Source organism: Panthera uncia, chromosome C2 (genome assembly GCF_023721935.1).
Source record: "Panthera uncia isolate 11264 chromosome C2, Puncia_PCG_1.0, whole genome shotgun sequence".
In the NCBI taxonomy this organism is placed as follows: domain Eukaryota; kingdom Metazoa; phylum Chordata; class Mammalia; order Carnivora; family Felidae; genus Panthera; species Panthera uncia.
In genome coordinates, this window is record NC_064810.1 from 119,632,362 (window position 1) to 119,762,304 (window position 129,943).

General features: G+C 48.2%; 1 protein-coding gene across 1 annotated transcript; it reads right to left on the bottom strand.

Moving 5' to 3' along the window:
- Positions 1-45,985: 45,985 nt before the first annotated feature.
- SPSB4 (splA/ryanodine receptor domain and SOCS box containing 4) lies at positions 45,986-110,637 on the bottom strand. The gene is made up of 2 exons (XM_049629779.1): positions 109,944-110,637; positions 45,986-47,361 (listed from the first exon to the last, which is right to left on the bottom strand). The coding sequence occupies exons 1-2, from the start codon at positions 110,635-110,637 to the stop codon at positions 47,234-47,236; spliced, it is 822 nt and encodes a 273-aa protein (XP_049485736.1). The 3' UTR covers positions 45,986-47,233.
- Positions 110,638-129,943: the final 19,306 nt, after the last annotated feature.

The window sequence follows — 129,943 nt, forward strand, 5'->3', positions numbered from 1 at the left end:
CAGAGCATGAACGGGGGAGGGGCAGAGAGTGAGCCATGGGTTATTTAATAGTCTGTTTCATTTCTGAATATGTGGGGATTTTCCAGCTATATTTCTGTTATTGAATTCTAATTTTACTCCATTGTGGTCAGAGAACCTATTTTGTAGGCTTTGATTCTTAAGAAATTTATTGGGACCTATTTATGGCCCATAATATAGTTTAACTTGATAATGTTCTGGAAAAGAATGTCCCTACTGCTGTTGTTGTGTAGAGTGTCCTATAAATATGAATTAAGTCAAGCTGATTGACTGAATTAAGTCAGCTGATTTCCAATCCTCACTGATTTTCTATTTGTTCTATCACTTATTAAAAAAAAATTTTTTTTTAATGTTTATTTAGTTTTGAGAGACAGAAAGAGAGATAGAACCTGAGTGAGGAAGGGGCAGAGAGAGAGGGAGGCACAGAATCTGAAGCAGGGTCCAGGCTCTGAGCTGTCAGCACAGAGCCCAACACGGGGCTCAAACCCACAAACCGTGAGATCATGACCTGAGCCGAAGTTGGACACTTAACCGACTGAGCCACCCAGGCGCCCCTGTTCTATCACTTATTGAATGAGAGGTTGCATCTACCATAATTACATACTTGTTTCTTTCTCCTTTCACTTCTATTAATTTTTACTTTGTGTATTTTTAAGCTGTTATTAGATGCATACATGTTTTGGATTGTTATGGGTACTTGATAGATTGTCCCTTTATTATGAAAACACTTTCTCTATCCCTTCAAATATTCTTTGATCTGAAATCTACTTCATCTGATATTAACACAACCACTCCAGCTTTCTTTTGGTTAGTATGGTACATCCTTTTCTATCCTTTTTCCTTTAATCTATTGATGTCTTTATATTTAAAGTAGGTTTTTGGTAAGCATCATAAAGTTGTATGTTCCTTTTTTATTCAATCTGACATTCTGCCTTCTGTTTGAAGTGTTTAAACTATTTTAATTTAATGAGATTAATAATTTGGTTGGGTTTAATGCTACCATTTTACTATTTGCTTTTTATTTGTACCATTCCATTTTTTGTTTCTTCATCTTGCCAATTGAGTATGGAGCTGCTCCCTCACTGCACAGAGCATCCAACATATTCTCACACATCTTACAGGAAGCAAAACAGTTCTGACTTGTTCCTTCCTCCCCTGCCCCCTTCTCCCTATCCATCATACCTGGCTTCAACACCTTATCCCATTCCTTTGGACCCTTCCTGGGTTGAAAAATTATCCAAAGTAGAAAAGTTGAGTTGCGCCATAGGTTGGGGTGGGAAGCAGGCCTGGGATCACTGGGGTGCTTTCTACTGTCCTGGATTTCCTTTGGAAGAGTGAGAGGCCAGTATAATAGCAGTGTGGAGGGGTTGGCAAAGAATGGAGTGGTTGCAGGAAGGCTTCAATTCTCATTCATTCACTTGTTGAGTGTTAGGGCATGCCCAGCACTGTGTTGAGCACCTCTAAGACAATAGTGGGTCATCACTGCCTGAGCAGGTTCAAAGGCCTGTCTGGTCAAACAAGCAACAGATCACAATGTGATCACTGCAGGTTCACCAAGAAGAAATGTAATCCTATTTCATGTAAGGGATGAAAGTAATGGCTAGAGAGGTCCTGTGGCATGCCCAAGGTGACCCAGCAATTTGGAGTTAGAGTTTATATAAAATTAAGACCCAGGGCAGGTTTTCACCCACTGTCTTAGGTCTCTCATCCATGCAGCCCAACCCTGCACACCAAGAATCCCCTCACAGGTCAGAACTGTCCAATGTGCACATCATGACATCACGGTTCTTCACCGTTTAAGTCCCAGGTCCTTGAGCAGGGTCTGTCCCACCCAGAGCTCAGTCCCACATGGCTCCTTCTGCCTGGAGGGGCTGGAACTTGTCACGCAGTGGACACATCAATCCTTCAGACAGCAATGTCTCTGAATCCTCCAGAGTGCCTTGCATGTGCCTGGCAATCAATAAACGTCTGCTGATCAAGTCTGTTAATGAATGGCGACGACTTCATTAGTGAATATTGATGGATTTGAGACTCCTGCTCACTCTGGATGATAAGCCAGGGCTTTTGCCAAAGGAGACAGAAAAGGATTCCCAGTAAGCTGGATGTGTTCCAATTCCCTACATGGACAAATCTGTAATCGACTCAGGGGAAGTGGGGCTCTCTCTGTTGTCATGGCGATTCGTAAAAAAAAAAACTTCTTAACAGCATGCCAGACATCAAGACTCTGAAGTAATGGCCCTTTTAAAACAGAATCATATTAATAATATCTACCTTACTGAACAATATATTTCTTTCTTCCTTTTTATTAGATGCATTATTAACTTGGCTAGCAGCAAGACCTCATAAATGCAAAGTAACCATTCAAGGACACCACTTCCAGCTTGTAATGTATAAGGACGCAACTGACCAATTCCAGGGATCCTTGTGGATAAGGAATAAACTCTGTGAATGGTGAGTTTCAGATTATAGATTCTTGAAGGGTCTGGGTTGTGTGCGGGTCACTTCTCTTGGGTGAATCTTCAAAGCCTGGGGCAGCTCATGCAGGCAGGCAGACCAGGCTGGTCATAGAACATCAGAGGGAAGTTGGGAAAAGGATAAGTAAATTTCACAGAAGTTCTACATTGTGCAAGAAATAAATTGCAAGAATCTTGAATCTTACAGCTTTCCTTCCCCAGTGTCAATTTGTACATTGGATTAAAAATATTCAGTGTTTATTGAGCAAGTAATGTGGCAGATAGACTCTAAAATAGTCCCCAGTGATCTCCACCTCCTAGTATTCATACCCTTGTATAACCCCCTCACTTTGAATGTGAGCAGGACTTGTGAGTTGCTTTTAACCAATATGGCAAAGGTGACAAGACGATGCTTCTGTGATTATATTACATAACACGTAACTTCTGTTTTGCTAACTGACTCTTTCCCTTGATCACTTGGATGAAGCAAGATGCCATATTGTGAGCTAAGCTGTGGATAGACCCTCTGGCAAGCAACTGAGGGCAGACTCCAGACAATACCCAGAAAGGAACTGAAACTCTGAGTCCAACAACCCAAAGGAACTGAATCCTCCCAACAACCATATGAGCTTGGAGGTAGATTCTTCCCCAATCAGATCTTCAGATAAGAATTGAACTCCTAGCCAACTCCTTAACTGCAGCCTCATGAGAAGTCCCAAAGCAGAGGACTCAGCTAAGCCATGCTTGGATTCTTGATTCACACAAACTCTGAGGTAATAGATGTGTGTCGTTTTAAGCCACTACCTTTGTGTATGCAGCAACAGATAACTAATAAAAACACCTACTGATGTTCTAAGTGCCATGTACACACCAGTGAAAAAGACAGACAATTCTCTGCCTTTGTGGATGTTCCCTCCTAGTTGAGGAGACACATAATAAATAAATTAATAAGTTATTGCCATGAAGAGAAAAAAATCAGGGTGAGGGACTAGAATAGGAGGTGGATGGTATTTTAAACATTTTTTTTTTAAAGTAATCTCTATACCGCATGTGAGGCTTGAACTCACAACCCCAAGATCAAGAGCCACATGCTCTACCAATGGAACCAGCCAGGAACCCCATGGATGGTATTTTAGATGGGGCTGGTGAAGAAAGTTCTCTGTGCAGAGAAAGCATTTGATCAGAGAACTGAAGAAGTAGGAATATCAGGAGGAAGAGCATGCCAGGCAAAAGGAATGGCAAGTCCCAAGGTCCTGGGGTGGGATCAAGTTTGGCAAGTCGAATCCCTTGGTAGAAGGGTTATTGTAAGAGCTGAGCTTAATGGTTGGGATGGTTGGATCACAGGTAGCCCTGCAGGTTGTGGGCAGGGCTTGCTCAAACGTGCCATGTGAGTGGAGGTGCCAGAGCCTTCTGAGCAGGTGAGTGACATGATCTGACCTGTGAGAGTCTCTGTGGAAGGTTGATTCTCTTCTAATACATACAACACGAATTGCATGAAGCTACACAGAGCCTGGAGAGTCACAAAGGGCCTCTCATCTATTTTTCTTTGGGGATTCTTCTAGAAACCTTGTAAAGTAGATGGGGTAGGTACAGAAATTCCTCCTCAGTTTTGCATTCCTCTAGATCAAAATGCTGAACTACGTGGCTGGATGTCTGAGTCCTTTTTTCACAATCAGAAACCATTACAATGGAGGCAGAACGAACAGTGAGTCACTCCAGTTATGATTTAGGGACCCATATCATAATGTCAGAAAGGCTTTGAATATTTGCATGGAGATAAAAAATAGTGCTTTTAGATGCATAGTATTTGCAGCAAGGCAAGTGGATGTATAGGAATCCTCCCACCTCCACTTTTTATTGTTTTGAAATTTTAGAGAAGGAAGATCCTGAAAATATTTTTTGTGAATTAATTATATATGGCACATTATTGCCAATCTAAAATGTTTTAGGGGCGCCTGAGGGGCTCAGTCAGTTAAGCAGCCAACTTTAGCTCAGGTCATGATCTTGCGGTTCATGAGTTCAAGCCCCGTGTCAGGCTCTGTGCTGACAGCTCAGAGCTGGAGCCTGCTTCAGATTCTGTGTCTCTCTCTCTCTTTGCTGCTCCCCCACTCGCTCTTTCTCTCTCTCTCTAAAAAATAAATAAATATTGGGGCGCCTGGTTGGCTCAGTCGGTTGAGCATCCGACGTCAGCTCAGGTCATGATCTCGCAGTTTGTGAGTTCAAGCCCCGCATCGGGCTCTGTGCTGACAGCTCAGAGCCTGGAGCCTGCTTCGGATTCTGTGTCTCCCTCCCTCTGCCCCTTCCCTGCTCATGCTCTGTCTCTCTCTGTCTCTCAAAGATGAATAAACGTTAAAATTTTTTTTTAAATAAATAAACATGAAAAAAACTTTTTTAAATAAAAAAATATTTTAAATGCCATTAAGATGGTAGTAGTAGTTGTTGTTTTGAGTGATACTCTTGTGTTTTTGTAGAGGCTACTTAAATATATTAGAAGTTTTATAAATCCACATATATCAATCCCTCGATCTTATTTTCTGGTAAGGTTTGAGTCCACATGTACAATATTTTTGTTAAGTAAACATAAACCTCAGGGTTGAAAGAGAAATCTGTATTATTATCCCTGAAGTTTGAAAGATTAAGTAAAGGACCTCCATATTTTTTCAGAGGAGTCCTGCTGGCTTGGGCCGTGGGAAAGGGGGAGGGCAGCAAACCTAATGATATTAGAAAACCAATATTGACTGAAACCTCACCCTACCCTCCATCCACCCACTATCCATCCATCCATCCATCCATCCATCCATCCTCCCATCCATTCATCCACTAATTCACGCACCCATTCATTTATCTATTTATCCATACATATATTCAACAAATATGTATTGAGTACCCGACAGAGCCAAACATTGTAATAGAAAAGTGGAGATGAGGCAGACTTGGCCACTGTCCTCATCTAGCCTAAACTTTGTTCTCCACACAAAGTTGGGTATGATCCCAAAGCACCATCTCCTCCACTACCCTTGAGCTCTCATTTCTGCAGTAACACATCTCACACTGGCTAGGGGATGTCCAGGTAAATGTTGCTCCCCAGCTTGCAGAGGCAGAATCCAAGAGATACCCTCAAAGAACTCTCTGAGATGGATGTGGTCAGAGTAGGTAGTCAGAGATCTCAGAATCTACTCCAAAGTCCTTCTGGGGCTTAATTCCTGGGGAAGCTCTTATAGGTACCAATACTTATAGCACAAAGCCTTCTGAAACAAATATTCCAATCTGTTGAACAGTATTGCATGCTGGCAGGATTATGTTCTTATTTTCAAAAAATATGTGTTTCTTTCTAGATCTTGGTACTCTGCTCCATCTGCCCTAAAATTTTGATGTGTTCCCTGAGGTTAACTTCTAAGCCTTCTGCTTTACGAACCTCAATGAGCTCATCTACTTCTTTTATCAAGTCTGAATCCAGTCCAACAAGATCTCCTAAGCTCTTGACTTGTGTGTCTATTTTCCTGATAGATTCATATGTCCCAAAGGATATAGAAACTGAGTCTCTCCTAAACCAAATTTTAAGGCAAATACAATAGCAAGGCCTTGGAATTGTAAGATCTGATGAATCTGCAGGGAATGTCTCTTGGGATAGGCAGAGTAGCACAGAGAGACTACAGCTAATTCAGGGGCACGAACCCACCTCAAGAATCATGCAGCAGAGAAAACCTGGGGTTCAGAGAGAAAACTAGGTTACTGTCCAAAAAGGAGAGACCCTGGATAGAGAGGTTCGGGGGAGTCCTGCCACCAGAGAGGAACCTCAGCCCTGGAGTAAGAGATTGTTTTAGGACATACTGGTTCAGGGCTCACAGTTCCTAAGCAGCTGAAGGACTAATACTTTACCATCTTAGCATATTGACACATTCAGAACTTTCCTGACTCCAGATTAGGGTCTCAGTGCTGTAAATACACCTCCTTCTTGGAGAAGGGGGTACATCAGTCTCCTATGAGTATGGCTAGCGTAAGCCAAACATTGGCAGACATCATTCTGAGTGGCCTGTGAGGCCTCAGCCCAAGCCTGCATTCTCCCAGTTCTGGTAGCCCAGGGAGGCATCCTCCATTTTGTGTGGCATTAATGACATCTAGGGGTGCCTGGGTAGCTCAGTCAGTTGAGAATCTGACTCTTGATTTTGGCTCAGGTCATGATCTCACGGTTCATGAAATCAAGCCCCATGTCAGGGTCTGTGCTGACAGTGTGGAGCCTGCTTGGGATTTTCTCCTCTCTCTGTCTCTCTGCCCCCTCTCACAATAAATAAATAAACTATTTTCAGACCACAATGCTATGAAACTCGAAACCAACCACAAGAAAAAATTTGGAAAGGAAGGTAACAAATACTTGGAGACTGAAGAACATCCTACTAATGAATGAATGGGCTAACCAAGCAGTTAAAGATGAAATTAAAAAGTATATGGAAGTCAATGAAAATGATAACACCACAACCCAAAACCTCTGGGACGCAGCAAAGGCAGTCATAAGAGGAAAGTATATAGCAATCCAGGCCTTCCTAAAGAAGGAAGATACACAAACTAACCTTACGCCTTAAAGAGCTGGAAAAAGAACAGCAAATAAAACCCCAAACCAGCAGAAGACAGGAAATGATCAAGATTAGAGCAGAAATTAATGCTATCGAAACCAAAAAAACAGTAAAACAGATCAATGAAACCAGAAGCTGGTTCTTTGAAAGAATTAACAAAATTGATAAACCACTAGACAGTTTGATCAAAAAGAAAAGGGAAAGGACCCAAATAAATAAAATCAAGAATGAAAGTGGATAACAACAACCAACACAGATAGAACCAACCAACACAGATAGATAACAACCAACACCGCAGAAATAAAAACAATAAGAGAATATTATGAGCAATTATATGCCAATAAAATGGGTAATCTGGAAGAAATGGACAAATTCCTAGAAACATATATACTACCAAAACTGAAACAGGAAGAAATAGAAAATTTGAACAGACCCAGAACCAGTAAGGAAATTGAATCAGTAATCAAAAATCTCCCAAAAAACAAGAGTCCAGGGCCAGATGGCTTTCCACAGGAATTCTACCAAACATTTAAGGAAGAGTTAACACCTATTCTCTTGAAGCTGTTCCAAAAAATAGAAATGGAAGGAAAACTTCTAAACTGTTTTTATGAGGCCAGCATTACCTGGATTCCAAAACCAGACAGAGACCCCACTACAAAGGAGTACTATAGACCAATTTCCCTGCTGAACATGGATGCAAAAATCCCCAACAAGATATTAGCCAGCCGGCTCCAACGATACATTAAAAAAATTATTTGCCACAACCAAGTGGGATTTATACCTGGGATGCAGGGCTGGCTCAGTAGCCACAAAACGATTAACATGACTCACCACATCAATAAAAGAAAGGACAGGAACCATATGATCCTCTCAAAAGATGCAGAGAAAGAATTTAACAAAATACAGCATCCTTTCTTGATAAAAACCCTCAAGAAAGTAGGGATAGAAGGGTCATACATCGAGATCATAAAAGCCATGTATGAATGACCCAATGCTAATATTATCCTCAACAGGGAAAAGCTGAGAGTTTTCCCCCTAAGGTCAGGAACGAGACAAGGATGTCCACTCTCACCACTGTTATTCAACATAGTATTGGAAGTCTTTGTCTCTGCAATCAGACAACACAAAGAAATAAAAGGCATCCAAATTGTCCAGGAGGAGGTCAAACTTTCACTCTTTGCCGATGACATGATACTCTAATGGAAAACCCAAAAGATTCCACCAAAAAACTGCTAGAACTGATTAATGAATTCAGCAAAGCTGCAGGATATAAAATCAATGCACAGAAATCGGTTGCATTCCTATACACCAACAACGAAGTGACAGAAACAGAAATCAGGGAATCGATCCCATTTACAATTGCACCAAAAACCATAAAATACCTAGGAATAAATCTAACCAAAGAGGTGAAAAATCTATACACTTAAAACTATAGAAAGCTTATGAAAGAAATTGAAGAAGACACAAAAAAAATGGAAAAAGATTCCAGGCTCCTGCATAGGGAGAACACATATTGTTAAAATGTCGATACTACCCAAAGCAATCTACATATTCAATGCAATCCCTATCAGAATAACACCATCATTCTTCACAGAGCTAGAACAAATAATCCTAAAATTTGTATGGAACCACAAAAGACCCCAAATAGCCAAGCAATCTTGAAAAAGAAAACCAAAGCAGGAGACATCACAATCCCAGACTTCAAGCTATACTACAAAGCTGTAATCATCAAGACAGTATGGTACTGGCACAAGAACAGACACTCAGATCAATGGAACAGAATAGAGAACCCAGAAATGGACCCACAAACATATGGCCAGCTAATTTTTGACAAATCAGGAAAGAATATCCAATGGAATAAAGACTGTCTCTTCAGCAAGTGGTGCTGGGAAAACTGGACAGCAACAGGCAGAAGAATGAACCTGGACAACTTTCTTATACCATACACAAAAGTAAATGCAAAACGGATGAAAGACTTCAATGTAAGACAGGAAGCCATCAAAATCCTGGCAAAAAGCAGGCAAAAACCTCTTTGATCTTGGCCACAGCAACTTCTTACTCAATACGTCTCCAGAGGCAAGGGAAACAAAAGCAAAAATGAACTACTGGGACCTCATAAAAATAAAAAGCTTCTGCACAGCCAAGAAAACAACCAGCAAAACTAAAAGGCAACTGACAAAATAGAAGAAGACATTTGCAAACGACATATTAGATAAAGGGTTAGTATCCAAAAATCTATAAAGAACTTATCAAATTCAACACCAAAAAACCCAAATAATCCAGTGAAGAAATGGGCAAAAGACATGAATAGACATTTCTCCAGAGAAGACATCCAGATGGCCAACTGACACATGAAAAAATGCTCAACATCATCTATCATCAGGGAAATACAAATCCAAACCACCATGAGATCCCACCTTACACCTGTCAGAATGGCTAACATTAACAACTCAGACAACAACAGATGTTGGCGAGGATGCAGAGAAAGAGGATCTCTTTGGCATTGTTGGTGGCAATGCAAGCTGGTGCAGCCACTCTGGAAAACAGTAGGGAGGTTCCTTAAAAAACTAAAAATAGAACTACCCTATGACCCAGCAATTGCACTACTAGGCATTTATCCAAGGGATACAGGTGTGCTGTTTCGAAGGGACACATGCACCCCAATATTTATAGCAGCACCATCCACAATAGCCAAAGTATGGAAAGAGCCCAAATGTCCATCGATGGGTGAATGGATAAAGAAGAGGTGATACACACACACACACACACACACACACACACACACACACACACACACTGGAGTATTACTCGGCAATCAAAAAGAATGAAATCTTGCCATTTGCAACTACGTGGATGGAACTGGAGGGTATTACCCTAAGTGAGATGAGTCAGTCAGAGAAAGACAAAAATCATATGACTTCACTCATATGAGGACTTTAAGATACAAAACGGGTGAACATAGGGAAGGGAAGCAAAAAGAATATAAAAACAGGAAAGGGGACAAAACATAAGAGACTCATAAATATGGAGAACAAACTGAGGGTTGCTGGAGGGGTTGTGGGAGGGGGGATGGGCTAAATGGGTAAGGGCACTAAGGAATCTACTCCTGAAATCATTGTTGCACTATATGCTAACTAATTTGGATGTAAATTTTTAAAAAATGAAATTAAAAAAATAAACAAATAAAAAATAAAAATAAACTTTAAAAAAAATGACATCCCGCTGATCCATATCTGCACCAGTTGAGCACCACAAACCTTCGTGCTATGATTTCCAGGAAATTTTGTTCTGGTATTTCCCTTATTTCTTCGCTAACACCAGAGAGTTTGCTCTTAGGAGCCATCACTCCTGTAGCTAGGGCTCTCATGCCATTTAAATGCAGTCTACAGATCGGTATAAGCTGATTCAATTTTGGAAAACTGTATGGAATATTTACTAAAGATGAACACCTACTCCATGATCCAGAAATTCCATTTCTAGGCATATATTCAAGTGAAATGAACATACATCTGACAAAAGACACATATATGATTGTTCATCACAACCTTTTCCATGATAGCCCCAAACTAAAACAAAACAATAATTGTGCATCAATAGAAGAATGAATTGAAAAAAACCCCACAAGCCTGTGGATGGCCAGGCAATGGCATACCACACAGCAGTAAAGAGGAATAAAGTATGGATATATGCAGCAATGGGGATGAATCTCACAGACACATATTGAATTAAAGAAGTCAGGCACAAAAGGCTACCTGCTGTATCGTTTTGTTCATATGAACTTGAACAGGCAGAACTAACAGTGATAGAGGTCACAACAGAGGTGGAGATATTGACTAAGAAGGAGCACAAAGGGACCTCCTGGGGGCTGGATATATAATTTATCACGATCTGGGTGGTGGCTACATGAATATATTAATATGTAAAAATTCATTTGCTCAACTTTGAAAAGTAGCATGCTGTTTTGCAATTTATTACAAGACAGGAATATTGACAAAGAAAAAAAATAGGATTTTTTTTTTCATTTAAGGAATGCAGTTAGTCTTGATCAGGGAAAACAAGATCCAGGGAGAACAAGTGCATTTAATGTCTCACCTAGATTCTAATTGAGCTACATTTTTTAAGGGACCCAATAGTAAAGATCTTAGGCTCTCTGGGCTGTATCATATCTGTACCATTTCTGCCCTTGTAGCATGAAAGTAGTCACAGATAATACATTACATACATACAATACACTACATAAATGAATGGGCTGGTTGTGTTTTAATAAAACCTCATTTACAAAAAACAGGTGGCAGGTCACATTTAGCCTGGTGGACTGTAATTTGTCAACTCCTGACTTAATCCATTGGTGGCGACTTCCCCGAGAAAGCGGTGTTGAGGGTTTGGAGGCCCCTTCAGCGTCCCCCATGGAAGGGGATGACCCTTCCATGTAACGACCCCTAGCTATGTCTGCCTTAAGAGAGGGATGGAGCAGCCAGGCAGTTACATGGCAGTGAGGAGTACCCTGTCCCTCAAAATGAGCCCTTGCTTACTCTTGTTTCATGGGGAAAAGAAACCCTTTGTCCTTAACCCTCTTACCGAAGACCTCCTGCACCATCTGCCTTCACCGTTTGGCCCCCAGGACACTGCTCCTCTGCAGAAACCCTCGATGCCGTTGATGCATTCTCCTTTGTGCCTGATACCCCAGGCCTCCCTATTCTCCATGCCCTTACCAAGCTGCCGCCCCCCTGCCCCCAGCCCCCCACCCCTGCCGCAAGAAATCCCCCGCTCCCTTGGGGGTTCTGCCATATACCCATGCAGCCCTCTTCCCCTGCTGGGGGCTGACTTACCCTGCCAGGCACCTCCCTCTCACTGCCTTCCTCCTCACCCGGGGTACTCCAGTGCCTACACGGATGACCTGTCATGTGCCCTAGCCTCTCGGAACCTAGACAGCCATGTTTCTCAGAATCTTCACCCCTCTTCTCCCTGAGCCACTGGTTCCCACGACTATACTCCAGACCTCTCCATCACAGAGCCACAGGCCCCTGACCATGAGCATCTTAAGTCCACATGTTGCCCAGTGTACACACAGTCCCTGTCCCTCTGGCTCTCCTCAGTGAGATCTGGAAGACTTTGATGTGACTTGAGCTTCTCCCTGTCAACCCCTCCAGGCTCCACCGCTCTTCAGGCCAAGCTTTCCACCTCTTGTGGTAACTTCAAACTCTCTGCCCCTCTGTCGAGCTGTCCTATCCATCCCCCAAGGTCCCCAGTTCCTAAGAAACCCAATTGTCTGCCCCTTTGTGCCACTTCCACGTGGCCTAGAGCTGTTGGTCTCAGGCTGGGAGACTATAACCTTGTGACTTCAACTCAGCTGGGTCCTCAATGCCACCAGGAGTTCTTTTCCCAAGGTGCCACAGCAGCTCTTTGCAAATCCCTCCACGGGCTCCAGCCCTGCCCCACTCACACTCTCAGCAGGTGACTTTGCCACCACTTCTCAGAGGGGGCTCTTTCAGCATCCTGCCAGAACCTCCTCAGGAGTCTAAGGGAGATCCAGATCCCAGAGGGTTCCCTCACCACTCAGACAAAGCATTTGCAGGTATGGCAGATTTTACCGATCATTTTGGAGACCAGTGGAATTTACAGCACAGAAACGCAAACAGCCTAAAATCAAACATTAGAATTTCCTGTTCTTAAAAATTCCCTCAGCTGCTTTCGCCAGTTGGACCCCACCTCTTCCTTGCCCTGTTTTGTCTTTATTCACAGTCCAGCAACCACAACCCCCACACCTTCTGGTTCAGAGCAATGTAGCCCATTCTTGCCTCTGCACCTAGATTGCCCCAGGCCTCCCTTTACATCCATTGATATAGTCAGCAAAACAACAGGGCACATCCCAGGAGCCTCTAAAGTCTCCATTAACCTCTTAACCACCAGTCTCTGCCAGGAAGAGGGGAGTAGAGAAATCACTTTCCTTTCTGACCCTCTGATCTGAGAGTGTGGTGGTGGGAAAGGAATCACAGTCAGCTTTTCTCTGTAACATCTGTGTCCTGTGTCCCCCTGCCCAGGTCTGTCCTCTTGCCCCTGCCCCCCAGTCCCCAGTGGAGAGGTGCCCTCCTTCCTAGAAGCAAGTCACTTGAGTCTGGAATTCTGCGGGCAAGACAGGAGGGGAGAATTCCAGACTTCAACTTTTCTCCTCTTCTCCAGGTTTTATTTAACTGTTTTCTCCACTGGCTTCTTCCCATCTACATTTATTATTATTTTTTAAATGTTTATTTGTTTTGAGAGAGATGGGGGCTGGGGAAGAAAGAGGGGTAGGATCCTTGTGCTGTCAGCGCAGAGCCTGATGTGGGGCTCTATCTCACAAACCGTGAGATCATGATCTGTGCGGAAATCAAGAGCCTGACGCTTAACCCACTGAGCCATCCAGGCGCCCCATTTTCCCATCTGCTCCTAATTCTCTTTCAGTCCTTTGGGGAAGGAAAAAACTCCTCTTTCAATCTCTTCTTCCATCTCCAACCACTGCCCTACCTTTCTCCTCTTGTTCTCCTCCGGGATCTGGAGAAGTCATCCCTGCTCATGGTGGAGGCATTCTCTGTTCTGACTCTTCCAACTGGCTTCCTCCGATGCCACCCACCCTGAGACCTGCTCCGTTTCCAGCTCGGGTGACTGCTCTGGAGTGAAATCCTTCAGCTGCTCAGAAGCCCGTGCTTCTATAGGTCTGCGTTGCTTTTCAAGCTGTGAACATGCCCTTCCTCTCCCGCCCCAGCTCCTCTGGCTCGCTAGCTCTGCGAAGTTTCCTCCCGGTCGGGCTCCAGCTCTTCCTCCCTCAGGCTCTCCCGCAGGCTCCTTGGAAGGTCCCTGAAGTGGTAGTTCTGCAGGACTGACATCAGGCACCTTGTCAGTATGTGTACTCTCCTGAGTAAGGCTGCAGTGAATAACCATCTTTTCGTAAACCACACCTCTCCCTGGAAAGTTCTGGGCAGTCTATCCTCCCCCCTTTTAGGTAGTAACAGATCCCTGGTATTTAGCTGGGTACATGGCTGTTCACAATAAGGAAGGTATCTCCCAGGTTCTCTTGGAAGTGGTTGTGGCCATGTAACTTGGTTCTGGCCAGTAGATGTGAACACATCATGGAGAAATTCTGAGAAGGTTACTTAAAAAGAGGCTCGCTTAACTCACATCCAGTCTTCCTTTTCCCCCTTCTTCCTTTCCACTAGCTGGAAGGAGATGTAATGACTAACTCCACTGCCGTCTTGGATATTGAGGCAATTGTAACGATGGTACTCACGTGCAGTGGAGCCAAATTGGGGCGGTCTGGGTGCTGGAGAGCTTGCTAGAGCCTCAACACCTGCCTGGAGTGCCCACCTGGACTTCTTTTGGGGGAAGGAAAACATAAAACAGAACATGGCTGTGGGTTTAAGCCCCTGTTGAATCCGTTGGGTCTGAGAGCTGAAACGAACCCTGATATGTCTCTCTTTTTTTAATGTTTTATTTATTTTTGAGAGAGAGAAAACGTGAGCAGGGGTGGGGCAGAGAGAGAGAGAGAGAGAGAGAGAGAGAGAGAGACAGTATCTGAAGCAGGGTCCAGGCTCTGACCTGTCAGCACAGAGCCCAACACAGGGCTCAAACCCACAAACCGTGAGATCATGACCTGAGCCGAAGTTGGACACTTAACCGACTGAGCCACCCAGGCGCCCCTGTTCTATCACTTATTGAATGAGAGGTTGCATCTACCATAATTACATACTTGTTTCTTTCTCCTTTCACTTCTATTAGTTTTTACTTCGTGTATTTTTTTTTTTTTTTACTTCGTGTATTTTTAAGCTGTTACTAGATGCATACATGTTTTGGATTGTTATGGATACTTGATAGATTGTCCCTTTATTATTATGAAAACACTTTCTCTATCCCTTCAAATATTCTTTGATCTGAAATCTACTTCATCTGATATTAACACAACCACTCCAGCTTTCTTTTGGTTAGTATGGTACATCCTTTTCTATCCTTTTTCCTTTAATCTATTGATGTCTTTATATTTAAAGTAGTTTTTTGGTAAAGAAGTTTTTCCCTGCAAAGGAATGGGCCTGGGATTTGCCCTGGGTCTGTCTGACTCCAAATCCCTGCTCTTTCTCCTCACCGGTACCCCTAAGCCTGGAGACATATCTCCAACACTTGCTGAGCTATTAAAAATTCTGATTCTAGGACCAAACCCCAGAGATTCTACCCGATCCGTTCTGGGCTGAAGCTGGGGAATTTGGTTTTTCACAAGCGCCCCTGGTCTCCGGGTAATTCTGATGCTCAGCGGGTGTAGGATTGGCCCTACATCGTCTGGCCGCCTCTGGCTGATAGGAGCTGCCGCTTCTCCTAATACGGCAGGGAGGAAGGGCCGCTTGATTAGCTCTGAGGAGGCAGCTGCAGCCTGAGGAGGGCTCTGGCTGAGTATGAAACAATCCTACCTGGCAGTAGGGCCAGCAGAGCCTGCTGAAAAGTGCTGGTGCCACCAGACGGCTGTTCCCACCTAATACCCGTTTCAGGGATTGTTGCTTTGAATTCTTTGTGCATTCGACCAATCTAACTGTTCTTGCCATTCACCTTGCACGGAGATGTCAAATTTGTACACAGCATCTGCCTTACGTCAGTCTGTGTTTGAATATTTTTGTGGGCTCCTCCCATTCCAGAGGGTCCAGGTGAAGCTCCTGGCCCTAGAGTGGTCTAGTCTGACTTCCTGCTCCTGCTTCTCTCTGGCTGGTCTCTTTCACAAAGCCCCTGGACCCTTTGCTCACACCTCTCCTTTCTCCCCTTCCCTGGTCTAGAACCACCAGCCCATCCCTGAGCCCTTCCTCATTCTCCAGATCCTACCCTAACTAAATATCCTCTCCTCCAGGGAGCCCTCCTTGACTGGCCTGGCCCCACTAGAAAATTTGCTGTTGTTCATGGCTTCTGCTCTGCTGTGTCCTGTGACCTTCACATATCTGCATCCTAAGGACACAAGCATAGGTTGTTTCTCAAAGTCATCCACTGGCTCTTGAATGTCCACTTGACTCCACATCTACACTCCTGAGTCGTGGCCTACGTCCCACATCGTCCTAACAATTCCCTTTGCCCTTTTCTCCATGACTTCAAAACTCACCTGCTTTATGACCCTTTATTCTTTTACAAAGCCAATAATCCAGCTTGTAAGAATCTAATCGTGCAATTTACTTTTTCATTTTATTGAGAGGGGCTAAATTTCCATGGATCATTGTTTCTGGCTAGGTGTTTTACCCCAATTATCTTATTTATCACAAAAACTCTTTGAGGTAGGTGCATTACTCATTTTACCAATGTGGAGACTAACATTCAGGGAAGTTAAGCCATATGCTCAAGATCGCGCAGTGGGTGCTGGCGCAGGGGAGTGGGGTCCAACTCCTAGAATCCCTTTCTTGTTCTGCAGTGTTAACAACAGTCACTAGATGGCGTAGCGAGACAGCGGCGAGCCGGGCTACTCTGGATGGAATATTGGCTGGAAGCTGAGCCTGTGGTGCCCATTTTTACCACCAGGGGACAGGCGGGGGAAAGAAATGACACCTAAGGCCACACAGGAGGCGGCAGAACCCTGAATGGCTAGGGAACCCCGTTGCCTTGGGGCTGGGGAAGGCCACAGCTGTTCACTGATTATTTTTTAATTTAAATCCAAGTTAGTTAACATACAGCGTAATAATGGTTTCAGGGGTAGAATTTAGTGATTCATCACTTATTTATAACACCCAGTGCTCACCCCAACAAGTGCCCTCCTTAATGCCCATCACCATGATTATTTTAGTTACGCTACACAATACAAGATACAAAATGTGTTCTTGGACTCTTCCTTACATACACTGGAGGACTAAGCAGGACGTTAATCTTTTTTCCTTTTTTTAAATGTTTATTTATTTTTGAGAGAGGGAAAGACAGAGCATGAGCAGAGGAAGGGCAGAGAGAGAGGGAGACACAGAAACTGAAGCAGGCTCCAGGCTCTGAGCTGTCAGCACAGAGCCCGACACGGGGCTTGAACTCACCAACCGTGAGATCATGACCTGAGCTGAAGTCGGACGCCCAACCAACTGAGCCACCCAGGCACCCCTAATCTTTTTTGTTAGTTAACTTGAGGTTCTCAGCACGGTTGATAGAATGAACAGAATCCCCTCTCTGCAACTACCTGGCTTGACCAACAAAGAGAATCACCACTAATTACCTCATGTGTGCAGATGCTTTACATGCTTTATCTCATTTTACCGTTCCATCTTTGAGAGGTTCTGAGAAGGGAAGTGACTTGCCAAGTTTGCAAGGTTGCAATCCCAATCAAACCGACTTCAAAGTTTCTTAGCCTCTCTAAGCCTCAGCAGCCTTGTCTGCTACATGGACATAATTATAACAATACCTATGCCAGTGTTGAATACGATCATGCATGCACATAAAGTGGCACAGTGTGAACACTAAAGTGGTAAATTAAAGACGCCAGGTACCTGAGGTCTGTCACATGGTGATATCTAAAATAGGTCCCCAAGCACAGTCTCCCTTTGCAGCACTGACGGCATTATAAGTTTGGGTGGCAGGTATTTTACAGAGAAAAACTGAGGCCCAGAAAGCGGAAGAGACTTACATGACCTCTTTGAACTGGCTGGTGCTTATTATTAATTTTCATTGATTCACATACTTGACAAACATTTATTGAATACCTACTGTGTATTAGGCCTCTGTCAGGCACAGAAAAACAGAGATGACTCAGATATTTTCCCTATCTTTCAGATGTGCAGAGTTGAGGGAAAGGATGATTGCCCCAATCAGGACTGTGCTGTCATTTCCCACTGCCTTCTGTGATGTCACCTCACCCATATATCCACTCGTGGACCCTCCTACCAATCCCCCCATTCATCCACTCATCCATCCATCCATCCATCCATCCATCTACCAACCTATCCACCCACCTCTCAACCCACATATTCGTCCCCTCATCCATCCACCCACCTGGGTATTCATCCATCCATCATCCAGCCAGCCATCCACCCACTTACCTGTACATCCATCTAAGCAGTTGTTTAGATGATCTTTCCTCTGGGTGAAGTCCCTCCTTAGTGCCCCACAGTCATGTGTGTTCCCTCTATCCCATCACCTATCACTCTGGTTGTAGTGTTCTCTTCTCTTACCTATATTCCCTTCTAAACAGTGAGCTTTCTGAGAATAGGAGACTGGAATGGTAGAGACACTCAGCAAATACTTGTTGAATAAAGCAGTGGCACCCAAAGTGAGAGCTGGGTACCTTAGGATTCATGCAAGACAATCCACTGGCATGCAGGAGGACAATTTTAGAACTTCCATTTTCATTTAAGTTTTCATTAAATAAGGGGTGCTTAGGTGGCTCAGCTGGTTAAGCAACCGACTCTGGGTTTCAGTTCAGGTCATGATCTCACAGTTCGTGGGTTTGAACCCCGCGTGGGGCTCCATACTGACAGGTGGGAGCCCGCCTTGGATTCTCTCTCCCCTCTCTCTTTGCCCCTCCCCTGCTTGCACACATGCGTGTGCTCTCTCAAAATAAATAAGTAAACTTAAAAATTTTTTAATTAAATAATAAGAACATAATTAGTTATCTCTAGATTGCTAATGACACAGCTGATGTGTTGGATGGTCCTGCATTGCTCCTGGCACCTGAGGCTGCCTGAGAGCATGTCAAATGGACTCCTGAGGGCCCCGCCCTCCTTTGCTGGCTTTCAAGCAATTGCAAATATGGTACTTCCACTATAGTATGTCACTGATGCTCATTTTAGAAAAGTGAAATTTTCAAATATCAGAGTCTTTGTGTCACTTCGTAACAAGATGTCAAGTGACTAAAATTTTTGAATGAGTTGGTGGTTAAATATGTGTTTTTTTAATGTTTATTTATTTTTGAAGGAGAGAGAGACAGAGCGTGAGTGGGGGAGGGGCAGAGAGAGAGGGAGACACAGAATCCGAAGCAGGCTCCAGGCTCTGAGCTGTCAGCACAGAGCCTGACACGGGGCTCGAACTCACAAACTGCAAGATCATGACTTGAGCCAAAGTCGGATGCTCACCCGACTGAGCCACCCAGGTGCCCCGGTGGTTAAATATGTTTAATAGCATACCCTGAATTTAATATCAAATGGCAAAACTGGGTATTACATTTAGCAAAACGAGGGGCTAAAACACAAGGGGGTAACACAAGGAAGAACACACGGGATCTAGGACACGGGGGATCCCATAGCACGGCAGGGTGGAAGGAGGTCCAGAATGGCTGATAGGCAACAGGACCAGAAAGCAGCCAGTTCAGACGAAGCTGATGGCTGAATGATTCAGAGGAAAACGACTTGTTAGCAGGCCTGATGTGCCAGTTGAAGTACTTCTGAATTGCTTGTTAAATAGCAGCTGACATGAGCCACCCTTCTTCCACCGCCCGGTCTCTTACTGGGTCCCCTGGACCTCACCGTGGTCTAGGTGCTGAGGAGTTCATGCTCAGCATGGCAGGAGGCTCCCAGTACCTACCCTGTGCTTTGATGGCTCATGCTTTGTCCATTGATTGCTCTCTTCTATGAATCATCCCCATATATTGAATTAAATTCAGTTGGTTTGTGATTAAATATTTTTAGTATAATTCTCTGCTTGTTAGAATGTCTGATGTGATGGAAAGTTTGAAAGAAAACTAGGATATGATGTAGGCAAATAGGGCGAAGAAATGAAAGGCAAATAGAAAAGAAACTCCTGAACAAACAAAAAACTTATAAGAAAGACAGTGTGCTTATAGTCTGTTACCATAATTGGCTGAGCCACCATCAATATTTGCCTAGTAATAATCATGTAAACACTGTTTCCTGATTTTCAATTTTTAGATTCAGCCTGTAAACAAAGAACAGAAACCTTATTTGTAGTTGTGTAATAGCACATCAGTCCTGAAAACATAAAGCAAAGCTGACCAGGGGTGCCTGGGTGCCACCATCGGTTGAAAGTCTGACTCTTGATTTTTGCCCAGGTCATGATCTCACAGTGTCCATGAGATTGAGCCCGGCATCGGGCTCTGTGCTAACAGCATGGAGCCTGCTTGGGATTCTCTCTCTCTGCCCCTCCCCAGCTTGTGCATGTACACTTTCCCTCTCTCAAAACAAATAAATAAACTTTGAAGGAAAGTAAAAAGTAAAGCTGACCAGGGTTGATAGGAAGGAATAAAGCGAGAAATCAGTGTCTTCATTTGACCTATGGAGAGTCGAAATATACTGTGGAAGGCTGATGGGCCTAAGAGCAGACATATAAAGGTAGTATTTACACTCACAAAGGCATTCAAATGAGGAATGCCTCAGATTATTTAAGCTCGGGTTAATCAGGAAGCTAACAGATAATGTCGAAAATTGTTAAGTCTAGGGGTGCCTGGGTGGCTCAGTCGGTTAAGCGTCAGAATTAGGCTCAGGTCATGATCTCATGGTCTGTGAGTTCGAGCCCCGTGTCGGGCTTTGTGCTGACAGCTTGGAGCCTGGAGCCTGCTTCAGATTCTGTGTCTCCCTGTCTCTGCCCCTCCCCTACTTGCTCTCTCTCTCTCTCTCTCTCAAAAATGAACAAACATTAAAAAAAATTAAAATTGATAAGTCTAGAAAGCATGTTAAAGTCATATTGTCTCAAAGAGGCTTGGAAAGATGGCCGAGTAGAACTCTAGACTCACCTTGTCCCATGTTTACAACAAGATATCACTCACATCTGAGTAAATAAACTGGAGAGCAAACGGGAGAGGACTCTGGCAGAACAAAGTCCACAAGTCAATGCAGAGTAGAAAATCCTATTGTCTTGAGATAAGGAACGAACCCCCAGCAAAAGTACCTGGAAGGGTTCAGAATGGCCCCACTGCAAGCAGGTGACAAGGGTGGCTGGGCCTCCCTTTCCAAGCTTTTCCGTGCTCCTTGACATTTTATCAACTATGTGCATCTGCTAAAAACCTAAAACCAGCAAAAGGAGCTTTTTCATGATTAAAGTACATGAGGTGGGGAACTATTTAAAAGCAGTCCCTTCAGTAGTGGCTCTTGAAATTTAAAACGTATTGACAGACACGCTTTGCTTAGAAATCTGTTGTGATTCAGACTCTCTAAAAAACCTGTCCTCTCTCCCCTGTTGGATCTTATCAGGTGAGGTCTGAGAGGGGTGACCAGGCGGAGTCCCAAAGCTAGAAGATGGCTGCTGAGGTCAGAAGGGGATTGAGAATGCTTCCCTGGATGGCAGATGTGTGCTGTCTGTGGGGGGCAGGGCAGGAGCCAGACCGCATCCCGGACAGTGGGAGCCCAGAAATCCAGGGGTCCCACAGGTCCTGCACAGCCCTAGCTGGGAGGTAGGGTGGGGGAACCCAGGGGGAGGGTCATTCTTGCTCAGTGAACAGGAACCCAGAGCTACTTGCCTGCTGGACCAGCTGTTCCCAGCCCCTGGGCCCTTCCACGGTCTCAGCATTCCTCCCTGAGGACAGATGGAGGTAGCAGTTGGCAGGCAGACACAATGTAGCACAAAGACTGTCATCTGTAGGGGGAGGGCCAATCCCCCCGGAAGGGAAGCCCGATCCTTTTCTCCTCCCCTGTGCCCCAATCTGAAGAGCTGAGGATACTGGTCTGCAGGGCCCCCTCTTGCCCCCTCTACTACTCGCCTTTCTGCCCACCCCAAACCCCACACAGGTCCCCAGATTCCTCCCACCTTCGGCAGGGTCCCCCATTCCAAAATAACACACCACTACTCCTCAGGCAAACCTCAGCCCTCAAGGTCCTGCTCCGTCCTGACCTAGAGCCTTGCTACTCAAAGTGTGGTCCTTGGGCCAGCAGCACAGGCATCACCAGGGAGCTTACTGGAAATGCAGAATCGTGGGTTCCCCTCCAGACTTCTCGAAACAGATTCTGCATTGTTAAGAAAGCTCCCAAGTGATTCACATGCACATTAACATTGAGAAGCAGGGAGTTAGAATACATCATCTGTTAAATCAACTGACCCTATTACTACTAGGTGACATTTAAAAAATCCTTCCTGTGATCCAGGGTGTGTGCTAAGACTTCGCATGTCTTGTCTTATTCAACTTTCACACAACTTGACAAAGTAGGGACCCTACTGAACCCATTTTACAGATGAAGAGGCTAAGTTCAGAGAGATCAAGCAACTTGCCTAAGATCGCTGGGGGCTGGGGGGGTGGGGGGCGGCGCCTGGGTGGCTCAGTCCACTAAGCGTCTGACTCTTGGTTTCGGCTCAGGTCATGATCTCACAGTTCGTGAGTTTGAGCCTCACATTGGGGACTGACAGTGAGGAGCCTGCTTTGGATTCTCTCTCTCCCACCGCCCTCTCTCTCTGCCCCTCCCCCATTCTCTCTCTCTCTCTCTCCCTCAAAATAAACAAATAAACTTAAAAATTTTGTTTTAAGATTACTGGAACCGACCTAGGATTTGAAGTCAGGCAATCTGACTCCAGAAAACTCTTAGGTCTCAAGACTGAGGTTAACAATTAAGCTATCCGTCTGGGGAGGGTTTGTGCTTATTCTAAAAGGTCTTAGAAAAATATTCAAGCAGGAGAAGCTGTCCAGGAGTTAGGAAGAGCTGAGGACAGGGTGAGAGGGGACTTAGATTCAAGAACCACTGTTTAAGAGGGTGACTTTGAGCAAGTCACTTAGCCTCATGTGTGGAATGAGAATGACAGTTTCTGCCATGAGAGGTTGGCTGATTATTCAACGAGAAGGTATGCAAATCCTTTTACAAACAGTGAGCCTCAGACATGATTTGTTCCTCCTGTTCAGGCACCAGTACAGATGCTGGGATGCAGAAACCGGGAGATGACACCCTGCCCTCTGAGAGTGCAGAGCCCTGGTTGGGGGAGTGGGGGGGGAGGCGGGACTGATACATCTCGGTTGATTTACAACAATACAGCATGTCTGTTACTCCAGGGAAGCATGGGGGGCTATGGGAGCCAGAGGAGAGCCGTGCCATCCCCTCTGTGCAAAACGAACCGCTTCCCTAGAGGAGGCAACCTCTGCTTTGAGTTCTGAAGGACCTGGGCTTGGTGGAGAAGGGTAATCTAGAGGAAGGGAGGGGCATGCTGTCTGGGTCGAATGGCAGTTAGCACAGGACACCATCTAGCAGCCAGAGGGCAAGGGGCCCAGGGAAGGCAGTCCCTGCAACACAGAGCAGGGCAGGTGAAGGCCAGGGCATAGGTCAGAGAGCACATGGGCATTTTACCTGCCCCTCCCAGACAGATTGCTCCAGCCTTCCCCCACCGCCTGCTTCCTCTGCCTTATTGTTTCTTTCAGCTTCCAGGGTCTTTTTGACTACGGCTTTTACTTTTGTCACTGACACACAGTTGCTCTTGCTCTCCCTGCCGCTGGGTTTGGAGACCCAGTTTTGGGGCCAGCACATCAGACCCCCACAATTCTGCTTCCCAGCTTCCTCCTCAGATCTGACTCAGGTCTTGGGAACATGGTACCCCTCCTATTTGCCACTAGCATACAGACTGGTTTTGTGCCTCTTTATAGCCCTGTGCCGGGGGGTCGCAGATAAGCAAGCAGAGTGCTGACCGGGCTTCAGCCCCACTCACCCCTTAGCTGGAGGTCTTTGTTCAGTGCTCAACTTGCACAACCATACATGGTGATCCTGATGGTTGAGAACCTGCACTGTTCTCTGCTCAGCCTAGGGGTACCTTTAGGGCAAAGACACTATCATACTCATCTCTGACACCCCAGTGCCCCGGAACAGGGTCTGCTACTCAACAGGATGAATGGATGGCCTCACACTCATGTTCTCCAGCTCAACTGCCAGGGTTAGGGAAAAGGAATCAGGAGTTGCACTGCATAGCCTGCATGGTAGGGCAAGGCTAAACTTGTTTTGGCCTCTAGCTCTCTTCTGCTTGGGCTCAGAGCCACTTGACTATGCCATTTCTGCCCTCTGATGGGACCTAGTGTTGCCAAAGTACCTGAGGCCAGAGGTGGGAGTGGAGCCTTCCAGGTCCTTCTACCCAAAGGAAGATCTGCTCCCCATAGCCAAGGAGGGATAAGGGACAGGCATGACCACTGGGGACTTCTAGCTGGCATGGGGAGCAGGGGAGATATTAGATCCATCATGAGAACAAATAATGAATAATTCAAACCTGCGGATCATTTCAGGGCCAGACCCTGTGTTCAAGCTTCCCAGAGTCCATCAGTGAGCGTGTCTGCTGAGTTCCCTCCTGGGGCCCCTGGGAGTCTGGGTGAGCCTCAGCCGCTTACGAGCTCGAGGGCTCTTTGAAATTACCTGTTTCATCTTAAAAATTCATGAGAATTTTGATTCTACTTCTGGGCTTGTTTTAATGTAACATCGCATGTGAAATTACTTTCTGTGAGTAAAATAGAAGCTGCAGAGAGATGCCTGAATTTCCCTGTGACTTTGCTTTCTGTCGGTACAGTCTCAGTGAGAAGACATCTGTTCTGTTGTTTTTCCTGCCCTGCCTCCATCCCTTTCTGGTGCCAGTGACTCGGTTTCCCCTTGAGGGAACCATCCCCCCATTCTCCCTCCACAGTGCCCTCTGTCACAGGGGTGGACCTGTAAGTTAGGTGACATTCCTCTGAGCATGGCGATTGCGTCAGGAGTGAACACGTGGCCAAAGGTGAGCCAATGAGTATCACCCTGGGGAGGTCGGCTGCTGCTGTAGGGACAGAGAAGGCCTATTTCAGCTGGGATGGCTCAATTGCTGGGAGACAGCCTGGAAGCTTTGAGGCCACCTAGTCAAGCTGCCTGGGAATGAGCCAACCCAAAGGAAAGCAGAGCTGAAACACGGAAAGAGGCAAAGTCCCAATGGGCCATGTAAGTGCCTGGATCTAGCTGCACCCGAAGCCAGGTAATTTTTTGGTTAAACTGGTTTGCATGAGACTTCTTTCACGTGTAACTAAAAGCGTTCTGACTCATTCAACTGGTGGAGATGTGCTCCAGTTTGGAGGCCAGGCCTATTGGAAAGAATTTCAGAGCTTTGGCATGGGAGCCAGAAGACTGGATTTGGGTCCTAGCTTTCCCACAAACTTGCTATGTGATTTTAAGGGTTGAATTAGGTCATCTCCAGGGGTTCTTCCAACTCTAAGATCCTCTGCCTAAAAATCTTGTAGAAATTTAATGAAAGGCAAATTTACCATAGACTCGGGGTGGGATTCGTGGGCTGCAAATCTGGAGATTCTGACTCTGCGTCTGGGTGGGGCTCACAAGTCTGTATTTTTAATGCAATGTCCAGGTGGTTTTGATACAATGCCAGGTTTGGAAACCACTCAGATTCTTGAATTCTTTTCCCTGAGGCAGCCATTGAAAGATCTGTCCCACAAGGATTTATGGAGCACCTACTATGTGCCAGTGGCACCTTCTTTTGACAATGGCCTTCTTGTCGGGCAGGGAGGGTGACCTCGGGCCTCGTGCCGGACTTTCTGTAAAATCCCAAAGCTGGCTCTGAGAAGGAACATACATTATGGCAACACACTTCTTCCAGTCATTCAATTGCTTCATAAATAGCATTTAAAACTTTTATTGATGAATAAGCCATTCACTGTCCAGTTGGTTCGTTTATAAACAGCAAGTAGGTGAACGTATGCATTTATGTGGCTGTTGCTGTTGACGTCTCATTTAAAAACTTAACAAGACCATGCCATGGCAACCGTAACTCCCACATTACTAGAATTCAAATGGCTTATTATCAAGATAAACATTTATTATATTAAGGTATGCTATATTAGTGTCATATTTTATACATGGTTACTTGTAGCATGGTTCAGCTCGGGGCCAACACCATATTGAATTATTTAAAGCCATTTCTCCCCGGGTTATTAAAAAGTTCAGTAAAATATATATTAGTGTATAAAACTTTAATGCATCATTCACATTGCAGTGTTTGCAAGCTTTTGGCCTTTAGAAGAGGAAAGCCAGGGAAACCAAGCTCCAAACAGACTGTGTCTTTGAGATGGTGCTCACCATGCAAACAAACACAGCCTGCACTTTGTCTCAGCGAGGCCTTTCAACCACACCAGGCCCTCTCGTGCAACTTACAGGTGAGAAGAGCAGAATAAGGTGACGGCCACGGATAATGGGTCTGGGAGGCCTTTGGGTCCCTAACTGCAGCGACTTTGACCCTGTTGACTTAAATACAGAGAGGGTGCCCACCAATTCTCTCTGCTCTGTATGACCCCTAGGAATCCCTGGATCACTCAGGTGGGCAATGAATAAGATGTTACCCACGCTGTCGTTTACGCATTTCATGAGTGTTCATTTCATCTTCCCTGCACCACACTTTCCCTGGGAGGAGGATGTGGCACTGGGGTGCATGGTTTGAAAAAGCTCAGTCAAGGCAGAGAAATCCTGCTGTTGTCCTGTCCAAGGTGGGGCCTGCCGTTGGCAATGTCCCCTCCTAGTGGCCCAGATCCCCCATATCAGGGCAGCTGACCAATGTCTAGTCACCCCAAGGTTGGACCGCGTGACTGTCAGCTTGAGCAAGTGCCTACATTCCTCTGAACCCCAACTTCCCCAATAAATGCCTGAGACTGCGAGCGTAAGACACATGACAGAAACTAGGTTCTCCCCAAATGTTCATTCCCAATCCCTGAATGTTGGTTTTCTTTTCCTGAGATCTGGGTCATTAAAAAATTTTTTTCTTAATGTTTATTTTTAAGAGAGAGAGAGAGAGAGATGGAGAGAGAGGGAGACACAGAATCTGAAATGGGCTCCAGTCTCTGAGCTGTCAGCACAGAGCCCAACATGGGGCCCGAACCCACGAACCGTGAGATCATGACCTGAGCCGAAGTCTGACACCCAACTGACTGAGCCACCCAGGCGCCCCAAGTTTTTCACCTTCAACTAAGATGTTAGCTATAGGTTTTTCATAAATGTTCTTTAATAAGTTGAAAAAGTTCCATCTAGAATTGCTATTTGCTGTGAGTTTTGTCTGGAGTGGATGTTAAATTTTGTCAAATGTTTTTCCACCTATAGTGAGATGATTATATGGTTTTTCTTTTTTAGTTTATTAATATGGTTAACTGTATCGATCAGTTGACACATATTAAACCAGCCTTGCATTCCTGGGACAAACTCACCAGTGATATATTATCCATTTTTAATTATTTTTGAATTTGATTTACTAACATTTTGTTTAAAATTTTTGCATTCATTTTGTGAGGGGTATAGTTTGTACCTTTTTTTTTTTTCTTCATAATGTCTTTTCTCTGGTTTTAGTGTCAGGATAATACTGACCTCATAGAATGAGCTGGAAAGGATTCCCTCCTTTTCAATTTTCTAGAAAAGTTTGTGTAGAATTGGTATTATTTCTTTCTTTAATGTTTCATAAAATTTATCAGTGAATTCATCCGTGCCTGGATTCTTCCCTGTGGGTAAAAAAGCAAGCCCAACTTTAAACATTATACTGCCTACCAGAAGTGTGTGTGTGTGTGTGTGTGTGTGTGTGTGTGTGTGTGTGTGTTTAAGGGGAGTTCATGTTCCATCTGTTCTTTGCTCCATTTTTCTTCTTTTTCTGCTTTCTTTTGGATGACTTGAGTATTGTTTATGCTTCATTTTATCTCCTTTTTTTGACTTATAAACTATAGCCTTTTATTTTGTTATGTTAGTGGTTGCTTTAAGGCTTATACATTTTTAACTTATGCTGTACCTCCAAGTGATATTTTACTACTTATATTGTATAAGAATCTTATAATCCTATGCTCTCATTTTACCCATTCTAGTCTTTGTGTTTTGTTGCCATATATTTTATTTATACACATATTATAAACCCCACAAACCATTGTGTTTTGTTGTTATTGTTGTTGTTGTTGGTTAGATAATTATCTTTTAATAAGATTTAAATAAGAAAAAATCTTACATATTTACCCTTTTAGTTACCATTTCCAGTTTTCTTCACAAAGTTACAGATCTGCATATCTGAATTAGGATTGCATATTTTCATACTGACCATCTGTTAGCAAATCCCATTTCTATCTTTCATTCTTTCCATTGTTTGTTACTTTGCAAGCATTGAACATCTTGAGGCTCTTTCCATCTGTGATGTGTCATGTCCCTCTCTGATTTCTATAAGATCACCATTTTCTTCAAATATGCTTTGGAATGTTTTAGAAAGATAGCACATTCTACCCTCTGTATGAAAGAGAATGTGCCAGAAGCCTGCTGATAAGATGAATAAATGGAGTTTAACAATTGGGCACAAATGAATTGACATCTGAACAGAAGTTCAAGGGGATCGTGGATGTTAGGGAAACTTCTCTTTTCTAAAGAGACCACTCGCATATTTCTGCAGGTCAGAGAAAAATCATAAACCTTGAGAAAACTGTGGAGAGATATTTGGAGCCTAGTTCCTAGCAAGATAGTAATATGAACACAGAATACTGCCCCTTTGGTGATTTGCTCCTAGTAGGCGCTCAGTAAATATCCACATGCTTCTCTTTTTTAAATTTTTTAAAATGTTTATTTAATTTTGAGAGAGGCAGAGACAGAGCGCAAGCCAGGGGGTGGGGGAGGGCAAAGAGAGAGGGAGACACAGAATCCAAAGTAGGCCCTGGGCTCTGAGCTATCAGCACAGAGCCTGATGTGGGGCTCGAACTCATGAACTGCAAGATCATAACCTGAGCTGAAGTTGGACACTTAACTGACTGAACCACCCAGGTGCCCCGCCACATGTTTGTTTAATAGAGGAATAAAAAATTACTATTGGCCCCCACACCTTTGAGTTAATGTGTCCTTCCTCCCAGAAATTTCAGTGTTTTACATCTTATTGGACTTTAGGGGATTGTACACTTTGTCCCCAAGAGGGGGATGTCATTCTTTCTGGCCACCTAGTGCCTTTGAACTGAGTTTAGGTGATCCTCCACTGTGTGGGTCAGGGCTTCCTGACTACAAGAGCTAGGGGAGGTCTCTTTCCCAGCTTCCTTTGAAGTGAGGGACCAGCTTGATCCCCACTCTGCCAGTCAGATGCCCCATGGCAAACTGGAATCTGAAGTTCATGGTGTAAAGAAACAGGCCCCCATGCAATCCACTCAGCCAAGGTGGCAGCAATGGGGGGCTCAGTGTCATTGTTCCCAATGGAACAATGGCCCCAATAGGGCCCCCACAGTGCCTGTGCCTGTTCCCCAGTGTGAGTCCATCTGACCATGAAGCCACCTTGCTTGGTTTTCTGGTTCCCCTGGAAATTCTGTGAGCTATTTTTTTTTTTTTGAGAGAGATAGAGAGAGAGAGAGAGAGAGAGAGAGGGAGGGAGAGTAAGAGAGAGGGACCTGGGGAGGGGCAGAGAGAGGGAGACACAGAATCCAAAGCAGGCTCCAGGCTCTGAGCTGTCAACATAGAGCCCAACATAGGGCTTGAACCCATTAGCCGTGAGATCATGACTTGAGCCGAAGTCAGACGCTCAACTGACTGAGCCACCCAGGCGCCCCTGTGAGCTATTCATGTTCTCTAAGTTTTGCTCCTCTCTGTGTGATCCATGGACAAGCAACAAAGGCATCACCTGAGAACTTATTAAAAATGCAGACTCTTGGGCCCTACCCCAGACCTACTGAGTCGGAATGTGTATTTTAACAAGATCCCAGTGGCCTGATCTTGCACTGAAGTTATGAAGCTCTAACAGATTTCTCAACGATCCATAGAAGTTCTTCATCATGTGTGATTGAGAATCTGCTGATGGGGCACATCTCTGTGCCCCAATGTACTCATCCGTATATTGGGAAGGTTGAATCAATGATTTCTGAGGCCTCTTCCCAAACTGTCATCCTGTGGTTCTTTGAGTTTTAGAACCCTTCTCCCGACCCCTCAAGGGGCTGACTCTTCAGGTTTGGAGCTGCCAATCCATTTACCTAAATCTTATCTTGTTATGTCCTGTTAGCTACAGAATTAAGCACAGGCTATTTAGCGTGCCTTGCAGATAATGTCACCATGCATTCTGATTTCCCTGCACAGTTGTGGTTTATTCCCATTATTCCTATTTGCTCTCAAGAGCGTCTTGGGTGGATCTAAGGCTAGGCAAAGAATTCTTAGACTCGACACCAAAAGCATGATCCACAATAGGATAAAAACACAAGTTCCGGAGTGAGAGAAATCTTTGCAAATGACGTATCTAGCCAAGGACTGGTATTTGGAATGTATAAAGACCCTCAAAACTTAACAGTTAAAAAAACCACCACAATCCCGTTGAAAGTGAGCAAAAGACATACACAGATATTTTACTGAGGCAGATATGTAATTGGCAAACACACACATGAGAAGACATTCAACATTATTAGCCATTAGGGAAGTACGAGTTGAAAGCACAATAAAATAGCACTGCATACCTACCAGAGTGGCTAAAATAAAAATGAGGGACAATACCACTGTCGAGGATTCGGAGAAAAGGGAACTCTCGTGCACTGTTAGTGGCATTGTAAGATGGCTCAGTCGCTATGGAGAACGGTAGGAGGCTCCTCAAAAAATTAAAAATAGAAATACCATACAACCCAGTAAACCCATTTCTGGGTAATTATTCAAAGGAAATGAAAACAGGTTATCAAAGAGATATCTGCGCTCCCATGTTAATTGTAGCATTATTCACAATAGCCACAATTTGGAAACAACATCCATTAATGGATGAATGGATAAAGAAGATGTGGTCTGTATATACAATTGGAATACTATGCGACCATGAGGAAAAGAGAAATCCTGCCATTTGCAACAAGATGAATGGACCTCGAGGATACTGAGCTAAGTGAGATAAGTCAGACAGAAAAGACAAATACCGCATGATATGACTTATATGCGGAATCTTAAAGAAAACAAACTTGGAAAAGCAGAGAATGGAACGGTGATTACCAGGGGCTGGGATGGAGGGATTGGGGACATATTGTTTATGGGTACATACTTGCAGCTAGAAGACAAATAAGTTCTGGAGCTCTAAGACACAGAATAGTGATTACAGGCAACAAAACCATACCATAAACATTAAATTTGCTAACAGACAAGATCTTAATTGTTCCCACTACTAGAAGAGATGATAATGATGTGACCTGATAGAGTCGTTAACTAACACTACATGGCAATCATATGACACTATAAATGTGTCAAATCAATGTGTTTTACACATTAGACTTACATGATGCTCTATGTCAATTCTTTCTCAATAATAATAAAAAAAAAGGACAACACCACACGCTGGTGAGGGCGCAGGATTAGATCGCTCATTTGCTGTTGGGAATGTAAAATAAAACACAGTTCCTCGAACTCTGGAAAACAGTTTCAGCAGTTTTTCAAAACACTAGACATGCAACTTCCATAAGATTTGGTAGTTGAATTCCTAGGTGTATATTCCAGAGAAATAAGACTCATTTTCACATAAAAACCTTTAAACTAATATTTATGGCAGCTGTGGTCATAATAGTCAAAACCTGGAAATAATCCAGATGTTCATCAACAGGTGAATGGGTAAATAAACATGGAATACTACTCAGCAATAAAAAAGGGTGAACTGTCACAGAGCCCAGGTGGCTCAGTCGGCTAAGCATCTGACTCTTGATTTTGACTCAGGTCATGATCTCATGGTTCATGAGATTGAGCCCCATGTTGGGCTCTGTGCTGACAGTGTGGAGCCTGCTTGGGAGTCTCTCTGTTTCTGCCCATCCCCTGCTTGCATGCTCTCTCTCTCTCTCTCTCAAAATAAATAAAAACTAAAAAAAAAAGTTTTTTTAAAAAACAGTGAATGGCCGATCCATGTGACAACCTGGATGAATCTCCAGAGAATGATGCTAAATGCAAAAAGCCAATTCCAAAGGTTTTACACTGTATGACTCCACTTATATAACATTCTCAAAATGATACAATTATAGAAATAGACAACAGATGAATGGTTGGCAGAGGTTAAAGAGACAGTAAGTGGAAAGGAATCAGATGTAGCTACAAAAGGGAAGTATTGGGGGTCCTTGTGGTGATGGGAACGGTCTGAGCTTCACTGTATCAAGGTCAATATCCTGTATGTGATGCTGTACGACGGTTGTGTAAAAATTACCACTGGGGAAAACTGTGTAAAGGGTACACAGGACCTGCCTGTGTTATTTCTTACAACTGCATATAAATCTATAATTACTTCAAAATAAAAAAAGTTAGTTTTTAAGAAGTGTCCTAATTGAAAGCGTCATATCATCAGATAGGGCCCACTGCGATCTGACCTTTGTTTTATATCTCTAACTTCATATCCTGAAACTTCCAACTTGCACTTTCACCCACGCCGAACTTCTTGTATTTCCCAGCCTCCCCGACCAGACCCCACCTGCTTCTAGAGCTCTCTTCTGCACCACCATCCCCCCCACCACTGTGGCCCCACTGGGAGCATGGATGCCTTTCAGACCCTGCTTCCACACAGATCCTGCCACCATTCAGGGGTTGGAATTTTTATAATGGGGCTGGCCTGAGACATGTGCGTGTCTCAGAGAGGCTGGTACGCAGGGACCCCTTGGATAGTTTAACAGCATTTGTTCCACATGTAGCAGGTGGATGCAGTCTATGGGTATTTTTAATTTCCCCTCCAGCGTGCTGGGTGCCTCCACAAAAGCAGGACCGCGGTACATTTGGTCAAGTGTGGACATCTGAGTTCCCGGTATCATATTTTCAATTTATTCCATTGGTATCTTAGCATGGATATAGAGTGATATCCCTATAGACTGGCACCCAGGGCCACTTCCATGTGGCTTTGCTGGCTGTGGTGGTTTTGTGAAGGTCAGGAATGTCCTTCAATCGCGCACGGTTACCCTACACTTTTCATTCCCCAAGGAACATGCCAGCCTTTGTGACTTGTGAGTTCCTCCAGCCTTTCTTGAACCTGTCTCCATCTCCAGCCTGTGCCATCTGTCAAAGTGACAGGCTGCCTTTGGGGAACCAGGATGTCCTACTCTGTGTTTTAAAGTTCCCTTGGGTGTCTAGACTTTGTCCTAAGATCCAAGTTCTACTCTTCATCTTCTCCATGACTTCACACACGCTTCATGAGTTTTTAAGGATGAAGAGGCGCTTTTTTTTGTCTCTGCCACTTAAAAATCACCTTGCTGTGTGTTGTGGCCCCAGAATGCTATTTTACTTGCTGAAGAGGGGACCCTTCTTTTTGTGTGTATGTGCTGGACACACAGCATTTAACTTTAATTGCTCGCCCTTGGGGTTGTGGTTCCATGTTTCAGGCTTCTTTCCCCTCTGATTTCAAAACTTTATTCACTACAACCACTGAAAGCGGTTTGCATTTGCTCCACAACACTCAAAAGCAAGAAGCATCACATTACTTCTCCTCTCCTGATCAAGTTCAATCTGCATCTCAGCCCCTACTTACCAGGGCAGTGAGATGCCCAACATCACCCATTGTTGGGACGCTCTCTCTTCCCCAGGGTCACCCAAGGAGCCAGTGGAACTTGCACAGTTCTGGAAACGTGAGGAAGCATCTCTGGTCTTCAGGCCATCACGGCCACCACTGAGATTCTCATGGCCTATGTTGCCCATTTATAATGGATGGTGTTCCAGGGTGCCTGGGTGGCTCAGTTGGTTAAACGTCCAACTGTGGCTCAGGTCATGATCTCATGGTTTAGGGGTTTGAGCCCGTGTCAGGGTCTGTGCTGACAGCTCAGAGCCTGGAGCCTGCTTTGATCCTGTCTTTCTCTCTCTCTCTTTGCTCCTCCCCTGCTCATGTGCTATCTCTGTCTGTCTCTCAAAAAATAAACAACATTAAAAAACAAACAAACAATGGGTGGTGTTCCTTCCTCCTCCAGCTTGGGCACAGTGTTTGTTCGCTGTTGTTCCCCAGAGTCATACCCCTGAGGGCCCAGTACCCAGCATCTGTGTGCCACCCCTCAGAGGCCCTGCTGTGAACGTGAGGTGTCATTCTCGCCTTGCACGGACTCACCTTCCTCCCCTCCGTCCCCACAAGTCACCCAAAGCCCCAAGCTCTAGCCTCCATTCCTTCCCATCAGGCAGAACCAAGCTTAACCCCTCAGTGAGGAGGGGCCATCTTCTAGGTTTTAGATGTAGCAGTCACTGTAGGTACACTGCCCCTAACCCCAGAGCTCACCTTTCTGGGGAAGCCAACAGCACCTTCCTGCAGGCCCCCGACACTCTGCCCGGGGACTTCTCCAGCTGCTTGGCACAGGGGTGTGCCTGGCCCAGGGTGCGGGCCAGAAGTACCCAGAAGCTAATGTCTCGAGAACAACTTCAACCAGTGATGAATAGCACTTGGTGGGTAAATACACCGGCTCTGGGCCCCTGGGGTGAGACAGTGCATGTCTGTGTTCCCCACAATCTCCCACAGGTCCAAGTAGGATGAGCCCAGGTGTCCCAAGTGGTAACCCACTCATTAACATACCCACTTTGGCTCCCTTTCCCTCTGCTCCCCGACATGTGACTCCTGGGATCATCTCCTAGATTGTGTGCAAATCTTCGTCTTGGGGTCTGCTTCTGGGGACTCCAAACTAAAATTCCTGGCAGCTTCTGTTCTGGGCTCTAAAACCCAGAATCTATCAATACCTCCAGAGGCGAAGGAGTCTAGACCCTGTCTGCCCTTATCTGTTAAGAGAGGCAAGAGAAGAGAGAAAAATGACCTTTTCCTCCTTGGGAGAGTTTCCTACCACAAAGAGAATATGAGAAGTGAACACTCCAATACATCTTCCTGCCATAGAGCAATCACACACTGAACACCTACTGCATGTCCAGCCTGATCAGGGCCACGGAGTTGGGGTGATGAAGGAGAAAAATAAGAAGGTGTTGGGGCACCCGGGTGGCTCAGTCAGTTAAGCGACCGATTTCAGCTCAGGTCATGATCTCATGGTTCGTGGGTTCGAGCCCCGTGTCGGGCTCTGTGCTGACAGCTCGGAGCCTGGAGCCTGCTTCAGATTCTGTGTCTCCCTCTCTCTCAGCCCCTCCCCCGCTCAAGCTCTGTCTCTGTCTCTCTCTGTCTCAAAAATAAATAAACATTAAAAAAATTTTTTTAAAAGGTGAAAAACTTGATACTTATGCCCTTAAGATCAGGAACAAAACAAGAATGTCTATTCTCACTGCTTCTATTCAACTTCATACCTTGAAATTTACAAAAGACACTGGAACTAATGAGTGAGTGTACCAATATTGCAGGACACAAGATCTATATACAAAAATCCGTTGTATTTCTTTTTTTTTAATTTTTTGTTAACATTTATTTATTTTTGAGACAGAGAGAGACAGAGCATGAACGGGGGAGGGTCAGAGAGAGGGAGACACAGAATCTGAAATAGGCTCCAGGCTCTGAGCCGTCAGCACAGAGCCCGACGCAGGGCTCGAACTCACAGCCCTCACAGACCGCGAGATCATGACCTGAGCTGAAGTCGGCCGCTTAACTGACTGAGCCACCCAGGCGCCCCGAAAAAAACCATTGTATTTCTATACACTAGGTACCAGTGATCTGAAGTAGAAATTGTTTTTAAACATTACAACATAGCAACAAATATTAAATACTGAGAGGGTGAATCTCACAAAAGATACGCAAGACTTATCCACTGAAAGTATCAAACACTTTTGAGAGAAATTAAAGAAGACCTAAATAAATGGACAGATATATGTTTTTCATGAGCTGGAAGACTCAGTAGTATTAAGATGTCATTTCTTCCTAAATTGATCTATAGATTCAATACAATCCTATTGAAATCCAAGCAAATTTTCTTGTGGAGAAATGAACAAGTTGATTCTAAAATTTATATGGAACTACAAAAAACCTAGGATAGCCAAAATGAATTTCATAAAGAACAAAGTTGGAGAACTAATACTGATTTCAAGACTTATTATAAAACTATAGTAGTCAAGACAGTAGAGTATTGGCACCAAGATAGACAAATAGATCAATGGAACAGAATACAGAGTCCAGAAAAATACCGCACATTTATGAACAACTGCACTTTTACAAAGATGCAAAGGCAGTTGGGTGGAGAAAGGATAATGTTTACAACAAATAGTGCTGAAACATTTGGATATCTATATGCAATAGCATGACTCTGATCAATGCCTTACCCAATATACAAAAATTAACTCAAAGTGGATCAAAACCTAAATGTAAAACCTAAAACTATACAACTTCTAGAAGAAAAACATAGAATAAAACCTTTGTAAGTGTGGGTAAAGATTTTTAAATAAGACACCAAAAGCACAAACTATACATGAAGAAATTAATGATTTGGACTTCTTAGAAGTGAAAAAAATTCTGCTCTTAAAAGACACTATGAAGGGAATGAAAAGACAAGCCACACACTGGGAGAAAATACAGGATGCATCTGATAAAGAATGTGCATTCAGAATGTGTGAAGAACTCTCAAATTTTAATAATGAAAACCAAGCAAGCCAATTAAAAATGTAAAAATGATTTGAACAGATATTTCGGCAAAGAAGATACATGGATGGTAAATAAGCATATGAAAAGAAGCTCAAGATCATTAGCGATCTGCTAATTAAAACCCTAGTGAGATAACACTGCACACCTAACATTGTAAAGGCTGATCATATCAAATGTTGGCGATCATGTGAAGGAACTGGAACTCACACACTGGGAATGTAAAATGTCCCAACCAACTTAGAAAACAATGTGTCAGTTTTTTAAAAAGTTAAACATACACCTACCATATGATCCAATCTTCCACTCCTATGTATTTACCCAAGAGAAATGAGCATATGCCCACATATAAATGTTTGTGGCAGCTTTATTTGTAATTGCCCCAATCCAGAAGCAACCCAAATGTCCATCAATGGATAAACAAGCTGTGGTGTATTTACCCAGCGGAATGCTATTCAGTGGGAAAAAGGAATGGACTGTTGCTGCACATAAAAGCATGGATGCATCTTAAAAAGGGGGGGAGGGGGCGCCTGGGTGGGTCAGTCGGTTAGGAGTCCGACTTCAGCTCAGGTCATGATCTCACAGTTGTGGGTTCGAGCCCTGCATCGGGCTCTCTGCTGACAGCTCAGAGACTGGAGCCTGTTTCAGGTTCTGTGTCTCCCTCTCTCTCTGTCCCTCCCCCACTTGCACTTTGTCTCCCTCTGTCTCAAAAATAAGTAAACAAACAACAAAAAAAAAGAAGTATGGATGCATCTTAAAATAATTATGCTGAATGAAAGAATCCAGATAAAAAAGAGCAGATAAAAACCAAATATATCTGAATGATCAAAAAAGAAAACTGCAAACTTTTAAACCCCAGGCTTAGACTCCAGTTAGTGAAGGACACATGGATGGTAGAAAATTATTAGTGACCTGGAGTGCAAATCAGGAAATGTCACTTGCATTTTCAAAGGTGGATGAGAAATGGCAAGTGGCTTTCAGCAGTCAGAATTTCCCTGTTAATTCATGTGATCAGATGTAAATGTTCATCCATCCAAATCAATTCACCTGCAGAGAATCTGTTCTTTTTTTTTTATTATGGTAGATGATTTCAAACAATAAGAGTAGACTACACTGTATAATAAACTCTCGTGTTCTCATTACTTAGCTTCAACAGTTTTCAACTCATTGCCTGTTTTGTCTCATCTATATATCCCTGTAACTCCAGCCCCAGCATCATGCGATTCCATCTGGAACTATTTGTTTGTATTTCTACCAAAAAAGATTATTTTCAGTCTCTGTTTTAAATTTCTAAGAATTCAGAACCAGTCCTGGCAACTTCATCTGAAAATCTTGGAGGAGTTTGGGAGGAATGCAGGACTGCCCACACATTGATAAAGGAGAAGCGATTTCAAGACATTTTTCTTAAAGGGAGGAAAAGGGGTGTTTTTTTCTTTTTAAAAAAAAAAAAAAAAAAAAAAAAAAGGTGGATTTTTCTGTAGCTAGTGGGCAGTGATATCCGATTAAGCTCTATGTGACAGTCCCAGGGGCTGTTAGGTAACATGACTATTATCCAGGAAAGAAATGTGCATTTTTAGATGGAAACGTGCAACCTCTCCCCTGTGTGCGTTTGGGCTCATAAGGGCATCCACACTTGCTTTTATAGGAGGCCACTAGGTATGGGAGATCCCTGAACAGATGTTGCGCTCCTGGGAGTGCTTCTAGGACCTCAGCTCTCTGAAAATGTTTTCATGAGACAATGGGATTCTTTGTTCTTTAAAACCTTCAAATCTCTCAGCAACTGCCTTCTCCTCCTGCTCCTCCTCCTCCTCTTCCTTCTCTCCCTTCTTCCTTCTTCCTCTTTCTCTTCCTCCTCTTCCTCCTTCTTCACCTTCTCTTTCTCCTTCTTCTCTCCTTCCCTTTTCCTCTTTCTCCTTCCCCCTCCTCCTTCTTCCCTTCTTCCTCTTTCTCCTCCTCCTCCTCCTTTTTCTTTTTCTTCTTATGCTTCTTCCTTCTTCCTCTTCTCCTTCCTCCTCCTCCTTTTTCTTCTCAGATGCGATAACCATACAAGTTGATGTCAAGGGAAATATTGCATTGAATCCAAAGCATTTTCAATGAGAAGGAAGTTGCTTTGGGGGCATTAAGCTCCTTCTCTCCTTTTTTTTTTTTTTTTTTTAATTCAGGTATCCTATATATAAACAAAGTACGTGAATCTTATGTAGATAGTTTGGTGAATTTTTACGTATGTATATATTTGTGTAACCATCACCTAGGTGAAAATGTGGAAGTTTTCCAGGACCCCAGCAAGCTCTCTCATGCTTATCCCCAAGACAGGTGGCATGCCCGATCCCCTCCTTTGGATATCTGTATGACGGCAACACTATTCTGACTTGTACAGTCAGAGGTATGTTTGCCTGTTTTTGAACTCACCTAAATGAAGTCATGTATTTTTTAATGTTTACTTATTTATTTTAAGAGAATGAGAGAGAGAGACAGAGGAAGAGAGGAAGAGAATCCCAAGCAGGCTTTGTGTTGTCAATGCAGAGCCTGAGGCAGGGCTCGAACTCATGTGAGATCATGACCTGAGCTGCAAATCAAGGGTTAGATGCTCAGCTGACTGAGCCACCCAGGTACCCCTGAAATTATGTATTCTTTTGTGTCTAGCTTCTTTCATTCATCATTGTCACAAGATCCACTCAGTCATACGTAGCAATAGTCCATTTTTTTTTTTTTACTAAAAATCATTATATGCATACTATTCCGCTGTATGAATATGACGCAATTTATTTTTCTCTTCCGGTGATGGACATTTGTTTTTTTTCCAATTTGGGCCTGTTAAGAATAGCCACGATGCACCCAGTTCTGTGTGTTACAACCATCTTCTTCCAGACCGTGCCTTGCCTTTCCATTCTCTTAAGCTGTCCCGTGATGAAGAAGGGTTCTTAATTTTCATCAAGTATGATATATTTATCGTTTCCTTTATAGCTACTGCATTCTGTGCTTCTAAGAAAGCTTTGCTTGCTTTCTCTAGAAAACATATGTTGTTGTTTTACTTCCGTGTTTATGCCTCTAATCACTTTCAATGTAAATTTTTGTCTGTGATGTGAGGCAGGGGTGACGATTCATGGTTTTTCCATTATGGATATCCGAGTGACCCAGTACCACTTATTTTTTTTTTTTTACGTTTATTTTTATTTTTGAGGGGGGCAGGGGCAGAGAGGGAGAGGGACAGAGGATCCAAATCTGGCTTTGCGCTGACAGCAGAGAGCTTGATGTGGGGCTCGAACCCATGAACTGTAAGACCATGACCTGAGCCAAAGTCAAGCCCTGAACCGGCCGAGGCACCTAGGCGTCCTGACCCAGCACCACTTATTGAAAAAGCCCATCTTTCCCTCACTGAAATTCAGTGACACAATCATTGACCAGGCAAGTGTGGGTCTGTTTCTGACCTCTAGTCTAGTCATTGAACTCTTTGTTCATCCTAATGCCACTGACAAGCCATTTTAATTTACCTTTATAGCAACTCTCAGTATCTGATAACATAAGTCCTCCTACTCTGCTTTTCTTTTTTCAGATCATTACAGCTGTGTTAGGTCCTTTGCATTTCCAAATGAAGTTAGAATCAACTTGTCAATTTCTACAACAAACTCAGAATTTTTATTGCTATTGCATTGGCTCTATAGATCATTTTGGGAAGAATAACATATGAACAATATTGAATCTTCTGATTGACATGGTATATCTCTCCATTTATTTAGGGCTTCTTCAATGTCTCTTGAAAATGTTTTGTAGTTTTCCATGTAGAGGCCCTGCATACCTTTCATTAGATTTTCCTATTTTTAAATTAACAATTCAGGAAACAACAGATGTTGGCAAGGATGTGGAGAAACAGGAACCCTCTTGAACTGTTGGTAGAAATGCATGTTGGTGGGAAAACAGTATGGAGGTTCCTCAAAAAAATTAAAAATAGAACTACCCTATGACACATCAATTACACTATTAGGTATTTATCCAATACAAAAATGCTGATTTGAAGGGGCACATGTACTCAATGTTTATAGCAGTTCTATCAATAATAGCCAAATTATGGAAAGAGCCCAAATTTCCATTGACAGATGAATGGATAAAGAAAATGTGGTGTGTATATATATGTGTGTGTGTGTGTGTGTGTGTGTGTGTGTATACACACACACACACACACATATATATGTATACATATATATACGCATATACGTATACATATATACATGTATATACATATATAAATGTATACGTATATATGTGTACGTGTGTATACACACACAATGGAGTATTACTCAGCAATGAAAAAGAATGAAATCTTGCCATTTGCAATGATGTGGATGGAACTGGAGGGTATTATGCTAAGAGAAATAGTCAGAGAAAGACAAATACCATATGATTTCACTGATATGTGGAATTTAAGAAACACAACAGATGAATATAAGAGAAGGGAAAGAAAAATAAGATAAAAACAGAGGGATGCAAACCATAAGGGGCTCTTAAATACAGAGAACAAACTGAGGGTTTCTGGAGGGAGGATGGGAGGGGGTGAGATAAATGGGTGATGGGCATTAAGGAGAGCACTTTTCTGGGTGAGCACTGGAGTTATATGTAAGAGATGAATCACTGGGTTCTACTCCTGAAAGTCAAGACTACACTATATGTTAACTAACTTGGAAATAAATTAGGGGCACCTGGGTAGCTCAGTTGGTTAAGCATTCAACTTTGGCTCAGGTCATGATCTCATGATTTGTGGATTCAAGCCCCACATCGGGTTCTGTGCTGACAGCTTGGAAGCTGGAGCCTGCTTCAGATTATGTGTCTGTCTCTCTCTGCCCCTCCCCTGCTCATGCCCTGTCTCTCCCTGTATCTCAAAAATGAATAAACGTTTAAAAAAAAGAAAAGAAATTTTAAAACATGTAAAAAAAAATAAATGTAGAAAAAATATTTTCCTATTTTTGTACTGTAAGTGGCATTGTTTTAAATTTTATTTTCTAATTGTTGTTAATATGTACACATGCAATTTATTTATTTTGCTTTATATGTAATTTTAGAAAGAGAGAGATCACAAGCAAGGGAGGGGGAGAGGAGAAAGAGAATCTTAAGCAGGCTCCACGCTCAGCACAGAGCCCAATGTGGGGCTCAATCCCACAACCCTGGGATCATGACCTGAGCCAAGATCAAAAGTCAGAGGCTCAACTGACTGAGCTACCCAGGTGCCCCTATACATGCAATTTAAAAAAACACTGACCCTGTATCCAGTGATCATTCTAAATTCCCTATTGATTCTCAGTTTTCTAAAGATTTGTTTCTATCTATACAGTGATGTCATGTGCAAATAATGATAGTGTTATTTCTTCCTTTCTAACTTTTATACGTTTTAATTTTTCATTCTTGTCTTATTGAACTGCCTAGGATTTCCAATATAGTGTTGCACAGAAGTGGTGAAAGTGGGCAACCTTTCTTGTCTGTCATCTCAAGCAGGTGGGGACACTGTCACTGAGCTTGTCGCTACTTATTTACTCCCCAAACCCATCAAAGAAGTGGAGGAGGGCATCAGTATTTAGGTCATATGTGCCATCTTCCTTAAGGAAGCAAGGTTTGGAAATACCGGGAACCAAAGCGTTCTTATAGCTGGGGCTCACCATTCTCAATTCTTCTACTCAAAACAGTACATCCAGGACCACGCCACTCTCAGTCACTCTGTATTTTCTGTATTTATTGTTGTATGGAAATTTCAAGTGATCATGACAAATCTCTCTAGGATATTCTCCACACACCGTGGGCCCCACAGGTCAGGGGGGTGGGTGGGGCTGGAATGAATTAGTCAAGAATTGTGCGCCATTGGGGCAGAAGTGAATGGTCCTTCCACTCCGGTTCTGGAGAGCAGCCAACTCAGCATCACTAAAGGAAGAGAGATAGTTGGGAAGTACTCCCTGGCTTTGGACTTAATCACATTGGTGACAACTGCCCTTCAAAATCTTCTCTTCCCTGGGAATTCTGGGTGGGCTAGGATAGCTGTCTCTGTTCTCTGATAAGCTTTATACCCCAGTGTCCACCATGTCTCCACCGAGAAAACTTAATTAGGAACCGCTTCCAGAGAGATTCAACTTGGCTGTGCATTAGAATCACCTAGACAGCTTTACAAACTATCAAAGCCCACGGTCCACTCCCAGAGGTCCTGATTTAATTGGCCTGGGGAGAAGGATCCAGACACCGGGACTTTTTACAAAGTTCCTCAGAGGATTCTCAAGTGCAGCCAGGCTTGCCTAGTCATATCATGCAGCTTATTAAAAGAGTACCCGAGGGGCACCTGGCTGGCCCAGTCGGTTAAGTGTTCGACTTCAGCGCAGGTCATAATCTCACGGTTCATGGGTTTGAGCCCCACATCAGGCCCTGTGCTGACAGCTCAGAGCCTGTGTGTCCCTCTCTCTCTGTCCCTCACACTCTTTCCCTCTTTCTCTGAAAAAGAAATAAACATTTAAAAAAAGAGTACCCAGGGATTCTTTTCCTTGTCCTCTAAGAGTTCATCATCTAACCAGGGGCATACTGGTTAACCCTGGTATCTGGGCGGAGATCCTGGGTGTCTGTGAGCTCCTTGGACATCGGTGCCCGAGGCTGTGAGGCACTTCAAAGTCAGGTTTAGAACTCACAGACTCCCCTCCTGAAGCCGCCCTTGGTTGAGTGTGCTTGTGTATGTGACTGTGTTATAGCAATAGTCCAGAGAGGTGAACTCAGAAGCCTTGACCCAGATCCAGACAGTTACACCCATGAGGGAGGTTGGCAGTGAGAGGTCCTGATGTTGTGCTGTGGGAAGGGTGGACCTAGGGCTGGATCACAGAACAGAGGCCTCTTCTCAAGAGGCTGTCACTACTCAGCTTTGGCCAACATCACCATCAAGGAATGTGGGCCTGGTCTCAGCTCATCTCCCTATTTTTTAAGAGACGTCAGAAATCTGGATTTTCTGTTAAATTACTTGATTTTACTGGGTTGGGCTCAATTTTATTTAAACACACACATGAAGTGGGAAGACAAAACACGTCTACAGACTGGAATGGGACTCAGGCCCTCAGAACTAGAGGGAAGAGAAGACCAGCTCCTTGTGGTTTGGACTCAATGTGGGCATTCCTCTCCTTGCCAGGGGCCTGGGGAGAGGTGCCACATGGTCTCCTGTCCGTTGGCTGAGGCCCAGCCGTGTCTCCCGTTCAGAGGCTGCAGCTGGGAGCCGGGTCCTGGAGAGTGGGCCCGGCTGTCCTGCACAAATCAACCACCAAGTAACCGTGTTCCTTGCTACCTGCTGCCCGTCTGGCTGCCACACAGTGAGGTGATGAAATCTTTGTTTCTTAGTGAAAGATGGCCCCCAAAGAAGACAGCTGCTGGCATGAGGGTTTGAAGAGAAAGCAAAGGAAAGAGGATGGCCTTTGTCCAGAAAGTGGCAATGTTAGATGGGGTAAAGCTCAGCTCTGTGGGGGGCTGTGCCCCCCATATGCTCTGTTCATAGACAGTTAGAAAGCAGTTAGCGGGACTGTCTCAGCAAGTGCCTCCAGCAGAACCAGGTCATGGAGAGAAAGGCCGAACCTCAGAGAACGTGCCAAGGATGAGAGAGAGCTGGGGGCTGGGTTGTGATGAGCACTGGCTCTGGGGAGTAGTCAGAGGCTCCCGGGATGCCTGCACTGGTGTGTGTGTGTGTGTGTGTGTAGACAGTGCTAATACACTAGAAACCCTGGGGACATGTCACACATCATAGGCAAACTGAACTAGTGCTTGAGGCAGGGTGGCAGCACAGTGGCTCTTGACCTGAGCCCAGCTCACCAGGGCCCAGAAGCTCCTGCTTTGAGGATGGGACAGCAGGAAAGTTCCCCCACCCAGAGATCCACCTCCCCCACCCCCCACCCCTGCTTTCTGTGTATGGCTCCCTCTCATTTCTTCCCAACTCTGCATCTCTGCACTGGTTTTCCTTCACCATTATCAATCCTGGGCCCTTTCCACTCCCCTCCCTGCTCTCTAGCCCTGCCCAGCTCCTTTTTTCCCTCTGACTTCATTCCATGGCTTTGCTTCCTGTTACCTGTCTCCAGCTCAGAATGGGAGGTCCAGCAGGGCAGGGCCACATCCCCTCCTTCCTGTTCTGGCAGTGCTGGGCACATTCCAATGCCCAACAATACCTGCGGAATGGCTAAGGGGGTGAAAGGGCTTGAGTTCCTGGAGGCTCATGGCCAGGTCCTTGGCTCTAGCAGGAATTCCTCCTCTCCCCCAGAGACTTTCCTTGCAGGTTCCATGGGCATCCCAGGTACAAGGGGGCACTTCCACACACATCTCCACCTCGCAGGCCTTTGCTGAGACCACATATCTGGTCCAGGTCTGTGTGGGTACAACAGGCCCAGGCTCTACCACCCCAAGGCTCTCAGCCCACTGGGACAGCCAAGCCAGTGCTTGGGCAAGGGCCCTGGGAGCCAGGAGAGGCATCCTCAAGCCTGGGAGGCGAGGAGCAGACTCTCAGAGCAGGTAGAGGTTGGTAGGTGGTTTTAAGGAGGGCTTCCTGGAGGAGGGCCAGTCTAAGCTGATCTTAGAGAAGGTAAAGCAAGGACGGGGAGAGTATTGCTGGGGTGAAGGAAGTTACATAAGCAAGGCGTGGGCAAGACAGGTGTCTTTAAGCTGGAAAGCTGGTGCTGAAACTAGGACCCTAGGAGTCAGGAGAGGAAGGATCCTTGTCCACTGGCCACCTGGTCTAGCCACTACAGTGTGTAGAGAAGGAAGTGGTTTACCCAAGGTCACAGCACATTAAGTCACAATGCTAGGACTCAAACCCAGGCCCCCTGACTCCCAAAACTGAGCCCAGCCTCCTCCCTGACATCAGAGCAAGGGAAGAACACTGACCCGGGTGGTAGGCTTAGCCGGTCTGATGCTTTCAGTCTGTCCTCACCTAGGTTGTTTTTGCTGAAAAAACAGGTATGAGGAGTGCCTCCTCCTCCAGGAAGCCTTCCCTTCAGGCCCTTATCTTTCTACACCAGCTTTGTGATCTTCCTCTCCCTTTATTAGTCCGTAACATCTGTAAACATCTCCCCTGGAGGGACAGATCTGCCTGTGCTCTAGGTCCTCAGAGGTTGGCACCGTGCATGTTGGTGGCCTGTACTGCTGCGTGAATGCTGTGCCCGTCCTGGCCCAGACCTTGTCTTGAACTGGCTCCTGACCTGCTGGCAGCTCCAAGCCTGTCTCGGCTGCACACTCACCCTTCAGCCGTTTGCACCACTCCTCGATGATGACATGCACATCCAAAGTCACATCCAGTTCCACCTCTGGGTCCAGTTTGAAACTGTTATCCCGTAGGGTTCACCCTACTTGACCCTTGCTCCTTGCAGAGCCCACCCTTGGACACCCCCACCCCGGCATCATCCAACCTGTTTTCCCACCGTGGTGACTAGCTTTGTGGGGACCCAGGCCCCAGACACATTCGTTCTTCCGGGGCAGGCCTTTGTAAAGTGACTCGGGTTTGGGCTCAAGTGGGAACAACAAGACGGAAGACGTGAGAAGAGCCTGGAGAGGGGTTCCCACTTCTGCCTTATGAGGGTCTGGGAACACACCAGCCAGGCTGATGAAGGACGCCCTCCCACGCCTCCCCACACAGCACTTAGTAAACAGCGGAAGGACTGAACAACACACTTTATTAGAAACGCTCCTCATTCATCAGTCAAATTCACATTAAAGTCGGGGGAGGCGGTGCCGTCTGGGGCTCTGGGATCCCACTGCGGTGACAATTTCCAGTTATAACGGAGTCTGGACACAGCTCTGGGAGCGCATGAGAGATGCCCGACAAGGGTGGTGGTGGCATCCCCAGGAGAGGACCAGGCTCGGGACCCGCACCCTTACGGGTCCGGGGCCACCCGTGCAGCCCCAAGCTGATAAATAAACAGCACATCGCACACACGCTTGAAACAGAAACAAACTCGTTCGTGTCTCCTAAAGTGAAAAAATAATTCGCTCAAATAAAGCTTTGTGATGGCTAGGTACATCCGAATGGACAGTTGCCTAGAGTCCCTCAGCACCCCAGGAAGGCTCCCCAGCCTGAGGCCATCATCCACTCGGGTGTCACAATGCCCCCACTTCCCCCATTAGCACCTTTGGACTACATACTGCCCTCACCACATTCCTCTTTTAAAATGCCACCAGATGTAAGATAATAATAATCAAGGCTACACTCTGTCCCCGGGGTGAATTAGTCAGACTCAGCTTCCCCGAAGAGAGGTGCCTGGGGTAGCCAGGGAACTGTGGGTCAGCGGTGGGGACAGAGGGCACGTGAAAGGGTAAGTAAACAATGTGCAAAGAGGTAAGCTGGAAGGGGTCTACACACGGCTTTGTCCACTTGCCAATTCTGTCATCAGGCATCCCTGGGTAACAGTCTTTCAAAGGAGCACAAAGTCCCAAGGTGTCAAGAGAGCGTCGGCACCAAGCTGCTTTCGTACTTCATCATTCGGCCGCACTTTCCTCCCCGAGCTGGCCAGTCTTCCCCGGCCCTGTCTGCACCCGGGCACACCACAGCGAGCCTCCCGCCCAAATGTTTCATTCATTCTCGTGAATAAGGAGACACACTCTCTGATCAATACCGGGGCCGCTGTGTCTTCTTGGTCGGGGGGCAGGATCTCCGCTGGGCGCAGGCTCCGGGCTCCTCATGGCTCCCAAGGAGGCGCCTGACTTAGGAGGGCTGCCTCCAGGGTGGCAAATACTGTTGGCAAGGGACATTTCACTTTCAACGTTGGGAACGCATCCTGGTCCTTTCCAAGAACGGAGTGTCCTGGCGCTCTGGGGCGAGGAGGAGGACGCCTTCCTGAATGTACTGTGTGACTGTGAAATGACAGGCCCAGGCCCTGCTGTGTGTGGGTCCCCCACTGCTGCTCCTCAGCCTCACTGGTACTGCAGATAGTTTTTGAGAGATTGAGGCAGGGGCAGGGCGCCGATGTCCCGTAGGCGCTGGCGGCCCAGGGCCAAGCGGATGGATCTCCGGCACAGGTCCATCAGCGGCAGGGGCTCAGCTGCAACGAGAGGAAAGTGGATTAGTCTTGCCGCTGCCTTCACACACCTGCTCACCCCTGCCTACCATCTGCCCACCACAGGCGCACCTGCTCCTCTGATCTGGCCTCCAGGTCTGGGACTCCTCCTCCGGGAAGGCTTCTTCAGTTATACTAGCTGGAGGCTTAGAGCAGGGGTTTTCAAACTGTGGGAAGCAACTGATTAAAGAACCCCGAAACCGGGGTGCCTGGGTGGCTCAGTTGGTTAAGTGTCGGACTTCGGCTCAAGTCATAACCTCACAGTTCATGAGTTCAAGCCCCGCCTCGGGTTCCGTGCTGGCAGCTTGAAGCCCGGAGCCTGCTTCAGATCCTGTGTCTCCCTCTCTCTCTGCCCCTCCACCGCTCACTCTCTGTCTCTCTCAAAAATAAGTAAACATTAAAAAAAAAAAAAAAAAGAGGGGCGCCTGGGTGGCTCAGTCAGTTAAGCCTCTGACTTCTGTTCAGGTCATGATCTCACAGTTGGTGAGTTGGAGCCTGGCTGCGGACTCTGTGCTGACAGCTCAGAGCCTGGAGTCTGTTTCGGATTCTGTCTTCTTCTCTCTCTGCCCCTACCCCTCTCACACTCTGTGTCTCTCTCCCACTCAAGAATAAAAATAAATAAATAAATAAATAAAAAGAATTCTGAAATCAATTCATTGGATGGTGACCAGCAATTTAAAAAAATAATTAAAAAAAAAAAAAAAACAAAGAAGAAAGACAAGAAAGAGAAAATGGAGAGCAATGACCATAGCAAGAGTAAGTATTCCACGAAAGCTGTTTCTCTGATATGCATGTTCCGTGTGTCTCAATGGAAAAAATACTTCTCTCTGCAGGTCCCGATAAAAATGAAAGCCTCTGACCTAGGAGGGGATCTGCAGTGGGCTTCCTCTTAGAAACAGGTTAGGCTTGGGGAGGCTGTTTGAAATTCCGTTGAACCCTCAAACTTCTCCTGTAGCACCTTTTGATAATCAGCAGAGGGATGTATTTTCTTCTAATATCCAGTTCTGGGAAAATTCATGAATTAAAATTCAAAACCCATAGAACATCTGGATGTGGGACCAAGTTTAACTAGTTTTATTGCACATATTTATTAAGCTCTTATTCTCTTCCAGGCCCTCTGATTGGACCTAGGTATACAGAGATAACTAAACCAAGTCCAGAGGCAGTCCTGGAAGTAGAGAAGGGCTCAGGGCTGGAGTTTAAGCAGGTGAATACTTGTAACAGAGTGTAATAGATGCAATGATTCCTAAGTGCACGAGGGGCAGAAACTGGGCAGTTCCTATGGAAGAATTGTTTGAAAGGTTCAAAGAGAGGATTACTGAAAAGGTTTTGAAGGATGAATAGGAGTTTTATGTCACGTTAGGGAGGGGAGTATTCTAGGCCGAGAGAGCAGGCAAAGGCACAGAGGCATAAAACAGCCTAGAAGGTCTGGAGGGAGAGGAATGCTGCTGGTCAGCTGGGTCAGGAATGAGAGGATGGTGGTAACATGTTGTCTCATATGGCTTGTATAGGGCTAGTTTCCCCAAGCTGATGGTAACACATTAGAGGCCTAATGCTGCATCTTTTTTTTTTTTTAAGGTTTTTGTTTTTGTTTTTGTTTTTGGGAGAGAGAGAGAGTAGGGGAGGGGAGAGAGAGATAGAAAGGAAGACAGAGAGAATCCCAAGCAGGCTCTGCGCTGTCAGCACAGAGCCCGGTGTGAGGCTCATGACCCCAGCCGAAATCAAGAGTCGGACACTTAACCAATGGAGCCCCCAGGCGCCCCCTGAGGCTGCGTCTGAACGCTTTTTTGGCAACAGAACAAGTGACAGTTTAAAAGCATCTATAATGTGCTAAGATGTCATAAAACTGTAAGTAGTGAATACTAACACAAGAGTTGTGATAGGAATAATATAAGGGATGGGAAAGAGGTCAAGAGTGTGTTTTGGAGGAATTTTCATTTACGAGAGCTGTGGAGTTAATATGGAGAGCCATTCGAGTTAAAGCAGGACGTGGCCGGTGCACTGGAAGCCACACACCAGAGTGTCCCCAGCTCTCCTTCACTCGAGACGAGGCTGTGCTGTGTGGCATATCCATGGGGAGTATTGGTGGCTTTAAACATTCTTGCCTCCGTATCCTCTTTTGACCCTCATACGAACACTCATGTTGGCCAGGGAGGCCTGGCCTCCTGTTTTTCAGGCCCAGAAAGCAGATCAGTCACCGTCAGTCACATGGTCACACAGTCACCATGCCTAGACCCACACCCGGCACCTCTCTTGAGGCGTTCCCATAGCTACACCCTGGTACCCAGCTCTCCTTCTCCCTGTCCTCCCATCTGGTTCTGATCCAAGCTTTGCGCTGCTCCCCAAATTATGCCTCTGTGAAACACCCCCTCCCAAATCCCAATCCTCCTATCTAGTTATAGTTACTTTAAGTTGTTTATTTATATATTTTTTTATTTGAGTATAGCTGACACTCAATGTCACATTAGTCTCAGGTTAACTGTAGTCACTCTTTACTGAAGACTTATGTGGTCAGGTGCTGTGGGGAACTGCTCATGTGAATGTATTATCAAACTCATATCACAACAACCTTTTGGGGTAGAAGTTATTATAACTATTATTATTACTCTCATTTTATTGATTTATTTTTTAAGTTTTTTTTTTTTAGCTTATTTATTTTGAGAAAGACGGAGATAGCATGAGTGGGGGAGGGACCGAGAGAGAGAGAGGAGGGACAGAGGATCCCAAGCAGGCTCTGCAGTGTCAGCGCGGAGCCCAATGCCGAGCTCAAACTCACAAAACCATGAGATCGTGACCTGAGCTGAAGCCAAGAGTCAGATGCTTAACCGACTGAGCCACCCAGGCACCCCATCCCCATTTTAAGGAGGAGGAAACTGAAACACAAAGAGGGTAAGTCACTTGCCCAAGGACATATGGCCGGTAAGGGCCCAAGCCAGGAGCCGGTCCCCACTCGTGGCAGAGCCCACGTGGGCCCCGTGCACAAGGTGTCCTGACCAGAAGTGCACTCTTCCTCCACTTAGACAAACGTGGCAAGGGTTTTCAGTTCCATTCCTCGTCACAAGCAGCCTGTGAACTTCTTAAAGGACATGACCCGACTCACCTGTCCTAGGACCTACAGCCCTCAGTCTGCACACAGGGGGATGGCCCGGAAATTGTCTGTTCAATGAACAAATTGATGTTCTGCCTTGGGGCATGTCCTCTATAGGTGTTTTAAGCTATTGGAATAAATTGCTCTTACCCGGAAGCATGTCTGCCTTAGCTCCCCCATGCTCCTGTAAATCCTCCCCCGACCCAACAGGGCAGTTTTCAATTCAGGTGGGGATTTAATTGTGGTGGGGATTCAGTGAGCTGGAAAGTGTAACGCACTTAGCATGATAACACAGAGTAGGTGTTTAACACGTGCCATTTCTAGCTATCTCCTCCCCACCCGTGCGTTTGTTTGGTTGCCCTTGGTGAGGATAAGCTTGGGGAGGGCTGTTAACAAGGTAGGTTTTGGCTCTGAGGGGAGAGGGGCTGGCACTTTGCATCAGGAAAATTCTGAGCTGTTAATGTCTGATAATCATGCCAGAGCTTGAAAGCTTCCTTAAATATTTTAAAGCTCTAGGCACACATCAGGTCCTCAATGCCCAAAATGCTAAGCCTTGTCAAGCAAACCCAATGCCCTGTGTGTTCCCTGCCTAGTTAGGGGCTGAGGAGGAGGAAAGAACTCTGTTTATCCTCATTCCTCTGTGGTCTTTGAAATCAGTCCAGAGCCCAACTCCAAAGGAAGTGAGAAAGGGGGCTGGGGCTGGAGTTCAGGGCACATCTTTAGCTCTGAATAGGAAATAAAAATCATCTCTGCTAATTTCTGAGCGACCTGTAAACTGAAGGCTGCACAGCAATGCCAGAGTGCACAGAGCAAGGCCTTGCTGCAGCCGTGGAACTTCCAGCACTTCAGGGATGCCCAGTGTTGGCTGGGCCCACCCTCCAACTCCTCTCTCTGACTCCCCTTGGCTTTGGAAGCCTTCGGAGAACTACCACATGCCGAGGCTTGGAAATGATCAACCAGGTGGGAAGAGAAACACAGAATCTTTCAGCACAGGAGCCATTTTCAGAAATGTTTTCCAACCAAAACGACAATTGAAAAGGAGTCATTGTTCACAAAAGCACATATGCAAGTGGCCAATAAGTATGTGAAAAAGTGCTCAACTTTATGAATCGCCAGGAAGTGCAAACTGACACTATAATGTGACTCTGCTGTCTGCCAGCCAGAATGGCCAAAATGGAAACAAGGCAATAGCAAGTGCAGACGAGGATGTGGGACAACTGGAGCTCTCATGACACTGAGAGCATGTAAGCTGGCACAACTGGTTCGGAAAACTAAAGCTGAGCCTGTGGCCTGCAGATTTCCTTCCAGTGTGCACCAGTGTGCTAAATGCAGGTACACGAATGCTCATAGACGCATTATTGGTTTTTAAAATTTATTTTGAGACAGAGACAGAGAGCGAGCAGGGGAGGGGCAGAGAGAGAGGGGGAGAGAGAGAAATCCCAAGCAGGCTCTGCACTGTCAGCACAGAACCTGATGCGAGGATCAAACCCACAAACTGTGAGATAACAACCTGAGACGAAGTCAAGAATCAGACGTTTAACCCACTGAGCCACCCAGATGCCCCAGAAGCAGTATCTGTAAGAGCGCAAATCTGGAAACAATTCTACTGTCCACCAACAGTGGAATGTAAGTGTAAATTGTGTATCTTCACATAGCACGACCCTAACCAGCCATGAGAAGGAGGACCCACAATTATATGCAAAAACACGGATGAATCACAAACATAATTTTGAGTGAAAGAAAAGTACATTTTGTGTGACTTCACCTATAAAGTTCCCAAAACAAGATGATGACATTAGGGCAGTGGTGATACTGGGCAGGGGGTGATTAGGCAGGAGGAGGGGCGCCTGAGTGGCTCAGTCGGCTAAGCAGCTAGGCAGCTAAGTGTCAGACTTCAGCTGAGGTCATGATCTCATGGTTTGTGAGTTCGAGCCCCGCGTCGGGCTCTGTGCTGACAGCTCAGAGCCTGGAACCTGCTTTGGATTCTGTGTCTCCCTCTCTCTCTACCTCTCCCTGGCTCACACTCTGTTTCTCTCTCAAAAGTAAATAAATATTAAAAAAAAAAAAAAAACAGGAGGGACAGGAGGAAGCTGGGGGACAGGTATTGTCCTGCTCTTTGAGTTCTGGTTGTACCCGTGTGTTCAGTTTATAGAAACCATCCAGCTTTGTCACCTGAGATTTGCATGCTTTCTGCATATTTATACATCAAAAATGCATTTGCATTAAGAAAAATAAAAGGTCACTGACTGAGTGGGGAGTGCCTCCACTCCATGGTTGGGGGGTGTGGACACAAGCCAGACGTCTTCCCAGCGGCTTCAATGGGGCCAAGTGAGGAGAGGAAGCTGGTTCGGAACCCTGTCTCCTGCTCCCACCACCAGTGGGCCAGGCAGTTGGCTCACCTTCTCGGGACCACATTTTTCTCATCTGTAAAGTGGGGACAGCAACACTTCCAGCCACGTGTTGTGACGATAGTATGCCACAGCATGCTCCTTGCCTTAAAGACATTCTCTCTATGGTAGGTCTTATTTCAGGCCATCAGCCCAAGAGGCACCATTAAAAATAGTAACAATTTACTTATTGTGTTTCTAAAAATGCCTCAGTACATGGTCCTAATTGACAATGCTCTGCTCTTGATGAAGATTTATTGAAGCTGGGGCTGCATGTCTGGTTCCACGCTAAAAATATCACAAGGCAATCATTTCCAAGGTTCTGTGGTGACCTGAATTCTTCCGTAACTCTCTACCAACCCCTTGTACAACCCCAAGTAAGCCACAGAACTTCTCAGGGACTCTGTTTTGCTGTCAACAAAGTGGGGAAGTTAGATCATCTGGCTTAGAGAGTCCATATCTGTGATGGAAACGGTGAATGGTGGAGATTTCACACAGGGATTGGTGGCTTAAGCAGCTTCCCTGGGCCCCTTGAGGTCTCCTCTGCTCGCAGTAGAAGATGCCAAGATGTGAGTCCTACCCTACATCCATCCCTACGTTGATATTTTGAAAAAAGATCAACAGTTTAAGGTCAGGAGATGAAATTCTTTTGCAACAGCTATAGACAGTGGTCAGCAGATAGGGGAAGGTTTGAGCGCCAGCCTTGAAACCTGAACTTCAGTACACATGGGTACTGTTTGTTTTCGGGAAAAGAAATGAGAAGACACGCATATGGGCAATCACATACATGCTCTATGTGCCTGACACCGTGCTAATCACTCATCCGTAGACTATGGTTTTGGTGTCAGAAGACTCAGAGAATTCCCTGCATGCCTCTGGGCCTCCCCTCATGCTGCTCCTTCAGCTGTCAGAACCCCCGCCCGCCTGCCAGAAGCCTGCCTCCTCTATAGGACCCCAACTACGTGTCACCTCCTCGCCAATGGCGTGGCTTCTCTGCCTTCTGTGTCTATACCTGTCAAGTGTCGCTCCACTTAATTACCCAAATGGACAAATATGTCATTACGCATTCACTTCTAAAATATATGGCATCCCTGTACCAACCGGCCCCATCATGCTCTGCAGGGACCTCAGCTCATATCTAGAAAGCATTTGGAATCTGGAGTTTTCTCTTAGCAAGCTTCACTGTTTCCCCAGCAAAAAGTGTTGTGACTGCAGCTGGGACATAAGCAGCGTTTTCTGATGAACTCTGTCCCAACAAGCGTCACTGGCACAGATGGTCCCCACAGCACAGGTGGGGCCCGCGTTTTTCCCCTGGGATAGAGATCGAGCGAGCCCCTTCATGAGCATGGGAATGCTGCACAACAGAACAGTCCTAAATAATGCATGGCCTTCCCTAGCAACACTGCGGAGCAGGGACGTGGGAAACTTCCAGAGGGGAGAATCCGGAACAGAGTGTGCTAGGAAACACCACCTGAACTGTGTGAGGCTGTGCCTGAGGCGGCAGCCTGGACCCCTGGCTTCTACCTCTCCCGCCCATGTCTCTCGAAAGGGCAGAGGAGATGTGCACCTGTGTGCACGTGTGTGTTTAAAGGGTCTGACAACAGTACTGGAAAGCAAGACAGGCAGTCAGCAGCCTAGACGTTCAGATAAATTCTGGGAAGACAGGGACAGGACGGTGGAAAGATCAAGCAGAGAACTGGCAGCCCTGTGCACCAGGGGTGGACACGGCTCTCACCAAAGGAGCCCTGGAGAAGCCCCAAGCTCCAGCAACAGAGGGCAAGACATGGGCTATCATCAGGGTAATCCCTTGGAGAACTACAAGCTCAGCATCTGGGACAGCTGAAGCCTCGGCTCGCTCTCTGCAGGAGACAGACAGCCTCGGGGAAGCTCCTGGTCAGCGCTGCGGTCAAACAGAGATGCCGAGTGGAGCACGAGCCAGCCCTTCTCCACCGCAGAGGGCATGCTGGCCGGGGGGAGACGCTTCCATCTGGATGAAGCGCCCGCGGGTCTGGCCCGCCCAGCTCCCTGACCCAGTCCTCTCCAGAAAGGTGGGTCCAGAAAGACAGCGCTCCCATCGCAGGGGAACTGCACTGCTATGGAGCGAAAAGCAGCTACACTTCAGATTCTGAAAGAGGAGCCTCTGCCCACCCAGTCTGATTGTTACTCAAGGAGGTGCTCCTGCAGAATGAAAACGTGCTCCAAGAAACAGGATGGCACGAGTTTCCAGGAAAAGGAGAGAGGAAATGGAACGTGCATGTGAAGGAAGGTGGAGTGATGGGCATGAAGAGCCGTTAGATCTCCTGCCTGTGGCCGTCGCTTCTCTCAAGTGCCATCCTCCCCCTGACGCTCTCTGCCTCCTCACCTCTGGCCCCAACCCTCAGCCAATCTTCCACTGTGCTCTCTGGAACTGCAGCTTTGTACACAGAAAATGGCACCCCTGACTTCCCCAGGAGCTCCCCCCACCTCCTGCCTGAAGGGCCCGTAACATTCTCTCCCAGACTCCACGGCCCCTCGGCCTTCCCTGGGGCCGTCTGTGCCCGCAGGCCCAGGAGGCGGGCAGACTCCTTGCACATCTGAAGTTCCACACCTGCCATTCACTTGTGAGAATTCCCAGCTCCTCTTTGCACCCCTTGGCTCTGACCCTTGCTTCTTTCATCCACTGACCTCTGGCCCCTTGTTTGTCAGGGTGCTGGCCCGGCCTCCCAGGTCCCCTCTCCGCCCACACCTGCTGCCTCCACCTCTGACGCAGTCCTCCACAGGCACAACCCTCTCATCACTCAGGCTCCTGGTTCTGGACCACCTCGTGCTTGGGACACTCCCCTCCACCCAGTGCCCACCCCTGGGTCATGCCACGGAGCTCAGCCACATTCCCTAAATGCCCATTTCAGCACCCCAGTCTCTGACCACTGGATCAGCTTCCCCCACTGTGGCCACAGGACCCTCTCCTTTTTTGCTCAACCCATCAGCATTCTTTTCTTTCACCTTCCTCCTCACCCCAGCTGAATGATTCACCATCCCCAGCGACAGTGACAAAGGATGGGGGGGCAGACGGGTGGGATGGGTAGCCACTAAGTGGCCAGGGGCGCAGGGCTGGAGACTGAGAACGTACAGGGAGCTAGGAGCCCCTTGAGCTCGGTTCATCTCTGTTCAGGTCCATTTCAGGGCCCCCTCGCCCTGAACCTGCTGCACAGCTGAGTGAAAAGTGGCTGAGCAGCTGGCAGCCCTGGGCTGTGGCAGGCCTCGGCCACCAGCTGGCAGGGTGGCTTCGCCTTCCTCCTTAGGGTCTCAGCCTCTATCAGCGTGGCAAGTGGTTTGGCAAGAAGGCTCAGGGTCCCTTCCACAGCTGACACTTGGCAGAACGGAAATCAGATTTAATCCTGGCAGCGGAGGGACTCTGACTGAACCCAATCAAATTAGGCATCAATGTACATGAAAAAGTGAACGGCAAGGCTTCTGTGAGATAAATGTTAGATGAGCCTTGCAGATCTAGGGCCATGGCTCTCATGCTAGCACAGGCAAGGTGGGCTTCCTGGGGGAGGTGGTACTGAGCGATACTCTGCTGTGTTATCAAAGGCAGGGCTGGGTGCTCGGAGGCCGCACTCAGGCTTACCAAGTGAGACTCATGTTAGCCACAGGCTCACATTAGCACTGCCGAAGGAATGAAGACTCTTGGTGACCTGAGTCCTTCATCTGAGGGCCTTCTATCCATGGGTGCTCTCTGCTCTCTTGGCCCGGATCTAGCAGAGCTGGGGTTGCCTGCCCACTCACTCTGCCGCTGTGCCCAGGCCCTGCCAAAGCCAGTGGGTGGGTGTCGGCTGCTGCCTTCACCCCACTGTGAGGAAGAATGAATGGCTCCAGGCAGGTGCTGGGGGACTCGGGCCTCTCTGGGGATTTGTGGCCTCAGCCCTGTTGAGCTGCCTCAGCCCCTAAGCGGTTGCAGGCTGAAGAAGCCTCTGCGTGTTTAGGCTGTGGGGGGGACTGGGGAGACGGAAAGAAGATCCCGTCACTTGCCCAGCCTCTTGAGAGCCTGGCAGGGGTGTGGGGAGCGGTGCTGGAGAGAAATCCTAGCTCGGCTTCCATCCTCCTACAGGGCCAAGATCAGTCTCTGTTGACAGCAAACTTGAAATTTCCCTGAATGATGTAAGATCTCTTCGCTGGCCCATTCTGCAGATGGGGAAATCAAAGCATGAGGACATCACTGTTATTATTTTTTTTTAATGTTTATTTATTTTTGAGACAGAGAGAGACAGAGCATGAGTGGGGGAGGGGCAGAGAAAGGGAGACACAGAATCAGAAGCAGGCTCCAGGCTCCGAGCCATCAGCTCAGAGCCCGACGCGGGGCTCAAACTCATGGACCGTTGAGATCGTGACCTGAGCTGAAGTCGGACGCTTAAATCAACTGAGACACCCCGGCGCCCCAGGACATCACTGTTATAATCAAAGTCTTCTTAAGAGGGCTTGGAGGGACACCAGAGGCCCAGTGTCATTTTGTGGACTTTGAGGATAAAGTCTTGTCCCTCTAATGCCACGATGAATCACAGATGCAGGCACTCATCATACTTCTACTTCTAAACTTGCTTTGCAGGACCTGAGCAGGGAGCTGGGCACACAGGGGCTCCTGGGGCTACAGATGGGACAGGGAGATGAGAATGAATGGTGGCAGCCCAGCTGGGTTTGTGTTTAAGGGCAGGAATTGTAAGGGGGGTTGTGAGAGCCAGGAAGAGGGGCACCTAGCCCAGCCTGGGATTATCCAGGATGGCTTCCTGGAGGAGGCTGCAAGTAAGAGAAGTTTCAGAAGATGAATAAGAGTTAGCTTTACTGCTGGGTGAGGATGCCTATTGGCTCCAAAGCCATCTCTCTAAGATGCGTTCAAGGAATCTCGTTTGTGTAAGTAACATTGGGAAAAGTTCACAGTTTTCTCAAATGACACTTTGAGGAAACAAAAACCAGCTGTTGAAGATCTAGTCTGTTAAAAGAAAAAGTCAGCGCTCTCACTTTACTGGGAGTAGAGGCTGTACCCTCGATCTTAGCCACGTGTCCATGAGGGTGCCCAGGCGAGTCCCAGGAGTGAATGTACACTGAGATGGTGTGTGCCTCACTCTTCAAATGAAGACATTTCCAGAAAGGCACATGTCCCTTTCCATTCTCATGTCCCTGAATTCTGACTGGAATGATCAGTGGTGGTGTTCCTGGAGCCTGAGGAACATTTCATTTTGGAGGGGAAACTAAAATGACTATTGACCTCAACTCGACAGGTACTTAGCCCCTGCTATTACCTGAGTTGGGGACAGCATCACACCAGCCTCTACATCGGCCCCAGTCTGGGACCCTCGTGAGCCATCCATGGCCCAGGAGCATCAGCTTCAGCCGGGAGCCTGCTGGGAATGCGGGAGCTCCGGCCTACCCTGAACAGCTGCATCAGGCCCAGCAATTTCACAAGGTCCCCAGTGATTCCAACACAACAGTCTACAGGCCCGCTCCATGGGGCTGCTCCACACACACCCCAACACCCAGCAGAGAACCCACGTATCTCCCCCGGCCCATCTTCCTCACCACTGTGCTTCTGTGGTGGGATCCCTGTCCTAGGGGCCATGTCTCAGGCTCCTAAGCCCTCCTCTGCCCTCCAAATTGGCCCCACCAGCAAGCCCTGCCATGCCCACCTTCTAAACACCTCGGATCCATCCTGACATTGTCTTCACGACCAGCCCTCTGGTCACCTCCTGACCCCGCCATGAAAAGCAGCCTCCTGAGCATCCCCCTGCCTTTGCCTTCTCCCCATCTAGTATAGCTTCCTCTCTCTGCTGGGTGAGCCTGTCCCCCAAATACTTTCCCCAGCAGAGGCCTGTGAGTGGTTCTCATCATTATGGTGACTCGCCTGAGGAGTTCATGGGACAACCCCTCTTGGAAATATTCTGTCCTGCAGCCAGACATCACCATCTAACTTTCCGTTTGGGAAGTGTGGTTTCCCTACCCCCGACCTGTGATAAATCCCTGACCACCCCGAATTCCCCTAGAATCACTTCCTGTTGGTGGTGTTCTCTTCACCCCTGTAGATGCTGGGCTCCCACAGGTAGGGACTGGCTCCTATCCTTGCTGCCCAGCCCTTAAGGCTCTGCTCTGCACACGGTGGGTGCTCGGTCCCCGGGACCAAGGAGGCAGCTGCGATGAGCCTCATCTTTACAAAGGAAGTGGTATCCCAGCTCTTCTGGTGCAAGAAACACAGTTTTAAAAAGTAGCCCTTTTACATTGCCCTAAGCTGGCTGAAGAACCCTCCAGCAAGGTCCCACCGGCGGACAGAATTAGCAACACATTGCGCCAGTTCCTCGGTCTGGTGGAGGGATGTTCCTGACTCAGCCGAAAAATTTCCCAGAATATCTGGCTGTTTTCAACTTGGGGCTTGCCCTGGGGAGCTGCACGATGGCTGGACACCCTGGCTTTGGATGAGGACAGCCCCTGGCCATGCGGGGAGAGCCTCAGGGAGGTGGGGGGGAGGGCTCTGGCTGTGATACACCCTGCACCACGGATCGTCCTATGTCCCCAGAAGTCTTCCCTGCTACTGCAGTCCTGGGAACAGCTTGGTTGCCTCTAAAGATGCTGAAAGAAACACATCCAGCATGGGATGACCACATAAGAGAGCACAATGGTCCTTCGGAGACAGTTGGTGCAGGTCCCATCCAGGGCAGTGCTGGGGCCCTCAGGGGTGGGTCCCCCTTTCTCATGGTGTGTCCCCTTCTAAAGGAGAAGAATGAGGGGTGTGGGGGCAGCAGGACTTGCCGACCACGTAGCAAGACTTACTTAAAGCCATAACAATGAATACAGTGTGGTATTCGAACAGATAAACTAGAAAAGTTCAAGAACTAAAACTAAATAAGCCATTGTTTACACATATGTCTATAAGTGAAAAATCTAGGGGCACCTGGGTGGCTCAGTCGGTTAAGTGTCTGAGTTCAGCTCAGGTCGTGATCTCGAGGTCCATGGGTTTGAGCCCCACAGCGGGCTCTGTGCTGACAGCTCAGAGCCTGGAGCCTGCTTCGGATTCTGTGTCTCCCTCTCTCTCTGCCCCTCCCCTACTCATGCTCTGTCTCTCTCCACCTCTCAAAAATGAATAAATGTTTAAAAATAATTTAAAAAGCAGTACATGAAAAATCTATAAGGAACAATAAACACAAAATTCAGAGAAGTGCAGGTTGGTAGGGATGAACCACGGATGTGCACGGGGGTATCCAACTGCCAATGTTCTAGTCCTTGGGTTGGGGATGCATTCACGGGAACATTAAATTATAAGGAAGTAAATACATAAAGAAGCAAGTTAGAATGAAAGAGGGCTATGCATGGCTCTGATGGCAGTATATCACAACTAAGGATTGTGTTTAATCCAATTCTCTGTATCAGAGGTTCAGTCAAAAACACAAAAAAAGAAAGAGCAAAAGTGAGTGAGACAAGTCATGGACTGGCCTCTATCTGGCCAGAAGCTTGGCCAGAAGACAATTTATAGCTGAATTCGAGCTGATGAGTAATAACGGAGTCACCCTCGCCTGCCGAGAACTTAGAGCTGCTTAGGAAAAGGTGCCGCTGGAAGGAGACACAGCCCAGGCCTGGAGCTGAATTCTGGCTTTAAGCGGCCAGCTGCTTCCTCTGTAGAAGGGGGACGATGCCTGCTTCGTCGGGTGTGGGGGTGTGGGGGCACGAGATGAGGGGCATGGGCTTAGGCCCTGGCGCACCTGGGTGATCAAACGTGACAGCTATTGTTTCAGAACAGTTGGTCCTTTAGAACAAAGTGAAAGCAGCTGGTGTAGACAGCAGGACGGACACCCCGTGTAGGATGCTTCCACGTCAACAACTGCTGGGGAGGCCCAGCAGCTGGTGCACCACGAAGCCCGCATCCGAATCTAGCTCGGTGAAATCCCAGACTCCAGCCCTCTCCATCAGCCCCTTCTACTTTGGGGATGTTCCTCCAATCTTTTCATCAGAAGCAGAAGCATGAGGAAAGCCATGAGGGTTGATCTATTTTCAAAGTCTATCTTGGTGTTCTTCTGGGCTCTTTGGCTGCATTTTTGGCAATAATAATAGTAAAAATCTAAACAGTCACAGCAAGGATGTACATAGCACTTCTAATGTCTGGAGATGGTCTAAATCTTACTGTACTTATGCCTCACTATCACCCAATGAGGTAGCCCACTTACAGACTGAGGAAACTGAGGCACAGAGAGAGGTTAGGTAGTTTACTTGAAGCCAGCTTCAAGTGGTTAAAAGGGACCAGAACTCAGGCAGTGTGGTTTGGGACACACCTTGTGTTGGCAGACTCTCCTGGGGAAGTGGGGTGACAGTCACTGAGGAAGAAACCTAGGTCTGCTGATTGTCCCCAGTCTCTTTGCCCCCATGCCCCAAGACTCATCCTTGCTCCGTGTGTGTGTCAGGGAGGGGTAGCTCTTTCTTTGTGCGTGGAGATCCCTGGATGGACTGGAGGTGAGCCCCTGGCCCAACAAAGCCCAGCCATGGCTGGCAGGCAAGTGGTGAGATATGGGGCCAATGAGGGACTCTGCCTAGTCAGGGACAGCTACTAATGCGTGGTCCGGTCCACCTGGTTGCACCTGGGATTTGGTCTGAAGAATTTGGAAAGGAGAAGGAAGCCAGAGAAGACTGCCTTCCACTGTCATCCCTTCCTGAATCAGCCCCAGGGCCATGTACCCTGCAACCATCGAGGCTAATGGGGACAGTTGACTCCTGTTTTCTAGCAAATAGCCAAGGTCAGGCAAACTTCCTTCCACTTGGGAAACGTCATCACCCTAGCCTCTTGCTAAACAGCATAAGCCTCAGGGGTTTAATACGAAGGCCTTCTAATGGATTTATGGTGTTTATTTGACCTTTCCAAGTGTGAGCTCAGAAACAGGCCCAGAGGACGATGGTGGAAGCTTGTTTTTCTTAACTTAAGCAAAGCTGATGAGTAAACTGAATTCTTGGATGGAGTCTGCCTAGTTTTCTCACCCTGGCTCCCCCTCCTTTAGCCAGAGGATCCAAGTAGCTCAAGAGGAACCCCGTATTTAGGGGATAGCTTGGGAAGAGAAAAAGTGTGTCTACTGAAAAGCGGCAGGTGATGATGTCTGTAAGTAAAAATGTTCCGTGTGTAAAGAGCCATGATACAGCATAATAGCTAGCAAATTTGCAAACTCCTGCTCTATTTCCATTTCTCATTTCAAGGCAAATGGCTCTTGCTTTAGATAACTTTTTAAAAAGTTAATGGTCAGTACATGAATGAAAGCCACTTCTAGTATCACAGATGTGTTTGGATTTTAGACCAGAGGCGGCCAACTCCAATGCCTAGGGGCCAGAGGGGTGGCCTGTGTGAATGGCAGACGCAGGTGTGGGCAGTGGGCATGAGGGTTGGGAGGGGTGTCCTCCACTAGAGGGCGCACACAAGCTCCAGCCACGGATCCACGCAGGAAGGTGCGTCCGGTGTTACGGATTTCCTGCTCTTTCCAAAACCCCTGACATCCAGATTCTTATGTGACATTTCTGTGTCAAAACATTTCTAGGGCCAGACACAGACCCGGGCTAGTGGTGTCGGTTCACTGCCGAGTGAAGCTCATCTACCACCTTGTCAGAACCTGGTTAACAGTCATCCCACCCTGGGGGGAGGGGCACCCCCCATCCTCGTAAACTTCTGGAAGGTCCGATCCAACCACGGAGGCACAAACTTGATGGGATCCAGCAATGTGCTCACTGTTCCTCTATGCTGAGGATGACCCGAGCTATAATATCCACGATGACACTTAAGCATCCTGAACTTCACGAAAACCCCATTCTCTCTCTCTTGAGCGTCTCTCACCATGGATTCTGAGTATTCTGATTGGGAAGATCTCACTCACTTGGTCACCAAATGCACCCACTCCTTCGCACTCGGTTTTCCTTGTGTAGACAGACTGGCGAACCAACCAGGTTGGCAAAATGTACAACCTCCTGTAGGGGTTAGGACACCTGGCAGTCTAGGGGCACTGGAGGGATCACCACAGAGTATCAGTAATGATACCACCACCACTATCCCACCAACGGTAATAATGGTTAATATGGAGCTCGCCCAAGTAACAGACACTTGCCCTTTGGCAACTCGTTCAGTCCTCCGCATCCTATGAGGCAGGTACCATGTTTACCCTCGTTGTAGAGACGAGGAACTCAGGAATCGAGAGGTCGTGTGATTCCCAAGGTCACCCAGAAAAGAGGGCAGAGCTGTTGGTCCCAGAATCTGTTCCTCACAAGACACTATTCAACACCCAGAACACTGATGTACTTGGTGTAAAATGTCCATATCTATTTTCCCATAAAATCAGACACCTTCTTATTTCTTATTTTACTCCAGACAACGGGTAGCAGATGGTAGAGGTTTAGCAACGAAAATATATTGGTAGAGAAAAATGACAGACAAAATTAATTTTTTTGTTAGTGTGAATTGGACAAAGGCAGGAAAATATTTTAGTTCCGGTTGTGGCAAAACCAGTTTCTTAAAGGAACACAGATTGAGAATCCCCTTGACCAATCTTGCAAGTTGCCAAGAGAATAGATCTTAAATGAGAAGCTCTTACCACAAAAAAGATAAGGTACTAGGTGATGGGATGGAGGTGTTAGCTTCCCCTGCAGGGGTAATCATTTTGCAATATGAAAGGGTATCAAATCAACACATTGTACATCTTAAACTTACACGATGTTGTATGTCAATTATATCTCAATAAAGTTGGGGGGAGGTGGAGGCTTGTTTCCCAATTATAATAATAATAATAAAACAGCCGAAGACGGGCAGCCGCTGCCCTCTGCTGGGCCCTGCATCCGGGCCCAGCTCTGCCCCACTAGCTTGAGATGCATCACCTCTCTGGGCTGGCATAGTGAGCCAGACACAGCACCATCATCCCATGTTATTTCGCAGCGAGGAAAACAAGCCGGGAGGCTTAAGCTGCTGGCACAATACACAGACCTGGCGAGGGGCGGTCAGCGCTGGTGGGTATTCGCTATGCTTTCGTCAATTACCCCCTGGAGTCCTATGTTCCCTGAGGATCTGCTGTGTGCGAAGCTAGGTGCTGGGGAATCAGAAATGAGTCAGACACCCTCAATTTGGGGAGCACACAGTGTCCCAGGGGTCATGGGGGATAAAGGGTGCTCCCCAGTGCCATGCTCAGAGTGAGTGAGTTCACCCCTCCAATACTTTCTGCATGAGCATAACCGCCCTGTTGACTGAAGTCTGGAGACAGCTTCCTTGCAATGAATTTATTTTTTAATTCAGGTGAGGTGGACCTAACATAAAATTAACTATTTTAAAATCGACAATTCAATGGCATTTAATACATTCACAGTGTTGTAGAGTCATTACTTGAATCCAGTTCCCTTTTTATCCCTTTTTATCACCTTTTTATCACCCCCAGAGGAGATCCTGTACCCATTAAGCAACTGGTTCCCACCATCCCTCCTTCCTCCAACCTCTGGCAACCACTAATCTGCCTTCTGTCTCTATGAACTTATCTATTTTGGATATCCCACATAAATGGAATCATACAGTACGTGGCCTTCTGTATCTGGCTTCTTTTATTTAGCAACAATGTCTTCAGGGTTCCTCCATGTTGTAGCATGTATCAGAACTTCATTCCTTTTTATGGCTAAATAACATTCCATTGTGTTGAAGTGCCATATTTTGTTTATTCCTCTGCTGATGGACATTTGGGTTGTTTCTACCTCTTTTTTGGCTGTGTCTATGTATATTTGGGTACAAGTATTTGAACACCTGTTTTCATTTCCCTTGAGTATATAACGAGGACTGGAATTATTGGGTCATGTGTTGACTCTATGTTTAACTTTTTGAGGAACCACCAAGCTGTTTTCCACAGTGGCCACATCGTTCTACATTCCCACCAGCAATTTCCCCATATCCTTGTCAACACTTATTTTCAAAAATGTGAATTTAGTTGGATGAGATTCCTGGAGTGAGAGACAGAAGACCCAGGTCTCGGCTGTGCCACAGACTCACTATAATATGGTAGTAATAGCGGCCAGCATTTCTACGGTGTGTGCTACACCAGGCACTATTTTAAGAACTTTCCGCAAACTAACTTCGTTTAATCCCACAACAGCCATCGGTATCTTCCTTTACAGATGAGGAAAATAAGTCACATGGAGGTCATAACCTGCCCAAGATCACTCAGCCAGTGAGTGGTTCAGGAGGGATCCGAGCCCAGGCAGTGTTAACGAAGGTTCTAACCGCCGCACACAGGGCGTCTCTGGGCTGCGGTTCTCAGCCTGTGTGAGGCAAAAGGGCAGGTCTCTTGGCCAAAGCCACAGGAGTTTTTTGCAAATGAATTTTTATGTAGAACCACAGGTAGAAGGGAAGGTGACCAGAGTGAGGGGTGGGGTCTCAGGTAATACCCTCAAGGTGGGGCCTTGAGGACTTCAGAGGAACAAGGTTTTGGGACTCCTTTGCAAGACCCACGATTCTGGGAAATGAATGTTGACACAAAACCTCAGACTTTGGTCCAATGGCTAGAAAGGGCACATTATTTGATACACCTTACATTTACCAAGCATGTTGTCTCTTTTCTGAGGACCTTCACAAATACCCTAGTTGCTATCAGAGTGAATCATTCCACAAATACACTCTAGAATATCTGAGGCCCTAAAGACTTCTATTTACTAGGATAGGCTTTTTAGGAACCAAAGAGACCTGCTGATTTCAGTTAGTGCAGACTGGAGAATTCCCACTCTTTTCTTGCCTTGGTTTCAGGTCCTGTGGCAATCTCCCACAAGCTGGAGCCTCTTTCCTGTCTTGTCAGTTCAAGCTTGGGATCTAAAATAATCACCAAGTATTGAGCACTTACTACATGCTGGGCCTGGTGCTCAGAATTTTTGACACATCATCTCCCTTAATCCTCACTGCAACCCGTGAAGGATCCATGTGCCTTATCCAAAACCCTGGGGCCAGATTGTTTCAGAATTGAGAGAGTTCCAGAGTTTATTAATTAAGTTGCATATGCCATGTATTGCATAACATCCCTGTGGTCTGGGGCAGCGCCTGTAATCAAATACATTAATATTTCTATAGTGAGACCTATGAATATTCACACTGAGGGAAATAAGGAATGACTATAAATAGGCTCACACCCATTCCAATGGAGTCTGGCTGCCAAATGAGTTTGCCCCAAACTTAGGAATAAAGTTCTGGTGTTCACAACATAGTCCTGCACCAATATCTCTGTTTTACAGAGAAATGAAGCTCTGAAAGGTTACATGACCGGCTAATTGGGGTAACGTAGCTGGTGAATACTGGAGATAGAATTTGAGTCAGAAGTCTGTCTTTAGCATTCATGTCTATAGCCACTTGGCAACATGGGGAAAGGGCACAGGGGTGCCCGGGTGGCTCCGCTGGTTGAGCGTCTGACTCTTCACTTTGGCTCAGGTCATGATCCCAGGGTCATGGGATGAAACCATGCGTTGGGCTCCATGATGAGTGTGAGGCCTGCTTAAGATTCTCTCTCTGTCCCCCTCTGCCCCTCTCCCCCATTCTCTCTCTTTCTCACTCTGTCTCTCTCAAAATAAAAAATAAAAATAAATTTAAAAAAATTTTTAAGAAAGGAAGAGAGCAAAGATTTCTAGGGAAAACAGCTGAATGTTCAAATCTCCGCTCTGCCACTTAGGAGCTATGGGAGCTGGGAAAATCCCTCACCATTGACCCTGAGCTTCTGTGAGGTCTTTAGGGCTGTTTTCAAATATTCCAGCTTTTACCCTCCAGGTACAGATCAGCTTTCCCTTTCCCTACTCATCTGCAGTTAGGTGTGACCATGCACTTACTTTGGCTAATGAAAGGTCAGTGGGAGTGCTGTGTATCACTTCCAAGTGGAAGTTTTAGCAGCCAGTATGTGCATTGCTGTCTTCTCCTTTCCATTAGGGACCATTAGAGGCTGTTCCTTTTTCCCTGGACCTGAAGGACATAAACCTTACAAAATAGGGCCTTGGGCTGACCAGGGATGGGCAAAAACAAACCTTGGTTGTTTGAAGTCAGTGCAATCTGGGGTTTGTCTATTACAGCAGCAAGACCTGGCCTACCCTGACTGAAATGGGCCCCTTCCCTCGAAAACAAGTGACGTGAAGACTGAATGAGGTGGCACCTGTTAAACTCCAAGACACTGCCTGGCAGTGAACGTTAGCTAATTCCTCTTCCGGCCTCAGCCTGAATTCCCCAGCTGTAAGGAATGGGGTATAATTGTTATCCTTCTGTGTGTGAATGAGTAAAACTGCTTGTTAATACCATGAGGCATTAACGGAAAGCATTTTGTGGGTGTTTACTTGTATATTCAGTCATACATGTCCCTCACCCCACTCTGGCTTTGATGGAGAGGCTGGGGAGAGGTGTGGAGGGGGAAGGGGGGGGGTTGGGGACAGAACCTCAGCCCTGAGATAAATGGCCACCCGAGGACTCCAGGTTCCTGATGGAAGGGACAGCTGTGGGCTAAATATCCCCAAAGACAGGACTGCAAAGGGCCTGCTTGTGACAGGAGGAGGTCAGGGGGGCCAGGCAGCCTGCTGACAGCTGCTGAGCACAGAGAAGGCACCATTTCCCTCAGGAGGGGCTTCCAGGCGAGCCTGCTCAGGCCGACAGATGGAGGGAGTGAGGCTGCGGGGAGGAGATTCTCTGTGATGAAAATGTGCAGTTGCCACGGGACTTGCATTAAGACCCCATTTAGCAACACCGATTAAGGAGCTATAAATAGCACCTGGGCTCTCTCACAGGCCATAAAACATACTTCCCTGCACTGCTCCCAGCCTGCAGCCTGCCCTGCTTAATTGGGGCTCAAAATAAAATACCTGGAAGGCCACTTTTTGATGGAAGGCCCTTGTTGTCATAGTGACGAGCTGCTGGGCTAGGGATGGGCCAGAGGCTTGACACAGGGCTTCTGAAGCAAAGGTGGGGGAGGAGAAAGCTGGGGAGGAGGAAGGGGGGGAAAGGGAATGGGGGGAGGGGAGGGAACACTGACAAGGGTTACTATGGAAGTCTGGAAGCACACATCAAGAGGCTAGTGGAGACATCAGCCTACTCCCCCACTGACTGTAAAAAATGGCAACCTCACCCATCACCTTTTCCGACCCATAGTCTAACAATGAAGACCATCGAGGCAAGGCAGTGGGCCTGGCTGGCCTTGGGTAGATATGAGAAGCAGAAGACTCGAGTTTGAGTCCTGGCTCAGTCACTGAAAACAGCAGCTGGGAGACCTTGGGTGGGCTTCCTACTCTTCTGGGCCTCTGGTCTTTTCCACCATCAACAAGAGACCAGATGAGAAGGTCTCTTCATGCACAGCTGGGGCTCTACAGCTGAACTCCCACCACTGTCAAGAAGAATGATGAAGCCCCTCTGGGTGCTGAGTCACCTCCAAGATATATGAAACGAAGAAAGCAAGGTGCACATCAGGGCATAAGGGGAATGCTGCTGCCTGCGTATCTGTGAAAAATCCCCTAGAAGAAAACCCAAGAACCTGACAGCAATGGTTGCCTCTGGGGAGGGTAGCTGGGAAAAAGGGTGGGCAGGAAACTTTTCACTGTTACATCTTAATTAAACTTTATGAATGTATTTAATATAAATACATTTTAAATTTAAAAAAATATGGGACTTCAAAAGGCCCAGGTTTAATGAATGAACAAATGACCAACTACATCAGTGGGGTCACCCTTACATGACTACTCTCTGCCTCATGTGCTCCTTGAACTTCTTGCAGTGTTCTGCACTTGGCTATGTGTTTTAAAGCCTCTGTGCCTTTGCAAATGCTATACCCATCTAGCAACAGCCTTTCCATCTAGCAACCTCATTAAATCTCAACTCCAATATCCCTCTTCTGTGAGCACTTCCTAGATGCCACAGCTGCCCCAAACACCTGTTATTCTCCCCACTGTACTTCCTAGAGCACGTGATTAATCTTATCTCACTGAATTACCATTATCTGTGCAGCTGCTCCAATAACTAGGAGATTTTCGAGGCCGGGCCCCTATCTGATTTCAGAGTGTATCCCAGGACCTCACATAGAATGCTGCTCAGTATCTCTCAGGGATCACACACACACAGAGCATCCATTCCAGATGATTCCCTGCAGTTTATCTGCTGAAATTTAAGTCTCTACTTTCACACCACCTCCTCCCTTGGCCTCATTTGGGTGTGCTGGGAAAGTTACATTTTCACATTAGTCTGAGCAAAATACAATTAGGAAGGGATGCCCTGCAGCAAGAAATAACCACCGTGGATGCACCCAGCAACACACACAGCGAGAGGCCTGCCCCACTGCTCTAAAGAGAAAGGATTCTGTGGATTCTTCACGGCAAAGGTTACATCTGGGCCTTCACCTCAGCTGCCTTCCTGCCTGGATACTCAGGAATCCCATGGAAATGAGGCACCCACAGGAAGGGGCTGCCAGGCAGAGGGCCTTGGCTCTGCAATTTAACTGGTTGAGAGGCCTTGGCAAGCCCCTGACTCTCACCGGTCCCCATCCACAGCATGGGGGCTTGGACCAGGGTCCCTAAGGCTCTTCCCATTTGAAATCTCTACCTGGAATTTGAAACATCAGCCCAGGCAGGGCAGCACAGTGAGCAAAATCTACTCTAGACAAATAGATCTCTGAGTGAACACCAGAGACCAGAGGAGGGGACAGAAGGATATCCCAGTAGTTACAGGATATCACATGCAAGACACCCTCCCATGGGTAAACCCACAAACCTAAAGAAATACCTCCCTTTTTCCAGGTCTTTAAATTGGAGTCATCACTGAAATGTGTCTTCACCAGGACTGCCCCCTGTGGATGGCAGTGCAGGGAGGACAGAATCCAGCTGCTATTAAATGAAACTCCGGAGACAATGAAGTGAGGTTATCAGAAGGATAGCCTTGATTATCACCCTGATTTATCGAAAGATCGATCATTTACACACTTTCATTCTGTTAACCCTTATGTTAGTTACTAATGGATTTTTGGTGGGTTTGCTTCCAGCATCTTTTCTCTGCTCTTTTAATAAAACATACTCAGATTCCCCTGGGGAATATGCGCGTTCCCAAGACCCTGCCCCATCCCACCTGCGTGGGTGGAGATTGTGACCAGGGCTCAGCTAATCAGCACATTCCAAGCCAGTGGTCACCGTGATTGGCTCAGGAGTGGGTATGTGACCCAAAGAGGGCCTTAGAATGCATTCCAGGACTTGTGCTAGTCAAGGCTGATACAACAGGCTGGCTCCTGCAAGATAAGGAGGGAATAGGTTGGGATGCCTGGGTGGCTCAGTCGGTTGACCATCCAACCCTTGACTTCAGTTCACGTCATGATCTCTCAGTTGTGGGACTGAGACCTGCAGTGGGCTGTGCACTGAGCTTGGAGACTGAGATTCTCTCTCTTCCCCTGCCCCTCTCCTGCTCGTGCACATAGACACTCTCTCAAAATAAATAAAGATTAAAAAAAAAAAAAAGGATGGAACAGGTGGCCCCAGGGGCTTCTTGCAGGCATTTTGGGACTTGAGAAAGAGCCCAACCATGGTGCCTCCAGAAATGTGTGTGCAGAAGGGGCTTAAGAGGTGGGATGGGGCAGGGTCTTGGGAACACCCATATTCCCCAAGGGAATCTGAAGATGTTTTATTAAAAGAGCAGAGAAAAGATGCTGGGAGCAAACCCACCAAAAATCCATTAGTAACTAACATAAAGGTTAATAGAATGAAAGTGTATAATGATCGATCTTTCAATAAATCAGGGTGATAATCAAGGCTATCCTTCTGGTAACCTCACTTCATTGTGGGATGCCCTGTGGGATGAGAGATTTGGAGACTGGTCTATACTTAAATTGTGTTATTTCATGGAGATTGAGAGTATGAGGACCTAAAGCCCCATGAAGTAGCCCTAAGTCACCACTGCATGCAAAGGAAGAAGAGCTGAGAAATGGAGAGAAAAACTAGACCCTGGCAATAGTGTTTGAACCCTGGATGTAGGTGAGGCTGAAGCCCGATTTACCCAAGTACTAGTCAGTGATAAAAGCATGTACATTCCCTTTATTAATATAAGGTAGTTTGGGTCAGGTTTCTTGTTGCTTACAAGAGAATACAACTAATAAACCACCCTGGCTGTGTTAGGCCTTCTCTAACCCTGGACTTGAGTTATGGGACTATGATCAGAGGTTATTTCAGATGGAGGCACTGTAGTAGGTGGAAGAGGATCCCTGGTCCAGTGAAGAATGGAAGGAGGTAAGAATGGACATTAAGAGGCCTGGAGTCAGAAAGGATTCCAGAGAGGTAAGAAAACCGTGGCGGGCCATGCTATACAGTTGGAGGAGGAAGTCTGCCTTCATGGAGTAGCCTAAGGGCTCTGGAAAGCCCTCCTTGTGCAGTGCCAGTTTTCCGGCTGGTGCGTCAAAATCCACCTGAGCATTTTCCCCTCAAGTTCAGTACTACGAAAGAGACACAGAGAGTCAGGGAATGTACAAGTTAGAAGGGATCTTCAGGGATACCAGTCCATCAGGCACTGCACAGTCAAGAATCTGCTGCCCAGAGAGCTGAAGTGGCTGACTCAGTGCCCACATGGCCAGTCCAGGGCAGATCACAGGCCAGAACCCCTCAGATATGGTGTCCTTTCCGCTACCCATAGTTGTTGTCTAGTTAAGTCTGCTCTTTTTCAGCTCTCTCTCCTCTGCTATGAGAAAGCTCTGCCACCAGGTGGCGATGCGGAGTTGCCTCATGCTTTGTGGAATTGAGGTCAGTAGCCATTATGGATTTGCTTTTAAGAAAATGTATCTTTATTCATCTCAAAAGATAATTAGCATACAAAACTATGACTAGTTTGAATATAACTTGGAACACAAACCAAAGAATTATAATTGAGGCTACATATATTGTTGCTTCTTTACTAATTAGGTGCCTCTTTCTAACCTGGCCAATGAAGTAGAGAGAAGCCAGGCATTGAAGTCAGACTGACTTGGCTTTCAAATGCAGCTCTGCCATGTAGTAGCTGTATGTCTTTGGCAAGTCATTTCTCTATGAGCTCAACTTATTCATCTGTAGCAATGGGTTCACTGCTACTATAAACAGCGCTGTTGCAAAGGAGAATCTCGTTGCTATATTCTCAGGAGCTTGTATATATAGTAGGTTTTCAATAAACCTCAGTTGGAAGAACGTGGTACCTAATGAAGTGCTTGGCACAGAGTGACAAGTACCCAATGACACTTATTACTAGAGGCAAAAGGGAAGTAGGTCTACCAGTGAATTGCAGGCCATGGTCAGTAAGAAAGGGCGCTTTGTAGGGGATGTAAGAACTCACTGGGAAGCTAGAAATCACAGTGTGTCGGTGGCTGCCTACTCCCTCACGACGTAAGACTGATGCTTTTTTCCCCCTTTTTTTTCTTTAATGTTTATTTATTTTGAGAGAAAGCATGTGAGTTGGGGAAGGGCAGAGAGAGAGAGAGAGAGAGAGAGAGAGAATCCTAAGCAGGCTCCATGCTCATTGTGGAGCCTGACGTGGGGCTAAATCCCATGACCCTGAGGTCATGACCTGAGCTGATATCAAGAGTCTGACACTTAACTGACTGAGCCACCCTGGTGTCCCAAGGCTGATGCTTGGCAACCTCACTGTCCGAGGTCCTCTCCTACCAGGTACCTCGGCTCTGAAACCCTTCTAGAAACCTCTATGGCTGGTGGGCAAGTTCTGCAGGAGAATTCCCATTTCCCCTTCTTTGTGACTTCCCCAGCCTCACCTATGCATAAGGGGCTAAACTGTCCCTAAAAACACAGTGCTATAGAAGATTCTCAGGGAACTGGCTCTCCTCACCTAACTCCATCTTCTGGGATGACTTTCCAGGCTTAGGGCCTCATTCTCTCCATCCACAAAAAAGCTGCAGCTGACTTGGATGGTGCCCACATCCCCTCCAGAGGTGGGATCCTGGGAACCACCCCCCCCCCCAACTCCGGGCTGACAGGCCTTTCCAGGGGCGCAGAATTCCCTTAACTTCAAACCTCCTCTCAACTCTCACGGAGCAAATTATGTGACGCTTTTATTTTTCCCAGCTTGAATGGGCAGAGCTAGCACCTCATAAAGCGACAGGGAAAATATTTGGCTGGTTTCGTAAACCAGGGCCACAAAGGCTCGCTTGTGAGGGACAGCCCTGCCCATCTGGGCAGTGAGGTCCACAGACACCACTGCCCGCCTGACACCGGCCACCTGTGTGCAGACCATGAGGCCTGGCAGCCTCTTGGCTCTGCCGGGCCGTCTCCTCCCACGCACTTCCCGACCCTGAGCTGCCAAAACCAACCCCGGCCATTGGCACGGCCTAGGGCATTCTCAGGGGCATGCCTGGGAGGCTCTCAAAGAAGCTTCTGTGGACCTGTCAGCGGCAGCCACCGGGAGATGTCTGCCGCGTATCCGGGTCACAGTCTGGCCCCAGCAGGCTCCCCTCAAGGAACCCACCCAAATGCTCCCCTTCTGCAGACTCAAGTGCTCCCCGCCTCCCCGCCTTTGCTCCTGCCTTTCAGCCTGCCTGGAACACCTCTCCCATCCCCCCCATCAGGTCCATTCCTACTAGGTCCCACACCTGCACAAGGTCCTCCTTGGTCCATCCCCCCATAATTCTGCACCCACAGGGACTGTGCCTTTCCACGAGCTGACAGCACTCATTGCCCATGCCCTCATTAGATAATTAATCACACCCTTCCCGGGGTGCCTTTATTATTTAATGCTGGCATTATTTCGCTGACACCTCATTTATTTGAAACAGGGAAAGAGCTTTTTCAACATCAGTGAATTTTTCTGATAAATTATCCTTTTAAGTACCTAAACCTACTTTTAGTTTGATCTCTTTGGGTGGGAATTTTTCTAAAATGCATTATGCCTTCACCTTTAATTTTTTTCCAGTTTTACTGAGATATAACTAACATATAACACTGTACAGGCTTAAGGTGCACCACAATGATTTCATATATGCATATACTGTGAAATGGTATCATGCCCCCATCTAAAACCAGTCACCCTTAACACAATGGAATCCATTTTTTTTTTTAACGTGTATTTATTTTTGAGACAGAGAGAGATAGAACATGAACGGGGTGGGTCTGAGAGAGAGGGAGACACAGAATCTGAAATAGGCTCCAGGCTCTGAGCTGCCAGCACAGAGCCCGACGCGGGGCTCGAACCCACAAACTGCGAGATCGTGACCTGAGCTGAAGGCGGACGCCCAGCCGGCTGAGCCACCCAGGCGCCCCAATGGAATCCATTTCTGAGGATTCCGTTAGAAAAGAAAATGCCACGTTTGGTCCTGGTTCTGCCTGGCTGCTGGGGTGGGAGCTGCATGCCCCTTTGGTGTGCTCTGAGAGCTCCCGCTTGCTGCTGCTCTCCTGAGCGCCCCCATGTGGGTAGGTGGTCCACGCTGCGGGCCCGCGCCTGTGTGCTTTTCTCTGGCCTCACTGCCCACGCTGGCTGCTGCTTCTGTTTGGCGAAGGCAGTGGGAGGCAGATGACCGGGCTGATGTAAATGCTAGTAAGGTGTGGATGAACAGAAAATAGTGTCTAAGAAGATTGCTCTAAACTTCAAAACAGAAATTGGGCTCCTTTCAAGGCCCTAAGTGAGTCTTTCCATTCATTCTCTGGGCTGAGGTTGTATAGGGCTTGAGGACGTGAAACAACTGTGCTCTTCCCATGTTGCTGTGCCCTCGGGGTGATGAGTGGGCTCTGTGGTGCTTGACCAAGAGTGGCTCCATAAGAAGACCCAGCTGACTTGCTTTGGGCAATGTGTGACTGGGATGGGGTCGCCCCAGGGCACCGTTCTCAGCTCTCACTTTAGAACTGATGGCTTCTTGAAGGGCGGGCTGCAGTCATCTCTGCCTCAGAGGGGCCATGGCTCCAGGTCACTGGTGACTGCTGGCTCCAGAGGATGTACATTTGGGATGGGTGAGAATTTCTAAACTTTGCTGGAATGAGTTGTTCTGTCTAATCTCTGGTTCTTGGAAAACAGAGAGGTCAAACGACTTTATGCAGCACACAGGACAGGTATGGCCACTTAGGAGCCATTTCATTTCTTACAAGTTACCACAGCTGGTTTGGGCTGCAATAAATCCTCTTTTAAGGCCTGGGAATAGAGGTGCTGAACAAAGAGTGGGCTGGGCGTGGTGAAGTACACAGCCACTACTGTCAAGGACAGTAGGAAGAAAGGGCTTGGGTGGCCCTTAGAGTTGCCGGGTGGAGGTGGAGGTGGAGGTGTGGCTTGGTTCACAGGCAGGTAGCCTGTCTGCCTGAAACGTGGTGAGTTCTGTCAAGCAGTGTTCTCCTCCCTGGCAGTGCTTTCCTTGGGCAGCCACTTCAACCACGAGGCATCTCCAAGGTGCCACTCGGCCACCTGCCTTTGGGCACTGTTAGTGAGTTTGTAATCTCATCACACCCCAAATTACCCTTGCTCGAAAATCTTACATACACAAAGCTTTACTTCTTGCTTTCTCCTTTTAACCTTTGGGAGACCCTGCTGCCTCTCCAGCCTTGTTTCTTGCCATGCTCCATGTATGCCACTTGTTATCTCCGTTCCTAAATTATACCAAGCTCCTTCTCACCTCAGGGCCTTTGCACATACTGCTCCTGCTGCCTGGAATACCTTTTTCTTCACTCCCACCCCGCAACAGACATCTTGCTAGTTAATTTCTCCTCTAAGTTTAGAGGTTCCCTAGATTGGCTTTTTCTGACTCCCAAGACAGACCAGAGCTCCCTCATGCCCGCTCCCAGCACTCTTTGCTTCCCCTGTGTGCCACCAGCACCATAGGAACCACAGGACAACTTCTATAATTGGTTGTGACATGTCTCCCTGCTGAGTTCTAAGTTCCAGGATGGGGTCCCTGGCTGCCCTGTTCACTGCCTTATCAGCACCTAGCACAGGGTCTGGCACAGAGTACATTGTCAGTAAATATTCAATCAATCACTACACCCTCCACTCCAACCCCAGCCAAGCTGAGGCCTCCAGCCCCAGACCCTGAGGCCTCTCATAACTGTGATTTCCTGCTCTTTCTGCCTGGATACACCTTCCTGCTTAAGTAATTCCTGCTCTTTGATGAAGGAAGGAATGAATCAACGAAAGCATGAACCAACGAACAAACTATTAGGATTTCAGTTAATTTATATGGGAGTCATGAGGCCTTCCACTGCATTGGAAAGGCTCTGAACGTGTGGCTGGAGAAGCATTCACGGAGAAAAGGGCCTGGAGTGGGAGCGCTGCCTATAACAAAGCGGAATGAATTTACAAGCATCCCTGAAAATGCTTTTGGGAAATCCTAAAAAGTCTCTGGTGACCAAGGGCCGGTGAATGGAAATGAATAGTGCAGAACCTGTTATGATTAATTTAAGATGAGCACGCATCATTGATGCCTTTCATGTTTAGTGTGCTGTCTGCTGCTTAGCTTAAGGGAGAAGGAAAAATGTTCATAAGGTGGACAGAACTTGGGTGTCCATTATTTGGGGAGTATTATGCAGGTAATGATAAGAGTTACCTGGCAGTGGTCACTTCTATGTGCCAAAGTCATGCGGGGCAGTTTATATGCATTGTATTATTTATTAATGGTCAGGAGACCTTTGACAGGTGGGATCTATCTCCATTTTCCAGCTGAGAAGACAGAGGCTCAGAGAGGTTGAGGAGCTCAGCCATGATGACAGAGGAGCTGTGGCAGGGTTGGGCTCTATCCCTGGTAGCTAGACTCTGAAGTCTCTGCCAGGCTGCAGAGTGAGGTTCTGGGCAGGTGCCTGTGGGGGAGCGTCCCCCAAACTGAAGATGCAGTGTTGCCATGGAAACAAGGTTCCCAGCCTCGGGTCCGGCTGGGTCTGTTTGACCCACTGTTTAGTCAGGTGCTCCCCAGCCTCCCAGCATGGGCGTCTGCAGTGGGGAGGAAGGGGAGGGTGGGCCACTGCAGTACTCAGGCCAGCCTGCTGAGGGCTGTGGCAGTCTCCAAGGGGATGGCAGTTGGGCTCTAAGTTCCCCCAGCCTTCTCCAAAGGGACTCCTCCACTGCCAGCCTGGAAGGTCTGGAGAGCATGTTTTAAGACCAGTGTCACTCCTATGTGACAACTTCCACCTGTTCGTCTACACTTGCAGAGTTGCTGGTTTCACGAGAAGCCAGGCCTTCGCCTCCCTGAAGTGACGTTCCCTGTGTGGTCGTGGTGTATCTCCAACACTAGCAGGGTAGCTACAGGGCTTGGGCCTGGAAAGCAGAGGCCTCTGACCATTTCACAGGGACTCTGTCGGGTTTATGCAACAAGCATTGCCCAGAGAGCTGCCTGCAAGGGTACCCTTGCCTTCTCTCTCAAGGCTCCAGGCCCACACCCAGGGCTGCTAAGTCCTGGGATCCAGGATGCTCGCTCTGCAAGCTGTGCCCCTCCTCACCCTTGGCCTCACCTGTTGAAGCCATCGTAGTGCATCTTTCTGAGCACACAGAGGCCTTTGCTTCACGTTGATTGAGCAGATGAGCCTTTCCCCTACGTATTAGTTTGTTTGGTCTGCCCTAAAAAAAGTGCTACAGACTGGGTGGCTTAAGCAACAGAAGTTTATTGTCTCACAGCTCTGGAGGCTGGGAGTTCAAGATCAGGGTGTCCGCACAGTGGGAGCCTTCGAGGGCTGTGAGGGAGAATCTGTTCTACCCGCTTTCCCCTAGCTTCCGGTGGTTTGCAGGCCATCTTTGGTGGTTCTCGGCCTGTAGACATGCACCCTGATCTCTGCCTTCTTGTTCACACGGTGTTGTCCCTGTCTCTGTGTCTGGATCTCCCCTTTTTATAAGGACACCTATCTTATTAGATTAGAGCCCACTGGAGTGACCTCATCTTAACTTACATCTTATTGTATCTTATTTGGAAAAATAAGGTTATATTCTGAGGTTCTGGGGGTTAGGGCTTCAACATACCAGTTTTAGGGGAACATAAGTAAGCCCGTAACACTTTGTTTACTTTACGCAAGGGAAGATGAGGGCTACCAAGGAAGAACAAACCAGCTCAGCAGCTGGTACGTCTGGAGAGCCAGGAGAGAAAGACTGAAACATATATGCAAAAGGCAGCACAGAGGGGCAGAGCCATGAGCCAAAGGACCATGACCCCTGCCACAGACTTGTGGCTTCTGGGCATGGGCAAGCCCAGTCAGGACAATACTTGGCCCATGCCCAATGGTGGTGTAGTTTCCAACAGTCTCTGGCAGAGGGGATTCTCAGAAGAAGGTAAACATAGACTCTGCTGGACTTGAGCTCAGGGGACCCCAAGAGGCCAGACCTGGCCTCAGCACTAGCCCATTCTGATGCTACAATCTCTTGTTCTGAACTAAGTCTGAGTTGACAATAAAACATCTTCTTGACAAGACTAACAACCAAGCTCACTTAATATAAATCTCCTCTTAGTAAATGGTCCCCCAATCTTGAGATTCTACAAGGCACTAGCCAATGTTCAAAGCTTTGACATATACATGTTTAATTAATTAGATAAACTCTTTCTGGAAAATCGGTTGGCACTCAGTGTCGGCAATCTCAAAAACAGTTTATATTTCTTGACCTATTATTACTCCTAACAATCTACCATGCTGATATAAATAAAGAGAACAGCTGGTATAGGTAAAAGCATTCACTGCAGTGTTATTTACAAGAGGGAAAAGTTGGAAACAAATGTATAAAATAGAGGACAGTTAATTAAATTATGGTATGATTAAATGGTGACATACTATTTATTTAGTTATTAAAAATTACATTATACCACCAACACCACGACTACTTATCACTGTTCTGTAAGTGAAAGAGGAAAAAGAAGGCAAAATTGTTATTTTCTGCAGATGGTTTGCTTGTATACCCAGGAGAACCAAAAGAGAACCTTCGAGAGAAATAAGAATGCAGTGAAGTAGAAAATTACTGGTCATCAAAAATCAACAGCTTCCCTGCAGGCATATAACAAGTTGGGAAATATAATGGAAGGTAGGATTCCTTTCATAATAACAACAAAAAAGATAAAATACTTAGGGATAAACACAACAAGAAATGTGTAAGTCTTGTAAGAATAAAAATGTAAATCACATTGAAGGACATAACAGAAAACTTGCCTAAATGGAGAGATATATTTTATGCGTGGACCGCAGTACTCAGTAACTCAAAGATGTCAATTATCCCCTAAAATAATCCATAAATGTAGTATGATCTCGATTAAAATACCAATGGGACTTCGGGGGGACCTTACTAAAATGATTAAAGTTTATCTGGAAAAGTAAACACAAAAGAAACAGAAAAATGCAAAAATAAGGAATAACGAGGCCTGTCCTACAGGCTATTAAAACAGATTTTTAATCACTGCATTACAGTAATTAAAACCACTTGGCACTGGTGGAGGTCTAGACAGATAGTGAAATGCTGTACTTCTCCAGCAATTGGTGAACCTATCTGCTGCTGGGTGAGAAAATGGTCCTGACGGGGAAGAAAGGTCATGGATGTGATAAGCAGACAGGCCTGGGCTGTCCTCACAGCCTGTGTGGCCTTGAACACCTGCGGTACCTGCCCTGAGCCTATTTTTATTTCACGTGAGTATGGTAAGGTAAAGGTCATGAATAGGGCGTCAGATGTCACGGGGACTCAGTGAAGAGACACGATGATGGTCAGTAATTTATTATTTGTTATTTTTAAATTATTTTAATGACTGGATTGTTTTAACTATTTTAAGTTGTTGAATTTACCTTTTGGATATTACCCCACTGCCACCCAGTCAGAGGCTCACCGGCCTTCTTTCCTGTGGCACCAGCCACATTCCAGTGCCATCTGGTCCTCCCTCCCAAGGGTCCTTGAGCCCATCTCTCCTCCTTTAACAGAGAGGAGGCCAGGCTCTCTCTCCCATGGGAGACAAGCAGAAAGTCAAAGTGGAGGCCTTAGGAGATACTCATAAGAAAGGATCAAGACTACAAGAAATGTAAGTCTTTGGAGAGAAACGTGGGCAGCCGCAGAAACAGTCTCCATTGCTGGAAAGCCTCTGTTATGGGCCCAGGATGGTATTATTGAAGATCATCGCATCCTCAGGTTGGGAGAGAAGAGGGACAATGGTGGACATGAAGGAATCAGCATGGTGGGTCCAAGGGCCAACCAAGGCCCTGGCCTGACTTCAGGGATGGCCTGTGTTAGGACCAAGGGACTTTGGGTCACCCGGGGCTGGGAGCTGATGATGGAGAGCCCCAAATGCAGGCTGAGTGTCCTGGCCTAATTCCAGCTCCAACACAGATTGTCAAGAAGAAAATGGAACAAAAAGAAATGATATTTCAGGGTGATGAGTCTGGAAGCCATGTATAAAAGGCACCAGGTTGCAGACAGGGGACCCAGAGGCAGGAAGTTCAGCCAGGATTGCTGATGCAGCTGACCTAGAAAGAGCAGGAAGATGCCAGGCCTGCTTAAACCATGCAACGCTCCAGGCATAAGGCTCTGTGGATTACAAACTTTCCAAGATCCTTAAAATATGTTTGAGATCGGGGTAGATTTATTGGTCCATTTATTGGCAAACTTATTGAAAGAAAGCTGCAAAACTAAAGTTAATACATTTAATTAAATATCTACCTTAGAAAAAGAGCATTATGTCAAGAAGTCAAGTTCCGGGCAACACAACTGAACTCACCACTACACCTTCATTATGTTTAACAAAGGATGCTGCAAGGCTTTTTGAAATTAATTTTTTTAAATTCAAGTTAGTTAACATGCAGTGTAGTACTGGTTTCAGAAGTAGAATCCAGAGGTTCATCATTTGCATATAATACCCAGTGCTCCTCCCAACACGTGCCCTCCTTCATGCCCATCCCCCCACGCCCTCCCCTCCAGCAACCCTCAGTTTGTTCTCTGTATTTAAGAGTCTCTTAGGGTTTGCCTCCCTCTCTGTTTTTATCTTATTTTTTTTCCCTTTCCCTATGTTCATCTGTTTTATTTCTTAAGTTCCACATATGAGTGGGAAATCATATGATATTTGTCTTTCTCTGACTGACTTATTTCGCTTTAAGGGTGTTGTAAGTTTTAATGTGTTTGTTATGATGTTACCACATATGTAAGAAGCACAAGCTGGAAATGATAGATGATACCCAGTATGGAACTAGAAACCCAAATGATCTGCACACTCTAGGAAATTTGGCATACTGCAGTAAGATGGAACCTATCACGGTTTCCTATAAAGTCCTGCTTTTAAGCCTTGGAAATAAATCCAGCTGGCAGGACAGGGAGAGCTGGCCTGGCAGTGTATTCTGTGAAACAGTCATAAGCTCCCTGAGACTGGACAATGTGAGCTGGCTGCTTAGTTAGCTGAGACTAACAGAGGCTGCATCAAAAGCAGTATGAGGTCCAGATGAAAGGAGGGGAGGTCTCGCTATAATGTTTGTTGGAGAGGCCCTGACTATCTACCTCCTTGCTACCTATCTATCACTTGCTGGCTTATGAACTTATTTAGCTCTTTCCCCCTATAGTCCAAGATGGTCATCACATCCCAGCTTTGGCTCCTCTTCCAGAGGGGGCCTCTACTTCTGCCTTGGGTGTTATTTCTACTCCTTCTATGCTCTTCTTATGGTTTGTCCAAATCCAGGCTCAGACTCCCAGACCAGGCTCAGTCACAGAGGTCTTATGGTTGTACCAGTTTGGAGATCTCCATCCTCTTGGGGGACACCCTGCGCACAGTGCCAGCTCCCCCCGGCCCAGCCTCTGAAGCAGATGGCACTGGAGCCGATGACCTAAAATGTTCTGGGGGGATGGGGCACAAAGGATCCCTAGCCATCCCTGCGTTCTGGGTCCTAGCTGCTTCCCAGGAAGTTTGGGTGGACAACGGGCCCTCCCCATCGACCCCCCTCATTTATGGAGAAAAGTGAAAATTCCCTCTTTCCTCCTGATGTCTGGGGTCCTGCAGACAACAGAGCCAGATGACACTGGGATTTATATGAGTTTTGACAACATCAAGTCCCAGAGAAGTCGCAGGGGAGCTGGGCTGGGAGCAGGTGGGGGAGCGAGGGATGAATAAGTCTGTTCTGAGCCCCAGGACAGCCTCTTCCATTATGCATTTGTATTCATCCCGTAGCCATGGTGCTCCAGGCAGTGGCCCAAACAATACAGAGAGCACAGCTGTTGAGGAGCTTACAGTCTCAAATTTTCCGCCTCAGAGTAGCCCGGAAATCCCTTCCCGAACATGCCCTCTGCAGTCTCGCCCAGAGCACTCTTCCCCAGGGATGGTGCAGGGCTGCCTCGTCACCCTGACACCCAGCGGCAGGCCCCCCTGCCCCAAGCTACCTGGAAGCGGGCCTGAGAGGAGCCGAGCCCATTCTTCCAATGGGAACATCCACTAGTTATGCCCTGCTGGGGAGCAGGATACATGGGTAGATAGTCCAGACTCTCCTTGACACCTTTTCTCCTAAAGTGCTTCCTTGGTGGCCCCTGGGGCACTTCTAAGCCCCCCATGTTCCCTGAGACAGAAAGTGCAGCCACAGAGAAAGCGTGTAGTGTAGGGGACAAGGGAATCGGGGGAAGGAGGGTGGGGGAAGGGACACGTAGGCAGGATGTGTTCTGCAGCCGGCTAGCAGCGAGAGGTGGCCGGAAGGTGCCCTCAGAGCGATCCCACCTGAGGACGGGGCAGCTGGGGAGTTTATACAGCAACCTCCAGACTGTGAAGGAAGGCTGCTCCCAGGGGACAATTGGGTGGCACAGCCATCTCTCACAGCGGGAAGTCAGGCCACAGGCATGGAGGGCACCAGCCAGTCTGTGCTCGGGCCCTGGGAGCGATGGGTCCTTGACCAGTCTCAGTCCTAGCCTATGACAGCTTCCTCCTCAGGGTGCAATAGAGTGATTTCCATCTGAAAGCCTTTTGTGACAGGACTTTTGGGGTAAGCTAAAAAAAAAAAAAAAAAAAAAAAAGGCCAGGGGCAAACGTAATTTCCAATCCGTGTTCTCTTCAGGCCACCTCAAAAATTGCCTGCTCAGGGCACAGAAGTGTGTGGAAGGAACTGCTGTCTAGCCAGCTCTCCCTGAGGGGGATGTGCAGGCCAGGAGCCACCCCATGGGTGAGGCTGGCCGAGTCGCTTGTTCCTCGGGACACCCTGTGGTAGTCAGCACAGATCTGCATAGACCCGGAACACGAATTCAACCACCCACCAGGTTCCAAGCACCTACTCTGTGCAGTGTCATGGGGGAGGGCGGGCAATGCTGGGTCAGGTAGAGAGGGCCGAGGCCGGGGGAGTCACAGGAGGAAGATGACGATGGACACAAGCTGCCCTCGGCTGCAGAGGGTGACCACTTGGTGGCCCCAAGCTGCAAGACTGCCACAGATATTGTTCTAGAAATAGAATGAGCACTCCTGGGGCTACCACTCACTAAAGAGAACCAGGTCAGGCCTAAGTGGCATTTGTTAAACGCTGACTGGGTGCCGGGCAGCTGGCTGACTTTTTCATAGACGTCACCACACTAAAGCCCCCTGCCATCCCAGAGGGAGGTGCTGCTAGCCCCTATTTCCCAGGAGGGGAAACTGAGGCCCAGAACTTGGCAATGGCTTGCCCGAGGTCACATAGAATGTCTACATGGTGTTAGAGGAGGAGGCCATCATGCCGGAGTTCAGCAAGATGTGGCTCTGACTGCAGATGGCCAAGGGAATAGGCGCATGGCTCTTTGTACACGACTGGCAAGGAAGACCCTTGGCTTCCAGTTTGCCTCTCTTGCAGAGGTTGAGCTGCTCATAAAAATATATATGTGATAAATAGGCATGTGGAAGGAGGGAAGAAGAGAGCCCAGCCGGGCCCTGGCAGCTGGCACACAGCCCTTCTCCAGCAGTGCATGGTGGTAAGGTGGCCCTGTGGATCCGGAAGCTTCCCCAGCTGTGACTAATCCACCGTGGGCCTCACGCCCAGCTTAACCTCTCTGGGCCTCCTCTTGGTCACTTCAGATCAAACGGGCTGATGAATTAAATTATACCTCAGTTAGAATAGCAGAAGGAGCATGTTTTTGAAATGAGACAGACCCGGGCTTGGATCCTGGCTCTGCCACTTATTAGCTGAGTGACCTTGGGCAAATCAAGTGACCTCTCTGAGCCCCAATGACCTCAGCTACAAAGTAGAAAAGAAAGTAACGTCTACTCGGCAGATGTGCTAGGAAGATTTACAATATGAAAAGTGCCTACCACAATATATGGCATTACTATATATTGTATTATTGCTGTTGTCATTATGGCTAGCTGGCATTTTTAGGTTCAACTTCCAAGAAGGCTTAATTTCTCCCTACAGACTCTGTTATGAAAAAGAACACCTTCATCTCCCTGCATGACCTCTGCAAATGTTCCCACATCGCCAGGGCTGCCCCACCCTCTGCCTCCTCCTCTCCTCTCTGAGTGGGGATCCTGGCACCTTCCATCTTCCGCTCCAGGCAGGTCAGGCTCAGCCCCACTGCTATCCCAGGCCCAGAGCCCGTCACTGAAATCTTCCCTGCGGGCTGGCAGCCACAGTGTGGCCCACGGCCCCCTCTGAGGGCAGAGGGAGGGAGGCAGAGCAGAAGGATCCAGAGCCCAAGCATCAGACTGGCCTCGAAACAACTGTGTGGTCATGGGCAAGTTGCTTCACCTCCCTGAGCTTATTAAAGTGTGGTAAGCAGCCCCTCTCTGCAGTGGAGCAGAGGTGAAGGAGTCTAGAAGGTATCAAGTAAACACTGGACACAGGAGGGGCTCCCTTCCGGTGGAAGGAGGCAATGCTGCTTCTCTCTCTCTGCCTTGAGACAGTGCCCAGGCTACGTACCTATCCTTAGCTTCCCTCCCTGCTCTCCCTGGATCAGGGAACTGAGGGTAGGAGGCCCACTCCAATGCAGTCAGCAAGCGCGGGAGGCCCCTGGTGCAGGACACCGAGCTCCCATGCCAGTTGTTCCTCCAGAGGGCCAGCTCATGGGGCAGGACACCAGCAAAGCCAGAGGCTGCCTGAGCCGGGCCTGGCTGCCCTGAGTTCCTGGCAGAATCTGGCTTCCTCCCCACTTCAAGTCTCACTCCTGGTGCACAGGGGCACTCAGAGGTACTGGCTATATCAATGATGGAGGCCTTAATTGCAGCAGATTCTAATCAGTACTTTTTTTTTTTTTTAAGTTTATTTGTTTGCAAAGAGAGAGAGCACAGCAGGGGAGTGGCAGAGAAAGAGGAGAGAGAGGGGATCCCAAGCAGGCTCCATGCTGTCAGCTGAGAGCCCGACACGACACGGGGCTCGAACGTATGAACCATGAGATCATGACGTGAGCCAAAACACTTAACCAACTGACACACCCAGGCGCCCTTCTTGATAGACCCCCTTGTCGATGGTTGAGAGTAGATGTGGTTATTGAAGGAGAAGGGCTTTGGTTGAATGTGTGTAGGTTGATTTCACTCTTCATTTAGTTTGCTGATAACATTAATGCTAATAATAATCATGTCATCACCTATTTATCAAGCCCTGTTTTGTACCATTCACTCTATATGTTATTTCTAGTCCATAAACAATGCTGGGAACCAAGGGGACCCCCCCCCCCGACCTTACAGAAGAGAGAGCTGAAGCTCAAAGAGGTAAAATAACTTACACCAGGAACCCAGCTGAAGACAAAGAAGTCGAGATCTGAACGCAGCTCAGCTCGACCCAGGGCCAACCCAGGCCTCCCCCCCAAACCTCCTATGCCACTAACTGGGTTCACAGCTTCTTCCAGAGTTAGCTGCTGTGCTGGGAGATGCACTGACCACCAGGAAAAGCAGTACCCGGGCTGAGCAGGGGTCCTGCAGGTTTTGCTGAATAGAGCTGGTATGTGAATGAGCTTTACCGCCTCATCTGCTTTGAAAAAGGCGGGTGTCTGACAAAAGGGAGTCACCCTGCCCTGTCACCACCTCCACAGGTTTCAGCCTGTGTCCCTGGCCATTTAGCATGAACCTGGGCCACTGGTACCACCAGTGGGGAACACTGCCATTGGGGCTTGTCCTGAGTAAAGCTGGCATCCACATTCTCACAGGTGAGTAGCACCTGTGCTACTTAATAAAGTCATTCGTCAGGCTTAACAGGCTGTGGTGGGAGGATCAGAGAAGCAGGGGTTTGGGGGGGGGGTGTCCACACAAATCCTGGCTCTCTCACTAACCTGGTGGAAAGCTGGGCACCTCCCTTAACCTCTGTGAGCCCCAGGTTTCTCACTTGCTACACAGGGATACTTATGATGTGTCTTATAGCTCAGGACACTTTTTTAAAGCTTTTTTAAAAATGTTTATTTCTGAGAGAGAGAGGCACACAGTGCGAGTGGGAATGGGGCAGAGAGAGACACACACACACACACACACACACACAGAATCTCAAGCAGGCTCCAGGCTCTGAGGTGTCAGCACAGAGCCCGAAGTGGGACTCGAACCCATGAACCGTGAGATCATGACCTGAGCTGAAGCTGGACACTGAACCGGCTGAGCCATCCAGGTGCCCCTCTCAGGACAGTTTTGATGGTCAAAAATAACAAAGTTGGGGTGCCTGGCTTGCTCAGTCAGTAAAGCATGCAACTCTTGATCTCAGGGTTGTGAGTTCGAGCCCTACTTTGGGTGCAGAGATGATTTTAAAGAAAAAAAATAAAATCTTAAAAAAAAAACCCAGAAAGTAGATTTGAAAGTTAAAAAGCATTTATAAGTAGGAGGCATTATGCTTATTGAGACCGTCATTACTCATTAATAACAACTATTTGTATCATTAATGACAACTCGGGCCTATGATACTCTTACCTATGGCCTTTATTGTGAAATGTTTAATATATGCATAACACATGCAGTGTCTCACATGATCTCTATGGCAGCCCTTATGAGATGATTCTAGTTTTGATTCCCATTTTACAGAAGGAGAAACTGAGGCTTGGTTTCTAAGCATCACAGTGCCCAAGGGTTTGGTCTGGGACCTCCTCCCTTTAGTAGCTACGCTCATTCCCCAGCAGACTTCACACTGTCTCATGGCTATAAAAGCCATATTTATGCGGGACTCTCCCCTGCACCCCATATGCAACTCCCTACGCAGCACCTCCTCTCAAATGTCCTATGGGCATCTTAACCCCCACATGTCCAAGGTAAGGCTCCTGATCACTACCCAACCTACAGTCTTCCTCATCTCAGTTGATGGCACCTCTGCCCTTGCCGTTGCTTGGGCCCCAAACCAGCAGATCATCCCTGACTCCTTGACTCTTCTCTTTTTCTCACCCACTCCAGCAAATCCCATTGGAATTTTCAGAACATATCCAGCATTCAGCTACTTCTCATCACCTCTTCTGTTACCTTCCTGATCCAGGCCACTAGCATCTCTAATAGCCTCCTAAGTGGCCTCCATGCTTCTACCCAGACCACCCTACAATCTATTCTCAAGACCACAGTAAAAGCGATCCCACTAAAACCTAAGGCAAATCATGTTGCTCCTCTTCCCAAGAGTCTGTATTGACTCCACACCACACTCAGAGAAAAAGCCAAATGTCATACATGACCTGCCCATCCCCGTGCCCGGATCCTCTCTGGCTCCATACCGTGTTCCTGTACCCTTCACAGCACATGTGCCTCAGGGCTTTTGCACTTGCTGTTACTGTCACCTGGATGGCCCTTCCCAGACACACCCACTGGGCTCACTGCTGCTCTGTTTCAAGTTCTTTACTCAAATGTTGCTTTCTCAACAAGGCCTCCTCCAACACACTCTAGCCCCTTCCCTGCTTTACTTTTCTCTGTAGCACTTATAACTAGCTAACATTTTATTCATTTTTACTGCTTGACGTTGTCTGTCTCCACCTACTAAATATAAGCTTCACAAGGACAGAGTTTTTTTTAATCTGTTTTGCCTGTGTCATTTGTATCCCCAGTGCCTACTAGTAATTGTCACATAGTAGGTGCTCAGTATGTGCAGAATAAACGAATTTTTAAAAAATGACTTGTCCAGGGTCAAACGGCAGAAGAGCTGGGGTTTTAAATTCTGGGCTGACCCTAATGTGTATTCCCAATCTGGGGAGTAGGCAAGGAGGCAGGGAGAGAGAGAGAGAGAGGAGAACTGTTCTGTTTACCCCTTGCTTTACAAGCAGTCTGGATGGGGGGGCAGGAGCTGAGAAAGGAGTAGGTAGCCAGCGTCACCTCAGACAAGTATTCATGAATGTTCCCATCACCTCCCCCCACCCACACACAATGGGTACACTCATTCGGTCAGCTGCTCTCGAAAAAGCAAATAGAGCAATTCCAAAGCAGTCTCTAAAGTGACTTTCCCAAGGTCACCCAGCTGATTAGTGACAGAGCTGTCAACACTCACAAATTCTGGAACAATTTCTGTGAAATCCCTGAAAATTGGTTTTTCAAAGATAACTGGCTTTTGACAAAGTCCCCAAAGAATGAGGTAAGGGCTTCTGTCCAAAGGCGTCCATCATCTCCTTTGTTCCTGACCCTAAGGCTGCTGGCAGACACAGGCCTGCTTGTGAAAGTCGTGATAAAAGAATCCATTGCAGTCGAGGAAAATGTCAGGCCGAGGCATGAGAAATACCACATCTGCTCCCTGTCCTACCCCCCCCCCCCCCCCCCCCCCCCCCCCCCTCACCTCCACACCTCAGTCTGCCTCGCTCCTTTGGGCTCTACCCCACTTGGCAAACACCCAGGTTTCAGGACTCAGAGGTCCCTTCCTCTGCAGAGACCTACCTTATCTGCTATCTGTGCCCCCTCGGCGCCCTTTCTCCGCTTTCTGAGGTCTGTGGAAACCTGCAGCTCTTACTGGACTGTTCCTTTTTGCTGGGCAAATGGGCTGGACCATGCAGGCCTATCTTTGCAGCTGCAAAGCCCAGCCAGGATCTGGCCTGGGGGAAGCGGACAAGGCTCAGCCAGTGTTTGGACAGTGAATACGGACCTACTGGATGAGGACAAGGATTTGTCACACGCTCCCCTTCCTTGAGGACCAGTAACCTCTAGCTGGGATTGGTCCCGTCCTGGGGGACCTGGGTGTCCACAATAAGCAGGATCAAGGTCGCCAGGAAGGGCTGCTAAGTGCACACACCGGCACCTGAAATCCCACTGCAGTGTTCCACTGAGTCACAAAGGAAGCAAGTTGCAGAATGGTAAATACGGCCTGGTCCCGTTTGTGCTTTGCGAAAAAGCAAGTGCACACATCAGTATTTAGCTGTGGATACAGATGTGCTAGAAGACGTCTGAGGAGCTCTTCCAGAAATTGGTCAGTGTGGGCTTTTCTTGGTTGGGGCTCCCCTGAGATTTATCCCCGTGAGTACCCCACGGGTACATCCAGGTGGTAGCTGCACCGAGCTGAGGGGCCGCTGCAGCTCAGCACAGAGCAGAGCAGACGGAAGCCAGCACAGTGCCAAAGCGACGGGCCCTGGGAACGCCCACCGCAGTGGCTCTGAAACCCAGTGGGCTGGGGGGATGAAGCATGGGCACCCCAAGAATCTGCTAGGAAATGGGGATGGATGGAGAGCACTTTTTATATCCCTGTGTGTGTGTTGATTTGTAAGGGACATTGAGCACAAAGAAACAGGAAATCTACCTCTCCTCCTGCCTAGAAGTAACCTTGGATAGGTAACCTGTTTGGAGCGTAGCCTTCTAGCATTAGTTTTTATAGTGTGTACTTTAATTTCGTACTTGTGGACTTACATATGTATCACTTTGTGCCCTCTTTGTGTTTCCCGTGTAACACTGGCAACAGTCGCCTCTTGAAGCTGGTGCTAACAGCCTCTCCAGTCCAGGGCCGGGTCCATTTCCAAGACAGGCTGGAAGGAGTTTTGGGTCCTGGTGGAACTCAGAGAGCAGGGAGACCCCAGGAGGCCAGCTCCCCACCTCACGGTGCACAGTGGATTTATCACTCTGACACTGTGGTCCCAAGCTATTAAACACAGTGCTGCCTAAACGGCCAACAGGGCTTTAAATCTCTGCTCCAGGGTCACTTCCATTTTCCTGCTCACCGAGCACAACCAAACTTTTGCGTCCTAAAGAAAAGTCTATTCCTTAAGGTTGTAAACACAGAAGGGTCCCACCATGCCCACTCCTGCCACAGACAAGGCAGCAACTCCTCACCTGCCGCTCCCCGTCCCACTCTGCCTCTCCCCCTGCCCACGGCAGCCTAGGTGGGCAAGGCAGAGAGCAGGGCCCCGACCTTGGTACTCGGCTCTGGGCCCAGGTCCAGCTCTGCTGCTCCCTGGCTGTGCAACCTCAGGCAAGCCATTTCACCTCCTGAGCCTCTGCTTCCTCATCTGAAAAATGGGTACGTCACACTCGCTTCCCAGGACTCTCTGAGGATCAAACAAGATCATCGGATAAAGCAGCTGTCACAGGTCCTGACATCATTGGGACCCAGACACCGGGGCTCCACCGGCACACCTTAGGCTTTTGGCCTCCTGCTGGGTCTGTCTCCTGAGTGACCTCCCCCTGTGGCCTGCTCCCGCTCCACTCTCCAATCTTGTCTGCGCAAAGTCCACAGTGTCTGCCATCCCTCCACGTACTGCGAATCCTCCAAAAATGTGGCTTTCTTGGTGCCCCTCCAGCCCCTCCCTTGGATCCCACTGCCTGCAGCTAGGGTCTAAATGCGGCTGAGAGATCCAGGCCTGCCTCAGCCCAGCCCCACCGCCTTCCATGCCTGTCACCCGGCTGCTGCTGGCCACACTGCTGGCCACATGCGGCAAGGACAACCCACCTCAGAGGCAGGTCCCAGGAGCTCGTCCTCTGAGCTAGGGTCAAGGTCCTGCGTGTAAATCCGACTACAGCGGCTCAGAAGCCCTGGTCCTCGGTTGTGCATCACCTCAGGGGCAGCTGTTCCTGAAACTCTGGGAGCCCTCCGCCCCCAGCCCTTCCCCTCTTAATCCCAGGGCCTGCTCCTCTTGACGTTCCCAAGAGGATAGCACAGGCTCCGGGTCAGTTCACCCAGGAAGTCAAACCTCAGCTTCATGTCTCAGCAGCTGGGTGACCTTGGGCCAGCCCTTAGGCCTCAGCTGCCCCAGGAGGAACCTTAACAGCAGCCTACATCTATAGTGTTTTTAGGTAGAGGAGCTGTTGACAGAGCCTGGGACAAGGTATCATTATTATAATCTTTACCATAGTTCTGACTCGTCAGGTGTCCTACGTGTCGCTTTACAGTTATTCTGTCACTAATCCTCAGGCTGCAAGGGAGGTCATGTTATCCTTATCTTACAAACAAGGAAATGGCGAAGAGGAGCAATTACCCAAAGATGGTGCTTTTTGGAGCTGGAACCTCTTACACGCACACATCACGTGCCAGGCTTTAAGCCCTTTCTGTACATTATCATACGGGTGAGCCTTCCAACAGCTCTGCAAGGTAGGTACTATTATTATTATTATTATTATTATCATCATCCCCATTTCACATAATGAAACCAAGGCACAGAGAAGTTAAGTAACATATGCAAGGTCACACAGTAACCAGTAGCAGAGTCAGGATTGGAACCCAGGTAGTTGGAGGCCAGAGCCTAGGCTCCCATCTGCCACCCTCGGTGTCTCTTCCCCGCTTTGCCCTCTCTTATTTCATGTGAGTCTCCAAACAGCCTCTCAAGGTAGGTAGTATTAGCCCCATTTCACAGCTAAGCAAAGGGGGCTCTGGCACACAGCAGGTATGAAATTAAACCAGGAGACAATCCATTTCCAGCTGTGAAAATAAAATGGCTCAAAACTTCCCTCAAATTCTTTCTGTATTATTGCATTCTCGAAGTTCTCCTCACTGAGGAATGAGGCTGCAGCTATTTAGTGACATTGTATTTCTTTCTTGTCCTCCCAGTACATGCTCTCACTGCCAGCCCATTCTGTGCAAATCCCGGCTTAGGGAAGGGCAATGGATGCCTTAAGGAGGTGGTAGATCAGAAACGAAATCAGACTGCAGAACACCAAGAAACCCTTTGCCTTAATTCAGCTCAGCTTTGGGGCTTTGGAGACTGACTGGCCATGCGCTTGGCTCTATTTGCAGGAAGTGCACCAAAACACCATGGGAATCCCTGGGGAGAGGATCTTCTGGCTGTGAACCAACAAGACAAACACGGGAATGCATGCTAATTGGCTCCATGCCCACAATGAAGGGAGGCATTATTAACTGAGCCGCCTTCTTTCCCACAAAGGCAAGGTAGGGCCTCAGGATCCTTCGCAGAAGAACAGTATTACAGGCAGCACCTACTGACCAGAGCTACCTTTCTCATCTTCCTTGCAGCCGAGAGTGGTATGTGATAACATACTGACCATTGAGCTATAAGCAGAAGCATGGTATGGTATTTCTGAGACATCTTTTTAAAGGAAAGAGTGTGCCCTCCTTCACCTCTTCTTTGGTCCTACTGCCCAAAGTGTGCGTGCAAAAGCTGGAGCTCTGGCAGCCATTCTGTACCATATGGTACCTTTGGGAATAGAAGTCACAAGCTGATGAGGTAGAGTAGCAGGCAAAAGGAACCTGGGGCACTGATCACCTCACGGAGGCTCACAATATCCTTGGACTGCCTGCTTCCTGATTTACCTTAAATGAGAGAGAAATGAATCTCTCTTCTTGTTTAAGCCTATATTAGCGGCAATTTTTGGCCACACACAGCCAGACCTATTTCATCCCAATACACCACTAGCCCCGCTTTATTCCCCAGGTAGACTTCCAGCTGCTCTCCAATTTGTAGGTCCTGAATCTATCAAGCTGCTTCACACCCCAGGCCTGTCCCTGCCACATGCTGTTCCTCTGTCTGAAACACACCCACCTTCATTTGGCAAACACCAACTCATCCTTCAAAACTCAGCTTCAGTGCTCCTCTCTGGGAAACTGTCCTAGATTCCTAGGTTATAGTACACCCACCTCTAAGTTCTCACAGCTCTGGGTCTCCTGTTCCACTGTAGCTCCTAACACTTTGTCCTGTAATAATCTATATCCATAGCTGTCTCTGGGTATACTGGTGGTAAGGGCAACGTCCAAGCTTCCCAGTGGGCCCAGGCAAAGGAAGCACAGTAAATGCAGAATGAATGAACAATGTATGAGTGAGTGCCTGGGGCCGTCAAACATTCTATGCCATAGAAGTTACAGTAACTGCTGTAGTCAGGGAAGGCTTCCTGGAGGAGGGGTCGAAAATTGTACAGAGCACGCCAGCTCTGGGGCTATTGAGCCAGGCTACTCCCTGGCCTGGTGTGGCAAAGCAGGCAGCACAAACCTTCCAGAGATCTTTATATGGCTTTAATGGAATGTTTCCAAGGCAGTCCCTAAGTGTCTCTGAGAGGTCACGGCCCCCAGCTAGAGCCTGGATCACGGATTGGGATTGATTGACAGGGCAGCTGCGTAAAGGAGCTCTAAGGCCCTGGGTCAGGCACGGGAGGGGTCAAGCATTGTTGGAAGCTGAGTTACTCCACGCTGGCGATGTACGGCCATCTGGTTTGGGTCAGAGGTCTCCAGGGACAGGTTTGATTTATAGGCCAGTGCAGTCGCCCAGGCGGCACGGAGAGGAGGGCAAAGAGGGGCCAGGGCAGGGGTGTCGGGGAGGAGGATGGAAGGGCCAGGCAGAGGCTCCCTGGAAGGCTGAGCAAGCACTGTGCTTCTGCTCTGGGCCTTGGAGTGCCTCAGGTTGCATTTAATAGAGCAACATTACAAAAGAAAGATTGAAAAGAACTAAGAAGTCTTTATTGCATGCCCACTATCCACCTGGGAGTATATCACATGCTGTTACTGTTGGGAGAAGAAACAGCCACCTGAGCTCCATCCAGTGATGCCAGGCCTTGGGCACTGTGCTAGGCTTTTCATGCTGGCAGGCTCATTGGCCTCTCTGTCACCCTCCAGCAGAGCCATTATTAGCCACATTTTACAGATGATGGGAACAAAGCGAAAGTGCAGAGTCCCGCAGTTTGGAAGGGCAGAGCTAGGATTCAAGCTCGGGCTTTCTGCCCAATTCAGAGCCTTTCCCCTCTGCCCTGAAGGGCCTCCAGAGGTTCTGGAGTTAGTGGAGGGAGAGGTGACAGGGGCCAGAGTCCAGCAAGGAGGAGCCACAGAGAACGACGTCTGAAGGTGTGTCACCAGGAAGGTGGTCGTGCCTTCATCTTTTCTGGGTTACAAACCCCGCAGGCCCCTACTATGCACCCAGATGTGCTCCAATGGTACAGAATGTTGTTACTACAGACTGAGATCATTAAAGAGGACTTTAAAAACGAAGTTGGGGGGCGCCTGGGTGGCTCAGTCAGTTAAGCGTCCGACTTCGGCTCAGGTCATGATCTCACAGTCCGTGAGTTCGAGCCCCGTGTCAGGCTCTGTGCTGATGGCTCAGAGCCTGGAGTCTGTTTCAGATTCTGTGTCTCCCTCTCTCTCTGACCCTCCCCTGTTCATGCTCTGTCTCTCTCTGTCTCAAAAATAAATAAACAAAAAAAACAAAAACACACACAAAAAAATACGAGGTTGGCATCTCTCTGACCTGTGAGAAAGGATACCTTTAGGCAGACGGAGAGGTGGGGCTGGCCTCCAGTCAGGGGCACAGCATAAGCAAAAGTGTGGGGGTGAAATTTGCCTGGTCTCAGGTCTGGGGGCCATACTCTTGTTTTTTTAATGTTTATTTATTTTGGGGCCATACTTTTGTGGTGGAAGTTCTGATACGCAGGCTCTGCGGAGGGAGGCCACGCACAGGGCGCATCGCCTTGGGGTGGCCTAGAGAAAAGGGCACAATGAGGGCCCCTGCTCCCCAGGCCTCCCTCCTGACAAGAGGCTGAGAAAATGGGGCCCAAGTGGGGCCGATGCCTGTCCTATGTCTTGTGGCGGACATTTCCTGAATAAGAGGGGCACCATCCAGGGTTCTATTTGGGGTAGGGGGTGAGTGGGTAGCAAGGGGACAACAGAAAAACCACAGAGCACAGTTCCCATGGACTGGGGCACTCCATCCCTCTAGCTCCTTGGATACGTATGGTGTCCCCACTGTCTAGTGAGGACACCTGAGGCTCAGGGGATGAGGGGGTCCTGTGGCTGGCCTAGGTCACACAGCTCCACAAAACCTGGCCTTAAACACACATCTAGAGAAGTTCAGATCGTCAAGTTGAGGCTAAGCAAGGAAAACAAGGATGCTACAGGGCATATCAGATGGTTTAAAAACTCTGCTACAGCTCATCGTGATCAGAGGAAAGATGCCAGGAGCAAGAAATGAGGCCTTCAGGACCTCCTGAAATGGAGTCTTTGAACTTGGAGTCAGACAGATAAGGTTCCAATTCCAGTTCTGGCCCTGCAACCTTTTAGCTTCTAGCAGCCTCAGTTTCCTCATCCATGAAATGGGGATATTAATATGACCCACACAGGGCCAAAAGGATGGGATGCATATATGTGTAAAACACTTGTTTGGGGCTGGGAGATGTTTATCAAATGGTTCTTTGACTTATCTTCGTTGCCACTTTTTTTGGGAAGCGTACCAGTTCTGTGGCAGGAAAGGTGGCTCTGGTGGGATTCGAGCTCCCCTCTCTGTGTTCTGCATGCCCATGGTGCAGACTTCATGAAAAGCCAGAGCCAGACCTGAGCAATGAACCTACCCAGGGCTGGTGTGTAGCAGGCAATCCATCATTGACAAGCCAGCCAGAAATGTCACCTCCCAGCTAGGAATGCAGACAAAAAGCTGATTTCTGCGTGGGGCGGGGGCCTACATGATGAAACCAGACACCAGGCTACTTCCTGCCAAGAGCATGTGCGAGGTACTGGCAAAGCCCAGCTCTGGCCTTTGACCTCTGCCCTTGATTTGTTTACACACAGTGGGGCTGGGGTCAGAGCCTGAGATGGGCCATGGGTTCAGAAAATGACAACCAGACCTAGCCAGATGTGCCTATGTGTCAGGGACAAGGAGAGTGTTCAACAACTCTCAGAGCATGGCTAGGTGTTGGTGAAAGGCCACCGGGTCAGGGGCAAAGAGGACAAGCCAGCATGGCCCCCCACATGGCGGCCACCGGCACTGTTCCATTCAATTGAGCAAAGGGAAAGTGCCTGAGTATTCGGGGCTAAGGAGACACCGGAAGAACGGGCTGGTCCCCTTCTCCAAAGAGCCTACCATCCAGTTGGAAAGACAGGACAGACACCTCAGGTCCTTAAAATCACAACTGAAGCCCGTCCGTGATTACAAGTCAACACAAATCGTCAACAGTGCTCTGTGAAGCACTCTCTAACATGATTTGGCCGTACCATTGACAGTGGGCTTTCAAGAGCCTGATTTTATTTCATCTCCATCAAAACCTTCATTTCTTCTTCCTCCCCTTTCACCCAAAAGGAAGTGGAGGCTCCATGGGCTCAGAAACTTGCCCAAGGACACAGACCTGGGAGTGGGTGATGGCTGCTCTCGGATCTTGAACCCAGGTGTCCAGACCTGTTGCCTCCTTGCAGCAGCCGCCCCTCCCCAGATGGGGCTCCTGGCCCCTGCTGTCCCCAGGCCCTCCTCTTTGGCATTCCTTGCATACCTCTGTCACTGGCCCCCTCCTGGCTCTCCTCACCCAGGACCTTTGACATTCTCTAAGGTTTCCTTCCTGGTTGTGCCCAACACTCCCTGGACGGGCATCTGTGCTGAATCTTCTTCCTATACCCACCTTGCTCAAGCCAGGCCCAGGGGAAAGCTGACCCTCCTCTTGGCACTGACCCCAGAATAGTTCCAGAATGGGAACAGAGGCCTGCACCCCTCTATTATGTTCCCCAGTCCTCCCCAGGGGCTTGAAAGCAGCGCTGGCCACGAGAACTTTGTGTGACGATGGAAACGCTCTGCATGTACCCATCCAACATGGTAGCCACCACCGACATGTTGCTATGGAGCACTTGAATGCGGCTGGTGCAATTGAAGCACTGAATGTTTAACTTAACTTTCATTAATTGAAACTCAAATCCAAGCAGCTGCATGAGGCTAGCGGCTGCTGTACTGGACAGCACAGCAGTGTAAAATATTTGTCATCATGTGCAGATAGTGTCTCAATACTAGATAGCAAAACAGAACAATGGAGATGCTTTGAGGTCATCTTGTCCAATCCCCTCCTTCCAGTAGTAGAGAAATAAAGGCACAGAAAGGTGAGGTAACTTGCCCGACGTCACACAGAGCTGATGGCCAAGGTGGAATAGGTTGAACCAGCTTTTTTGGCTCCAAATCTAGCATTTTTTTCCAGGACTTAACTCCTCCTTCTCTTTTCCACCCAACACCAGACTCTAGGTAAATCAAGTTACTTCAGCCTAAAAATGTTTTTTCAACTCACATATCTCAACAATCCATTTTGCCACAACACCTTGAATAACTGAGGGAAGCTGACGGTGTCATCCAAAATGGAAACAAAGTCCTCCACCTGCCATGTCCCTCCTGGGTGGCTCACCCGGCCTGGAGGTGACAAGCCCCTAAGCCAAAAGACATCTGTCCCATCCCTGGAGCTCCATCATGTCAGGGGACAGAAGGGAAGGCAGAGCCTACCTGCCCAGAACCCACCCAGGTGTCCCCCTTCCCAGGGTGCAGCCAAGGACACGGAGGAGCAGAAGCACAGTGAACAGTGGCTGGCCCAGACCTTGGCCACAGTGGTGGCTCCAAGCCCTGGGTCACCCGCCCACCACCCAGATAGGGAAGACGACTGTGAACCACAAATCACCAGCCACAGCACCCTCAACAGCCTGCAGGAACAAAAGAACAGTGTGGGGCGGAGACTTACCCAGGTCCCCATGGGCTTCCCTGCTCTGGAGAGGCCCCTTCTCTGGGGCCTTCATCTGGACTGCCAGATGGCTCTTAGTAGACCCATGGAGCCCTGTCATGCTCACACACACACACCACTAGGATCTGCCTCTTGAGCAGTGACATTGTGGAAAAATGAAAGATGGAGTTCAAATCAGCTTTCCCACTCACAGTGCGACCTGGGCAAGGCTCCCAAATTTTCTGGGCCTCAATCAACTCATCTGTAAAAATGGAAATGGCAATACCCACCTCAAACAAAGCTACCTTCACCAAACGTCCAACAGCGTGTCATTTGGTAGAACCAGGAGACATGTCCCAGTGGAAAAGGAACTTTAAATATTGCTTCTTTAAAATAAGGTTGTTTATGACTTTTTAAAAAACAGTGAATCATCTGGGTCTGTAGGATGGGAGGAAATGCCACGGGCTGCAGGCCCCCAAGTCCTATCTCTGCCAACCCCTATATCTCCCAGCCCTTGCTCTCCCCTGCATCACACCCGGCCTTGCTGGCTGCCCTGTTGGCCACAGACTTGCTGCCTGGTGCCCACCAACTCACTCTTCCCCAGATCTTCCCAGGGCTGCCTCCACCTTACCATAGATACCTCCAGGGCCCATCCCCAGCAGCAGCATATGGAGACACCCCTTCCCATCATGGTCCCCTGTTTTGCTCATTTAACCACAATTTTCTATGTCTAGATTTATCACAGCATTTATTTGTTTTTTTCTGTTTCTGTCTTTTCTCCTAAATTGCCATCACAGTACCCCCAGTGCCTGGCACACAGGAGATGTTTTAAAAAATAGTCACTGACTGATAAGCTGAGTGATAAAAAGCCTCTCTTATTGTGACCATGGCTCTCCAGCAGACTGTGGCTCCACGGAGAGTGGAAAGCCCGCCCGCCTCCCCTGCTCACCACTGCAGCCCGGCTCCCGGCCCAGGTCAGCACAGGTCAGGCCCTTCACAAACACTGAGTGAAAGGATAAATCACCTCCTTACACCGCGGGACGGACTGGCCCCCGCAGGACGGCATGTGGTTGAGCGAAGAGCAACGGCTTATTTACACCAAGATCAAATTACTGGCTGTGGGCAGAGTGCGACTAATTTTAATTTACTATTCCTGGCTAATTGGAAACTTCTTAGGATTCCGTTCCCCGAAGTTTCAACGGGAAGCTTGTAAAGGCTTTTGTGCAGATGCTGTAGGAGGAGTGTGCTCTTCCCTGGGCCGTGTCCTCCTCCACCCAAACCTGCAATGGTTTTTCACCCTGCCACGTGGACCCTCGGTTATCTAGTCATTCATTCAACAGAGGTCACTGAGAACCCACCATGTGCCAGATGCTGAGGACACGAGGGCAAAGGGGGCGACCTAGTCTCTGTCGACGGGGAGAAAAGCAGTGGCTCCGGACGTCGCGACACTGCACCTCGGCCATCCCAAAGGTGCAGAAGTGGCACACACAGGTATGTTCCACCTCCTGGAGCCCTGGCTGAGGGACTGATTCGGGGCAGAACTTCCACACGATGGACCGATCGACCCCGACACCCCTTGGGACACCCCAGGAGGCAACAAGGGGAGTAAAGCAGCCTCTCCAAACTCAGGCACCCAACACTGACACTCAACCCGTTGAGGCAGCAGTGAGGTACATGAGCACACTCCCGTTCCTGGACCACTCAGTCCTCACACACCCTCACACTCACCCCTTTCCTGAGGCAACTCCAAAGGAGCTGGACTAAACGTCCCACCCTCACTCGGCACCCGGCCTCCACGTGAGTGGCCCCTGGCCATGTCTCCGGCCCCTCCCCACAGAGGCGGCCACACTTAGGGAGATAAACCGGATCCCACATGCCCCTCCTAGCAAGGCCCAGACTCAGGCAGAGATCTGTCATCCACCTCACTAAACACCAGAAGCAAACCCACTCTCACCCTGGGACTCTCTCCTGAAATGCATTTTGAGGGAGAAACATCAACAAATAGGGCAGGATCTGGAACACGGCCGTAGCTCCAAATGGATCACCTCAAACGCTTCTACTTAAATGGCTCCAAAGCCAAGACAGCGACGTCGTTGCTGGCAGCTCCCACCCCTCGCTGCTCCCCAGGGGGGTCGCCAGCCTGGGAGGTGGGAAAGATGAGAGGCACCAGGTGCCTCATCAGGTGTGGCCCCAGAGGGTCGTGGCAGGGCCGCCTGTGCCCCCCGGGGCTCCCAGCAGGTAGGTCACGAAGCGGGGCTCACAGCTCTGTGTAGAGAAGCGGCTGCCGCCCGGCAGTATTTTCCAAGCTCACGCTGTCTCGGCTTCATTTCATCCCAAGCAAATAAATCATTAAGGAGGCACCGAGTCTTAGAAGATGCGATGAAGAACGGCCCTTAAACGGGACAGGCTTAGCTTGAATTATGGAAGGCCTCAGACAAGCGGCCTTATTAGTGTCTGGGCTGGGCTGTAACTCATGCTAACTGCCCCCTTGCCTTAACCAAGGGACACGACTGGGAGGGTCAGCTGGCTCCCCGACCGCGGCAAACAAATGCTGCTGCCAGCCTGGCAGGCTGTTTGCTCTCCCCAGTCGTTTCAACACCGTGCTGCAAATCTGCTTACTCCGTTCATCGCTACCACCGCACCACCCACTCCGCGTCAGCACCGCTCCCACGGGCACAGGTGGGAATGAACACAGTCCGGATGTCCTGTATTTAGGGGTCTTAAATGCCGTGGCAGTGGGTCTGCCGATGCCAGCTTCAGTAAACTCTTCTGCTAAGGCTCGAGACCACCAGCAAAGCTGAAGGAAGGCTCGCCGTGACCCCATGCGGTCTGGAGGTTAGAGGTGGGGGTGCAGGGGTTGGCGGCCTGGATTCCCGTGCAGACGGCTGCCTCCAAGCTTGTGCTGTGGGCGGGCTCTCCGTCTCTCTTGGCCTCAGGCTCCTCTTGCGGGAAGCGGGGCAACAGTACCTTCTCATCTGTGGGGATTTGATGAGCGAATGGGCACAGGGCACTTTCTAGCATTTGTATGGGGCTGGGGGGGGGTCTAAATAAGACGATGTGATGCATGAGCAGCGCCAAGCAGCATGTGGACTTTTGTAGGTGCTCAATAACTGTTTAACAAAGAGCCGTTTCTATTTGCAGTAATCTTTTCCCAAACAAAGTTGCCCTCATGGAAAATTCACGGATTTACTTGTGTATACCTTGCTGGCAGCTGTGTGAATTGGGGTTCCAGGACAGGTAAAGTGGGTCACACGGTGGTTGGGGAGGATGAGAACAAGAGGAAAATGGGGCTGGATGGGAAATGAAGGAACTATGCTGAGGCACAGGTGGACATCGGAAGGCTGGGGAGTGTCGGGGGGCAAGGCACAGGAACTACCCTCACGTCAGCCAGGCAGGAGGGGCAGTGGGCAGAGCCTGGCTCGGTAACACTGGGCTTTGATGGGGGGAGGGGGGCGGGCCTGAGGAACAGGCCAATTCCAACAAAGAGGTCAGCACAGACCAAGGCGCAGAGGAATAAGCAGGTTGGCTTGGCTGCAGGATCAGAGTGAGGACGGTGGAAGTAAGGGACAAACCATTCATGTGGAAGTCTTATCTTGTGCCCTGCCCTCAACATGCAGCTGCATGAGCATCACCTAGAGGCTTGTCAGACATGCAGAATCCCGGGCACGGCCCACACCTCTTAAGTCAGAACCTCATTTAACAAGATCTCCAGCTGACCTGAATGCACGTTAAGGTTTGAGAAGCACTGCTGACCACAAGTCTATGGGGTGAGTGCCATCATCAGACCCACTTTACAGATGGGAATACTGAGAAACTGAGAAGTTAGGAAACTTATGCCCAGCTCATCATAAATGAAGGGACGGGTGGGTCTCTGGTCTCTGGGCTGAACTCCCTGCTCTATGGTCTGAGAGGGGTAGGGACAGGGTCTCTGACATGTAGGAGGCACTGGGAAGCCATGGAGGGTTTCAACTTTGCTCAAACTGCAAAGGCTGCTTCTAGGAAGGCATCATTCTCCTCTTAAACTCCTATGTCCTCTGTCATCTATGTCAGGGTTTTTCAATATGGGCTCAAAAATTGCATTGGATTCTCACTCTCTTGTTTCCAGCGAGGTGCATTTTCAAGGGGGATTGGCAGTCTGGGTTTTAGGCTAATTAGTTGGTGACCTTGGGCACGTCCTCCCAGCTCTCTGGTCCATTCAGCTCCCACCTATAAAGTGGGGGTCTGGCACTGGCTGCTGGATGGCATCTGTTCCAGTTATAATGCCTGGGGCCTGCCTTCACCCTCCTGCCAGCTCCTGAAGAGTGGAGACCGGCCACCTACTCCCCCTTCCCTTTCCTCCAAAGGTCCAGCAGGGGCTGGCCCACAGCCGGGCCTACTGACCATCTGTTCTCAGGCAGATGCTGCCCCTCGGGCCCACCACCTCAGCAGCTCACCCCCACTGAATATGCATGTGGGGCACAGCTGGCAAGGGGGTCACTTATTTGGACATCCTTGCTGAACACTCATTCACCAACCAAGTTGCCACCGGGAACTACAAAATGCTTAAACCAGACTCTTAGCTGGAAACTTCTGAAACTGCTCACAAGGAAGGCTAAACACTCCCAGCTCATTTGCGACAAACTCACAGTGGTCTTTGAACCTCAGGTGGCATTTCCACCAAGTATCTTAAAGATAAAAGAGTCAAAAACCTCCCCAAACCAACATACTCCCTTATGTGAAATGCCTCAGATTGCACAATGTGGACCGAAATATTTTTTTTAATGTTTATTTTTGAGAGAAAGAGAGAAAGAAAGATCGAGATCGAGTAGGGGAGGGGCAGAGAGAGAGGAAGACACAGAATCTGAAGCAGGCTCCAGGCTCTGAGCTGTCAGCACAGAGCCCAACACAGGTCTCGAACTCACAAACCATGAGATCATGACCTGAGCCGAAGTCGGACGCTTAACCGACTGAGCCACCCAGGCGCCCCGTGGACCAAAATTCAATAACAATGAGTATTTCCACATTTAATAACTCTAACAGTAATTTTACCAAACTATGGGAGCTGCAATTGTCATAACCAGCAATTGTGAAACCTACTTTTTCCAGTATCTACTATGTGTCAGGCACTAGCCCACTTACTTTGTATATATCATCCACATGACAACTTGTAGCATGGTATGTTTCTATTACTATTATAGATAAGGAAACTGAGGCTCTGAAGTGAAGTGACTTGCTCAGGGTCACAGCTAATGAGCAGCCCAGTCAGGAGTGAGCCCTAGCTTGTCCCACGAGGCCACACTGACGCCCTCTGAAAGGAAGATGGCAGGCGCGCATTGTTTGCAGTGCCCCGTGTGTAACTGCAACCCGGCCCATGGTGACACTCTCCTGACTGAGCCTGAGCTCCAGAGCCCCCTTCCTACAGGCAGGGCTTTCCTCGAGTGAACCTACCCACTGCTGTTCAAATGCGAAAAACCCCCACTCACAGCAGGCCACGGTGTCTGAGCAAAAGCTTTTTTTCAGCTCAAAGTCTGTTCCTTTTTGTGGAAAACAAAGGGCAGGGGCCACTTTCTGAATGTCAAGATTCTGAATTGAGTTGCCCAGCCCATCGTGCAGCCTTCGCCTGGCCTGAGTGTGGGGACAGATGTGCTGTGCTCCACACACAATGAGAGGCGGGAATGGGTCACTCTAGGGTCAGGCTTCAAGAGGGCGGCCTCTCGTAGCCAGCCTCCCTCTGTTCCAGCTAACTGTGACTCAGGTCCCGCTGCAGCAGAGAAAAGAAAAGCTGCCACGGGTGGTAGGAGGCCAGTATATTCACGTGTACTTACTGAGCACCTACTATGTCCTCAGTTCCAAGGGGTGCAACAGCGGGTGGCCGAGAAGGCTGAGATGCAGTCCCTGCCTCCCAGAACCACCAGCTTCAGCAGCGGCAGTGGCAACAACAGAAGAGCAAGCCACGCTCATTGTGGACCCTCTCTGTGCAGGTAAGGGACCCGGTGACTTACTGCACTGACATTCACCCTACGAAAGGACCAGATTATGCGACTCAAATGATCTGAGTCCAGTACTGTCTGAAGCCTCCGTAACAGCAAATTAATGTCATTCTACTATATCTTAAACAAGAAGCCAAATCATTCACAAGATTCATCAAGTGTCCAGGAAGAGTTCAGCACTGGACATGGTCCAATCGGTCATGCAGGGTAAGCGCAGTAATACCCACAGCCCCCTGCAGCACACACACCTAGGAGCCTCATGCTGGACCATGCTTTGTTTCTGCATCATTTCTCATGCAGCAATGATGCAAAGGTACATATGATTATTCCCACTGCACAGATGGGAAAACAATGGCTCGAGGATGTTAATTGGCCAGGAGGCAGAAATGAAACTTAAATCGGAATCAAATGATCATTCTCAAAGACTGGAAACTGCCTTAATGTCAAAACCCAGGGGTCTGAATTATTAAATTATGAGACAACCATACCAAGAAACTCCATACAGCTGTTAATAAAGAATGAGGCAGCTCTACATTAATCATATTAAATCATCGTCAAGATCTATTAAGGGGGAAGTGAGATGCAGAACAATGTTTACAGCATGATCACACTCATGTAAAAATTCTCTGTCATAAAATTCTGGAAGGAAACTCGAGAAACTGTTAAGGGAGGTTGCCAGCAGGGAGAGGAGCTGGGGAGCTGATGGGTGTAGGGGAGAGGGGTATTCCATTGTCATGTTTATATTTCAGTTTGCCTTTCAAAAGTAAATGCAGGGGCACCTGGGTTGCTCAGTCAGTTAAGCATCGGGCTCAGGTCATGATCTCATGGTTCATGAGTTTGAGCCCCTCATCGGGCTCTGTGCTGACAGCTCAGAGCCTGGAGCCTCCTTTCAATTCTGTGCCTCCGTCTCCCTCTCTCTCTCTCTGCCCCTCCCCTGCTCACCACTCTGTCTGTCTGTCTCTCTCAAAAGTGAATAAACATTAAAAAGACAAACATAAGTGGGGCGCCTGGGTGGCGCAGTCGGTTAAGCTTCCGACTTCAGCCAGGTCACGATCTCGCGGTCTGTGAGTTCGAGCCCCGCGTCAGGCTCTGGGCTGATGGCTCGGAGCCTGTTTCCGATTCTGTGTCTCCCTCTCTCTCTGCCCCTCCCCCGTTCATGCTCTGTCTCTCTCTGTCCCAAAAATAAATTAAAAACTTTGAAAAAAAAAAATTAAAAAAAAAAAAAAAAAAGACAAACATAAGTAAATACATACATATTTTAAAGTCTCTATGGCTTCCCCACGCATGCCTCCTAGGTCACCGTCCCTCGTCCTAAGGAACTTATTTCATATCTACTTAGGGAAAGAAGGCACACATGTGGAAAAGTAAATGGAGCAGATGAGGGACACTAGGTGCTGAATGAGTACGCAGGGGACAGCCTGGGCTGAGGGCTGGGGGTGAGCTGGGGTCAGGGCACAATGATATGACAGAGGGCGAAGGGGAGACCAGGTCTGGCCCTGGGTCAGGAGCAAAGAGGAGCTGAGTCTCAATGTCAGGGAGACCGGGAGGACCATGTCACCTGGGAGAGACACATGGGAGTTGAGCAGGAAGGTGGTGAGTTCAGTGCAGACTGGAGGATGGCTCTGGCAAGGGGATGGTGTCCTTGTACTCATCTCAGTATAAAACTCTCTCTGGCCTTCATCAATACCAGAAGCCTTGGCTGGCTGCCAGCCTCTTCTGCTGAGCCGCTGCGCCAATAAATACTTGTTGGCAGGTCAATTAAACCATCTAGGAACAACGTCTGGAAATACAGTTTCCCCGGCCCGATGCAGGTGGCCAAGCCCTCTCTGCCAATTAGACCTCAGATCCTATGTTTCCCGTTCTCCCCCACAACCCCCACCCCAGAAAATGAGCCCTGGGCACCAACACCTGCTCTGTGGAATCAGGCCCTACTTGGTGGGCAAAATGGAGTCAGGGATGGTCTAGACAGCAGGAGGCAGGGCACAGGAGTGCTCGGGCCCGGGTTTAAGCACAGCTCTACTGCTGTCTGTCTGTGTGGCCTTGAGCACATTCACTAATTTACCTTTCCAAGAGTCCATTTGCCCATCTACAGAATGGAGATAATAACAGCACAATGCCTCCATGTTTATTGTAGGCACAAAAGAGAGAGGCAGGGGAGAGGGAGAGGGAGAGAAGAATGCCTGGCCCAGAGCACGAAACATGAATGGCATAAACAAACAAACAGCTTATAATTGTTATATGACTCTCAAATCAAAGCTGTGTGGCACTCCAAGCCTGCGCGTCTCTGTCTGGGGCTCCTCTCCACTTCCTGTGTCACTTATACTCCACTCACCACCCAAGATCTCCAAGACAGGAGACAAAGCCGTTCTGTCAACCTACTTTGCTGGCCTCCAACATGTGGAAGGAGGAGCCAGGGAGCAGAGGAGCAACTCCGGAAACCATCCTGGAGCAGATTCCAAAGGCCTGGCCCACCTCACAGCAGTTGGGCCAAACCTCACAGCAGTTGGGACATTTTCAGTGACATTCTCCTGTTAGCGACCAAAGCATGCCTGATTCACAGCCACTGCTGGGGCTGTCTTTATGCAGCTAACTTTTTAGAACACCCCGTGGAGCTCTGTGCTGAGCCAAGAGCTTTGAGGGCTAGAGATGAAGGCAAGAGCGAGGAGAGCTACCAGGACAGCATTTCAGAGTCTCACCTAGACCCACCGCTGAAGTTGAAAAGTCCAGTTGGCTGCGTGGCCACCCAGCCCGGTGGAGCAGCCTTTCCTGTTCCTTCCCTTCTGCCCCCTCTGCAAACGTCTCCACAAGGGGCCCACCGGGCCACTATGCCTCCCATTTGAATCCCAGTTCCCCCAGTTTCCAGTTTGGTGACCTTGAGCAACGTACTCAAGCTCTCTGTGCTTCAATTTCCTCACTTTAAATGAGATAATATAGGCATTGGCTGAACCAGTGGTTACAAGGATTAAATGAGTTAAAATTTGTAAAGTGTTTAGAATAGAGCCCAGCACCACCTAAGAGGGAGTTTAGTTTATTGCTGGTGTGCTATTACTGCTGTTATTATTTGGGCCCTGGATCTCATCATCTGGAGATTTGCCCACTTGCCCGGCCTTGGTTCCGTGCTTCATTCGAAATGGCAGAGCCCCCGGGGGTCCTGCAGCTCTTTGCAGCAAACTCTGAGAGGTAGAGCCACTTCACTCCATGCCACGGCCAAAGAACACATTTGCAACAGGAAAACGTGCTTCTAGGGGCTCCTGCCCCCAGCGAACACATGCTTCCGAGTTAAATGAGGTTAGACCTTTTTAGGTCTTGCTTTCAGAGTCATAAAAATTCAAAAATTGAGAAAAGGATATCCATCAACTTCCTTCCGTCACATTAGAGGAGAAGCTTCTAATGAGGCCACTTTTGTTGTAACCCATAGGTCAACCCCAGGACCTGGCTCCACTCACCTAGCTAATCAAAGCAGAAGCACCACTTGCCATGTAACTGCTCTGTGTTGACGAGCTTTACTACGTCCATTTTACAAAGGAGAACAGTGAGGTTCCGAGCAGTAATCCTTGCGCCCGGCCTTCTGGTGAATGCTAGGGCCAGACTAACATAGTCTGTGAGGAGCCCTGGGCACAGCTCTCTCCCTGATGATATTCCAGGGAAGCAACCCCAGAGAGCAGCCCCGCCTTTCTGCTCCAGAACGTGTCTCTGACTGTGCTCCCCTACATCCCTGTCGGGTCTGAGAATGGGGACTTGACATCATGTCCGCAACCAATGTTGGCACAGAATTCTCACGTACACAACCCCACATTGGGTCACCTTCCCTGCCCAGGGACTCCCTGAGGCCAAACGCCTCCCGGTGCCCAGGATGCCCTTGGTGGACATCAGGCCAGGTCCCAGCTACAGGCATCACACAGTCCCTTCCCAACCAGCCCCTATCAGAGTCCAATGCAGCATGTCCTATGGCCCACGCCGTAGTCAGGGCTTGCCCTAGGCTGACCATGGCCTTTCAAAGCACAGAAAAGTTGAGTTCCCCCCCTTTTTAAAAAAATTTTGAAGTTGATTTATTTACTTTGAGAGAGAGACAGAGAGAGTGAGCAGGAGAGGGGCAGAGAGAGAGGAAGAGAGAAAGAATTCCAAGCAGGAGTGTGGAGCCTAATGTGGGGCTTGAACTCATGAACTGTGAAATCGTGACCTGAGCTGAAACCAAGAGTTGAACACTTAAGCGACTAAGCCAGCCAGGTGCCTCTGCTGAGCTCCTCCTTTTTGCAATCATACCCTGCCCATGATAGAGAACATTACTTCTAGCTGGAGAACAGGCCAGTGTCATAGCAGACAAGCCAATCCTGACATGGAACAACAGATGCTACAGGATCACATCACATCCTGGCCTTTGCTTGCCTCCTCGAGGAGCATTCCAGCTTCAGCCAACCTCAAAAATCACCACCAGTGAGGAAAAGCATGGAACAGTCCACGTTTCAGCCTCACTGAGCTTCTCCAGCCACCTGAAGGATCCAAGCACTCAAAATGCCCCCAACACAACTATCTGTTCCCACCTAGCTCCCCACCAACATTGCACCAAAGAGGATACCAGGGCTTGACTCCTCCTGATCCTAACACGCATGGGGGAGCCACGGTCTATGACCTTGTTAGCATCTCAGCTTTGTGCCTGAAAACCAAGCAACAGATAATAATAGCTGGGCATGAATCAGTGAATCAATACCCAAGAGGAAGCCCACCTTGGGGGCCCAATTGCTGGCTCAGGTAGCTCCTGCTGGGTATCAATGTCAGCCTTTAATCCCAGCTACGAGATCTCACAGCAGCTGTGAAAGAGACCTGATCCTGTCCCATTTTACTGACAAGCAAAATGAGCTGTAAGGCATTAGAATGACTCACTGAAGACGCAAAACCATCGAGCACTGGGGATGCAGTTGGAACTAAGGCATGTCAGACTCCAGAGCCTTGTGCACCAAGTCCACCCTTCTAGTCCCAGGATAAATTCTGGCAAGTAAATTTCCCAATTCTGCTTGAAAGAGTGTTTGTTGTTGCCACTGGTTTTCTTGGTACTGGGGTTTGCCTGCTCCCCATGTCTGTGAGGGTTCCAGACATTCTCCACATGGCACTGGGATGATTAAACTAGCCCTTCTCAGCACACACTCAGCTGCTCTGAGATCTAACCAGATAAATCAGAGAAAACAGAACAACACTTTGCCATCAATGGCAATCTCAGTTCAACAACCATGAAAAGGAAATCTGAGCAAGAATGTCACCTATTACACCAGAGAGCTGAGCACACCAGCCACTTTCTGCTGGCCTGGCACCCTTGAAAACAGTCAACCTAACCTATACTCAAGTAAATATAAATTTTACTTGAGTAAAATCTTGTTCTTGACTTCTTTTCTTGGGTGTTACTCTCAGCGCCTCAACTGAAGGTGGGGGGGGGGGGAGCGTGGGAAAAGAATAAGTTTCAGCGGCTGACAGACGACCTAGGTAGACCCTGGCTCTCTGTAGCTCTGCTCCCTGAAATGGGGGCAATTATATCTCTCATTTGAAATGAATAAACTGGAATTCAGGCTTTAAGCACCTGCCTCTGTGACCTGTGTCAGGGGTGTGGCAGGAAGTCTATTTGGATGAGGAGTGCATAAGCCCACAAGGCTCCGCTCAGCTGGTGGCCATAGATGCCTCTGTCCAGACGCCACCCTGCCTCCGAATGACTACCTCCTAAAAACATAACCATTTTTGTTGCCGTGATTTTGAAGCTGCCTGACAGCATGATGGTGCATGTTAACTGACAGGAGGCCTTAGAGCTGCCAGGGATCAACCCCAGCAGCCTGGGGGCTTGCCTACAGCCTGCGAGGGTGTTTTGTTTGACGACGTGGTGTTTTCAGCAGCTGCCAACTCCTGAAAATTGGGATCTTTCACACAAATCTAGATTTCTGGGTCCTCTTGGAAAAATTAAGAGATTCTACAACTTTTGGCTCTCATTCCCAGGAGGCAATAATCAGCTAGAGATGATTATTCTTCACCAGGAAGAGCTGGGAATTGAGCGTCCAGTCCCTGCCTTCAGCTGGTGGTCAATACAGGAGAGTCGTTATTATCATCACTTACTACACTTATTATACATATTAACTCAGAGTGTATGGCATTCGTGTGCAGGGACTCTATCTTCTACCGTCCCTCTCCTCCTGCTGTGAGCTGAGGCCTGGCACAGAGGAGACCTCATTTTGCATAACCGTTATACAGACAGCAAGATTCATGATTCGCATCAACACAGGAAGCCCTTATTAGGTGCCAGTCACCGTTCTCAGCGCGTCACATACATTATTATGGTATGTGATCGTCACAACAACCCGCCCAAGGTTACTGTCCTTGTGCCACTTTTGCAGGTGGGAAAACTGAGGCACAGCCCAAGATCACCAAGCCAGTAAAGGAGAGTCCACATACTCTACACAGCAGGGTTATGCCCAGCGACCACGGAAGGTGGGGCCTCGCCTGCTTCCTGCCGCCCTCCCCAACTGGTCCCGCGACAGGCCGCCTCTGAAACCGCCAGGCACCCCCACTCTGTACTTACGGTCAAGGCCGTTGATGTAGCGCATGGTGACTTCGCAGTGGCCCCACACCGCACTCACCACTGGGTACAGCTTCTTGCCCTTGAGGCCGCGGAAGGCCACGCCCAGATACTGGCCGTCCACCACGAAGCTGAGCGTGCCCTCGTCCATGTCCAGCACCACGAGCAGCGAGTCCGGCAGCGCGAAGGCCTCCTCGGGCCCCAGGAAGGCGGGGTAGGCCACTCCCGGCCTGTTCTTGCCGTCGTGGTAGAGGCGGCTGCGGCCCAGGTCCCAGCCCCACGACTCCGCGTCACTGCCCACCAGTGCCGTGTAGCCCACGGAGTGCAGGGGGGCTCGAGCCGTGGCCACCCCCACTACGGCGTGGGTGCCACGCTGCCGCGCCGGCCAGTTGATCTGCCAGGCGTGCAGGCCCCGGGCGTGGCCCACCTTGCCGCGGATGCCGTCGGTGCTCTGGGCCACCGGGTGCCGGTGGAAGGTGAGCCGGTCGTCATCCTTGACGAAGACATTGAGCGAGCGGTCCTCAGGGTTCCACGCGTGCCGCAGCTGCACCGCTGGCCCCGCCGCCGGCATGTCCAACAGCTGGTCCAGCCGCGCCGGTCGCCCCGGCTCCGCTCCCTGTAGCTCCCGCTTGGCCGGCCGCAGCGCCGGCTCTCGCACCTCCACCGACTTGAGGCTCCCCGAGAGCTTCTGGCCCATGGCTCGCTGCCGGGAGGGGGCCGCTGCAGGCCACCGCTACCTCGTGGGAGCTTCCGCTCCCCACAGCCAGGGATGGGCCGCCGGGCTGGGTACCAGGCTTCTGGACCGTACACCTCCACAGCCTCTACCGGGCTGGGGCAGGGGCCCAAGCTCCTGGAAGGAAGCAAAGCGCACGGGTTACAACAGCAGCACCGACAGCCAGTGATGCCCAGGGGCTGCGTGAATCATAACGTGAACATGGACACAGGACAGCCATATGAGGGTGGGGTGGGGTCTCCATGGGAAGGGGAGTGGGAGGCAGGGGGAATGAGGGAGCTGGGGTCCAGGCTCTGGAGCCAGAAAAAACTGCATCCAAATGCCTGTCTCCAACTCAAAGCTGCATGGCCTGCAGTTTCCTCATCTGTAAAATGGGGATAAATAGCACCCTCTGGGTGGCGTGGTAATCTGGAGAGACAGTAATACAAAGGGCCAAGCCTGAGACTCTGGGGGCAGGTTTTCCTCTCTGGCTCTATCCTCTGGGAATCCCACAAGCACCCCTTCCCTTCGGATAAGCATGCTTTTTCTTTGGGCACGTAAACACCATTAACAACACTGACCCCGGACAACCTCCTCTGAGGCAAGATCCTGGTTTTCAGGGAGGAGGACTTGGCCACCATCTCTAGAAGGCCAGCCAGAGCCCAGAGTGCTTGGGCTGCTTGGACAAGCCCTGGGTGTGGGGAAAGATGGAGAGGTGAGCCCGGCAGCCAGTCCAGGGCAGAGGTATGTGCCCTCGCTTCTCTGGGCTAAGAGCTGCTGGGCTCAGAATGACTTCCCCTGAGACAGACCAAGAGGCAGGCATTTTTCATGCCCTGCTCTGCCTGGCCACAACCTCCCACCCAAACAGTGGCCCACTCCCAGCCACAGTCCAAAGGGAGAAGGAAAGAAACTTGCTGCTACACAGCACAGCAAGTATACTATGGATTCCTTTCTAACTCTCCTATTTTATTCTCAACTCTCATTTTCTTTTCCTTCTATTTGCAGACCCCAACTTCAGCACATGCCAACCCTATCCAGAGAGCTCTGGCTAATGTTTAATCTGGGGGAAACCAGAGCACGTAAAAATTTGCAACACTAGACAGCCCGAAGATAGCAGAATACAGTTACTTCTTTTCATATCCTAAATCACCTAAAATAAAGGAGAAAGAGAAAGAGAAATGCAAATTTTATCTTCAGCAAAACCAGAACACATTTGTAACCCGAACCACAACTTATAAGGAAAGACTGCCAAAAACAGTAAAGGACTGCCAAAAGCAGCGAAGATCAAACGGGGGTGAGAAAACACCTACAGAAAACACCTGTGGCTGCAGATCTCGGATAAAGCTGGCAGAGCCAACCAGTAGCTGGCACTCTCTGATGGAAAAAAACCAATGGTTCCTAAACAGAACAGTGGGAGCTGCCTCGGACACCCTGAGGACAGAGGAGGGCAGGGGTAGCAAGAAAACCACAGGCCTGCCATCGTCACAGGAAGCAGTGTGTTGTTGAGGCAGAGTGGGAGATTGGGGGAAGCCCATAGCTACAGAACTCTGCTGCTGGGTAGAAGCGAGGCCAAAAGAAATCACGGCCTCAGTCCTAGGAACAAAATTACCATGAACCGGGAGCAATCCTGCTCTCCTAAAATACTTCCTGGCACCTCCCTCTGCATAAATCCCCTGCAAAACGTTGATCTAGAGGAATTAGCACACGACATAGTCAAAGATGCTTACAGGAGAAATAAAGGAGGGAGAGAACAACAACAACAAACGGCAAATCAAGAAAATTCACCGGAAAAAAGCTGTCACAAAGCACTTAAAAATTGTGACTAAATTTGTAAAGTAATTTTGTGATCACTTATTTCAGAAGGGAGACAACTAGCACAGTCTAAAAAAAAAAAAGATAAAATGCATCTTACATAGTTATAAAGGCAACCTCTAGAAGAACTAAAGTGCAAAGCTTCCAAACTGTCAGAAAGAACACAACACAAAAGACCGCACACTGAAAGATTCTGCTGTAAGAAGCAAGAGAAATCATAACACAAAGACATAAAATATGATAGTAAAACTAAGCCTGAAATACTAGCTGTGTCAATGAATGGCCATAGTAAAAAAAAAAAAAAAAAAAATGTAAGTTGGAAAATAAGACAAAACTCCCAACCATATGCTACATATAAAAGACCTCTCCAGGGGCACCTGGGTGGCTCAGTCCGTTAAGCATCTGACTTCAGCCCAGGTCATGATCTCACAACCTGTGAGTTCGAACCCTGAGTTGGGCTCTGTACTGGCAGCTCAGAGCCTAGAGCCTGCTTCTGATGGATTCTGTGTTTCTGTCTTCTCTCCCCCTCCCCCACTCATGCTCTCTCTCTCAAAAATAAACATTAAAAAACATTTTTTTTAAAAAGGGGTATCTCCAAAGCAAAGAGAGGCAACAATATTAAAGATCTAACATACCAAATAATAGCACCAAAATTCAGATCAAAAGCTACAGACAATAACAAGGAAGAACAGGCAGATAGATACACAGCAGAGGCAGGTGACTTTAATGTACCTTTGTAAGCTTTTGACAGATCAGTGAACCAAATTAGCAAAGGACATAAAAAAATAAAAATTGCAGAATTAATAAGGCAGGGTTAATTGAAGTATATATCAAAACATTTCCCATTTATCAGGCTACAAGTAAACCTTACAGAAAAAGCAGAGATAAAACAGAATCTAATAACATAAAAGAAAAACTAAAAATTAATCACAAAAATATGAGACAGAACCCTACCACTTGGATATTTTACAAAACTCTGTTTTTTCTAAAGTTTATTTATTTATTTTGAGAGAGAGAGAGAGAGAGAGCGCGCGAGTGAGCATGGGAGCGTGAGTGGGGGGAGGGGCAGAGGGAAGGAGAGAGAGGGAATCCCAAGCAGGTTGCATGCTGTCAGAGCAGAGCCCAACGTGGGGCTTGAAACCATGAACCATGGGATCATGACCTGAGCCGAAACCAAAAGTCGAAAGCTTACTCGACTGAGCCAGCCAGGTGCCCCTAAAAACTTTCTTCTAAACAACTCAAATCAAAAAAAGAAACCTAGATAGAATTTGCAGAATATATACACAGTAAGAATAACAAAACACATTCCATATCTTAAAACCTGTGGGATCCTACTACTCAGAGGTGTACTTATACTAGTAAGTATAAAAAATGAAAATACGTGAATTAAGCATAATAAAATAGAAAAACAATAGAACTAATGTGAGAACTAATTCTTTGGGAAAAAAGTACCACAAAAACAAAACAAAACAAAACCAATAAAACACAAAAGCTGTCTAAGGCAATCATTTAATCTACCATATTATATTATCTATTATATGGTTATTAATTATTACATCATTATCATGCTGATAGTATGTCATGAAATGATAAAACATGATGTAATGAAATAGTACTTTATGTTCTTCTTCCACAAAACCCATAACCTCAGTCTAATCATGACAAAGATATAGGACAGATGCCAATGGGGGGCATCCAACAAAATACCTGACCAATACTCGTCAACACTGTTAAGGGCGTTAAAGACAAGGAACATCTGGGGCATCTGAGTGGCTCAGTCGGTTAAACACCAGACACTTGATTTTGGCTCAGGCCATGATCTCATGGTTTGTGGGTTCGAGCCCCACATTGGGCTCTGCTCTGACAGTGCAGAGGCTGCATGGGATTCTCTCTCTATCCCTCTCTCTCTGCCCCTCCCCTGCTCTCGTATTTGAGGGCACACACTGGCTCTCTCTCTCTCTCAAAAATAAATAAGTAAATAAGCTTAAAAAAAGAAAAAGGAACAAACTGTCACAGCCAAGGCAAGCCTACCTAAAGAGACATGACAACTAAATTTAATATGGTATCCTGGAACAGAGAAACGATACTAGGAGAAAACTAAGGAAATCTGAATAAAGCATAGTCTTTAGTTAACAAGGTATCAATATTGGTTAATTAGCTGTGATAAATGTACCATACTAATGTAAAATGTTAATAATAGGGAAAACTGGGTGTGAGTATATGGGAACTGTACATATTTTCTATGTAGTTTTCTATAAATCTACAACTATTCTAAAAATTAAAGTCTATCAATTAGAAAACTAATTTCTAAGTTCTAGAAAATTCAAAAAAATGTACAAAACTATAAATCACCACCTATCTCATTAACCAGATGTAAACAGTGTTAGCATTAAGATTATTTCAGTTTATCTTTTTTTTAATTTACAAAATATCAGTGAATTTTCTTTTTAAAAAATGGCATCATGGGCCTTTATTCAGGTCATTTCACCTAAAATTAAATAATTTATATTTTCATATATTGTTAACTGTACTTTAAATGCAGAACTTCAATGACTAAAATAAGGAAACAATAAAACACATAAACCATTTAAGCTAACCATGTAAAGGGTGGGGAGAAGGCACAAATATGAGACATAAGAACTGAAAATGGGGGGGGGGGGGGCAGCTGGGTGGCTCAGTCAGTTAAGTGTCCAACGTCAGCTCAGGTCATGATCTCATGGTTCGTGGGTTCGAGCCCCACGTGAGGCTCTGTGCTGAGAACCTGGAGCCTGCTTCAGATTCTGTGCTCCTTCTCTCTCTGCCCCTCCCCCACTCACACTCTGTCTCTCTCTCTCTCTTGAAAAGAAATAAAACATTAAAAATTTATTAAAAAATAAAAAAGAAATGAAAATGGGAAATAACCAAATGGCGTAACAAAAAGCACTCATGAAAGAAGTTAGACTTGCTTATTGTTTTAATATGGGGAAATATTTAAGACACAGATTACAAATATATGACAAACAAATTGCTAAGAGAAGACCAACCCACATACAGAATGTGAAAGATACAACAAATAGTTCACACAAAAAGAAAAACAAATGGCTCCTTTGGAAAGATGTTCCACCAAATGCATAATAAAAGAGAAACAGGTTAGGGGGCACCTGGATGGCTCAGTCGGTTAAGCCTTGGACTCTTTATTTCGGCTCAGCTCATGATCTCACAGTTTGTGGGTTCAAAGCCCTGTGTGGGTCTCTGCACTGACAGCATAGGGCCTGTCTGGGATTGTCTCTCTCCTCTCTCTCTGTCCCTCACCTACTCACTCTCTCTCAAAAATAAACATTTAAAAAGAGAGAGAGAAACAAGTTAGAACTGCAATGAAATGCCATTTTATTTATCAGATTAGCAAAGCTCAAAAAGTTGGATAACACCTTCCTGGAGAAGCAGACAGGCTCATATGTTGCTAAAGTGAAGGTAAAATGGTGTGACCTCAGTGGATGACATATTAACACCGTCTATCAGGATTGGAAATGCGCATACCTTTTGACCTAGCAATTCCACTGCCAGTATTTATTCAGTATTAAATATGCAGAACTATGTACATACGTATAATACATCAGACGCATAAAATACGTATTATATATAATACGTATATAATACATGTATATATCAAATATTTTATATAGATGTAATACACTGCAGCATTGTTTGTAATAGCAAAATATTGGGGGGAAAACATAACTAAAGACAGGCTAAATAAATTATGGTAAATCCATGTGATGGAATAGTATGCAACTGGAGAAAAGAACGTACCAATGATGAAGTCAAACAAAGTGCAGAACCTTATGTGAGGTGTGCTGCCATTTCTGTGGAGGGCAGGGGGAGGAGTAAAAGGGAAGAGGTAGGGGAGTGAGGAGGGGGTGGGGGTGTCAAACCCAAAGGGTCCAGACAGAAATGAGGACCCGTTGTGTGTACAAGAAAACTGGACACTGTAGTTCAGTGAGCAAGACAACTTGCTTTTTTTCTCTATTCACCTTAGAGCTTCATAGCAACCTTCACTCAGCCCTTGAGCCTCAACCTGATTATGAGAAATAAACAAGATAACGTGTGAGAGGTGCAGGCTGTGTGTGGGGACTCCGTTAATAGAACCGACACTCATCCAGGGCCATCTCTGTAAGTCTGTACAGTCTGCCCTGATGCAACGGACTGTAAGGGTTGGAATCTGCCTCAAAGGCACCTTATAGTCCCAGCTAACAGACCAGGAAACTAAGGTGCCAAGAGGAAGCAGCCTGACTGAAGCAAATGGCTAAAGGACAGCAGAGCAGTTCCCATCCTGAAGCCAAAGCCCCCATCGCACGCGCTCCTCTATGCTTTCTCCAACACTAACCTTAAGTATCTGCACTCGCTCTGTGCCAAACGGCATGACAGCCGCTTCCCAGGAACTGTAAGCCATCTGCCCCTTTATTCAAATGAGGAAACAGGCTCAGAGAGGTTCCTAGCAATCGGCAGGACTGAGAGGGACCCCTGGGCCATGGTAGGACAAGCCCATGCTCTCCCATTTTTCTTCCTGTAATCAGAGATGTGTGGCCCACACAGGGCGAGTCTAAGGGAAACTGCCTTATCCTTGTGCACAGCCAGGCCCGCTTGAGAGTTGTTGCTGCTGAGCGGACACCTTTAAGGTGTTTGAGAGCAACAGGGAAACCACATCCCCAGAGGAGACCCGCACTGGGTCCCTGAGGGCAAAGGCTCTCCTTCCCAGCTGCAGTCTCAGGGCCTCAAGGCCTCTGTCCCAACAGTGGCATGTGGGGATCCCGTAGGCTGCCCACACTGGGGGTGAGGCAAGGCAGACATATAACAGATGGCCCCTTTGCTGCTCCCCCCCAAGGCAGGACCCACGCAGAGTGCTGATGTCCACTAACTAGCGACCGCACATTATAATGAAGGGCAGGGTTTGAATGCCTGGCTGTCCACTGGGCCTTGGGCAAGGACATCACCTCTCTGAGACTCACCTGAGAAGGGCTGCTAACTCTGTGCTAACCTTGCCTGCCTTTGCAAGGAGGTCTGGAATGGCCCAGGGCACTCAGGAGGTACCCAGTAAATGGTAAGTGCTCCTTTAAACTGTGTATATTCTCTGACATTGCCATTTTGGGCCCTGAATGCACCCTAAAGACACAACCACGGGTGAGCACTAGGATTCAGCGACGGAGCGAAGGGCAGAGTGGTTCACAGCAGTGAAGAATGGAGACCAGCGCAAACGCTCAACAATAGGGGACTATGTGTTAGCTTCTAGCCCAGATCCTGGTCTGCAGCGGGGGCCCTATTCTGCTCTCACCTTCCCTGCACCCAGCCAAGACTCACGGCCTCTATAGTCTTCACCCCAGGGAAGTTCTAGCATCTTAGGTTTCCTGCAACTAGTGAGTGAATAATGAATAAAAGAGGGGCTGAGAAATTTGGTTTTAGTCCCATGGAACCTGTCACGGGCAACGGTCAGGATCAGAATCGAGGGACAGAAGGACCAGCTGACAACCGGCTCGAGGCCAGAGCTGGGAGAAAGGAAATTAGCAATGCAGAGTCCCAACTCCTAAACTGGGGCACAGGTCAGTCTTCATGTCTGTGTCCAGGGGGGTGGAGTCCCTAGTCCTTCCTTCCTCATCTTCCCAATCCTGCCTGACAGCTCCACCTTCTCCAGGAAGCCTGCCCTGATCCACCAGGACTCGAGGGACCTGCCCCAGACCTCTGTCCGCCCAGAGCCAGCCTGGTCTCTCTAGTCCTATTGATCTGCTTTTTTTCTACCTTAGGGGTGCTCCTCTGAGGACAGGAATCTCTCACCTGCACGCCTCTGCTCCCCTCCAAGCACAGACAGAGGCACCATGCTCTAAAGACAGGGTAGAGTACATGTATGCATGTGGAGAGGTGACACTGACCTTCAGGGAGGTCTCACTTTCTGCTTTTTAGAGGATGTAATCAGGAGATGAGGACATGGGGCCTAGTTCTGCCATTAACACTGTCATGGCCTCTGATCACCTGACTCTTGGCTGTATCTAATCTGCCCCTTTGTTAGGTACTGCTGTGCACGCTTCCTGCCCTAGTTCTCATTTATTCATTCAACAAACACTTGGAGGATAGCTGCCACGTGCCAGGCTCTGTGCTGCTGAGAGCTAGGGATAGAGCAGTGGCCAGGTCAGGCTCAGTCCCTGCCTTCTCTCTTCAGCCAGGAGTGGGTGCTTGTCACATTTCTTGTCTCCACCACAGGACGTGGCACCGGGCCAGGCACACAGGAGATACGACAAAGTCCAACTTCCTGATAGGAATAATAACATCGTCTCTCAACCCAGTAAGCAGAGGGCATACTGAACAATGCTTAATGGTTCCTCTTTCACATTCCCCCCAAACCAAACTTAATTTCTTAGTCTACGCTTGGATGGGATGCTTAATGACATTATCTGGCAGGGTCTGCCCTGGGGCTTCAACGATGACTGAGCAAGAAAACAAAAACCCAAATTGCCACTTGCCCTTCCCAGGACCCTGGTGGGTCTTGCAACCCGACAGAGAAACAAGGGGATGTGAAGCGTGGAGGTTGCATCGCTTAAGGAGCCTCAGCGGTTTGCAAAATGTGACACTCAGCCTTCAGAGGCACGGGACCAGAAATCCCATTCTCAGAGGCCTGGCCAGGCTCACCCAGGCATGGGGTTTGCCACAAGACAGATGCTGCAGGAATTGGTAATGACTGGGTGAGCCACCCTCCTCTGAGTGTGGCCTTTGGCTTCAGACTTACAGGGTGGGTATGGATTTCAGTCCTACTTGTAACCAACAGTGATGCTGCCTCCCTGGGGAGCTGAGGCTACAGGGAAGTATAAAACCAGACCGTGTCCCTCTAGGGAGAGCTCACACCAAAGGAGTCACACCCAGTGACGGGTCTGAATAATGACAAGGACAATAAAAAAAAAACAACAGTGCAGTTTGATACCGTTTGAATTCCTTTAACAGACGGCATACTGCTTTTCAATGTATACTACAGCATTTGTAAAATGCAAAACTAATTTAATCATGTCCCTGCTTACAATCTTCTGCAGCAGGATAAAGTGCAGACCCCTAACCCTAACCTCCCAAAGTGCTCCCCTGGCCTCCACACAAACCCCTTCACTGCATCCCTACCAACCTGCCAGAATTTCCCAACAGGCACACGTAAGCCCACACATTCCTGTCCTGACACGCTGCTGCCTTCGTCCCTTCCCTCTCCCTGCACACCCCCACAGGCACACAGGTGGGTAATTCAGCTCGGGAATCAACACTTCTGGGGAGCCTCCTTCCCTGCTCGCAAAGCCCCGATACTTGTCTCCACCAGACTAATCACAGGAGGCCGTGACTCTCCTTAGCTGCCTGCCCACCGCCAGCAAGGAAACAACTCGAGAGGAGGGCTGGGTCCCCTCACTGCAGTCCCAGGGAGTCTCCATGGCTCTGGCTCAGAGCAAGGGCTAGGTGAATGTCTACACAACGCACAAGCCTGAGCAAATGAGTAAAAGAACCTCCACTGAGGCATGAGCTGGAAGTACAGAGCTCCGGAAGCTCAGGCAATTCATTTCCATCTTTATTCTTTAGTGTTTGCCTCTCCAATGGTGCCAATGATACCTACCCTAATCTGGTTTGACTGGGATGTTTTTAAGATTCTCTTAATACAAACATTAAGTAGAGGGGCTGTTTCATCACAAGATGCTCATTCAGAGCGAAACCACCAATGATGAATGAACTAAAGAACCTCCAAGGTTTTCTCCACTGACGCCCATCATCTTTCCCCCTCTATACCCATGCTTGGAGCTCACACTACAACTGGCTGGGCAAGTCTTTTCCTCCCCAGAGCTCACCAAGAGAGCCATCTGTCCAGTTCCAGGTGGAACCGTCTCACGCCTGTCTTCCTAGAGTGTGAATCAATGAGGCTTTCCCAAGCCTCTCCTTCTTGTGGGGTTTCCATGGGAATCCTCCCACGCGTGACTGAGCCAGGAGCCCCCAAGGCAGAAGCTCAGGCTGTCAGCCAGCAAGGAGAGCAGAGGATGGGATGAAGGAGGTTGCTGGGCGGAGACCAGGCCAGCGCGCTTGGCAAGGTCATTTGAAAGAGACACTCCTCTGAGGCAGCGGAGGCCAGGGGCCCTGATACACATGCAGCCTGGGCAGGCCTGGTCACCCTGCAGCTGCTCCCATACCCAGAGGGCAGCCCCAGGCACATATGGGTTGTTCTGAGGGACAGCTGGCCTCCGTGAGGCGCAGCGTGGCTCGGGCTAGAGCAAAGCTGGACCACAGGGGCTGGGGGAGGGTGCTACACTTTGGGACCCTCTCAGGGAAAATTCCATGAGGAAAACACAATAATCTTCAGGTCCAGCACCTCGTTTGTCTCCCAAGCTGAACGTTGCCCATTTGGTTTAACTGGTTGTGGGAAAACACAGGATGCCTGAAAGAAAAGCAAAAGTATTCATGCCTCAGGCTTGATTGAGGAGATCATGGTAGGCACCTTCTGGGATTTCTGAAGGTCCTCTGTTAAGCCTGAGGTCTCTGGGAGCATTTTTGAGATACCAGGGAGCAGGCAAGAGAGGAAAAGGGGCTGGTGAGGAATTGGGAAAACAGGGAGGCCAGAGAGGGAAGACAGTGAGACAGAGAGAGACGATGGGGGTGGGGGTGGGGGCGAGGAGGACAGGTGAGAGGGAGTCCCCGACCCCAGGAATCTATGTAATTCAACCTATCTCACAGTATGCGGCCGAGAGGGGAGCCATCTCTGTGGTCTGGCTAAGTGGAACAACCTCGGCTCCCTCCTGGAGAAAGTAGAGCTCCATGTTCCCCACCAATGACATTTCACAGCACTAAGCCAGGTGGGTGACTTGGGAGCTGCTCTGGGCCTCTCCTGTGCACATAGAGAGGTACAGAACTCGTGGCAGCTTCCTGCCACCTCCTGGCTCCAGGATGCACCTTGCCTGCCCCATAAACCTGGGGGTACCCCCTAGGTCACATCTTTTGTTTCTGCTCCTCTCTCTCTCCATGTGTCTTCTCTCATTTCCGGCCTCTGCAGATTCTTCCAAACTGGGTATCCAGCCCTGCCTTCTCTCCTCAGCACCACAACCCTCTTGCTGGAAGCCTCTGCCCACCAGATTAGGTGCTCCTTCAAACAGCCTTGGAAAGCCACCTGGTCTCTACCACAAGCCTCGTCTGGGGGCATGCTCACCTTCTTGGGATACCAGACATCTGGGGAGAAGATGACCCAACAGTACATGTCCAGGGCTCAACCTCAGCCTCTTCCTTCTCCAGCATACCAGGTTCCCCTCTGTGCACCCCCATTTCTGCCATGGATTTCCCCCCCATCCCTCTCATTTAATGCCTCCAGCTCTCCCTCAGCTCAGCTGTTGCCTGGATTACTACAATGGTCTCCTAATGGGGCTCCTGGACTCCAGTCTGTGTCCCCTAAGCCCACTTCCACAGTGCCAAGGGATAAATCTGACCAAGCCACCACCCATCTTCTCATTCCCCTCTCCACGTGGCTTCTCAGGGGAAGCTGCACCCCGTGGCTTGGCACAACAGCCCCCAAGACCTGCTCCTGCTTATTCCTCCCGCACTGCCTCCCAGCATGGCCTAGCCCAGGGTACCCATGCCAGACTCCCCCAAGCACCACATCTTGTCCATACCTTGGTGTGCTAGGAGCCTTCCCACTTTCACTTGCTTGGCTGATTGCTCCCCCCAGGCAGGCTGGGCATCCTCTCTGCCAGCCCTCCTGCTCTGTGCACCCTCATCTCTGCTGTCTTCTGCAGTGCATGCTGCATTTCTTGCTGGCAAAGCCAGCACCCGACTCTCCTCTACCTCCTGGCAGCAGCCAGCCAGCACCTGGCCCCTTGGGCTAGGTTAGAAAGTACTTGTTGGGTTGAAGAAGGAATATCCACTCCACATCTCCTGTATATTTTGCATTTTAAGCAATAAACACTTTTTTCAAAATTAAAGTACACATTAAAAAAAATAATAAACCAAGTACACACTTTAAATGGGGATTCAGTTCTAAATTCAATATGTGAAGCAAAAATCACACACAGTCAACACTGCCCTGGAAAGGTCCACAAGGCCCATGATATCTGATTTGGGTTCACCATCCTCTTTCCCAACGGGTTTAGCAGAGACGACTTTTTCTCACAGCCTCCGAACAGATCCTTATTTCTTGAGCTGAGCAGCAGCAGATAAACTAGTTGACTTATTTAGGAACCATGTTTTATTAAAAATGTGTTGATATTTTACATATATTTTGCTGTTGATCTTCTTTAACCAAATACGTATGGTTATGTCCACAAAAATTAAGCGCACACATTTATGTACTAATTTTTTAAAATGACTATGAGGCAGACGCTTCTGCCTGGTAACTTCACCCCAGGTCCCACCACCCTCCTGATTTTCCACACAGAATGTCCTGTTCTAGCCAGGGAGCTGCCCTGAGACCCTTGGTTCTTATAACAATACAGAAGGGACCTTTCAAGAGCCTGGCTATGTGACAACGGGCCAGGCAACTCAGAATTAAGTAGCCCCCATTTGGTGAGTTGAACTGGGTCTGTTCACAGAGAGATGAGGAACACTGTAGTGGCCCGGGCCTGGGCCACTTCCTGGGAGAGGAGTGAAGTCCCCCAAGGACAGGCCTGCCCAAGCTAGAAGAAGCTGCCAGTCTTAAGAAAAGCGAAGAGAAAAAGTAGTCTAGGAGGGGGAACAGCAAATGAAGTCCTTCCACTGTTGCAGCAAAACCAGAAAGGCCGGTAGTGGAGGGCAATGTGGGAAGAAAATGATGGCAAAAGGGAGTAGGGGGCAGTAACCAGACCTGGAAGACCCTGGCGGTGACCAGGCTCTACTGCGTGGCAGCTTGGAGAAGGTTCTAAGAGAGAGAGGGCTTTGATTTAAATTTTAAAAGATGTTTCTGATAAATGCTTATTGCTAATATCTGCTGAAGTGAAAAAAATATATATCTTATTGTAGCGTGTTTTCTGTTTGTTTGTATTTTATTTTTTTTTTTTAATTTTTTTTTCAACGTTTTTAATTTATTTTTGGGACAGAGAGAGACAGAGCATGAACGGGGGAGGGGCAGAGAGAGAGGGAGACACAGAATCGGAAACAGGCTACAGGCTCCGAGCCATCAGCCCAGAGCCTGACGCGGGGCTCGAACTCACGGACCGCGAGATCGTGACCTCGAACTCACGGACCGCGAGATCGTGACCTGGCTGAAGTCGGACGCTTAACCGACTGCGCCACCCAGGCGCCCCTGTTTGTTTGTATTTTAATAGAGATAGAACACAAGCAGGGGAGAGGGGCAGAGAGAGAGAATCTTTATTAGGCTCCATGCTTAGTGTGGAGCTCAACTCAGGGCTCACTCTCACGACCCTGGGATCATGACCAGAGCTGAAATCAAGAATTGGTAGCCCAATCAACTGAGCCTCCCCAGGGCCCCTATCTTACTTATAAGTAAGTAAGTGAAAAGAGTGCATGTTTTCACCTGCATTCTTATTGAGGGAGGTAGAGCATCTTGTCACATGTTTAAGTGTCATTTCGCTTTCATTTTGTGTGTGTGGACTGTTTATGATCTTTATCCAGTTTTGGTCTTTTGCTTATTGACATGAGGAACATTTTACATATTAAAGAGATGAGCCCTTTGGGTAGGAGTAATAATTCTCCCCCTACTTTGACTTTTGACTATTTATGGTGATTTCTTTCCCATGCAGAGTTTCTTTTCATATCATTGAATTTATCAGTCTTTGAAATAAAATAGAAATGCAAACTGGAGAGGTATTTGAGTGGAATGGCCAGCAAGTTGAATGTTGTTTGCTTCTTGCCAAAGGCGGCTTAAAGTACTTTTATTACTACTTTTTAAGGAAGTTTTAAAATTGAATCAATGAGAAAGTATGTGTTTCAGAGGAATATGCCCTTGTGTAAAGCTTGCTTATATCATGCTACTGACACTTTTTGTCTTTCTGCAAACTCCATTAATCTGCAGAGCTTTAAAAACAAATGAAGGTTTTGCAGGATGAGAAGAGGTTCCCCCATCAGCCTGACAGAAGGGGCAGAATATGTCTGGAGGAGAGAGGTGAGAAGGTGGGGAAACAGAGATGGAGAGACTGAGAGAGACTTAGTACATTGATCTCTTCTTATGCTGCGGTGACCGGCCGGGAAGAGGGTGGGCAGATCCTGGATCCTCCTTTTAACAGCGTTTCCCTGAGGCTCAGGCATAACATTTCACGTCTTCCGGATTTAGGCTCATCAGATTGCGGGGAGGGCAGAAGGTGGGTGGAAAGATGGGGGCTCAGATTCCTAGAGAGGAGAGAACTCCTTTCTTCACAACCCCCCACCCCCAACCGCCCCTGGAGGAGGATAGGGCAGAGGAAGAAACTAAACTGGGAGAGATTAGAGTACTTGCCCAAGGTCACACGGAGGGCTGATGGTGGAGGCGGAATTCGAACTCTAGCCTGTCTCCAGAGCCCAGAACTCTCCGCCTCTTGGTGACAGCGGTACAAAACTGCCCTCCCCTCCTTTCCAGTCCGCAATAGTCCACGGTCGGCCATTAGGGAGGCTGGATAGGTCACTTTCTCAGCTTATCCCACCAGAGAGAGGTCCTGGGCTTGGTGTCCCCTCCTGGCTCGGAGCCCGTGGCGCGTCCTGCGCTACCCGAGCAGCCACATTTGCCGCGCTCCAGGCTCTGGCCTCCTCCCGCCTTCCCAGACCCCACCTCCTACCCCTATCCGTGACTCGCAGAGCTCGCGACCCCTTCCCTTCCCTTCCTGAGCATCACCAAGTTTGTCTCCAGGCAAGGCCAGAAACTGGCCCCGAGCAGCGAGCAGCGCTCTCTTACCCCAGCGTCTAGAGTAAACGATAACAACAGACACCACTTCCTCACAGCCCACTGCGTGCCAGGCCCTTAATTTCCACCGCTCCGAATCCCCTGACCCCGCCCAGACCCCCACAATCTATTCAGTCCCCGTTAAATAGACGAAGGAGCTGCTACAGCTCCGGAAAGTTGTGACACGCTTGGGCTCACCCAGCTAATAATAATGTAGCTAGTAGCATTTGACTGAGTACTTCCTCTGTGCCAGGCACGGGTCTACGGGCGTTACAGGCACCACCTCGTAGATCCTACCAATACCCCTATAAAATACGTACCATGACCATCCCCATCCTACGGATGAGGAAACTGAGGTTTGGCTCCTTGCCCAAGGTCACCCAGCCAGTGAATGACGGATCTTGGACCCAAACCCAGGTAGGGTGACTCGGGGGCCAGTTTTTCGTGCTGTTTCCATTACAGAGAAGCGGCAGGCTTCGAACCTACGGCAAGAGGGGCCAGCCCCAAACGCCCCAAAGGCTGAGCGCAAAACCAAACCAGCTGGGACCGCCACAGCCTGCAGAGAGGAATTCCCGGGAACCCGAACAGGACCCGTGCCAGGAGCTCCCGCTGTGGTGAGTGCCTGCCCGCACGAGGTCCGCGCTGCCAGATCTTGGCGCCCGGCTCCAGCGCGCCCAAGGGCGCCCCTCGCCAGAAGCTGGACAATACTCACCATAAAAGAGAGGGCGAGCGCCTGCCGGGAGGAATCGCCAGCGCTGGCAGGTCCTGCACTCCCTGAAGAGGCGTCTGCCGCCGCCGCCGCCGCCCACTCAGGGGCGCCCGAGGAACCTCGAAGATGCCGGCTGGCTCCCCAGGGCCAGGGGCGCGTCCTCACGGCCGGTGCCCAGCAGCAGCGCCCCCTCTGCCCGGCAGGGTGGCCTGGAGTTGGAGCGTTCTTGGGGAAGTTGGCGCTCGGGCGCGGCGGGAGGGCGCGAGAGGTCGGGTGGGAGTGGGGCAGTGCCTTCCTGCGCGGATTCCGGGGACGCGCCAAGGCCCGCGCGCTAGCCGTTCCGAAGCTCCGCGCCTGACCCGGAGGGCGGCGAGTCCCGAGCTCAGGGCTCAGGGCTCACGGCCCGCGCCTCGGCCGCTGGCCCCTGGCGCGCCCTGCGTCTTCCCCGGCGCCCTGGGCGCACGTCTCGGTAGTTGGAGCTGGGGTCCTGGCCCAGGCTGCGGTGTGCTCATCGCCTTCCCCAGGGGCTGGGCGCCTTTGTGCGCGGGGCGCGCCGGCCGCCGCGGCCAGCTCTGGATGCTGCAGCCGCCGCCGCCTCCCCCTCCTCCTCCTCCGCCGCCGCCGCCCGCTCCCCGCCTTCCCGGCCGGCCCGGAGGCTGCAGCTGAAAGCCGATCCGGCTGAGCTCATCCCTGAAGGCCACTAATCCAATAGCCGCGGAAGGCGCGGCCGCCGGGAACGCCCCTTCCCCCACCATCCCGCGCCCCGGCCCGTCCCAGCTCGGGCCGCTGCCGGCGCCGCCACCTTCCCGAGGCCACCAGCTGGCTGGAGAGGGAAGTGGAGCCCGCGCCCGCGCCCCCGTGCCGAGTCGGCGCGGTCGCCATTCACCCGCCCGCTCACCCGCGCACTCTCTCACTCCCGCACTCATTCATGTGCACGGGTCCTCCCCCATTCATTCAAGCGCGCGGGGAGCTCCAGGGTGGGTGCCCCTGAGAGGGAGGAGACACCCTCGGTCACTCGGCAGCTTTGGTGTCTCTACCCAGCGCACGTGGGAAGTAGCAGCCAGGAAAAGAGGATGGCTTAATAGCCTCTTCTTCAGACACGTGTCCACACTTTATTTTTAAAGAGCAGGCTTCAGCTCGTCTTTAAATCCCAATTTCACACTGCACCTGCTTCGCGGAGCCTTCCCCACCCACCCGAGGCTCAGGGAGATGGGTCTCTCTGCTGTACCGGCTCCTAGAGCTGATGGTGGGCAGCCTCCTCCCCAGCCAGAGCGGAGACCTAAGGCAGAGGGCGTGGCCAGAGCGAAGGCCGAGGGGGTGCTTCCTTGGGGAAATTGAAAGTTCCTGGTCTGGGTGTCCTCGTCTCTGCTCCCGGGGTTGACTTCAGTTCCATTCCACAGTCATTTGGTCTGATCCCCGTTCTCTCTGTGCCAGGCACCAAAGAGCCTAAATGCAACAAGCGCCGGTTCGCCAAAAACACAGACAGGTAAAGACCATTCAAACCAGTGAGGGAAATGTTTTGATGGAGGATCTGGAGCTCCTTTCCCGGGCTGGGAAGGGCAGTCTGGGAATGTTTCCTGGTGAAGGTAGTTACAAGAATTAGCTCCTGGAGGCAGACGGACGGGATGATCACCTAGCTAGGTACCCACCCCAGCACAGAGCCTATAGCATGACTGGTGTGTGGTTAAGACAAAGCTGGAGGGACAGACAGTGGTTAGGCTGCTTGAGGGCAGCCGACTCACTCCCACAGTGAGTAGACAGCCAGAGCTGTCTTCCTAAAGTCAGTGTCCTGGTACTTTCCCTAAAGTCAGTACTCTCCCTCCCTGGTACCCCATGGCCTACAGGATGCTTTCCCACTTCTTAGCTGAGGCTAGCTCCTGAGCTCCAGTCTCATTTTTTTTTTTTTAATTTTTTTAATGTTTATTTATTTTTGAGAGAGAGAGAGAGCATGAGTGGAGGAGGGAGAGAGAGAGAGGGAGACACAGAATCCAAAGCAGGCTCCAGGCTCCGAGCTGTCAGCACACAGTCCAACGTGGGGCTCAAACTGATGGACCCGAGATCATGACCTGACCCAAAACCAGATGCTTAACTGACTGAGCCACCCAGGCACCCCACTCCAGTCTTACTTTTATGCAACTTTGCTCTGGGCCACACTGTGCTGAGACCCTCTCAGCAGCTCCAGAAAGTTGAGAGCTCTCTCTCTGACACAGGCCTTTGCACACAGTGATCTCTCTGCCTGATAGAGCCTGACCCCAGATAACTCTGATTCACCCTCCAGCTCTCTGCCTGTATGCCAATTGTCTCCAGGGAGTCTTCCTGGCACTTACATTTATTTATGTGTTTATTCACAATATAATACACCCATGATCCCACTATCCAAAGCCAGGCTCCTACAGTTCCCTGTGTGCCCCTTTCCTAGTACATCTTTTTGTCTCTGCAAAAACAAAACAAAACAAAACAAAACAAAACCCACTATCTGTATTGATATACATACACATACGCAGGCACTTGAAAAAAGTTATATGTATATGCCTAAACATCATCTTATTTAGTTTTATGTATTTGTTTTTTGAACTTTATTAATGCTATACTCTTGGACTTGCTGTTTGGACTCAACAGGATTCATCCACACTGATGCATGCACCTGTAGTTCCTTCATTTTCATGGCTTATAATAGTTCTTTGGGTGGACAAACAATGCTAAACCATTCCTGACACTTGTAAAAGATGGTAAGGAAGACTTTGTTCAAGGGTGAGGGGGGCTTCTACAATGGGGTTTTGTTGTAGGGGAGAAAGATTAGGCTCAACTCAATACAAGGACAAGTGCGAATTTATAGCCGAGGAACTAGGTGGGGGTCAGTGGATAGAAAATTAGCACACATCAGGGGTGATGGGGATCCGTGCTACACCAACCCCACAGGGTTCTTGCTGAAGGCAGACTAGGGTGAGAGATGAGGAATTTGTTCAGATACGGAGGGTGGTCAGATACCAGAGTGGGAGATTTTCACTAAACTGACTTAGCAAACTTCATTTTTCTTCCTTCTTTTTCTTCTTCTTTTTAAATGCAGATACTGGGGCGCCTGGGTGGCTCAGTCGGTTAAGCGGCTGACTTCGGCTCAGGTCATGATCTCGCGGTCCGTGAGTTCAAGCCCCGCGTCGGGCTCTGTGCTGATAGCTCAGAGCCTGGAGCCTGTTTCAGATTCTGTGTCTCCCTCTCTCTGACCCTCCCCCGTTCATGCTCTGTCTCTCTCTGTCTCAAAAATAAATAAACGTTAAAAAAAAAAATTAAATGCAGATACTACCTTGATTGCTAAACTGTGTGTCAGCCCAACTGTGTATTTAACCATAACTCAGAGTCTGTGAAAACAGCATCTCAGTTTAGAAGTTTAGCTCTATGCTTGAACAGAGATAGGGCTTTTTTAATCAGATAGATTCTCAGTACCAATAATTTCTACTAGATTCAGAGCATCTTTTTAAAAAAGCTTTTTTTTTAAATAACTGGTTTAAGGGACTACGCTACATCTACCACATTCCATTAACACATTTAATTTTTTTTTCCGGACTCAATAACATGATTCCTACAGAGCACAATCCAAAGTATTTAATGATGAGCCTTTTCAGGAACTCAGAAATGACCTAAAGTACTATTTAATATTGAGTATCAGTCTATGTGTACTGTATGCATTAAAAATATAAATAGTTATTTTAATGACTAAATGTTGAAGTTCATTTAGACAGTATGGAAAAATATATGCTCATACACTGAGAATACGATGGTAGATTTAATGTTAAAAGTAGTAAAATAGAGGAGCTCTTGGGTGGCTCAGTCACTTAGGTATACAACTCTTAAACTCAAGTCTTGATCTCAGGGGTGTGAGTTCAAGCCCCGTGTTGGGCGTGAAGCCTACTTAGAAAGAAAGAAAGAAAGAAAGAAAGAAAGAAAGAAAGAAAGAAAGA

Excerpts from the sequence above, each read along its gene's own strand:
- SPSB4 (XM_049629779.1), bottom strand. The coding sequence starts at position 110,637 with ATGGGCCAGAAGCTCTCGGGGAGCCTCAAGTCGGTGGAGGTGCGAGAG. Across the intron at positions 47,362-109,943 it reads CTACATCAACGGCCTTGACC|CTGAGCCCCTGCCGCTGATG; the intron begins GTAAGTACAGAG and ends CTCTCGTTGCAG.